We start from the raw sequence: 144179 nt of genomic DNA, 5'->3' as shown, positions 1-144179 counted from the left end.
CTCCAGTTGCAGAGTGGTTGCCTAAACTTGGACAATTACCTCCTAGGAGGCCTGTATTGCCAATTAACACTGTCAACTATGTCTCTGCAATCCTTGTGAGTTGTGAGTTGTGACAAATACCATGGAATTCTTTTATCCTGGAGGAAGTATAATAGTTATTTACCCTGCTGTCCTTAGTATAATAGTATAATAGCATCTTTAAATATTTTGGAGCCATTTTGTGGTAGAGAAAAATGATTTTCTTCGTGTGAAATTTATTATCAGCTTCATTATATGTTTTGATGCTAGAAAATTTTAATTATGATCTTTATCTTATTAATGGATACTTTGAAAACAGCAACATAAGTTTGTAGGACAACTTTTTTCCTTTTTGGGTTCCAATGCAGTGTTTGGTACTTGCATTTGGGGCTCTGATTAAGTGATACAGATCCAACCCATTACCCCATGAGGAAAAAAAAAATATGCGTCGCAAGTTGTGATAAAAAATTAGTGAAAAATAATGTCCTACGACACTTTAACTGCGAAAGCAGATTCTAAATTAGATATTTTCCTAAAGATAGCTACGGATATTTAACTATTTCCTTAAAAACATAATTTTACCTTTTTTTTTAATATGTTATGGGACAACAATTGTAATCTTCCTAGGAAAAACATCACTTACTTTTTATTTTAATGTATTATACGCAATTGATGAGTAAATTGATATCCATTTTTGACTTAAGATCGTTTAAACAAACCCTCGTCCAATTTGGAATAAAGTGTGCTTATTTTAGAAAATGGGAATACCAAAGAACTCTTTATGTTTTATTAAACAATTTTCATGTCATTCTGAACTTTTGAAATTGGCGATATCTATTTTTTTGTTATAGTTCTGAATACTTATTTCCCAAAGGATCTTTTAGAGATAATTTTTACGTGAGAATTAATTTTGGAGAATTCAGAAAATGGTTCATAGGATATCTTTGTAAAACGAATGAGATGGGGAAATGAAGCAAGAAAATCAAACAAAAGAAGAAGAAGAATATGAATATAAGTGAAGCAAAAAGCTTTAGTAAAGAACTACACAACGAAAATAATCAATCATAAAAATTATTATCAAAAAAATGTTTTTTATGTCTTTTGATTCGTATTTTGTCAAAGAATCTTAGAGATAATAAAAATGGAGCAGAAAGTGGTTCATAGTATATCTTTGTAAAACGAATGAGATGGGGAAATAAAGCAAGAAAATCAAACAAAAGAAGAAGAAGAATAAGAATATAAGTGAAGCAAAAAGCTTTAGTAAAGACCTACACAATGAGAATAATTCACAATCATAAAAATTATTATCTTTTTAGTCTTTTGATTCGTAGTCCTTCAATAATAAAAATGGAGCTAATTTCTTGAATGATCATTCAAGTTTTGGGAGTTTGCCTACTAAATTAGGACAATAAAATCATTTAAATATTGCTATTTCTCTTATATCATGAAAAAACACTACGAAAACTTAAATTTTCGAGACGCCATGTCATATATTAAAGCTTCACTTTATAAATCTCAAAATTAAACTACTACTTAAGTAAAGAGTTAGGGATAAGGTTTGTGTACACTTTACCTTTTCTAGATCCCACCTCTAGTATTACACAGGGTATGTTGTTGTTATACTTAATTAAAGAGTTAATTTCACAGTAAAAAATAATTTATAATTTAATTACTACTTCTTCCATCCAATTTAAGTGTTTTACTTGCATTTTCAGTTTGTCCCAAAAATAATGTCTTTTTTTATATTTAGTAAATTAACAATTCACACTTCTGCTTAATAAGTTTAAAAATACAAGATTTAAAAGATATTTTAGTATATTACATATTTCTTTAATTTAAAACTAGATAATTCAAAATCATTTATTATTCCTTAAAATTTGTGAACACTCAAACTAAGACACTAGTGTACCATGTTCAATAAATAAAGTATAAAAGCAATTAAGCATAAAGATTTAGCTAACTTTTCAAGAAAGCATATACCCAAAGCCAAATGAAAGCACAAAGGGTTTTTCTTTCCTCTTCTTTCGTCTCTTAAAACAGTGCTAAAACCTCAGCCTTCCTTCAAGAACACCCCCCCCCCCGCCCAAAAACCCCACAACCCCACCCCCATACACTCCCATTTTTCACTCTTTTCTTGTTCCCAATATACCCTTTTCACTCATTTGAATAATAACATCAACAGTTTCTGTATCTCTACAAACTTTCTGGACAAATTTTGGGCTGTTCTTGAGCATTTGGAGTTGTAAAATTTGAAGGTGTTTGTTTGGTTAGTAAAGATTTATTTTTTATTGTGTTTGAAGAAAAATGAAACAAAGGGTTGGATTTGCATTGATTAGAGAAAGCTTATATCATAAGCTAATAAAACCAAGCTATGTTCCTAGACATTATTGTTCTTCTTCAGCTAATGTTCCTCCAATATCTCCACATAAAGTTCCTCATTCTTCAAAAAAGGTAACTTTTCTACTATTTGGTTGTGTAAATTTGTATCTTTAATTTATTTATCTTTGATAAGGAACTTTGTATCTTTAATTTTATCAGCTTGGAGTAATATTTTGATTGTAGAGGAATTTTCTTGCTAGGAAGTATAAGAAGAAAGAAAGTCTTATCAAATCCTAAAATATGCAACACAAAAAACTGTGCTAGACACTAACAAGGATAAAGAAAATGCTGCACAAGAAAAAAAAAAAAAGAAGAAGAAGAAGAAGAAGAAGAAGAAACTACAAATATTATACCTCAAAATGGGAGTTCCGCTAATTTAGAGTTCGGTAAATATTTGACGGAGACTAAAAGTGTTAACTTTTGCCAAGCTTAACGGACCAAAACAGTTCAGTAACATACTTACGGGACTATTTTGAACCTACCCTCAAACATTAGGGACCATTTTTATCATTTTCTCAGATAATCTATATGGTTGAAAAAGAGAGATATAAATGATCAAAGTTTTCTTAAATGGAATGATGTTGGGTTTTGAGACTTTGGACTCACTAGTGTAAAGCATTTGGTTGTATACTTTAGTTTTTAATTTTATCAACTTAGAGTACTATTTTGATAATTGAGTAATTTTCTTGCTGGGAAATATAGGAGAAGTTTTGTAGATAATCTATATGGTTGAAATAGGGCGGCACAAATGGCCAAAGTTTGTATTTAAATGGATTTATGTTGGATTTTGAGTAAATTAACATAAAAAGGTTGGGGTTTGACACAAGATTTTGGACTCACTAGCATAAATCATTTGGTTATATAGTTTTTATTTTTTATTTTATCAACTTAGAGTAGTATTTTGATAATTGAGTAATTTTCTTGCTTGGAAGTATAGGAAGAGTCATGTAGAGAATCTATATGGTTGAAATAGAGTGACAAATGATCAAAGTTTGTATTTGATTGGAAATAGGTTGGATTTGAGTAACTTACCATAAAAAAGGTTGGATTTTGCGACAAGATTTTGGACTCACTAGCATAAATCATGCAGTTAAGAAAAAGAGGTAACTTCAAATGACATAGAAATGGGACATGAAGAAGTATTTAATTCCTCTTTTTATCCAATCAAGTTGGGGATATTGAATCCTTTTGGTGTGTCTTTGTATTTCCTTTTCTTTTCCAAAACATTCTTCTGCGTGCTTCCTGTATTTCAATTCAGTATCTTTGTTAAAATTGTAGGGAAGGTTGTTTACAGGAGCAACTATTGGTCTACTTATAGCTGGGGGAGCTTATGCAAGTACGGTTGATGAGGCCACCTTCTGGTAATGAATTTAAATCTTTGAGATATTTACTTTAGAATAGTTGAGAGACAAATAAATGTGTAGATTTCTTTTCATAAATCATGTAGTGAACCAAACAAAGGAAAATAATGTGACCTTTATCTACTGTTTTTTATGACGAAGTTTGGGTGAAATATTACATTTATGTTTCAAAAAATATGCAGTGGCTGGCTATTCTCAGCAACAAAGCTTGTAAATCCATTCTTTGCATTTCTGGATCCAGAGGTTGCTCACAGATTGGCAGTCTCTGCTGCAGCCCGAGGATGGGTTCCAAGGGAGAAGAGGCCCGATCTTCCTATACTGGGCCTTGATGTATGGGGAAGAAGGTTCTCAAATCCTGTTGGTCTTGCTGCTGGTTTTGATAAGAATGCTGAGGCAGTTGAAGGCTTGCTTGGATTAGGTTTTGGTTTTGTTGAGGTTGGCTCAGTAACTCCCATTCCACAGGAAGGCAACCCAAAACCACGTATATTTAGGTTGCCGAATGAAGGGTAAGAATGTATGTCTAATCAGATTATGTTAGCATCAACATATATTTTTTTTTCTGATCTTGGCTGTTTTTATCCTTAGAAAATAAAAGATAAAAAATGCTTGATTGTGAAAGTTGAAAAAAGTAAGAATCCTTTTATTGGTGGCAGTGCTATAATCAATCCTTTTATTGGTGGCAGTGCTATAATCAATAGGTGTGGCTTCAATAGTGAAGGAATTGTTGCGGTTGCCAAACGGTTGGGTGCTCAGCATGGTAAGAGAAAGTTGGAAACATCTAGTACTTCGTCTCCTGCTGGAGATGAAGTCAAGCATGGAGGAAAAGCTGGTCCTGGTATTCTTGGTGTTAACCTTGGAAAGAACAAGACAAGTGAAGATGCTGCAGCAGATTATGTGCAAGGAGTTCATACCTTATCTCAGTATGCTGACTACTTGGTAAATGTCTGAATCTAAATGTCTCTGTTGGTTGGATATTCTTTTGCATGTTCTTGGGTTACACCTGTTTGGTATTCCTTTTTTTTTTTTTTTTGCATGTGTGAATGTGTTTTCTTTTGTGATGTAATTTCTACAAATGTGTATAAATTTGTTTATTGTTTAATTATCTTCTAGAATGAAAGAAATTATGTCTTGGACTGCCATTTTGCAGCCTGAAGGAGCTGGACACTTGCTCTTTCCCTAAACACCCTTTAGACTAACTTATCAAAATATATAGGAAGATGTAAAAGAACACCCCTACCCTCTTACTCCAGAAAAATACTTACTGACTAAAAATTTTGTAAGCTTTTCCATGTTTCTTTTATTTTCTGATATTTTACACGAGGTGTTGCTGGCAATGCTCACATTCCATTTCATCACTTGATAAAGCGGAAAAAACATAGTAATTGTTTTATGTGCGAGAACAATTCGGTAAACTTTTTCTAAGTGAAGTTCTCTTGATGAAAGGAGATATTTTCTACCAGCTTCTGGAGACGCCTTCGTAGTTTTGCTTATAAGACTGATTCATAGTCTCCTTTACTGCCTTAGGTAATTAATATCTCATCCCCAAATACTCCAGGACTACGCCAGCTTCAGGGAAGAAAGCAGTTGAAAGATCTTGTGAAGAAGGTTTTTGCCTGATGCCTTTCTGTCTCTTTGTTCTAATTTACCTCTGGTAATATTTGAGAACATATCACCTAGTACTAGAGTAAGTCCTTTCAGTACTTCTATTTAGGTTCAGGCGGCTCGTGATGAAATGCAGTGGGGTGAGGAAGGACCTCCACCTTTACTTGTGAAAATTGCTCCAGATTTATCTAAACAAGATCTTGAAGATATTGCAGCGGTATGGAAACAATTCTACTCATACGTAAACTAGATTAGGATTGAGGTGTAGTAGTTGTTGATTTGTTCTTATGGCTTGTTTTCTTTGTACTATTGCAGGTGGCTCTTGCTCTTCGTGTGGACGGTCTGGTACAGTTTGAAAGAAAAACTTTTAGTATTCTTTTTAGCGTTTTCTTAATAAGTTAATGGAGTCCCTTTAGTGTTGGATTTTGAGCACTTTGGTGTTAGGGAGATTTTGGCTGACAATGTCTAATTGGTTTCTGACTGCCAATCCAGAAAGGGGAAAAAAGAACTATTTGGTTTGTGACACTGAGCCAATAGTGACCGTTTATTCCATGTTCGGTTCCGCTGTTTAATTTATCCTCAAATAATTGTTAAAAGCCGAGCAGCTCAAATTTGAAAATCAAGGACCTGCTTGTTATATGGATGAGTGTTTATTTTCTTTCGAATTGGCAGCAGCCTAGTTTTGTGGCTTTAAAAGAAATACTTGATTTTCCTGTACAGTGCCTTTATGTGTAACTTTACCTAGCTTTTATTGACTCTAGTAAATTGCTCTGTTAAATTTTCGGAATTTGGGGTGTCTAAGTTAACTTTTTTTTTTTTTTCCCAACTTCCATTGTATGAGAAAATTGGGAATCTCCTGGATGGGCTGCTTTAGTGCAGTTTTCTTTACTATGGTTACTGTGCTAATGCATCGCATCTCTTTTGGGAAGATATGGTTTTTGTCATTTTTGATGGCCTATTAGACTGATATTTACCTTTCAGTTGTAGGCTTATCTTTGAAACATAGTCAAGTTTTGAGGGTATTTACTTTATCCACCAAAAAATCTCAAGCTTTCAGCTTCAGGTCGTGAGCCTTTTGAGCAGACCTTATTGTTCAGCTTGTTCACTCTATCTAAAGACTATAAAACTCCAAATTGTATCTTGTTGGTCAAATTCCTTAGCTTCACAATTTCATCTAAAGTATTTCTTCAGTGGAATCTTACATTCCCTCCTCTTCCTCCTTCTCCTACTTGGTCCCTTCAGTAACAAGTAGAATAGTAGAATAGTAGAATAATATCTGAAATAACTTAAAGAAACTGCCAACAGTAGGGAAAGTTGTCCTCTCTTGCTCCTATAGTCTAGCAACTATTGCCATGGCTAGCGGGAAGGGGTGTTGTTAAGCGAAAGAGAAGGTTATATATAATGCTAGTTTACTTCTTTACTATTGAGGTTAAGATATTGGATTTATCTGAAGAATATATAGTTCAGATCTGCTGCCACTCATCTACAACTGTTCTTATTCCCAGGTAGTAGCCCAATTTAGGTTAACATTAGTCAAGTAATTGTCTGACTATAAATATTTAACTCATAAAAAGTTTTAAAAAAAAAAAAATGTAAATATGATATATTATGAAGCTTAGACATATCTTTAACTCCTTTCCTCCTTTTTCCTTATTGTTGCCAACTTGGATGATGCAAACAGCTTTTGTGAGCAAACATCTTAATTACACAAATATGACTTCAGCGTGAGCAAAAACTATATATTAACGTAATATATATATATAAAAAGACTGGGGTAAGATAAAGGGAGATATATTTTTGTCTTTTTATAGGTAAAGGAGCAAACTGTTTGTTACATTTTTAGAGTTCAGGGTTATAAAAAGATTGCAGGAAAAGGATAGAAGGCTACAGCAGATATGACAAATGCTTTAACTGACCAGATGGAAACTGGTCTGGAAGACTAATCTCCCTCCAAAAGTCAAATGTTTCATTTGGACAACTCTTCTAAATGGTACTTCACTCAAGGTAAAGGTATTCAGCAGCTAGTAGAACATGTTTACAGATTGAATCACTTGTTTTACATTGCCTGTGGCAACAAACATTTGGTCCATGTATTGTGCAGTTTTTGGGAGGTCAACACCATCATAAAAGAAGCAGTTGCTAGTTGGAGCCTATGGAAAGTGGATAGACATTCTATGACATATTTTTTGTTGGGAACAGGTGTCATGAAGGGATTGAGAGCTTACTGTATCTTTTTAGCTGGACATCTTTCTGACTGTAAACAGCAATTTTCTTTTAGATTTCATTAGTTCCCTCTCAATGGCTTAACAGCCTTGATTTTTGCTATAGGTTTTAACTCCCAGATCTTACTTATTTATTTTTTTTTTTTTGTGTTCTGGAGTTATCAATGTTCACATGCTTTTTAAACATTTCATCAAAAAAAAAAAGGAAAAGGATACATTCTATGACACTTTTTGTTGGGAACTCGGATTGGAGAACATTCTGACACAGAATTGGATCAACTGGTCACTTGTGCTATAATGTTCACATTTAAACATTTTAAGATCTTGGCTTTTCTACGCCAAGATGGTGCCAATCCCCAATGATAAGAAATATTGATGTAGTAGCCACACACACACAAAAAAAAAAAAAAAAAGAAGCTTTGTTATCTTGATATCGTAACTTCGTCAACAAGTTACATATGCCATCATGGTTGCTCCAGGCATCAAGCTAGCATAAAGTTTCTGTGTGAACTATTTCTTGTTAACAAAAAAAGTGCCGTTTACATTTTTCAAATGCTTAGTGTGTACTGTATCCATGAAAAAATAACTGTTGGTAGGAGCATTCTCCCCCTCTCCTCACCTTTCCCCAAAAGAAAGGAGAAATAAAACGCAGACACGCAGATATGAGTGGCGAGGTTTATGCTTCCTTATTTTCATGTTTGACCACCACATTCCGCAAAAATATTTATTTTTTAACAAGAAGTGCCAACATTGTATGCTTGATGCTTGTAGATTATATCAAATACTACAATCCAAAGACCAGATTCCGTAAGTCAAAACCCTGTGGCTCAAGAGACTGGTGGCTTGAGTGGGAAACCACTCTTTAAAATGTCAACAGATATACTGAAGGAGATGTACCTTCTGACGAAGGTATGCATTCTATCCCATTGTATCAGGAATATATGCACACTGCTAGTTATCAAATTGTAGTGGAACAAGTGGATTGGTTCCTTTTGGTCCTCCCAGCGTCACTGTTCTTCTCTAAAAAAAAATGCACCATGGTGGAGCTGTTTAAGTTTTGTTCAATTTCCTCTTACAATTTTTCCTGTTATTTCTTAACGCGGATTCCTTTAACTTTGACCACATAAAGTTGTTATCTGTGGAGTACATGACTATTGTTCTATTGAGCATGGCGTATTATATTCTTAGATCTTCTTGTCAACTCTTGCAATTTTTTACCTCAAATTATGCTTTAGTTCTGTCCACGTCTGTCTCTGACTATACTCTTATCCTCGACATGACTGCCTAGTATTTTCATTTAGCAAGTGCGAAAGGATATCTTTCGTTGTTCATTATTTGATGCAACGGATAATCTCAATATGTTTGTTCTAACAGGGACGGATTCCTTTGATTGGCTGTGGAGGTATTAGCAGGTACGCCACTCCCTCATCCCTGATTGTAACAAGTATTAAACATTTTTTATTATTAGATGTTCTGGTAAATACTTAATTACTTGGAATATGAATTTGTTGCAGTGGCGAGGATGCTTACAAGAAAATTCGAGCTGGTGCCACTCTTGTTCAGCTGTATACAGCATTTGGATATGGAGGACCTGCACTTATCCCCGATATAAAGGTATTGGTTTGAGGTGTTCAAGGAGTTTTGATATCTGTCATATATTCTTCCTGTTAGGGTTTCTAAAAAATGTACAAATTGTAGAAGAAATATGGTACAAGATAGCACACCCTGATTCCGACAGATATTCTAACATGCATTTCAAAGTATCTCTTACATCTCGTTCATGGGATTAAGGCCTAGGCCGATTTTCAAGTTGGGACTAAAATACAACCACATGAAGGATTGGTAATCCAGCCCGTGTTTCATCACAATGACATGAAGCATTAGACAAATCAAATCCAAAGTCTTTAACTCCCTCACTGAGGTCTCATTTGGTCAAGAAGCCTCGATCGCAACACCCACCCCCCCCCCCCCCCCCCCCCTTCCTTTCAGGTGCGTGTGCGCGCGTGCTGGAGTATTTCTGTGGACACTTCACCCACATTTCATTGCACAGGGTTTTGCATTTTAACCTGGAACATAACACATGATCTCTTTTATACGCCATAGACCGCTTATACCTGATGGATTCATCGAGTTTGACTGTAAATTTCGCGCTGTCTTTGATTTTACTGCATGAAGTTTAGTGATTGCTTAGGGAAGTGCACGTTCAACTCCAATTTTAATCCTTTTTTAGATAGACTGATGCTATATATACGAGTTGCTTAATCTTCCTCAAACCTAGTTGTTACATTTTTCCCACTCTCATCTGCATATGAAAACATATTCTGCTCTCGTCTTGCAATGATATTGTTTTCTTTGTCATTTATAGATTAACTCATTCTGCTAAACGTTTTGCAACACTCTCTCTTTCTATTTATAGGCTGAGCTCGCCCGTTGCTTAGAAAAGGATGGTTATAAGTCGATCCACGAGGCTGTTGGAGCAGACTGCAGATAGTTTTCGATGTACTCAAACCAGTCATTTGAGCTTTTTGAGGGGATGACCATATTTTTGCCACTTCTAATAAATGGAATTTTTGGTCCCCTCCCATTTTGCCTCGTGTCATTTGCTACGTAATTTGTGATGTCTTGCCAAAATTTTTGTCATTTATGGATGTGGCAGGTGACCCATATTTTTGAAATGTAACATAATAACAAAATTTTGTATCTTTGGTTGCGATTATTCTTGATATGGAGTTAAATCCAGACAACACAAAGTGAAAGGAAATGGTGAATTCTTGCTCATAGACTATTTTAGTTGGATTTCCTTGTGGTTTATGGACAATGGGTTTATTTTCTAAAGCCCCTTTTGAGGCCACTACTTTGATTTTGTCCCTGTTTTAAAAGTCGTTGCAACTCATGAGCTAAGCAAGAAGAGTGGGAACTACTGGTTCAGCACAAATTTATATCGTCCTCTAACGTTCGGTCATAATTTTTTCAACTCTAGATTGAACTTCTGTGAGTTCAACCTTACGGACCAAAGAGAGGTAGATCTAGGATTTGTATATTATTTCGAGTTTGGAATTTTTCCACATGTTATTTGATTTATTGGGTTCGAATTCAATTATTTGTACTTTATCTGGTGAAACTTTTACTACATATGCGCTGTTCAAGTCAAAATATTCGGACTTTTGATAAACTTGTAAGTCTATAATTATATTTTGCTCTGATAATATAAAAGCTTGGGTAAGTCCTTTGCTACTACTATCTAGGGTCCACATCATAGAATTAGCTTTCGTTTTTTACTATGACTGTAACCTATCTCATATTTGGTCGCCCTCAAGCTGGAAAAGTTTCAAAGTATGTCCAAAAGAACGCCAACTAATTGTAAATCGAGCTCAATACTAAAGATTCAAAGTAAGTGGTTAGTATACTAAAGGACCGCTTGGTTTGGGTTAAACCGTTAGCCTCAGAGGAGATTTAATCTCTATTTAATTCAGTATTATTTTGTATCATGTTAGGTTTGGTTTGAAAAAATTAATATCCACACAACAAATGCAATGTTTTGTCGTTAGTTTTTCGTTTTCCTCACAAATAATATCTGAATAAGTTATGCAAGAATATGTATGTATTATGAAAGTTCAACGGCCTTACCATATTCAATGACCTGAAAGGGATATCTAAATAAGTTATGCAAGAATATATGTATTATGAAAGTTCAACCGCCCCACGATATTCAATGACCGGAAAGGTACAACTTTTTCTGGAGTTATTGATAAGGTCCAAATAACAAACTAACTCTCCCTTATTAATAGTATAATATAATTTAATTTAATTTACTAATAGGCCGCTTTTTGTTGCAATTTCTTTTTAAAAGAAGAAGGTAATGGCAAGTAAAAGTAAGAGTTGAATGATATTCAACGAAAGAAAAATTAGAATAAGCGGAATCCACAATTGCATTGTTGTGGATTTTGATCCAAAAGTGTAATAAATAGAAGTAATGGAGTCTTGTTTTCTGGAAAAACTCAATCACCAATTCCAATAAAGGATAATGAAAAAAAAAAAAAATATATATATATATATATATATATCATGTGTCAGCTAGAGCTTTGAAATGGCAAAAGATACATCTGCATGCCAAAATTCAAAGTCATAGTGGACGAATCTCGGCTGAATTTCAGAAAAAAGATGATTTTCATGCATCCAATATCATGGATGGATGCAATGCATTTGCTTATGCATAAACCATCTTATGCATAAACATGCTAAATTTGCTTATTGTTTATGATGAAGAATCTCGTGCATCCTATCTTATCAAGCTTTTTTTTTTTTGGTTTCTCACTCGGCGAATTTACACCGGAAAGTCCCACACTAGAGGTCAAAGCTCCTTACGAAAGGCGACTTCATTTCCAGGGCTCGAACTTGAGACGTCTAATTAAAGATGGAAAAATACGACATATAGCCAAATGGGGTCCCTCAGTCTTATAAATAGAAGGTCATGTCAACATCCACTGATAGTAAATCTTTTAGTCTCAAAAATCATGGAAAGGAAAATTGAGATACTATCTCAAGAATTGATCAAACCAATTGTTCCTCAAACTTGGAAATCCTACACTTTTTCAGCTCTAGATCAACTTGCCCCTCCAACTCATATTGGATAGCTTCTATACTATCTTCATGATCAAGAATATAATAATTTATCAACTAGATTACTACAACTTAAGAATTCCTTATCCAATATTCCTTGTTGATTTTTATCCCTTTGCTGGAAGGATCATTAGTGACAACAATTCAATCGGTTGCAATAATAAAGATGAATTGGAGTAGTGTTTATTGAAGCTGTTGCACGTAACTATAAACTCCAAGACATTCTCTCAAATTCTGAAAAAATGAATTTTGCAAATAAGTTCCTCCCAAAGCTTGAGGATGGTTCACCAATTGTTCTGCTTGTTAGACTCACATTCTTGGAGCGTGGAGGAATGATTCTTGGTTGTTCTGTTTCTCACAAGCTCGCGGATGCAGCTTCCTTCTGCGTGTTAGTTAGATGTTGGGCAAAGGCGACAATGTCAGGTAATTCCAGTAATACCTGCTCTTTGATCCGCCCTGATTTTCTAACAGGAAAAAAAAGTTCTAGCAGCATGATTTTCTTTTAAAAGCTTTAGATTCGGACCTTTTATATAAATCCTCGCTAATCATGTTCAGATATATGTCTTATATTCTAGCGGCGTGATTTTCTTTTAAAAGATTTAGATTCACATCACCCGATATGTATCAACTTTGATTAATGTTTTAAATAAATGAATGAATAAATATAAGTATCATTTACTACAAAAGAAATATAACTCATTCCATAAATTGCTAATGAAGACCGAGTTTTCAGTTGCTCTAACAATTGAGTGTAGCATTCCATGCAATGAACATATCAGTCAATGATGTGTTCACGGAAGCTTTGCAGAATTATTATGAAGCTGTGCGACTAGAAATTGATCTCTATGATCGCAGTTATCTACTCTATAACATAGGGCTTATCCACATAAGTAATTGAGAACATACAAAATCTTTGAATTTAGAGGTCCGTGATACACTCACGGCGGACTGAGGAATTTACGAACTAGCAAGTTAAATGAGAGACTAGAGTCAAAGGCGAACCAATGAGCTTCCTTAGAAAAGTGAAGAGATTATTTTGCGTTGGTCGTTTAAGCAATTTTCTTGTCTAGAATTTTGTTACAACATAGACCCTGAAAATTTTCTCTATAATTCATATATTACATCAACTAGTCCAGTAAAGTCCGTGCTGAGCCTGGCCCAAGATCAAGGTGATAATGCACTTCATAGGTTTTAACTGAAAAAATAATAATTTGTGAACATTTCTTGGGCACAACTCTTTTAAGATGATAACTTCTTAATTATGTATTGTTCATTTTTCAAGTTTTAATCACATAATTAGATAATTTACTGAAAGAATTGCTATAGGAAAGCAAGTTTGCTAGGGAATAAACAGATATCAAAGAGTAAGTAGATAACTTGATATTTAATAATATAATTTAAAGTATGCAAAATGATTCAAACTGACTATAATCATAAATTGAAAAGGACATTTTTATATTTTATGAATTTGTGAGCATATAATTTCTAGTTAGAGGTAGGAATAGCATATTTTGGTATTTATTGATTAATTACTCATAATTTCATGTAACAATGGTTTATTCTAAAACAAATATGGTGATTAAAGTCTAGGTTTAGATGAAATTAAAAAAGAATTGAATTCATTAAAATAAAGTTTAACAATTAATTTAGTTTTTCATTAACTCATTGATGCTTTATTCTTAAAAGAAAACTTCCTTACTCAACCAATTAATGATTACATGATTTCTGACAATTTAAATTGTTTGTAACAAAAGAAGGATGCCATTATCAATATATTGAGGAGTTGATCACTTGGTAAGCATCTTCTCCTCTTTTCTATCTCACTTAATTAAGCAAATTAAATAAAATTTAAAGTTTTTTCTTTTATTTTCCAAGATTTTAATTTAGTAATTGTTAAGAAGTTTTAAAATTTATTTTCTATTGTATAATTGGATTATATCATTAAATCTAACTTTATATGTTCAGAATAATTTCTTTTTACTAAAAAGAAGATCAAGAGAAATTTAGTTGTGATTAAAAATTACTAAAGAAAATTTAATCGACCGAGTGTTCTTTTAGTACCAAATGAGTTCTTCAAAGTTATTATCATCACCATTTTAGATTATTTTTGTGCATAGTCATTTTTATCAGATGACATCATCACTTTTCACAACTTTTGAAGCATTTTTAAAAGGCTCAAAATTGATTATATTTACCAAATTGATTATGTCAACCGAAGTAAAAATAAAATAAAGTAGGGGCAAAAAGAGACATAGAAAAAATATATGCTATCAAAAAGTGTTTGAATCTAGATTTATTGAAAATATACTTGGGTACATGAAGTAATCTATCTATATATAATAGGAGAGGTAAAATGCTTTTAGGCTACCAAGTGTAATCACCCCTTAAGATGACCGAAGCCAAACTACTGTCAAAACTAATACGGCGAGGCCTCCGATATATATATATATATATATATATATATATATATATATATATATATATATATATATATGCACACACACACCCAAAGTATATATACACATCGGGCAAGCCGATGAGTCCGCTATGTGAACAACAACATTGAGAACCAACAAGGCTACATAACATCCCAACTACATAAGTGCAGCAGAAAGGCGGACAAGGCCCGTCCACCCATATATATATATATACATGTCAAAATAGCATACCAAAAAGGATCACAGCCCGAACCTTTACGAGTGAAAGGCCTATATTTCGAAAATAAGAAACCGATATTTGGAGGCCAAAAAAATGCTCTTAATAACTTGTCTCATATGAAATGCGGTATAATACTATTATATTTCATAAAGTGAATATTCGCCGGGCTAAAGAAAATGTCTCAAACCAAGTGCCGTGCTAAATAAAAATGTATATATATGTATATCATGCATGCATCGAAAAATACCGACTCGAAATCATAGGAAGGGGATATCAAAAGAACAACAACACTCGAAGTCGTGCAACAATTCAAGCTCTACTTAGACGAATCTCTAGTCACAAGGTTCATTACACTCTTACCATATATGGAATCATGCCAAGAAAAGAAGGAACAACCTTAACATACCTTTTGGGTCTTCTTAACTACTCAATGCTTATCCTTCTGAGCTTGTGAATCTACATTTAAGATGATTCTCACTAAGGGTAAGTCATTGAAACGCGTACAAGGTCAAACTAGATTAATTGAAAAAGATTTTATATATCTTCTACCTCCTCCAATCTTCAAAACAACTCCCAAAGCCCAATAAAAAAACAATTCCATAATCAAAAGATTACATTCAAACTATACTCAATTCAAGGAAACTCCTTTTCATAATTTCATACAACCCTTATACGCTTGTATAGGACAATTCCTTAACATCGTTATTATCCCTTATAACAAGATTATGCTGAAAACATGCTAATAATTATAACTCAAATTAATTCACAACTCAAAATATCATCAAATGCACATTTGAACTTTTCCTCTAATTTCTTCTCCTCAAATCTTAACATAATTACCAAACAAACTCAAAAACATGAAACTAAGATGAAATCTTACCTCAAAATTCAAGAACACTTCAATTTCATGATTATTCCACCTTAAAAATACTCATCCAAACATCTTCAAGAAGAGGAGACCAGTGTAGACCTCACTTCGAACCCTTAACCACTTTAATCTTCACTTTGATCTTTGGTTTAGGCTTGGAAATAAATATGTTTTCTGAAATTGACCAAAAGGGTCCTTTTATACTTGCCAAGGTCGTACATCGGCCTAACTTATAACGTTCACAACTCTCTACTCTCGATGTCATATTAATTACTTCATGGACTTTATTTTAGGCTTTTACTTTACTTCAAAACTCCTCATATACTAAAAGATATTTTTTTCCCAAGTTGGCTTATACTTTATTGTTCAAAGTAACGTTCATCAAATTTTTAATTCCTCATATGTATCCTTTAATAATTAACCATAGTTCAACATACTTACGCTCAAATTTGATAAGTGCTTCTCCGCAAGTACGGTGTGTAACATATTCTAAAGTAGAAATTGAAAGGGAAAAAAAAAAAAAAGCCTATTCAGAAAAGGAGGAAACGATTTCTACCCTACCAGTTGAGAAATTTAAAGCTTGATTTAAAGGGTGCATTCCTTATCTTATTTTCTATTATAAGTCACATAATAATTAAATTAAAATTTTGTACAAATTTGAAAATTTTAACTGCTGTTTCAGATTTTCAAAAAATTTACATGAAAATTTTAAACTTGAATTAAAATTTTGTAATTGTTATTATAAATTTTCGGAATTTTTACATGAAAATTTTAAATTTGGTAATAAATTTTGTATTCCAAAATGCACGTATCAAAGAATTTTTGGAGATAAAGTAGTTCAATTTTTTTTTTTTTTTTTTTAAAAAAAATAAATTAAAATTACCATTTCAGATTCTAGCATAAGAAGATATGTACAAGTTCAATTTGAGATGAAAGATTATATTTAAATTTTACATGCTAAAATAAAGCTGCACATTTTAGTTTTAAGAAGAAAAACAAGAAGGAAAAGATAAAATAAGAAAAAAGACCAAAAAAGAAGTTACTAACCTAAACCAACCCCAAACCACTCACCCACGTCTCTGCCTAACTTCCCTATTTTTCATTTTCCCATTCCATCGTGAGATACAAATTATATACTCATGTTGAAAGTTACATGAAGAGATAACTTTGGAAGGTAAGTATTGTGTTGTTTACGGAGTATTTTAATTCTTCTTTATATTTTTTTCTGTTTCATTTTCAATTGAACTTTCAGTTTTGACATTCTTTCTTTCATGTATACATCAAATTATATCACATGAAGATCAATATATTTGTTATTTTGGATGTAATTTTGGTGTTGCATAGACCTTTGGGTTACATATTTGAAGTTTCTCTGATTTTAATTTTCACGTTGTGTTGTGCCACAATGATAAAATGAGTATTTTAGTGATGGATAATGTTTGTTTCTCTTAGTTTCAAAAAGATGAAGAGAAAAGCGACGTCGAAAGACCATAATTTGACGGTCAAGGAGGACAAAAAGGCCAAGAAAGATCCTAATAGGCCTAAGAGGCCTCCCAAGTTCAGTGGCATATGACAAATGACCATGCATGCTATTCCAGTGAGGAATTAATTTCAGGAAGACATTTAAAAAGGAGAATTCTAATGTGAAGGATGTTTCAACTGTGAGTTTTTGATTGTTCATATTAGCAGGGAATAGCAAATTTATTCACTTAAGAGGCCTCCCAAGTTCAGTGGCATATGACAAATGACCATGCACGGTTGGCTATTCCAGTGAGGAATTAAGCCTTTTCTACAATAGGCTATCTTCAGAACTTGCAAACAATTTTTACAGTAATACTCCAACGGGTTCCTGTTAATACACATTTAAAAAGGAGACTTTATCTCTATTATTTTGAAGGATGTTTCAACTGTAAGTTTAATATGATTTCAATTTGTGTGTTCCTTTACAATCATAGTGTAATCCCAAAAATTGTGTGTGCTGATTTAATTGGAATAGAAATCATATTTTGAAATTTATTCACAGAAAATATAAAAGAAAGTATTAATTTGTCACCATAAGCTTATATATAACGATTTCTTTGAGTGTTTGTTTGTGTTGTACTCTAATTAATATTCGAGTTGTTGTGATTCAAATTGTAAACTTTCAGCAATTACATTATAGTCACAATAACAAAAAATAAATAAATAAAATATATATATATACGTTTGATATGTGAAGATAATGAATTAATACTTTTAACATTAAATGAAAAAAAAAAAATAATTCCAAATTATGTACTTGGATTGAAAGCTCATCATTTGTCATATAAAAATTATTATACTTTTTTCATGTATATACTCAAAGTTTTGTTTTACTAATATTAATATGATTTTACAAAATAAAACTACTTTTGTTGAGTATATATATATATATATATGTATATATATATACACGGGAAGCAACAAAAAAAAAACACATTAGGTACTTGGATTGAAAGCTCTTTGTCATATAAATTATTTACATATCCAGATAAAACTATTTTTGTTGATAAATCATAATTCCGCCAAATTTAAGAAAATAGTTTTCAAAAATAAACCGCATAATTTAATACGGTTTCAACTTAAAAATATAAGAATCATATGTATGGATTCAATTTGAATTGAGATAACATTTTATCTCGAAAGACAAGACTCATTAATTGAAACGGAGACTCATTAAGTTTAACCAAATATCACATATAAAAATTGAAAATGTGATTTTTGGAAAAATGAACGACACTTATAGCACTTTTGTAGATTTCTTTTGTTCTCTTCTTTTGCCTTGAAGATAAGTAATTTTTAAATTATTATCATTATCTTTTGCGTTTCTTTGTCAGTATCTACATTCTAGACATCTTTTTATACTTTCTCATTTGCATATATCAGTTCGTGTTTCTCATAAATATTTTGTTTCATGTGAAATCTTTGCATATTAACAAGATATTTTATTGCGGATATTAAACATGTTGATGTCTTGAGATTCAGAAAACATACAGGAAAAGAAAGGGACTACTTCAAGCTCATGTATGTAAATAAAGTAAAACACGGAGTTGACACTGTAAGTCAAAAATAAAGTGAAAGACTGTAATCGATTTACATAATTCATTGGAGTATTACTTTTTGACAAAAAACCTACAAAACAAATTACATTTACGTGAATTGTTTTGGAGATGATTATAACTTTTTATGTTATTCACAAAATATTAACTAGCCATATAATTCGTTTCTTTCATTTCATAAACTTTTTGTTTTTTGTAAAAGATTTGGTAGAGAAAATAAAGCTATAGTTCTAATTATACTATTAAATTACACTATAAATAATAGAGTTCAACACAGTAAATCAAATGGGTTGTGGTAGAATTTCAAACTCGAACCCATAAAATTTAGATCTTGAATTTGCCGCAACTAAATATTAAATAATGTAATTAAAAAAAATATTTAAATTTATCGGGTGATTAATTGATCACTATATGATCACTCCCTTTAATTTCATTGCATTGAAAAACTGATAATATTGATGATCTCTAATATGCTCAAATTAATAAGTCAGGCTACAATTTAACATGATTAATATTATCCAATATTATTCGTGTGTTGCATTTGTGTTAACATCTGTTGAAAAGATAATGAATACAGATATTATTTCATACAAATAGAATCAATCCAAGATGACAAGATCGTATGGGAATTGATCTTGGATGTGATGCAACTGTGGTAGGTTCTAGAACGCCATAACTCATACAATGCATATTATACAAAATAAAATGACATGGCATATTTCAATCTACCATATGCAATGCATTACAAGGCATTCGTTGTAGTGTATTCATATTCGTCTGAAGAATAAAGGTTAAGCAGATAATGGTTTAATAGAAGATATTGGGCCTAAATATTAGATACTCACATATGACTAATATAGCAATTGTTATTTCTTTCTCTAGAAAAAAAAAATATTGAACGAAAATGAAGTATAAACAGATAGAAATTAAATATATATCGTGTATAAATAAAGAAGTAAATAAATGATAAAATAGTCAACTATATACGACATTATTTTAGCTATTGTTGAATATGCCTATGAAACATAACTTGATAGGTTCAGTGCTTTTCAAACCTTAACTAAATTTTATATTGCCGCACAACGCGCGGGTTCTAATACTAATAAATAGCAAATTCAAAGGTAATTTGAAAGAGCAAATCATTTTGGTTAAACCAACCAGATAGTTACAATGTAACTAAGTATTACAAAATTCATTACATTATCCCTTATATATAGTATTAATATTGTGGGAATTAAGATTTCATGTGATGAATGTAATTATTAGACTTTGATGAGAAAAGGGTAGATGTTGAGATAAGAAACCCCCGAAGAAAAGAGAGGAGCGACGTTAAAGTTTTGACATGTAACTATATACTATACTAAATGAGACAGAGACATGCGGCCATATTTAGCACATGCAGTTCAATGTAATGCTTGTTTAGCCTATGCTTTGGATGAACATCTAAATGTTCATGATAATAAGAACGGGGGAAGACGAGTGTTCTCGAAGAGAAAATTGCGATGAGTGGTCTACTTCGGGCCGATGACATCATATGCTCTACTAGAATAGATTTTGCGGAAAACAAGCTATATGCGATTTTGGTTGGCCTTTCGCCCCTAGCCACAAGGCAATGAGGCATCCCCGTATTTTTAATGAGGTCCTATCGATTAGTATTATACAAAGAAATTAATTATAGGCACTAATATAATTAGATATGCTCTTTATAGACAATTAACATTTTGAAGTTCGATTGTTAAGTTTTTGCTTAATACATACTTTGTTCTCCCAACTTGTAACAAAATCCCTTTGACGCATTTTTTTTATGCATACCGAACCTTTTCTCAAGTGTATCTGATAGTACACACAACTTTGGTATAGGCTAGTTTTTTCGAGCAAGTGTATATCACACTAATGAAGCTATGACACGTGTTATTAACTATAAAAATAACAAAGTACTTAAAATTATAAGAAATCTGGAGGGAGATTTTTGAAATTATCTCTAAATTCAAATCAATGATGTTTTTATTTTTACTCTCTATAATACAGGTCATCATCACAGAAACTTTCAACTATATGGGATTTGTAAATATTTGAAATATCAGAACCTTTTGTCTCTGAAGGCAAAAACACAAAGGAAATGATGATGTAGAAATTAAGTCAAGTTGTATTATTTCTTTGATGTATCAATGAAGATCTCCAGCATTAAAGATTTGACCAGCTTTATTACTATACTTTAAAGCTAATATATATATATTGAAATTAAAATTAAAAGATAGAAACGTGAAAAGCATGGCATGATAAAACATGTAACAAACAAAGTTATGCATGTTCCTTCCATATCTTCCAGTATCACAGGTTTCAAACTTCTATTAGAGGCAAAAGATATGCAAATCATCTCTTTATTATTTCCTTATAAAATCAACTAAAATATACTCCGTAATTCGCAATTCTCAAGTGTCATTTGTTTAATATGTATATGATCACGTTGAGACTTGAGAGGAAGAAATGAGATATATACATTAATGATGTAAAGAGAATTACACTATTTGTGTATTTATACAAACTATATACCAAGTGATATAATTTTTATGTTATTAAATGGCGAAGAATATTGACTTAATTACCACAACAAAGTGTCGTCTTTTAAATTGTTACTTTGATAAACATTGTGTTCTCGTGAAGGAACTTCGTGATTTTCTTAAATTTAAATCATGTGATGATGATGATTAAAGGTCACATGGAATTTTATAAGGCGTAAATATAAGTATTTTTTTATTTTTATAGTTAATGACACATGTCACAACTTTATTGATGTGTGACATACACTAGCTTGAAAAAAGGGGGTCAAATACCAAAGCAGTTTGTATTAGTAGGCGTACAGACATAAAAAAGAAATGATAAAAATAAATAGTATTTGAAGTTAAGTTAAAAAAGTGTATTCGAAAATTAAAGTTATATATTCGGAACTTGTGATATAAAAATTAAAAATTCAGAGTCAACTTGCATTCAAGCATTTTCTGTACTGTTATAAAGCCATGCATTGCCAGCTTACAATAGATATGTAGCATGCAAAAAAACATGGAAAAAAAGATAGAGATAATATCAAAACAGTTGATTAAACCAGCAATTTGTCATGTTGAATCCTTCAATTTATCTGCTATAGATCAGCTTGCCCCTCCTACTCATTATCCAATTTTTCTATACTATCCAAATGATCAAGAATCAACTAATTTATCAACTAGATCCCTACAACTAAAAAGTTCCTTGTCTAAAATTCTTGCTGATTTTTATCCATTTGCCGGCAGATTAATCAATAACAACAGTTCAATCAGTTGCAATAGTCATAAAGATGACGATATTGGAGTATTGTTTATTGAAGCTTTTGCACGTAACTACAACCTCCAAGAAATTCTGTTATGCATTAACACAAGCAGATTAGGACAATTTGTCCCACAAATGGATTCACCATTGAAAAATCATTTGCTTATTGTTCAAGTCACACTCTTTGAGTGTGGAGGCATGATTCTAGGTTGTTGGGTTTCTCACAAGTTGTCCGATGCTACGTCTATTTGCACTTTCATCAATAATTGGGCAGCCACGGCTCGAGGTGCTAATAATTCGAATTCTTTGACCCCTGATTTTAAAACAGGGGTCAAAGTCTTCCCACCAACCAAACAACCGTCGCGATTGCCCTTCGCGAGTTTTGTTGGCGGTCAAGAGGAGCAAACCGTTACAAAGGTATTCTCGTTTGATGGGCCTAGCATCGCGGATCTCAAGTCTAAAGCTCTAAGTAAGGATGTACCAGCCCCCACGCGTGTTGAAGCAGTGTCAGCTCTGATATGGAAATGCGCTAGTAGTACCACATATTCCCCTGCAAGCTCATTATCCTATTTATCACATGCGGTGAACTTGAGGAAATGGTCCGTTCCAGCTTCATTTCCCGACGAAATCATGGGAAATTTCATCGCGTTCTATTGGGCGAATAAAGGCGAAAACGACAAAGACTTGTCGAAATTGGTGGCAATACTAAGAAAAGGTTTATTTCAATTCCATAACACTTGTACTAGGAATTTAATCTCTGGCCCAATTCTTGAAAATTGGAAGATGCATGAAGATTTGATAACAAGAAGTGACATAGAATTGTATGTTTTTAGTAGTTGGTGTGGGATGCCATTTTATGATGCAGATTTTGGATGGGGTAAACCTGTTTGGTTTAGCATGAAGGAATTTGTGTACAAGAATATCATCATACTGATGGATTCTAAAAATGGTGGAATAGAAGCTTGGAAGCAAAACACATGGAACAATTTGAACAACATCCTGATTTACTAAAATTTGCCAGCATCAAAAATTAAAAATTTCATATCCAAATGAGTTCGGATCGGCTACATGAATCCTCGCTGGTCATGTTCAAATATATGTCTTACAACTTATTTAGATAATTGTTACATATTGTTCAATAATGTAGCATATATATTATATTGTATTGTATTGTTTTGATGAATAAAACGTTTGAACAAATTGTCTCATTTCTCGTTGTTGCATAATGTCACACAACAACTGAAGGATAAACCTATAATATTATTATAAAAAGAAATAGGATATTGGGTAGAGCTATTATTCAAAACAAAAAAAAAAAAGTTAGTAATAAAAAACACACCTAAACAATCACTTTTATTCGCGAGTTTCATACCTCAAATGTCCATTAATTTATGTCTTTTACCTCCCTAAATTATTACTCTTTTTATATTAAAACACACCTCGATGCAGAGTTGGCCAACCAACATTGTTGCCTTTACATGTCTAAGCTACAATACAGGTGTGTTTTAATACGAAAGGAGTGATAGTTTAGGTAAGTAACATGAAAAGGGATAGTTGAGATATGAAACTCGCGAAAGAGTTATAGTGTAAGTGTGGTTTTGACCATTAACTCTTAAAAAACCAAAAAAAAAAAAGGCAAGGCGAAGGATAAAATAGAATGTCTAAATAATAAGTTGAGTCAAAATGAGACAAAAAGAAGAAGACAACTACACACTCACTCGTGACATAAATTTGAAACTTTTCGTTGTTACATAATGATGGATTTAAAGATACGACAAAATCAACTTTAAGCAATATCATAATAAACATTGTCTTTAAAGTAACAATGCTATGCAATACAATAACTATCCCAACAAGCTATATAAATTATTGCCGTGTGATTCTCGTTGAAAGAATAAACATAAATAGGGTAATTTTATAGACCATCCTTTAGGTTTTACTTCGAAACACCAACCTCTCTCGTGATTTACAATGTTACGCTTACACCTTTTATTTTAATTTTCACACAATAATTTTTTTTTTAACTTGTTTATTTTTAATTTAAAAGAGTTATCATTTGAATAGTTTATTTTTTCTAATATTAAACTTTTTAATTAATTTTATTAAATTCCTTATGTAACAAAGCTTGGTAAATATACATATATTGAGAAAAAGAAGAAAGAGACTTGAGAAGATTTAGCAAAGAGGCCACTCTCAAGTCTTAATTTGCAATAAGGCCACTCGTTTTCTTTTTCATTTATTTTCCGGATAAGAGTTTAGAAAAGGGGGCATGGCGTACATTTCATAATTTTTAAAAGTTTGGATATTTTAACTTATCCGCTTAAGTCCCTTTCACTTCTCTTAAAAATAATCTTCTTGTCTAGAACTTTGTACCATGAAATTTTTTTCTACAGATCATATATTACAGAAATATTGTGGAAATTAAGATCTCATGTGATGAATGTAATTATTAGATGAGTATGAAAACTGTCAGTATGTTTAACTAAAATTCATATAATTTAATCGTAAATGCCAACCAACTGGTTTTGTGACATCAAGAATCACTCCTCCGTCTCAACTTATGTGGCATCGTTTGAATTTCGAGAGTCAAACAAATTTTTATTTGACTGTAGTTTTTTTCATATGCCTTACAAATATTTGTAATTATCAATTATTGTGACTCATAAAACTTTTTACGTTGTTTCCAAATATATAATTAATTTCATTTCAAAATATTTAAAGATTGCATGTCTTAATTTACGGTCGAAATCGAAAAATTTGATTTTGGAAATCTGAATTGTGTCATATAATTTGAGACAGAGGAAGTAATACATATACATATTAGTTGGTTTTTCATTAATGATTTGAATTAATATGTCCAAGATTTTGGATATCATATCACCCATGTCAACGTACAAACATCAGATATTAGATGAGTGTGGCCGGACTTGGCAAGCTATTGAACTTTTTGGTGCTTATCTTCATTTTTTTACATCTTTAATTAATACTGAGATAAATTAATTAGTCAATTTAGCTGAGAAATTCAACAGGATTGATAGATATTCCATAACCCTGAAATATTTTCTCCACATTAATATCCAAATTTATTAGTTAATTCCTGAATTTTCTTGTTTAATATTTAATTATAATAACTACAAAACAAACTATTGAAACTTTCTTATTTAGATAATTGCATTGTTTGATATAGTTTAATTATAGATCTTCGTGGAAATACTTGATCTTATTAACTTTATTACTTGTCGATCGTGTAACTGAGTTTTTTGCAAAAAATTTATGACGCCATTATTTAGATAATTCATGCTAGTTTAGGGGTGTGTTTGATATGGAGGAAAACTGAAAAATGTTTTTCAATTTTTCTATGTTTGGTTGGTCAAAATGTTTGGAATGCCCTTTGAAATTTTTGGTTTCTCAACTGCTTATCGTGCGTCAAGTTAAATTTCAAAGCCTACAAATGGACGAAAAAGATCTTCAAACATATATCGAACTTTATTGGAAGAAATTGCATATGTCGTGGTCATCAAGGAAATCAACCCAAAGAATAGGAGAAATAAACTTATCATTGTATGTTAATTTGATGTCACAATTCTAATCCTAAATTCCAAACGCATAAAGTTAATATCCTAGATCCGCCTTTGTGAAAATCCAGCAATAAATGAAAAAATTACATCCACTAATCAAGAACATGTTAAGACAACTGCTAAAAAAATCGGGATTTTCGACCAAAAATTTCGACCACACGAGGTCGAAAAGGCCTTTATTTCGACCAATTTTTCGACTACCCGCGTAGGTCGCTAATCGGTAGGTCGAAATTTTTTTTCGACCACGTGTGATCGAAATTTTTGACCACACGTGGCCGCAATCACATTCTACCGAATTTTAGGGAAAATTATTTTCGACCACATGTAGTCGAAAAATTATTTTTATATTAAATTATATATTTAACTTTTTCGACTACGTGTGGTCGAAAACATTATTTATATTTAAATATAATTTCGACCACATGTGGGCATTTTCGACCACATGTCGAAAACTGAATATTTTTTCCGATTTGCCTTTTTTTGACATCCCATCGCCAATTTTCAAATAACCAAATTCATCAACCAAAATTCATCCAATTCATCAACAACTCAACACAACAACCATAAACAATGTTCAAACATTTGAACACTTAAACATTGTCCATTCAAACACTTAAACATCATAAACTACGTTCAAACACTTAAACATCTTAAAATTAAAAGTACTTCTAGTTTTAAAACTACATTCAAACCCTTAAACATAATATACATATCCATTTAAACGTGAATTAGAATCCAAAAGCACATTAATCAAAAAGGTCAATGTTCGGTGTTAGAGACATGATCCGTATCCTCCCACTAGACTCATCGACAAGAGCATGATTTATGTAGACCAACGTTCTACCTTGGGAAGGTCGGGTTGGCTAGTCTGTGACCTACGAGCATCCTCAGGACACGGGGGAAGATTAAGTAAGCTATTAATCTGGGCTTGCATACCCAACATCCTAGCCTCCGAGGAATTAGTTCTATCGTACATCCAACTACGAGATTCCATCTACACAAATTGCAGAAAGTTTGAACTTGTTAAACCATATTTAATTTATATGATTAGTAAAAGAATTTTATTTCAAAGTATAACCTTCCTACTCCGTAAGTTGAAACTAGATAGATAAAGTACCTAAATTTTTTTAACTTTAATTAATAACTACATAATAACCACCCATGTATTAACAACTAGAAAAAACAAGACAAAAAATGACCAAAAAAGATCTAAAAAAACCCAAAAACGTTCCCAAAAAACAGTAGCCCCAAAAAACAAAAAAAAAAAACACTCCGAAAAAACAGTCCAAAAAATGACCAAAAACAGTCCCAAAATCTGAACCAAAAAAATGAACCAAAATACTCCCAAAAAAATGGACCAAAACAACCCAAAAACTTAGCTAATTGACAACTTAAACTTTGCTACTGAAATATACTTCTATTTTTTTCCATTGACATACAGATGATGGAGAATACGTATAACCAACTAGGGGAAAAAACAATTAGTAAAGAAGAGCTAATTAATTGTGTCTAAATCTACATAACCAAAGTAAACCAACAAAATAATGGTTGATCATGATTAGCACTATGTGGTTCATATAAGTTGTCTTGCCTTATTAAGGACTTAAACTATTGATATTACTTTAAAAAATATAATAGTTAAAAATAAATAAAGAGCACATAAAATAAATAAAGAGCACATAAATAAAGAACCAAAATAAAAAAGACATAGCACATAAATAAAGAATCAAAATGGTCCCAAAAAAGGGACCAAAACAGCCCAAAAAATAACATTCAATTTCAACTCAAAATCCAAAAAAAAAAAACATAAAATCAAAAACAAATATTGAACACTAAATAAAGTTATCAAATCTATAAATGTTAAGATTATTATGCATTGGTAAGTGTTCATGATATTGAAAAAAAAAACGTACTCGAAAATGCAAAGGCGCGCGCGCCGACGGCGGACTCCGGCGGTGGTCGGAAGGCATTTTGGGCTGGTGGTGTGGGTAGAGAGGAGAGAGAGAGAGGTCCAGAGAGAGAGGGAGAGAGAGGAAAGAGAGAGAAAAAACCTTAAGCATCAAATGAAAAGTAAAGACCGATCCTGTACATGCGTATAAATCGTTGGTCAATTTTCGACCACATGTGTTCGAAAATTGGTTTTTTTAATTTTTTTTAATTTTTAATTTAAACGTTTCCCATTTATTATTTATATAAAATTTAATTTCGACCACACGTGATCGAAATTATATTTTCATTTTAAAAAATCGACCGTGTAGTCGAAATCCTACCGAAAATAAAATAAAAATTAAATTCTTGATTTTTCAAAAAATGTGGTCGAAATTTTTTGGTCGAAAACGCCCTTTTTTTTTAGTAGTGGACCATCCTTAGTCTCATTTTACTTAGCATGTGATTACTTTTGTAGTAGCTTATTACGTACACATCGTTCAGCTATCAGTTATACATCATAAAAGATGAAAATTACTATGAGCTCTAGATTGTAATGTTTTGTTAATCTAATATTCAAGGATTTAACTTATGCACACTGACAGTGCAAAATTTATTTTCAAATGCAAACACAAGATGTTTGTTACAATATAAAAGGAAATTAGCTTGATCTTTGATTCTCATACATCACCTAAGGTAAAAGTACGGGGACCGAACAAGAGCGCATGAAATAGGAAAATATAAACAGACAAAGAACCTTAACTATATGGTATCCAGAACTCACTGCCCCCCAAGTCCATATTTGCGCCGCATACGGCCATAAAGAGGGAAGCGCTCCATACCAGGAAATTCTCCATTCCTAATGCTCGGACAGGAGACTTGTGAAAATTAACTCATAATTGCTTATTTAGTGGTCGCAAAAGCTAGTAAATCTGGGTTTTGCTCAAACTCTGACATATGTTTTACCTCTAAAGAAACCCAGGCTTCTATCCCACCATCTTTGGCGTCCATGAGCATAATTAAATTCTTGTATTGAAACATAGTGCTTATCCATTTTGGCTTCCCCCATCCAAAATCTGCTTCATAAAATGGTAACCCACACCAACAAGAAAAACTATAAAACTCTGTGTCATTGTTTCTTGATATAAGATCTCCTAACATGTTCCAATTCTCAACTATGTGGTCCAAAGCCACATCCCAATTTAAACTAGGGAACTCTAATAAACCTTTTCTCAAGATGGTCACAAGATTTGATAAGTCATTTTTGTCTCCCTCATTACTTTTAGTAGCCACAAAAAAGGCAAGGAAGTTTCCAATGGTCCCACCGGACAATGAAGGTACAAGCCTTTTCCTGATGTTCACCACGTGGGATAAGGTAGACGTACCAATACTGCTTTTAGATGAGACAGTAGCACACTTCCATATCAGAGCCGACACTGCTTCAACACGTGTGGGACACGGTACATCCTTACTCAGAGCCTTAGACTTGAGATCCGCTATGCTAGGCCTATCAAATGAGAAAATCTTCGTAATGATTTGCTTCTCTTCACCACCTACAGGATTCGCAAATGGCAATGGCGACAGTTGTTTAGTTGGTGGGAAGACTTTGACCTCGACGTAAAATCGTGGGTCAAAGAATTCGAATTATTAGCACCTCGAGCCGCAGCTGCCCAATTATTGATGAAAGTGCAAATAGAGGTAGCATCAGATAGCTTGTGAGAAACCAAACAACCTAGGATCATGCCTCCACACTCAAAGACCGTGACTTGAACAATCAGCAAATGAGTTTTCAATAGTGAATCCATTAGTGGGACAAATTGTCCTAAGGTGTTTGTTTTGCTCCCTGAAAGAAGAATTTCTTGGAGGTTGTAGTTATGTGTAAAAGCTTCAATAAACAACACTCCAAAATCATCATCTTTAGAATTATTGTAACTGATTGAAGTGTTGTCATTGATTAATCTACCAGCAAAGGGATAAAAATCAGCAAGAATTTTGGACAAGGAACTTTTTAGTTGTAGGGATCTAGTTGATAAATTGGTTGATTCTTGATCATGTGGATAGTATAGAAAAATTGGATAGTGAGTAGGAGAGGCTAGTTGATCTAGAGCAGACAAATTGAAGGATTTAACGTGACAAACTGATGGCTTAATCAACTGTTTTGATATTATCTCTACCTTTTTCTCCATGGTTTTTTTGCAGGCGACAGATCTATTTGTCTGAAAAGTTGGCAATGGTAACAGAACACAGAATGATTGAATGTAATTTGAGTTTGAGAAATTTGTACAATTCTAAAGTCCTATTTATCATCAAAATGTCCAAAAAAAAAAAAAAAAACAAAAAACATCTATTGACGCTGGAAAGTCTAAATAGACATGTCAAATCAACAAAAATGTCTACTCTTTTCTTTCTTTCTTTTTTCTACTAGGCGAGGTACCTAGGTCTAGTTTTTTATTTATACAATAAAAGCCAAATGCTAAGGACAAATATAAGCAAGGGGGATAGGTCTTACCTTACTAATCCTATTGAGGCGTAAAAAACTTCTACTAACTAACATGCATGTAAAAAATAAGATGAAGAAGAAAGCACTAAATATTTTATGATCATCACAGAGTTTATAACACATTCTATGACGATATTACAACTGATAATACTTAAATAGTGAAATGTTAAAATAAGTAACAATATAGAGTCAGACCCTTGGCTTTTTGGAATTGTGAATTCTTCAAGGAGATGTAGACCGATAAAAATTTTATTCTTCACCTTGTCTTCTTCTTCCAACAGCTTCAAAATCTCTTGATACTTCATCAAATCTTCTTAGATTTATTGGACCTTGTTGATGTAGTTTAACCTTATCTCTTTCTGTTTTGCCACTCTCATTGGCAGTTGCAAAAATGTCTACTTATTCTTCTTTTGTTGTTTTATTTTATCTATGAAGGACAATCTTATACTCATTGGTCTGTCCCTTTCTCTTTCAATTATTGGAGGTTTAAATAGCCCTTTCAACTTATACATAGTTTTCAAACTAATAAAATATCTCAACTAGAAGTACAGGGCTAGGAACTTAGTGGTTCCATTTCTAAGTCTAATACTTCATTTTTTTTATTTTTTATTTTGCGCAGATTATCCTTCTTTTGGGGTGGTCTTTAATTTTCGTCCCACGAATTGGTGGTCTTTAATTTTTGCCCTTCGCCTAGTACTTCGAGGTTCTGGGTTCGAACTTCCGTTTCCGCAAAAAAAAAAAAAAAAAAATTCAAAAAAAAGAGGAATTTCGAAGTAATTTTGCTTTCAACTCGGAGGCTTGGATTCGTAAGTTTTGCCCAAACTCTACCTTACCTTAAGATAGAGTTTTGCAGTTTTTGCCCAAAACTGTGACCTTATTTTTTTCAAAATTTTATTGAGCGGGGCATTTGCAAAACTCTGCTTTGCGTTTTTATATTTTTTATTGAGCGGGGTTCAAACCCGAAATGAAGGAATTTTTAGCGAAGGGCAAAAATTAAAGACCACGAGGCTGTTGGAGCAGCCTGCAGATAATTTTCGATGTACTCAATCAGTCATTTGAGCTTTTTGAGGGGATGATCACATTTTTGCCACTTCTAATAAATGGAATTTTTGGTCCCCTCCCATTTTGCCTCGTGTCATTTGCTACATAATTTGTGATGTCTTGCCAAAATTTTAGACATTTATGGATGTGGCAGGTGACCCATATTTTTGCAATGTAACATAATAACAAAATTTTGTATCTTTGGTTGCGATTATTTTTGATATGGTGTTAAATCCACACAACACAAAGTGAAAGGAAATGGTGAATTCTTGCTCATAGACTATATTAGTTGGATTTCCTAGTGCTTTATCGACAAAGGGTTGATTTTTCCAAATAGCACCTTTTGAGGCCACTGTTTATATTTTGTCCGTGTTTGGTAATAAGTTTTCAACTCTAGACTAAACTTGCGTGAATCCAATCTTAAGGCCCAAAAAGACGCAGATCTAGGATTTGTATATTATTTCGAGGTTGGAATTTTTCCACAAGGTATTTGATTTATTGGGTTCGAATTCTATTATTTGTACTTTATCTAGTGAAACTTTCATTGCATATGCGCTGTTCAAGTCAAAATTTTCTGACTTCTGATAAACTTGTAAGTCTATAATTATATTTTTCTCTGATAATATAAAATAAAAGCTTGTGTAAGTCCGTTGCTACTACTATATGGGGTAAACATCATAGAGTTAGCTTTCATTTTTTACTATGACTGTAACCTATCTCATATTTGGTCGCCCTCAAGCTGGAAGAGTTTCAAGGTATGTCCAAAAGAACGCCAACTAATTGTAAAAGGAACTCAATACTAAAGATTCAAAGTAAGTGGTTAGTGTACTAAGGGACCACTTGGTTTGGGTTAAACCGTTAGCCTCAGAGGAGATTTAATCTCTACTTAATTCAGTATTATTTTGTATCATGTTAGGTTTGGTTTGAAAAATTAATATCCACACATAAAACTAGCATTAAGTTATGCAATGTCTGGTTGTTAGTTTTTCATTTTCCTCACAAATAATATCTGAATAAGTTATGCAAGAGTATGCATGTATTATGAAAGTTCAACGGCCCCACCATATTCAATGACTTGAAAGGGATATCTAAATAAGTTATGCAAGAATATATATATTATGAAAGTTCAACCGCCCCATGATATTCAATGACCAGAAAGGGTACAACTTTTTCTGGAGCTATTGTTAAGGTCCAAATAACAAACTAACTCTCCCTTAATAATAGTATAATATAATTTAATTTAATTTAATAATAGCAATAATAGGCCGCTTTTTGTTGCAATTTCTTTTTAAAAGAAGAAGTTAATGGCAAGTAAAAAGTAAGAGTTGTAAATGATATTCAATGAAAGAAAAAATAGAATAAGCGGAATTCACAATTGCATTGTTGTGGATTTTGATCCGAAAGTGTAATAAATAGAAGTAATGGAGTCTTGTTTTCTGGAAATACTCAATCACCAATCGAATAAAGGATAATCAAAAAAAAAATATCATATGTCAGCTAGAGCTTTGAAAAGGCAAAAGATACATTTGCATGCCAAAATTCAAAGTCATAGTAGACGAATCTCGGCTTGAATTTCAGAAAAAGATGATTTTTAACTGTCAATCCTTATGAAAATATCGTAAATAATAATAATAATCGAGGATCTCAACGAAGAAAATAAATAGAAGGGGATCACATTACTTGCGTTAACAGGCTAGCTTGCTAACACCGAGGGTATTTTTGTCCTATTTCTAATAATTCAAGAGTCAGTTTCAGTTGTACATATCCTCGTATGTGTAAATAACCAGCTTATGCATAAACTTGCTAAATTTACTTATTGTTTATGATGCAGTTTTCATTTTTATGTTCAGCTTATTTTCAGTATGTAAGTCTCGTCTCACCAATTAGTAGAACGATCGACGATTCATACTCTGTGTTCTTGTACACACATCTTTCCTTTACTCTACTTAATTGCATATCCATTTATCCCATTCCTATGGTGGCTTACCTTATATTATTTCATCTTTCACACATTTTTATCATGCAGGGCCTGTCTTGTAGCATTCGATAGATGTTTCCATGACTTTGGTTTGTATTAGTCTAAAATTAGTACCTTTGAGCTTGTTAGACTTTCTTAAATTATGGAGTTATTAGAGTTATTATTTTTTGCTGCTTAAGTGTTTATTTTTCGTTTATTATGCATGTTTAAGTTAATCGTTAAGTAATGGGTACGCTCGATTAGGGGTAATTGGATGACAGTCAATTAGGATTTGGGTATCAGCAAAAATGTCTATTTTTTTTTTTGCTTTTTTCCATTAGGGGAGGTACCTAGGGCTAGTTTTTTTATTTATATAATAAAAGCGAAACGCAAAGAACAAGTACAAGGGGCTAGTCTTACTTATTAATCAAGGAAATTTAAAGTGCCTTACCTTATTAATCGTATTGAGGCGTAAAAACCCCTACTAACTAACATGCACGTAAAAATAAGAAGAAAGACTAAATATTCTATGATCATCGCAGAGTTTATAACACACTCTATGACGAAATTACAACTGATAATACTTAAATATTGAAATATTAAAATAAGCAAGAATATAGAGTCAAACCCTTATTTTATTTTTTTTGGAATTGTAAATTCTGCAAGGAGATGTAGACCGATAAAAATTTGATTCTTCACCTTGTCTTCTTCTTCCAACAGCTTCAAAATCTCTTGATACTTCATCAAATCTTCTTGGATCTATTGGACCTTGTTGATGTAATTTAACCTTGTCTCCTTCTGTTTTGCCACTCTCATTGGCAGTTGCAAAAATGTCTACTTATTTTTCTTTTGTTGTTTTATTTTATCTATGAAGGACAATCTTATATTCATTGGTCTGTCCCTTTCTCTTTCAATTACTGGAGGTTTAAATAGCCCCTTCAACTTATACATAGTTTTCAAACTAATAGAATATCTCAACTAGAAGTACAGGGAATCACAAAATCACTCCTGGCGGCTTATGTGCGACCTGTGGTCCTTGCTCGTTCCTATGTCTTTTTTTTTTTCGCCTTATTTCATTCACTGATTTATGAGTTTTGATTTTCAGTAAAGAATATAAATAGCGGGATAATAAATGATAATAATTGTGACTTTTATTCTTAACTAAAATAATAAGATAAGATAAATGAAAAAAAAGGAAAAAATTCAAAAAAAGGAGAAAAAAGATAAATGTCAATGGAGATCATAGAGAGGTGCCACATAGGATTGTCTATGCCTAACTTTATATTATATATAGATAGATTGAATCCTACACATAAGAGCATTTCAAATGCCAAAAAGTTTTGGTTCAACAAAACTCATATGCACGTAGTGATTTCTTATTTAACAAAGCTTGAGAAATATACATATATTGAGAAAAAGAAGAAAGAGACTTGAGAAGATTTAGCAAAGAGGCCACTCTAAAGTCTTAATTTGCAATAAGGCCACTCATTTTCTTTTTCATTTATTTTCTGGATTAGGGTTTAGAAAAGGAGGCATGGGTACATTTCATAACTTTTAAAAGCTTGGATGTTTAAATGTATACGCTTAAGTCCCTTTCACTTATCTTAAAAATAATCTTCTTGTCCAGAACTTTGCATCGTGAATTTTTTTTTCTACAGATCATATATTACAGAAATATTGTGGAAATTAAGATCTCATGTGATGAATGTAATTATTAGATGAGTATGAAAACTGTCAGTATGTTTAACTAAAATTCATATAATTTAATCGCAGATGCCAACCAACTGGTTTTGTGACATCAAGAATCACTCCTCCGTCTAAACTTATGTGGCACCGTTTGAATTTCGAGAGTCAACAAATTTTTATTTGACTGTAGTTTTTTTCATATGCCTTACAAATATTTGTAATTATCGATTATTGTTATTTATAATACTTTTCACATTGTTTTCAAATATGTAATTAATTTTAGTTCAAAATATTTAAAGATTGTGTGTCTTAATTTACGGTCGAAATAAAAAAAAAAATTGACTCTCGAAATCTGAATTGTGTCATATAAATTGAGACAGGGGAAGTAATACATATATTAGGTGGCTTTTCATTAATGAATTTAATTAATATGTCCAAGAGTTTGGATATCATATCACCTAGGTCAACATACAAATATGAGATATTAGATAAGTGTGGGTGGACTTCGCAAGCTATTAAACTTTTTGGTGCTTATCTTCATTTCTTTACATCTTTCATTAATACTGAGATAAATTAATTAGTCAAATCAAATATGTAATTAATTTTAGTTCAAAATATTTAAAGATTGTGTGTCTTAATTTATGGTAGAAATAAAAAAATTTGACTCTCAAAATCTAAATTGTGTCATATAAATTGAGACAGAGGAAGTAATACACATATTAGTTGGCTTTTCATTAATGAATTGAATTAATATGTCCAAGATTTTGGATATCATATCGCCCATGTCAACATACAAACATCAGATATTAGATGAGTGTGGGTGGACTTGGCAAGCTATTAAACTTTTTGGTGCTTATCTTCATTTCTTTACATCTTTCATTAACACTGAGATAAATTAATTAGTCAAATTAGCTGAAAAATTCAACAGGATTGATAGATATTCCATAAACCTAAAATATTTTCTCCACATTAATATCCAAATTTATTTTCAAATTTATTAGTTAATTCCTTAATTTTCTTGTTTAATATTTAATTATAATATAATAACTACAAAACAAACTATTGAAACTTTCTTGTTTAGATAATTAGGCATTGTTTGATATAGTTAATAGTCAATTATAGATCTTCGTGGAAACGATACTTGATCTTATTATCACTTTATTACTTGTCGATCGTGTATACTTGCGTGAGTTTTTTAAGGCAAAAAATTTATGACGCCATTAAGTGTGTGGTGATGGTTAGTTGCACTACTGATTCTGTGACTATCCTTCATGCTAGTTTAGGGGTGTGTTTGGTATGGAGGAAAACTGGAAAATGTTTTTCAATTTTTCTATGTTTGGTTGGTCAAAATGTTTGGAATACCCTTTGAAATTCTAGGTTTGTCTACTGCATATTCAAAGACTACAAATGGATTTTCCCAGAAAAGATCGAAAGTTGCTCAAACACGTGTGTCAAAATGAAATTTTTGAAGTTGGAAGAAATTGCATATAATCAGGGTCATCAAGGAAATCAACCCAAAGAATAAGAGAGAAAAAAAAGCATAGGATTACATTCTTAATACTCGTTACTTGCTCTAGTTATCATTGTATGTTAGTTTGATGTCACAATTCCAGAATCCTAAATTCCTAACGCATAAAGTTAATACTAGATCCACCTTTGTGAAAATCTAGCAATAAATGAAAAAACTACATCCACTGATCAAGAACATGTTAAGAACATCCTTAATTCTCATTTTACTTAGCATGTGATTGCTTCTGTAGTAACTTATTATGCACACATCGTTCGGCAATCAGTTATACATCATAAAAGAATACAACAACAAAAAAAAATTACTATGAGCTCTAGATTGTAATGTTTTTTTAATCTAATATTCAAGTATTTAACTGATGCACACTGACAGTGCAAAATTTATTTTCAAATGCAAACACAAGATGTTTGTTACAATATAAAAGGAAATTAGCTTGATCTTTGATTCTCATATATCACCTAAGGTAAAAGTACGGGGACGGAACAAGAGCGCAGGAAATGGAAAAATATAAACATATGAAGAACCTTAAATATATGGTATCCAGAACTCACTGCCCCACAAGTCCAGATTTGCGCCGCATACGGCCATAAAGAGGGAAGCGTCCCTACCAGGTGCTCGGACAGGAGACTTGTGAAAATTAACTCGTAATTGCTTATTTGGTGGTCGCAAAATCTAGTAAATCTGGGTTTTGCTCAAACTCTGACATATGTTTTACCTCTAAACAAACCCAGGCTTCTATCCCACCATCTTTTGCATCCATGAGAACAATTAAATTCTTGTATTGAATCATAGTGCTTATCCATTTTGGCTTCCCCCATCCAAAATCTGCTTCATAAAATGGTACCCCACACCAACTAGAAAAACTATAAAACTCTGTGTCATTGTTTCTTGATATAAGATCTAACTTGTTCCAATTCTCAACTATGTGGTCCAAAGCCACATCCCAATTTAAACTAGGGAACTCTAATAAACCTTTTCTCAAGATGGTCACAAGATTTGATAAGTCATTTTTGTCTCTCTCATTACTTTTAGTAGCCACAAAAAAGGCAAGTAAGTTTCCAATGGTCCCACCGGGCAATGAAGGTACAAGCCTTTTCCTGAGGTTCACTACGAGGGATAAGGTAGACATACCAGTACTGCTTTTAGATGAGACGGTCGCACACTTCCATATCAGAGCCGACACTGCTTCAACACTTGTAGGACCCGGTACATCCTTACTCAGAGCCTTAGACTTGAGATCCGCTATGCTAGGCCCATCAAACGAGAAAATCTTCGTAATGATTTGCTTCTCTTCACCACCAACAGGATTCGCAAATGGCAATGGCGACGGTTGTTTAGTTGGTGGGAAGACTTTGACCACGGATGTAAAATCAGGGGTCAAAGAATTCGAATTATTAGCACCTCGAGCCGCGGCTGCCCAATTATTGATGAAAGTGCAAATAGAGCTAGCATCAGATAGCTTGTGAGAAACCAAACAACCTAGGATCATGCCTCCACACTCGAAGACTGTGACTTGAACAACCAGCAAATGAGTTTTCAATAGTGAATCCATTGGTGGGACAAATTGCTCTAAGGTGTTTGTTTTGCTCCCTGAAAGAAGAATTTCTTGGAGGTTGTAGTTATGTGTAAAAGCTTCAATAAACAACACTCCAAAATCATCATCTTTAGAATTATTGTAACTGATTGAAGTGTTGTCATTGATTAATCTACCAAAGAAAAGGATAAAAATCAGCAAGAATTTTGGACAAGGAACTTTTAGTTGTAGGGATCTAGTTGATAAATTGGTTGATTCTTGATCATGTGGATAGTATAAAAAAATTGGATAGTGAGTAGGAGAGGCTAGTTGATCTAGAGCAGAAAAATTGAAGGATTCAACATGACAAACTGATGGCTTAATCAACTGTTTTGATATTATCTCTATCTTTTTCTCCATGGTTTTTTTAGGGCTACAGATCTATTTGTCTGAAAAGTTGGCAATGGTAACAGAACAGAGAGTGATTGAATGTAATTTGAGTTTGAGAAATTTGTACAATTTTAAAGTCCTATTTATCATCAAAATGTCCAAAAAAAACATCTATTGACGCTGGAAAGTCTAAATAGATATGTCAAATCAGCAAAAATGTCTACTTTTTTTATCTTTTTTCCACTGGGCGAGGTACGTAGGGCTAGTTTTTTAATTATATATAAAAGCGAAATGCAAAGAACAAGTACAAGCAAATGGGCTAGGTCTTACCTTACTAATCCTATTGAGGCGTAAAAAACCTCTACTAACTGACATGCACATAAAAAATAATAAGAAGAAAGCACTAAATATTCTATGATCATCACAGAGTTTATAACACACTCTATGATGATATTACAACTGATAATACTTAAATAGTGAAATATTAAAATAAGCAAGAATATAGAGTCAGACCCTTTTTTTTTTTTTGGAATTGTAAATTCTTCAAGGAGATGTAGACCGATAAAAATTTGATTCTGCACCTTGTCTTCTTCTTCCAAACAACTTCAAAATCTCTTGATACTTCATCAAGTCTTCTTGAATCTATTGGACCTTGTTGATGTAATTTGACCTTGTCTCCTTATGTTTTGCCACTCTCATTGGCAGTTGCAAAAATGTCTACTTATTCATCTTTTGTTGTTTTATTTTATCTATGAAGGACAATCTTATATTCATTGGTCTGTCCCTTTCTCTTTCAATTATTGGAGGTTTAAATATCCCCTTCAACTTATACATAGTTTTCAAACTAATAAAATATCTGAACTAGAAGTACAAGGCTTGGAACTTAGTGGTTCCAATTCTAAGTCTAATACTTCATTTTTTTTGGCGGATTATCCTTCTTTTGGGGTGGTCTTTAATTTTTGTCCCTCGAATTGGTGCTCTTTAATTTTTGCCCTTCGCCTAATATCTCGAGGTTCTAGGTTCGAACTCAAGTAAGAAAATAAATAAATAAAAATCGAAAGGCAGAGATTTCTGCTTGGATTCTACTTAAGGCAAAATTTTGCCTTCAAACTCTTCCTTGCAAAAGATCAAAGGCAATCTTTTTGCTTGAAGGTAATATTCGATATTTAGGGTAGTTTTTGCCCATAATCAGAAAACCTCAAGGTAGAGTTTGGAACTCTGCCTGAAGCATGCAAAACTCTACATTAAGGTAAGTAGAGTTTTGCATGTGCAAAACTCAGCCTTGCGAATTTTTTTAAAATTTTTTTATTGAGCGATGGTTCGAACCCGAAATGAAAAAAATTTTAGCGAAGGACAAAAATTAAAGACCGCTAATTTGAGGGGCAATTAAAGGCCACCCCAGCGAAGGGCAATCCTGCAAATTGCCCCTAATACTTTAAACTAATGGAATGTAGTAGTCCGGTATGTGATGGCTATATAAAAAGTTAAATAACTAGCCAGATCTGCAATCCCCATATAAGAGATTCCTGATCTCTTATTTGTATGTGGATTCAATCTCTTATATGAAAATAAAATGAACCAAAACCTTTTAGCATTCGAAATGGCATAGGACAATCTGTATATAATATAAATTTAGAAATATGTTGATATAATCCTACGCTCAAAACTCTGGTCTCCGTATATTCGCCACATACATTTATCTTTTTTCTCCTTTTTTTTGAATTTTTATCCTATTTTTTTCATTTATCTTATCTTATTATGTTAGTTAAGAATAAAAGTCACAATTATTATCATTTATTATCCCATTATTCATATTCTTTACTGAAAATCAAAATTCATATGCACGTAGTGATTTCTGATTCCCTTGGTATTCCTACTTATGGTCCCATAAAGCTCACATTAATTACAAAAATCAAAGGGCCAAAAAATGTAAGTGATGCAAAAGATATCTAAAGGGCAATCTTCTTTTGCTCAAATGACTCATGGATTGTTCTCCAACACAATGTTTTAGATAATACTATTATATATTTAAACTTTATAAAGGCTTTAAACATTTTATCCCATAACCTCTGTGAAGAAATGAGATAAGGAATGCTGCTATATGATGCGGAAAACATTCTACTTGATCTCTTCAAATTTCTGTGGTGTTAGGATTACATGTTGTATTCATCTTCTATACAAAATTGGTATTTGGGCTCTACTCGTGTATTCATTGCTTTTTATTAGGCAAAAACAATTATTCATTTTCAGCTTAGCAATTTTAGAAATTTCCTTCTCTGTAGGAAAGTTTTTTGCTTGCTTTTCTATATTATATCTGGGAAGAAAGGTTGGTTTAATGTTTCTATAAAAAGTTGATTAGTATATGTGGATCGAATATGGTTTCCACTTCCTCCCTTGAATTTAGAATTACACCTCTATGCTTTTTATATGAAAATTTTGTGTGGATATAAATGGAGTTTAGACTATTATATGTTAGTTGTAGTAATTAAGCTGGTATTTATAAGTAATTATGCAAAATTAAATTGTAAATAAAGAGAAGCTACATCAAAATGTAAAATTTGTATAGTTAAATAAATTTATTGTTGGACGCAATTGAAGTTAGATAAAGAAAGCTATTAGTAAAATAGCGTCAAATTGGAACACCCCAGAATGAGATGTAATCGTATGTAAAATTGGCACATAAAGAAATATTTCTCTATACTGCAGCAAGGCTAATGGTCTTCTTTTAAATTCTCTTTTCTTTTCTTTTTTTCTTTAAAATAATTGATTTTAGTTGATTTTTCATTCCTTACGATTCTCTCTTCTCTCGAAATGTATGTGTTAATCGGAATCCTAGAAGCTAGGCATATGTAGAACAATTCTAATAGTAATCTGGAATGTTAATAAGCAATTATGTCTTAATTGTTTTAAAGCCATAAATTAGCACGAGAAATAAGTATTGATTTTGAGAAGCCATTTGTTATTCATCAAGGGGCATTATATGCGTCCCCTTTGGCAAGGGTCTTGATGTCTTTCAGTGGGCACAATAATTATCAAATGCTTTCATTTTAACTGTGATTTTTTCTTTTTTTTACTTTAAGTGATTCAAAATAGAAAAAATTTCAGAAATATACAAGTTGATCACTTACATTGCAAAAGAATAGCCCAAAACTTGCATTACGAAATAGCCCAAAATATACAAACTTATACAGATATATACAAACATATACAGACATTTATACCAACATATACAAACATATATACAAACAGAGAGAGAGAGAGAGAGAGAGAGAGAAGTTTGGGTCATTTTTTGTAAGAATTAAAAAAAATGGGTCAATTTTGGTAGCATTGTTGCCCCAATGAACATACAGTGTAATTTTCTCTTCAAAATATGAAAAAATAAACACATGAAGAAGTCAAAGGGGGTTCAATATTTACTTATACATAAAAAATAATTTTAATCATATATAAACAATATAATTTTCTATCGAAGGAGGCCCCTTGACCCTTCCTCGCTCCGCCCCTGACCATTATGGTATCATGGTATGTTTGTTTGCTTATAATGCTTTTCCATATTTTGTTGCTAAAATATGAAGTAAAGTTGTAGAAAGATTCTGAAATGTTGTACAATTGCTATTCTTTTTAGAAGCGTATTCTTTTAATTAATTTTATCAAATGTGTTGCCTAATAGTTGTTGCACTTTTCATTCAATTTCTAAATCACAAGATTTTTGTAAACTTCATTTAGCTCATTTTTCTTCCCTTAATTAAAAAAATAACAAAACAATAACTACACGTTGCCTCTTGATTTTTACAGTAGACAACCTATTCCAACTTCCAATCTATATATAATATAAAGCTAGGAATTAAAGATGTGATGCGGCACCTCTCTTTGGCCAAGAATCATATTTATCTTTTTTCTCATTTTTTTTTGACATTTTTTCCTTCATTTTTATTACTTATTATTGTACAAAATAAATGTATCAATTACTACTCCTCTATTCATTCTTATTCTTTAATGTTTATATTTAAAGGTCTCAGTATTTACTACTCCACTCATTCCTATTCAATATTTTAGTTCTTCTTCCGTCCCATTATTCAAGATGTTACAAAAGTAACTACCTCATTAATTAGATTTATTTGGAGCATTATTCCAACATGCCTAACGTGGTGACCCTGGGGGAATAAAACGGCACACACTTTCAATTGTAATAAACTCATTGGGGGGTTATGAAGTTGGAAAGATATGAATTATGGAGGGATATATATAACTTGTAGTTGTTGGGTCATCACCCATTGCATCCACGAAAATCCTCAAGACTCAATAATAAAGAATTAAGGAAAGGAGAGAAACCAAGCATAGGGAGCACATAATTTTTTGGATGTCTTGTGCTTGATTATGAGATAATTACTAATTTATTTGTGGTATTTTTATTTTCTAAATATTTTTCTATTTGTATGTGTATCTTAATTTTCATGTTTTCTATTCATTATTTTTTATCGCGAAGAAGACTGCCAATTAACCATAGATGATAGTTCCAATTATTGCATCTATACAAGTAAATATTGTTGTATGTTTCTACTCCCTGCTAACTTAGGTCAATGTTAGTGGTTGGCTATTTGGCTTAAACATGATTAGCATATAATGATGGTAGAGTTACTTGGCTATGATATTTTGCTATAGGATCAAGTTTAACAAGCAATTTTAGATTCACGTGTCTTTTAAAGATCGTAACAAATACATATTACTTCTCTATAGGTGTGTCATATGATTAGGAAAGTTTTTTGCTTGATATTACTACTATATTACTATATATAATAAGGGTCAATATAACTTTTTTGTAGTACTTAGTTAGAGTCCTTTGTTACATTACAACTAAGGGTTACCAACTAAAGGTTTCTTTTTCAAATTTACCCCTAAATTTGTCTTTTATTATTTCCTCTACTATGAGGTGTTTTAGAAATATTAAGGCACTTTCAAGCCTTTTTTTGATTATAGAAAGCCTCTTAGACTAACTTTTGAAGGCATGTGCTATAACATCTTCATATGGCTTATTTTTACTCCTACTTTATTTCTTTATTACTTAGGGCGCCACATCCAATTTTGGTAAATTTCGAAAATTTTAAGGTCCGCTTAAAATGCTTAAAAAATTGTGAATTGTGATGATGTCAATTAATTTTACTACATATAATAAGAGTCAATCTAACTTTTTTGTAGTACTTTTTTTTTGGATATTATTTGGTGTATTATAATATTTTATTTTTTAAATTTGATGCAAGCATACTTAATTGTATTTTCTATGCATAACGAACAATGTAAGTTGTACTTTATACTGCATTAATCTAAAAAAAAAAAAATGCACAGCGTACTATGCGGTCAGTCCGTTCAATTTTTGGCATGAATTCATAAAAATATTTCTTAATATATATTTACACTTATAAATTAAAAAAAAAAAAATTATAATGTGAACTTGATGGAGTAGTTTAAATGTTGAGAACATCTTTGAAAAATATTTAGTTAATGAAACTATATTTAGTTTTCCAGCAGCAGTAATGTCAAACATCTTGTAACAAAAGAGAGTAAACTTTTTATGTTTTTCGAGTATCATTTTTTTTTTTTACACGAGGAAAAATCATGTTAGGTAGTGTTTGTTAGCATAGCGAAACATGATTAAATGAATCATGAAGCATTGAATCTTCATTTGTGTTTGAGAAAATAATTAAAATATCCATTTTATAAAATAATGTACCATTTAAACTAACAAAAGGAAAAAAAATCATTTTCTCATCACGGAAATTTTTAGAAAGTAAAAGGAAAGTCTAATTATATTAAGACAAGTAATTAATTTTCTTCATTTTTTCAATATACTTTGTATAATTTAATTGAATTAACATGTACAAACATTTGTAAAGTATAAAATTTTAATTTATTTATTTAAAAGTTATCTTTGTTTATAAGTAACCTCATTAAAATCTCAACAAAAGCATAAATATAGCATATCTAATTGATGTCTCTAGAACTGAACTTTTTTTAAAAAAAAAAAGAAAATGTTATAGTTCATATTGGATGTTATTAAAAATTAATATATTTTATGTCATGTTTTTGTTTGAAGGTAAAGAGAAAAAAAAAAGGTCTACAGTAATGGAAAAAAAATTGTTCAATTTTCTAATATTTTTACGCAATTTAAATATATGGGAAGCCTTTAGTTTTTAAGAGTTTGCAGAAAATATCGAACTAATCTTTCAATAATTTAATGTCATAAAGAGTGCAAAAAATAAAAAATAATTACAAATTTAACTTTTAATCTTTCTTTTGGGCCCGTGCTAGAGTTTGTAGAAAATATCGAACTAATCTTTCAATAACTTAATGTCACAAAGAAGAGAAAAAAATAATAATAAGTAATTACAAATTTAACTTTTAATCTTAGTTTTGGGCCCGTGCTAGAGTTTGCAAAAAATATCGAACTAATCTTTGAATAACTTAATGTCACAAAGAAGCGGAAAAAAATAATAATAAGTAATTACAAATTTAACGTTTAATCTTAGTTTTGGTCCGGACTTAGCACGGGCCAAATGCCACTAGTATATATATATAAGGGAGAATCTCCAACTTTTGTTGTCCTCACATGAATTTCTTTTGTCAATTTTACCCTTAATAGATGCTCTAATGACATTGCAAGTTTTCACCTATCTTGGTAAATTTGATTAACTACATGGGCTTTTTCAATGCTACAAGGAGTGATGATGAGGAAAAAGTGATAGTGACACTACAAAAAATATACTTATTTAACCAAACTTAAAATTGATCCAAAAGTTTGTTGTCTTTCTTTTATATGGAAATGATTATTAAACTTGTTTCAAATTATTTTTTTCCTATAAAATTTATCATAAACAAGTAAAAATATTATCGTAACGTTCTCTTTCTACCTTAGTACATGCTTAATTATTAAATTAAAAATTATTTTTTATATATAGCTAAAAATATTTGAAAAAGGTAATTAAAAAATACAGTTTAGCTCTCCAAATAATGAAAATACTAAATAATTGCAAACGAGAGTGATTTTTTGGATATTGGAATATTTTACAGAAGAGGAGACAATCAGCGTTTTATATAATTTAGAACAAATAGTTAGTTAAACATGAAATGGCTAAACTACATACACGTTTAAGAAATTACAATATAAATTTCTTTAAGAATAAACTAAATTAAGGAGAGAGAAATACGTCATTTATTAACATGCTTTTTTAAGGAAATGAAAGATTAAAGTAAGAAACACAAATAATTTCATTAACTTTTCAATTTCTTTTGTATGATTTAATTGGAAGGAACATCTACAAAAGCATTTCGTCATATCAAGACTTTTATTTATTTAATTTTAAATGCTATCCTTATTAAAAAGTTAATTTCATTGATGTCATCATATAACAATTTGTAACATCAAATATTTTTTATATTACTTGAATACCGTAAATATTTTATTTTATTTTTCCAAAAAAGGGTTAGCTAATATAAGTTTAACTGAGAAAAAATAATTAAGTAATCCAACATAAGGTAAAACTCAATTTGAATCATTAAAGACTTTGCCCCCAAAAAAATTCAGTATAATAAAAAGGAGAAGAATATTGGTGCATGCATTTATTTGTAAAAATGAAGTCTAAATATACTTTATGAAAAATGTTGTTATCTAACTTAAAAAAACTTTTATATGATTTAATATTTTAGAAACTTTGAGAAATTTGTCGAACTACCTTTACAACTGATATAGTGTTACAAAAATAAGATAAAATGTAAGAGTAGCAAAAAAATGTTGTAAATGAAAATTTTAATGTAGTTTGGGCCCGGGCTTAGCAAGGGCCAAATGACACTAGTTACACATTATAATTCAAAAAATGAGGGTTAAATATCTGAAAAAGAACAATAAACCTTGAGAAAACATTTATTTTAAAACATACTGATAGTTATGACTGAAGAATATACTAACAATATAGTTGATCAAAGAGGGTACCTCCGGCATCATAAATTGATGTCTCTAAGATACGTGACAATAGTAGCTTTTTTATATTTTTACTTTTTACTATAGAACACATATAATTTAGAAAGATACAAGTTTGGTGATATTTTTATCACCGCACGAACCGCGATCACTTTCACTAGTTCCAGTATAAAGAGCTTCTTCAAAAATTCCACTTCTCAAAATGCCTAGAAGTATTCCTCTCATGGACCAGACTCTCCCTTATTGGCTTCTGAGTTCATACCATGCCTATCTACACTAATTAGAGTTGTTCAAAAGCGAACCGTAACCAAATCCAATCGCAAAATTGGCTTATTGGTATTAGGTTATCGGGTTAACGGTTAGTGAACGAATTGAAATTTGGATCATTTCTTGCATATTGTTCTCGGTGGCACAAAATATACGATTAAACACAGAGAGCCAATATTTATGTAATTTTTAGCTGATACACCGCCCGATAACCGTCCGATAATTGCTAACCAGATACTGAACCAAACGATATCTTATCAATTGGCTGGCGGATTAGTACATTTAAAAGCCGATAACCGATAAGCCAAATCGTTAAGAGTAATTATCCGCCTAATCCGTCCGATAAGCAGCCCTCACTAATAATTCACGAATCAATCTAAATCTTTGAGTTGTGGGGAAAAAAAAAAATTCAATCTGAGTCAACAAGGACAAGTACGGATGAAATTTGCTATGGAGTTAAAAGAAATACACAAGCTTCATGATATCAGTGATCTCTAATAATTTAACTTTTCAATTATGGAACTTACCTCAAATACTAGTTCTAGTTATAACATTATCCTCTAGTTATAACATTATCCTTAGTTTACTACATCTAAATAACCATATAAAGGTCGTGTTTACTACATCTAAATAACCATATAAAGGTCGTACTTTAGATAAATCCTTAAGAAACATCTAGAGCCCTCCTACTTGGGTAGCAAATTACTAACACCGATGAAGATGAATCAAACCACCTCTATTAATAATCTAGCTTTATTATGTTTAACCAACATTAAGTTTGGGTTTCAGGTTTAGCTTCCTAATGTACAACATTAGACAACAGCAATAGTGGTTAGGCTATTTTCATGTTAAACCAAATAAATCATTCAGATATAAGAGGGGGACAAGTGAACAGCTTCATTGAAAAAATCATCTTATGTTTGCTCAAAAAAGTGAATTAACCAGGCTAACTAATGATAATCTCAATGTTGGTGATATCAAACACATTGCCTGAGTGGGGAGGGTTTCTGTCAGACAGTAATCAAATAAATGTGCGCGGATCATCTGGCTTCTTCAATTACCAAGTATCACTGTCAAAATTTTCTCTACATTCGAACAGCTCCAGGTACCTACATCAAAAGAAGCAAAGTTTGATAAACGAATATATAAGTACTTCTTGGAACAAACGCGAATAAGCTCTCCCAGGAGGATAAGGGAATGGTAGCTGATGCTCTGGCAAACATAAACTATAGGTGCGTAATGCCAGGAGAAAAGGGAGGTGAAATCGAGAAGTGAGTGCGTAAAATTACATTGTATCATGAAACCTAACTATAGGAGACTCTCCATGTCAAGCTCCAGAAAGGAGCAGGGATCTGGAATGTCAAAATCCTTGAGGACCTGAAACCAAATAGCAAAACATAAAACTCATGTATCGGGATGATAATTCAATGCATAACCGGGAACCTATGCCTGTTAGTCTTTCCTTGAGAACAATTACTTTCAAATGTTCCAAAGACATGCTTTCAAATCAGCACCATAATTTTTATTTTTATTTTGGAGAAGGGAATCACTGACCGTGAATCCAAATGAAAATATGCAGAAACAAATTGCCTATAGCCCAATAAGAAGGGTAAAAGATTTATACAGGACTTCACCAAACTCGAGATGCTTAATATGATGATGAAAATAATTAGAATATGTGCCAAATTAGTTGACAAAGTTCTGTATGCAAAATCAATGCATAACAATTGAAATACCTTAGGATGCACAATGCCAAATGTTCCAATTCGATTTCATCTATAAATAATGCTAGCTTGTCTTCCCTGAAGAAATGCAGGCTCCTATGACACATTAAGACAGAAATAAGCACACACAGCAATACTCATAATGAAATAAAAGGAAGCAAATTGGAAAAATGCAAACAGTTACCTCTGATCTTTCTATGTAGTAGCCTGTACTGTCTACAGGTGAAATAAAATTAGTACCATTTGCTTCCATGATTTTGTCGACTAGACCATGTATTAGCTGGAAAAAAATGTCAAGAGAATCAAACATTTGAGTGCCTAGAAGCTAGTGCACAACCCACAGGACTATTACAACTATATCTATGACTGATAACAGTGAAGCAATCAAATCATTGCTTGGAAGTCTGTAGAAGTTCCACTTTAGATAATCCAACGGGGGAACTTCACCTGTAAGCAAAATAGTAAAATATATTTTATTCAAGAACCTTCCAAGTTTGGTCCTTTTTCTCCAGAGATAAAAAGTATTTGTGGATGCAGAAAGTTCAGAGTTTGCAGAAATCATCACAGCACAACTGATGTCAAAGCAGGGGAAAAAATCATTCTGCCACCTAAGCGAACGATGGACTTCTCCAGAACTCTCTCTGTGCGTACAAGACTTCTTGCAAAAGGAGAATGGTACTTGCAATGATCCACGTCTAAAGAAGATACTCCCTTCATCCCACTATAGCAATAGTCTAACTAGCACAAGACTTGAGAACAAATTGTTTGAATTGGTAAATAAGTGCTTTAACAATCATCTGTATAAGTGTAGAACTCAACTGCAAAATGTCACATCCAATTTGAAATAACATGAAGGGAGAAAAAATTTCCCTTAAAAGAGAGATCAAGCAATTTAGGGCACATCATAAAGTAGGGCAATCTCATTGCAACAGAGGGACAACAAGGAATGGGTCACTCTGAGAGGAAGACCAAAAGAGGAACTGGACGGCAGAGGTGGTTTGCTAATTAGGTCCAGCTTTCCATTATGAAATAACTTTCATGACTGAGGCAATAGAACTATTTTCATATGCCCAACAGCCTTTCCGTTTTAAACTTTCATTGGCAATCAACTCTTCCTGAAGAAAAGTAAAGACCTATAACTGAGCTTCCTTTACAAGTAAAATATCCGTCCAAATTAGAATACATATTCCAACAACTGGAGCTTGTAATGTGCAGCAGAACAACTAAACTACCACTGTACGAGCTACAAATGTGGTAAAATCTGTACCTCAAATCCTGAGGTTGCGCCACAATACAGAGCAGCAAGGTGGCGACGGTTTACTGCACCAACATCATTTGTGCCATCTAAAAGTTTGGATATTTTAACTTATACGCTTAAGTCCCTTTCACTTCTCTTAAAAACAATCTTCTTGCCTAGAACTTTGTACCGTGAAATTTTTCTCTACAAATGATATACTATTACAGAAATATTGTGGAAATTAAGATCTCATGTGATGAATGTAATTATTAGACGAGTATGAAAACTGTCATTATGTTTAACTAAATTCATATAATTTAATAGTAGATGCCAACCAACTGGTTTTGCGACATCAAGAATCACTCTTCCGTCTCAATTTATGTGGCACCGTTTGAATTTCGAGAGTCAAACAAGTTTTATTTGACTGTAGTTTTTTTCATATGCCTTACAAATATTTGTAATTATTACTTATAATACTTTTGACGTTGTTTCCAAATATATAATTAATTTTATTTCAAATATTTAAAAATTGCACGTCTTAATTTACGGTCGAAATCGAAAAATTTGACTCTCTGAAATCTGAATTGTGTCATATAAATTGAGACAGGGGAAGTAATACATACACATATTAGTTGGTTTTTCATTAATGAATTGAATTAATATGTCCAACATTTTGGATATCATATCACCCATGTCAACATACAAACATCAGATATTAGATGAGTGTGGGTGGACTTGGCAAGCTATTAAACTTTTTGGTGCTTATCTTCATTTTTTTACATCTTTCAGTAATACTGAGATAAATTAATTAGTCAAATTAGCTGAAAAATTCAACAGGGTTGATAGATATTCCATAACCCTGAAATATTTTCTCCACATTAATATCCAAATTTATTTTCAAATTTATTAGTTAATTCCTTAATTTTGTTGTTTAATATTTAATTATAATAACTACAAAACAAACTATTGAAACTTCCTTGTTTAGATAATTAGGAATTGTTTGATATAGTTAATGGTCAATTATAGAACTTCGTGGAAATGATACTTGATCTTATTATCACTTTATTACTTGTCGATCTTGTATACTTGTGTGAGTCTTTTAAGGCAAAAAATTTATGACGCCATTAAGCGTGTGGTGATGGTTAGTTGCAATACAGATTCTGTGACTGTCCTTCATGCTAGTTTAGGGGTGTGTGTGGTATGGAGGAAAACTGGAAAATGTTTTCCAATTTTTCTATGTTTGGTTGGTCAAAACGTTTTGAAATGCCCTTTGAAACTCATGGTTTCTCAACTACTTATCGTGCGTCAAGTTAAATTTCAAGAACTACAAATGGATTTTCCCGAAAAAGATCAAAAGCTGCTCAAACATGTGTGAGAATGAAATTTTTGAAGTTGGAAGAAATTGCATATAATCAGGGTCATCAAGGAAATCAACCCAAAGAATAAGAGAAATAAAGCATAGGATTACATTCTTAATACTCGTTACTTGCTTCAGTTATCATTATATGTTAATTTGATGTCACAATTCCAGAATCCTAAATTCCAAACGCATAAAGTTAATATCCTAGATCCGCCTTTGTGAAAATCCCGCAATAAATGAAAAAACTACATCCACTGATCAAGAACATGTTAAGACCATCCTTAGTCTCATTTTGCTTAGCATGTGATAACTTTTTTAGTAACTTATTACGTACACATCGTTCGGCAATCAGTTATACATCATAAAAGATGAAAATTACTATGAGCTCTAGATTGTAATGTTTTGTTAATCTAATATTCAAGGATTTAACTTATGCACACTGACAGTGCAAAATTTATTTTCTAATGCAAACACAAGATATTTGTTCCAATATAAAAGGAAATTAGCTTGATCTTTGATCCTCATATATCACCTAAGGTAAAAGTACGGGGACAGAACAAAAGCCCAAGAAATAGAAAAATATAAATAGATGAAGAACCTTAACTATATGGTATCCAGAACTCTTTACACCCAAGTCCAGATTTGCGCCGGATACGGCCATAAAGAGAGAAGCGCTCCCTACCAGAAAATTCTCCATTCCTATTGCTCGGACAGGAGACTTGTGAAAATTAACTCATAATTGCTTATTTAGTGGTCGCAAAAGCTAGCAAATCTGGGTTTTGTTCAAATTCTGACATATGTTTTACCTCTAAACTAATCCAGGCTTCTATCCCACCATCTTTGGCATCCATGAGCACAATTGAATTCTTGTGTTGAAACATAGTGCTTATCCATTTTGGCTTCCCCCATCCAAAATCTGTTTCATAAAATGGTACCCCACACCAACTAGAAATATTATACAATTCTGTGTCATTGTTTCTTGATATAAGATCTCCTAACATCTTCCAATTCTCAACTATTTGGTCCAAAGCCACATCCCAATTTAAACTAGGGAACTCTAATAAACCTTTTCTCAAGATGGTCACAAGATTTGATAAGTCATTTTTGTCTCCCTCATTACTTTTAGTAGCCACAAAAAAGGCAAGGAAGTTTCCAATGGTCCCCTTTGGGCAGTGAAGGTACAAGCCTTTTCCTGGCGTTCACCACGTGGGATAAAGTAGACGTACCAGTACTGCTTTTAGATGAGACGGTCGCACACTTCCATATCAGAGCCGACACTGCTTCAACACGTGTGGGACCCGGTACATCCTTACTTAGAGCCTTAGACTTGAGATCCGCTATGCTAGGCCCATCAAACGAGAAAATCTTCGTAATGATTTGCTTCTCTTGACCACCAACGGGATTCGCAAATGGCAATGGCGGCGGTTGTTTAGTTGGTGGGAAGACTTTGACCCCTGATGTAAAATCAGGGGTCAAAGAATTCGAATTATTAGCACCTCGAGCCGCAGCTGCCCAATTATTGATGAAAGTGCAAATAGAGGTAGCATCAGATAGCTTGTGAGAAACCAAACAACCTAGGATCATGCCTCCACACTTAAAAGACTGTGACTTGAACAATCAGCAAATGAGTTTTCAATAGTGAATCCATTGGTGGGACAAATTGTCCTAAGGTGTTTGTTTTGCTCCCTGAAAGAAGAATTTCATGGAGGTTGTAGTTATGTGCAAAAGCTTCAATAAACAACACTCCAAATCCATCATCTTTAGAATTATTGCAACTGATTGAAGTGTTGTTATTGATTAATCTTCCAGCAAAGGGATAAAAATCAGCAAGAATTTTGGACAAGGAACTTTTTAGTTGTAGGGATCTAGTTGATAAATTGGTTGATTCTTGATCATTTGGATAGTATAGAAAAATTGGATAGTAAGTAGGAGGGGCTAGTTGATCTAGAGCAGACATATTGAAGGATTCAACATGACAAACAGATGGCTTAATCAACTGTTTTGATATTATCTCCACCTTTTTCTCCATGGTTTTTTTGCAGGCTACAGATCTATTTGTCTGAAAAGTTGGCAATGGTAACAGAACAGAGAATGATTGAATGTAATTTGAATTCGAAAAATTTGTACAATTTTAAAGTCCTGTTTATCATCAAAATGTCCAAAAAATACATCAATTGACGCTGGAAAGTCTAAATAGACATGTCAAATCAGTAAAAATGTCTACTTATTCTTCTTTTGTTGTTTTATTTTATCTATGAAGGACAATCTTATATTCAATGGTCTGTCCCTTTCTCTTTCAATTATTGGAGGTTCAAATATCCTCTTCAAATTATACAGAGTTTTCAAACTAATAAAATATATCAACTAGAAGTACAAGTCTTAGAACTTAGTGGTTCCAATTCTAAGGTGCCGTTTGGCCATAAATACCAAAAACAAATTCACTTTTTTTGGAATTTTTGAAGTTGGAGTTGTGTTTAGCCATAATTTTTGAAATTGTAGTTTTTGGTGAAATGTAGTTGTAAAAAAGTGAAAAAAGTGAAATTTTCTTAAAAAATAAGTTTTTTGAGTTTTTGGTATTCTAGAATACAACTTCAAGTTGTATTCGGAATATTTATGGCCAAACGTCCAAAAGTGAAAAAAGTGAAAAAAAAATCGAAAAAAAATGAAGGAATTTTGAAAGGCGACTAGGTTTGAATTCGTAAAGCAGAATTTTACTTGAAGGTAAATTTTGCCTTAAGGCAGAGTTTGCCCAAAACTCTACCTTAAAGTAGAGTTTGAAATTCTACCTGAAGCATGCAAAACTCTGCCTTGCGAATTTTATTTTTATTTTTTAAATTTTTTTACTCAGCGGGGGGTTCAAACCCGAAACTAAGAAATTTTTAGCGAAAAGCAAAAATTAAAGACCACAAATTTGAGGGGCAATTAAAGACCACCCCAGCGAAGGCCAATCCTGCAAATTGCCCCTAATACTTTATTAAACTAATGGAATGTAGTAGTCCAGTATGTGATGGCTATATATAAAATTAAATAACTAGCCAGATCTGCAATCCCCATATAAGAAGACTCCTCCTTCCTTTCTTTTTTAGAATCTCCTATATCGAAAATAAAATGAACCAAAACTTTTTAGCATTCGAAATGCTCTTATGAGTAGGATTCAGTTCCAGTATAAAGAGCTGCTTCAAAAATTCCAATTTCCGTAATGCCTAGAAGCACTCTTCCTTTCGTGGACCAGACTCTCCGTTATCGGGCTTCTGAGTTCATACCATGCCTATAATTAGGGTTGTTCAAAAGCGAATCGTAACAAATAATCTAACCGCAAAATTGGCTTATTGATATTGAGTTATCGGGTTAACAGTTAGTGAACGGATTGACATTTGGATCATTTCTAGCTTATTGTTCTCGGTGGCATAAAATATACGATTAAACACAGAGAGCCAATATTTATGTGTTTTTTGGCTGATACACCGATAACCGTTAGATAATTGCTAACTAAATACCGAACCAAATGATATCTTCTCGATTGGCTAGTGGATTAGTACATTTAATAGCCAATAACCGATAAGCCGAACCACTAAGAATAATTATCTGCCCAATCCGTCTGATAAGCAGCCCTAACACTAATAATTCATGAATCAATCTCAATCTTTGAGTAGTGGGGAAAAATATCTCAATCTTTGAGTCAACAAGGACAAGTACGGATGAATTTTGCTACGGAGTTAAAAGACAGACACGAGCTTCATGATATCAGTGTCTCTAGTGGCATAACTTTTCAACTATGGAACTTAGCTCAATACTAGTTATAGTTATAACATTATCCTTAGTTTACTACATCTAATAACCATATAAAGGTCGTACTTTAGATAAATCCTTAAGAAACACCTAGAAACTTGGGTAGCAAATTACTAACACCGATGCTGATGAATCAAACCAACTCTATTAATTAGCTAGCTTTATTATGTTTAACCAACATAAAGTTTGGGTTTCGGGTTTAGCTTAATGTACAACATTGGACAACACCAATAGTGGCTAGGCTATTTTCATGTTAAACCAAATAAATCATTCAGATATAAGAGGGGCACAAGTGAACAGCTTCATTGAAAAAATCATCTTATGTTTGCTCAAAAGAGTGAATTAACCAGGCTAACAACTAATGATAATCTCAATGTTGATGATGTCAAACACATTGCCTGAGGGGAGGGTTTCTGTCAGACAGTAATCAAATAAATGTACGCGGATCATCTGTCTTCTTCAATTACCAAGTATCACTGTCAGAATTTTCTCCACATTCGAACAGCTCCAGGTGCTGACATCAAAAGCAGCGTACTTCATGGAACAAACGCGAATAAGCTCTCCCAGGAGGATAAGGGCATGGTAGTTGATGCTCCGGCAAACATCAACTATAGGTGCGTTAATTCCAGGAGAAAAGGGAGGTGAAATCGAGAAATGAGTGCGTAAAAGTACATTGTATCATGAAACCTGACTATAGGAGAGACTCCATGTCAAGCTCCAGAAAGGAGCAGGGATCTGGAATGTCAAACTCCTTGAGGACCTGAAACCAAATAGCAAAACATAAAACTTATGTATCGGGATGATAATTCAATGCATGACCGGGAACCTATGCCTGTTAGTCTTTGCTTGAGAACAATTACTTTCAAATGTTCCAAAGACATGCTTTCAAATCAGCACCATAATTTTTATTTTTATTTTTATTTTGGAGAAGGGAATCACTGACCATGAATCCAAATGAAAATATGCAGAAACAAATTGACTATAGCCCAAGAAGAAGGGTAAAAGATTTATATAGGACTTCACCAAACTCGAGATGCTTAATATGATGATGAAAATAATTAGAATACGTGCCAAATTAGTTGACAAGTTCTGTATGCAAAATCAATGCCTAACAATTGAAATACCTTAGGGTGCACAATGCCAAATGTTCCAATTCGATTTCCTCTGTAAATAATGCTAGCTTGTCTTCCCTGAAGAAATGCAGGCTCCTACGACACATTAAGACAGAAATAAGCACACAGAGCAATACTCATAATGAGATAACAGGAAGCAAATTGGAAAAATGCAAACAGTTACCTCTGATCTTTCTATGTAGTAGCCTGCACTGTCTCCAGGTGATACAAAATTAGTACCATTTGCTTCCATGATTTTGTCGACTAGACCATGAATTAGCTGGAAAAAATTATCAAGAGAGTCAAAACATTTGAGTGCCTAGAAGCTAGTGCGCAACCTACAGGACTATTACAATTATATATATGACTCTGATAACAGTGGAGCAATCAAATCATTGCTTGGAAGTCTGTAGAAGTTCGACTTTAGATAATCCTATGGGGGAACTTCACCTATAAGCAAAATAGCAAAATATATTTTATTCAAGAACCTTCCAAGTTTGGTCCTTTTTCTCCAGAGATAAAAAGTATTTGTGGAAGCAGAAAGTTCAGAGTTTGCAGAAATCATCACAGCACAACTGATGTCAAAGCAGGGGAAAAAATCATTCTGCCACCTAAGCGAACGATGGACTTCTCCAGAACTCTCTCTGTGCATACAAGACTTCTTGCAAAAGGAGAACGGTACTTGCAATGATCCATGTCTAGAGAAGATACTCCCTTCATCCCAATATAGGAATAGTCTAACTAGCACAAGACTTGAGATCAAATTGTTTGAATTGATTATTATATTGAATTGGTAAATAAGTGCTTTAACAATCATCTGTATAAGTGGAGAACTCAACTGAAAAATGTCACATCCAATTTGAAGTAATATGGAGGGAGAAAAAAATTTCCCTTTAAAGAGAGGTCAAGCTATTTAGGGCACATCATAAAGTAGGGCAATCTCATTGCAACAGAGGGACAACAAGGAATGGGTCACTCTGAGAGGAAGACCAAAAGAGGATCTGCAGGGACTCGACGGCAGAGGTGGTTTGCTAATAAGGTCCAGATTATGAAATAACTTTCATGACTGAGGCAATAGAACTATTTTCATATACCCAACAACCTTCCCGTTTTAAACGTTCATTGGCAATCAACTCTTCCTGAAGAAAAGTAAAGACCTATAACTGAGCTTCCTTTACAAGTAAAATATCCGTCCAAATTAGAATACATATTCCAACAACTGGAGCTTGTAATGTGCAGCAGAACTACTAAACTACCACTGTATGAGCTACAAATGTGGTAAATCTGTACCTCAAATCCTGAGGTTGCGCCACAATACAGAGCAGCAAGGTGGCGACGGTTTACTGCACCAACATCATTTGTGCCATCTAATAGGACTATATCACCAACTTCAAAAATCTGAAACAAAAAATGAAATAAAGACATTAAACTTAACATGCAGAAGTCAGTCACAAAAGGATTGGCAAAGGAGAAAATTCAAGGCAGTAACTACACCTAAACAATAGCAATGACAGATCACATAACTTAATACTTGGAGATAGCAAAGTAGTACTAACTAACAAGTTTCACTTAAAACTTAGCAGAAAATCCCTTCACTGGTTGTCAACAAACATCCCCCACATAATTAAGCTTTTATAGCATATTTCCTTCTGAAAAGATTTAAATAGCTCACAAGGTAATACAATCTATTCGACGACTTGGTGAGAAATGCTATTTACTTAAAACTGTCACTAATTGCAAATGAGCTTACTTCACGCGTTGAAAAGTAAGCTCAGTGGCAGAGTAAATGGCAGGTGAAACCATGCAGAAGTTAGTTATCTTCATTTACCTTTATAGGCTTTGGATGGTCCTTATTATGCCCCACAGTTCTCAATAGTCCAGGCATGAGACTAGGCCGAACAACCTACAAAGAGCGAGCTGTTTTAATTACCAGCATTTGGTACATAATAACTATGAACAAAAATATGCAAATAGAAGAAACCTGGAACATTATACAAATTAAAAAGGCTTGCAGTTTGCATTTGATTAAATCTAAATCACGGACAACAGAATAATTACACAAAGCAGCATCTCTTTTAAGTAAGTAATCAAAAAAATTAATAGACTGGACCAAGGGAATACAACAAAAAGGACTTTTAATCATCTACCTTAACTACCTCAGCGAGTACTTTCTCCCTTTACAGTCTCAAAAAAAAAAAAAAAAGAGTACTTTCTCCCTTTACTAGGGAAGAGACATGTTTAAATCTGAATCGATATCTAATTTTGACGAACAACAATTTTCCTATAAGATGCAAAGAGCACAGATGAGAGGTTCAAATACTCACTTCTTATTTTGCGTTTCAATCTCCAGATGAAAACCATATCACAATTCTTACTTCTACATGCCACTTAGAAACATGATTGCACATATATGCATGTGTCGTGCTCCATTGCTGATGAAAAGGTCCCACCTGGGCCTAAAGCCATTTGAGTGGGGCTACATTCTGTGGTTCAGTAGGATATCCGATAGATTGTCATTCTACTTGGTGCTCTTTGAGCTGTAATTAGAATATCTAGAGTCTGGCAAATCAGGATTAACCTAGAAAAGCTTTAAGGCTAAATTCAATACAATACGAAGAGGATGGTTGAACTGTGGGGACGCTTATCAGCTTAATTGTCAGCATATAAGATTATACATAAGCTGTATTTGGACATTGAAAGAGATCATAGGCATATTGTGTTGGAACATTCTTAATTGCATTATATTGTTAAAACCTAACAGGGTTCGGTGCCAAATACCGAATTCCTTCATAGGAGGTCCGTCCAAATCATGTCAAAACATTCCCATGGCCCAAAAGATAGTTGAGCATCCTATTTGGCTATTTGTTGCATCTTTGAGGGTGAGATGGTCATCTGGGGGGGAAGGCTATCTTAGCCCACCAAGACATTGTATAGAACAACTGATATAAACTGATGTGGTTTAATCAGCATTTTATTTATCTCGTTGCACATGCCCCAGATTTCAAATTAAATGTTGTCTTCTTAGTCAAGAACAATATTCAAAGTGGTATGCTAAATTTTCTTCTTCCAAAATAACAGGCTAAACCATGCAATAAGGGGTTTCTGGCAAGGAAGCCACAGAGTTGATTGACGACTTAATTTTTTTTCGAGACAGAGCAGACACACCTCAAATTCAGAAGTACGGGAATCAGCAATGATCACAGCAGAGTTATCCTCTTCACGGTTCAACATGGAGGAAATTTCTTTCTTGGAACACAAGATAAATGTTAACACCTCGGTATAACCAGCCATTGCAATCTAAAATGGGAAAAACATTAAGTTAGATGGGAAGCAAAGATATCAAAAATAATTTATGAATCAAGAACGTAATCAAGAACACACACAGTGGAAAACTTCATGAAGAAAGAACAAGTTAGTTCTTTTTTAAAAAACTTATGTGACGACCACCGAATACTGACGTACTAAGCTGCATTTGTTTTTTGAACTAAGCTGCATTTGAAATATATAGTTCAATAAGACAACACCTCAATACGCATTAATTGTCTATGACATCATCCTATGAAAAAAAAAAAACCTTAATAAAAGGACTTTAATATCGAAGTCCAAAATCCAAAAAGGGAAGTACGTGATCAGAAAGAAAAATGAAGTTGGGACGTATAGCTCAGAGAAGGGGTTATAATCCAACTAGATTATAAAAGACATTGGAACTAACACTGACCCCTCTTGCTGACTAGAACTGAATTGTTTGCGAACTCTAAAGGTCCCAAACTATATTTTTCCATTTCCGAGTATTGAGGGCAACAACAACAACATACCCAGTGAAATCCCACAATGTGGGGTCCGGGGAGGGTAACATGTACGCAGACCTTACCCCTACTAGATAGGGAGGCTGTTTCGGAAAGGCCCTCGGCTCGAGAAAACATGATGAGAAAAGGCCAGATAAGCACAAATAGCTCAAAGCAATATGAAAATGCAACTAACAAAAGCGGGAAAAAAAAACCTGATAAAGCAGTCTGAGAAAAAAGTATTGAGGGCTTAGACAAGAATTTTTTTTTGAGAATGAAGAGAAGAAATAATTTTCTTAAAGATTACATGTCACAGAGACTACACAGAACACAATAGAAAATGATGCTGCCTTCTGCAAAGACATAAATGGCCATGACAGCCCCAAGCCGGTGTTAGCAATATGAACAACAAAGAAGTTTATAAGCACATTACCTCCGTACGCAGTAGATCACTGAATTGACTGAGAGGTAAAGGCTTCAAAGATGCAGGTTTTCTCTTTGGGATCTCATTGTAGCCATAAGCAATAGCAACATCCTTCAGAAAAGATGTTGGGATAGTAACTATAAGCAGAAAAGCTATGGTGGGATAGTAACTATAAGCAGTAATGCATCTAAGCAAATACCTCCGCTACATCACATGGATGAAGAACGTCACTTCTTGTGGGAGGAACAGATACAACAAACTTGACTTCTTTATCTTCTGATACAGATTTCTCTGCACGCAATTGCATTTTTTGCAACAAACTAGCCACCTGAAATGTTGTTTAGCTGTTTAGAGTCTAGATAAAAATTCCATCTTCTTTTCTACTCACAGGACAATACAGCAGTAAAAGCAACAAATGTCTTTCACATAAAAGCAAAAAGGGGCAAGCAACTACTGCAAGTCTGCAAGAAATTACTGAGAAGCATTTAAACAATGAACTGAAAATTCTGAAATGGCCTTCTCATCCAAAATATAGCAGCGGAACCAGAAAGGACATGTTACTAAAGTCAATAAAAGTACCATGAGCGTATGAGATGTCTAAACTCTAAGCCAGTGGATCAAATCACACCGCAGACTTATGTTTGATGCTACTGTTTGAAGCACACTTAAGCCATGGAAAGCAATTCAAAGCAACATAAAAAGCTTTCTTGATTAGGATTAGCAACTCGGGTACTCAAATTTGTTTTTCACTTCTTTTGTTGAACTTAAATGCTATTTCTTCCAAAAACAGTGAAGTTTTTGTAGGTATTACTTATTAGTAAGAATTCAAGATTAAATCGGCAAAAAGACAGTTTCCAAGTCGGTTTTGTCATCCTCTTCAGATATCATAAGGCTTTGGAACCCAAATAAACTTTTGGAGCGTTCCCCCTTGGTGCCATCATTCATTAATCCAATATGCCAAACATGGATCCAATCATTATTCTCCACCTAATCCCCCTTTAAACTAAACAACTATCAAAGTATTTCAGACAGCATTTGGATCTATTAACTTCATGTTGGGGAGGATACAACAACAACAACACCACACCCAGTGAAATCCCACAATGTAGGGTCTGGGGAGGGTAAAGTGTACACGGACCTTACCCCTACCTTGGAAGGTAGGGATGTTGGGGAGGATAAGATCATAAATTGATGATTCCATTATTCATAAGTACATTGCCTATTAAGAAAAAATAGAAAATTAACTCCATCTGTTCTAGTTATATGACTCAATTTTTAAAGGACACTAAAATTGTGGAAATCACAAATCCATTGAAAGCATATTAGAGCGACCAAGAATATGCTTAAATGTCAGCAACAAGAGCTGCAACGTTTGTCAACCAAAAACTAGTTGGTTAGATATATGAATCTCCTATATCCATTGATTCCATTTGGACCTATTCCACCCCAACACTAAACAATTTGACAGTTAAAGCAAATTATTGGTTCTCCAAAACTATACATCTCTAAATCTCACACTTATTCCAAGCAAAGTTTGTGTGTGAATGAACAAATTTCAAAGCAGCTTCATCCAAATGGACATATAGTAATTCAATTCTCCTTCCAAATAAGCCAGGCTACAGAGAATTTCCGAAAAATACCATCTAGTGGCAGCTAATAGAGAGATGTTCTAGTACGGCGAGTGGTATCTTTGCTTCCACCAATCTGATGGAAGGGAATTTGTACTCGGTGCTTCAAAACAAGCATGGAAGTAATCAAAAAATCAATTATCATTGTTTTCTGGTAAAGGAAAAAAAGCAACAAGAAGAGATGTATCCAACTATGTGACTGAAAATCAATTATGAGTGTATGTGATGCATTTCTTGGATATCCTACTTTGGCTATAAGGATGAGTTATATTACAGATCAAGAAAAATCCCCAGATACCGTTTGAAGCATAATGACATCTACTACCACACACTAGTATAGTTTATGCAACCATGTGGACTTGGTATAGTTGCCGTAGGCACCGGTTTCGGTCAACTAAATGCTGGAGTCCTAAATATTGGAAGTTACAGAACATTTGTGACCAATATCATAATTGTCATGAAGATACAATGATAAAATGACATTAACTGGAGGAAAAGCTTTCTATACCCCATTAATGATTTTACAAATATGGAATATGGATCTGTTGGCAACTCCGAGGGTCTTTCGGAGACAGCCTCTCTACCTCCCAAGATAGGGGTAAGGTCTGCGTACACTCAAAGGCATCTCTTGGACCATGCCTGGAAAGGCCATAGATGCTATCAAAAGTTGGGAGGAAACAGGCTTACAGGCAAAGGACAGGAGTAGATGGAGAACTGTCCCTGCCTACATCTGGTGGACAATTTGGAAGGAAAAATTCCAGATGTTTTGAGAATGTGGAGAGTGGGTTGCAGAAGATTAAGCTAAACTCTTATCTTGCTTCTGTGTTTTTGGCGCAATCAGATCTACTCAAATGATACTGTCTCTATTATTGATGTTTTAAATTCAATCTAGAAAGAGGACAGTAAGATTTAGAGTTTGTTGTAAATATGGTTTCAGTACTACCTAAGTACTGTTTTGCTACATTTGCCATATAAAAGATATAGTTACCAGTTCTTTAAAAAAAAAATGATGATAAAATGACAGAAACTTCTGTTTACATGACGAAGAGAGAAGAAGAGAGGATGAACAGCAAACTCTATAATACCTTATCCTCTGGCAATTGAACTCCAATGATACCAGTAATGTAGGACAAAGGCACATTCATGTCGTAGATTGAGAGATCGGGATAAACAAACGATTTTCCATCAGGATATGTTACTTTAACCGGTTCGACTTCAAACTTCCGCTCACAGTACACTGAAAACATGGTTACCTACATGTAATATTTAATTAGTCAGAGTCACAGCAAACTAGAGGAAAGGAAAAAGAGCTTCTAGCTCCTACCATTGTGTTCAGAACAATGTTGGCCTTCGTCAAATCTGTGGCTGTACATTCTATAAACACATTCTTTGTTTTCAGTGAAATGGCTGAATGTGCACCATTAATAATGGGGGGTAAAGATACAACAGTCCTGCAGAACAGAGAGTGACTAATGAGTTGTAGAAAGATAGTGGCCAAAATTCATCTAGAATCTGTCTATCCTCAACAAAAGCATTTTGGGAAGTAGACATAGTCTCGTCCAAGACCTTTAGTCTAGGGAAAGCACCTTAGAGATTTATCTTATAGATGTTTACCACTAGACTAATAAGTCTATAATTCTTGATGCTCGTTGTTCCTTCCCTATTAGGATTGATGATAATAAAGATGCATTTATACTTGTTTTAAACTCCACTGAAACTCCCTAATAGTCTCCATCGCCTCACCTTTAAATGTATCCGAACACTGCTGGAAGAGTGCCAACGTGAACCCATTTGGCCCGAAGCTTTATCCCCCACACAATAAACCAACGCTCCTCACCTCCTCTTTGCCAATCTCCCTCTCCAACCACCCCCTCTTTTCCTCTCTTACCTGATTAAAAACCAACACCGCCAATTTTGGTCTCCACCACAATTCCTCTTCAAATAAACGATCACAGGAACCAATAGCCGCCTCTTCTATCCCCTCCACCCCCTTGTGCACTTCCATTACCCTATTCAAATCTGTCTTTCTGTTTGCAACTGCTAATCTACAAAAGAATTGTGTTCGAATCCCCTTCTTCTAACCACAACAGCCTCGACTTTTATCTCCAACAAGTCTTTTGTTTCCAAATTATATCAATAAAGCTATTACTCTATCTAAAAAAACATATAGGTCATTGGACAGGCAACGAAGTAAATAAATGCAGTAAGATAGCTCCAGACGGGTAGGCTCATTTGTGAGCTGGATACCTTTTGCAATCATATATAACAGGGTACACTGGTGAATTCTCGATTATGTGCAGAAACTTCTTCAGCTTCAAATCCGACTGCAAATCAGTGCAGTGATGTGTTAGATATGTCTTTAAAGTACAAAATTAACCTAAGTGAATCTTCAAGATATAACAAGAACAATAATAGAGACAAAGAAGAAAAGGATAAGCTGCAACTCACTTTGTAAAATTCCATCAGCTCATCAGCTTTGAACTTTTTGGTCTGAAAAAACAACCACAAAATATCAGCTTTAACACCATCATAACCTAGGCCAACTGCTAAAATAAACCAATTACCTGCTTTAATGGCACAAAATTTATTTCTGCAGGAGGCAAAGCCTGAAATTAGAGGGAAAAATTTTAAGCATCCCCCATCAAAAACTACTTAGGGAAAAGAATACAGTACACAAGAATCAGATTTACAAGGAAAAATCAGGCTGTCACTCTTATTTAGAGCTAGTAATACAAGAAAAACTTTGAATCAAGCTAGGTATACAATTCGCATATACCTCATATGTGAAAGGTCCTTCAATTGTATCTAGGTCATGGGTACCAATTGCAACCAAGGTTCTTCGCCTAGAAAAAGCAAAAAGGAGAACAAACAATGAGTACCTAAGTGGAAGCAAGAGAAAACACTTGAGGACTCTTTTAGATAATAAAGCTGTTAGTACAAGATATGAAACATGCTTTATGCCTATCCCAAAATGATGAATCATGCTCTCATTTAGGTGAAATAAATTGCATTTCTTATCCCCCATAAGCTCTAAAAAATTTTGAAAAGAAAATTCCTTTTTTTGGCGACAATAAGTTAACTCGCATGATTAAAGTAATCCTTTCACCTAGTCTCATTTACTGAACAAGCTAAGGTTTCTATATAATTTCTTTACAAGTCAAATTCCCTTTAAAAGAATAACTGAAGGGTATCCAACCATGTACAGAAGCTTCATAAGTTCAGGAAAACCAGTAAAAGCTATCTACTCACTGATTCCTCAGGAAAGCTGAAAATAGACTGCACAAGTACAAAGTTTTACAGTATCTTTACAGCCGAGAAACAAAACGATAATAGGAAAATATAAGAATTAATTCCACCCAAGTAGTGATCCGCCATGCTTCAAGATGTCATTAAACAAAATTTAACATCAAGTAGGGCTAACAGAAACTAAAAGAGTTAAATAGGTGTTGAAGTGTGCAACCTTCCCATCTAAGCTTAAGTTGTTAAAGAGAACACATTTTTAATCACTTAGTTATATTATGTCTCAACAGGCCCCGTCATGTGTGGCCTGATTCTTATTCATGGGCCAAACAATGGAGATCTATTTTTATTATGGTGAGGTTTGAACCCAACATTTATGTCAGCTCTAATATCATGTTGAAGTGTGTGACCATCACATTATATTAGAAAAAGCACACTTTCAGTTACCTAATTTTTCTTTTATAATCGAGAAATCTTAAGGGCCAATGGCGCATCCGGAACTCGGAATAATAAGCCCGTCCCTCTAACTTTCCCCACTTAAATACCATGCTTCTGTCTGTAGCATGGTCCCAGCCAGTAACGTGCACCTAACCCACACTCAGAAGTTGCGCTCTAACCATTACATCGAAAGCTTGGGGCGATTATTTAATTATATTACGTCTCAACAATAGAAATTTCAGTTGAAAAAGAAAAGATAAACAGGAATCTCAAACTGCGCTTTATAGTCCAGTAATACCTGCAAATGTTTTGATGCAGCCTGTCTTGTAGATCAATGAAGCTATTGTATTTAGCCTCATCAAATGTTACACCTCTTAAGACAGCACATACAACATATGGGCGAATCTTGGATGTCTAAACAGGGAAAGACAATAGTTAATGCAATAAGAAATTTCTTTATAACTAATTAGTTTCTTCACCACATCTTTTTTTTTTTTTTGTGGGGATCAAGTAATAAAATGTATTAGAAATTAGTACCTCTGTTTTGACATACACTTCAAGCATAGAATCTTTACCAATATCCGCCACCTTATACGTTGGGATTGGGTCAATCCCGCTAAATATTCGGAGAGCTTGCGCTAGTCCTTCAAGACAAAGCAAATCATATCTGCAATACCAGTTTCAATGAAGACATGTTACACTACCAGTGCCAAAATTAAAACCAACGTTGTTATCCTCCAAATAAAAAACAATTTAACATCACTCCACTAAACTAAGTGCAAAATGCTAGTAGCCCACCAAAGAAAATCAGTTATACTTGATTCCAAATATTCAAAGCAAAATCAAAATCTCCAAAAGTTTCTACAAATTCAGGAAAATTGATTTTGCAATGTGATTATGAAAAGCAGACAAGACCACCTATTTGCCGGCACTTCAATTTTGTATATGGTCTCTCCATCGTCGTCCGTTCCCTCTTCCTCCAAATGCTTTTCTTTTCTCTGAATTGCTTTTTCTGTTGTCTACATTTTTTCAAACAAGCATAGACTCAATAGGAGACCAACAACTCAATGCTTGGATCAAATAAACTTGCTGAAGAGAGAAAAACACATATGACTATACAAATTACTTCTTACATCCCCAGAATGTTACTGATCCAAAGTATAACAGCAGCATCAAATTTGCTCAATTCACAAGTTTTTGGATATAAAATTTACATATTTGGAAACTACAAACAGTTTTACTAAATAACATAAGAAGCAGCCCAATGCACAAAGCATCCCAAGTTAGCAGGGCCCAGGGAAGGGTCAATTCATTTAAAAGAAAAAAAAATTGTGGAGGTCCTGAAATTTGATACTACCATGAACAAACAAATCATGTACAACATTTTTGGGATGATTTGTGATCGAGAACACGATTTAGTTCTATGTTGATTATAAATTAAGCATATCTAGCATTTATTGCGAGATTAAAGTTTGGTCTGGCAATCCAAAACTTAGGACTCCTAATTTAAATTGTCTGAAATTTGGCTTTGACAAGCTTAACTTTAGACTTGTATATATGAAATTTGTAATTTCAGACTTGAATTTTTTGACTTTAATCTGTACGTCTGAAGTTGATTTTGAAGTCATTAAACCTTTTTTATATACAAATATGTTACTCTCTCCGGTTCAAAAAGAGTGTCCACTTAGCTATTTGCATGCGCCTTAAGAAAATACTAACTCCTAGGCAAAAATGAGTAATTTGACTAAATTACCCCTAATTAAATAGGTATTGGTATTTGGTCACTTAACACTTAATAAGGAAAAATCTGGAAAAACGTTCTTGATTTGGTAAGATGACATTCTTTTCTAACCAAAAAATAAAGGGAAAATACTATGTCTATTTGGAGAAAATATTTACCCGAAATAGCCCATATTTCTAATATTACCCAAAATAGCCCTTTTATACATCATGATACATTTTTATATAGGTTTATACATTGTCTACACTATGTGTATAACATTATATATAGTTTGTATAAACCCTGCTGCAAAAAAGAAAAGTTGGCTATGCAGATGTAAATAAGAAAATATGGCTACGTGGATGTAATATTTTATGCTGGATTGTATATTATTGAAATTATCCCAAAAACAAAGAGAATAACATCTAAATACGGAATTGAGTAGTGCTTACTATATCATCAAGCTCAATACCAAACTTAAAGCACAATTCATCAAATTCATCATCAGCTGCAAATTCATATCACAAAAAAAAAAAGTTATCAATCTAACGGTAAAAAAGTAATTAAAATGCGGTAATTTTGATAGTGAAAGAGAATTAAACTTACTGTAAGTAGAACCTAGGGCTTCAAATAAACGGTCTTTTCCAACACTAACAGTTGGCATTGTTGCACCTCAATTTTGAGAAAAATGGGGAAAGAGGTCGTGTTTGGTTTGGGGTTTAGTTCGATTATGAAATGTTTTGGGGATTTTAGTTTGAGGGTTTTGGACGTAGGGAGTCGTTTTGCAGTGTTATTGGGCTTCTGTTGGGGGGGGTTGGGGGGGGGGGGTCTGAGTTGGTATTTTAAAATAGGGAAAAAAAAAATATATATACCGTCCAGGATAAAATATTACATCATATATGCAACATTATATATTTACTATAGACAATATATAAATCTTGTATAAAAGTATATAATAATGTATAAAAGGGTCATTTCAGTAATATTAGAAATATGGGCCATTTCGGGTAAATATTTTCTTCGAGTAGAGGTAGAATGTATTTTTCCTAAACCGAATCTTTATAGAATTATTTGTAATAAATCATTTTAATTAATTTAAAAGTGTTTTTTGTCCTAATTGATTTCCAATATATATATATATATATATATATATATATATATATATTTTTTTTATTCGATATCTATATATATATATATATAAAAAATTGTAGGACGGAGTTATTCGATATCTGCACTAGTTGAAGTTAGTGGGTGCTTATGAATTAATTAAGTTGCATAGAGCGGCTATCAGAGTTATGAATTATATCATGTATTGAATATCTTATGTGAATATATGAATTAATGTGGTTGTCACTTCAACATTTTTCAATTATGCTAGTCAAAAATCAACCTAACAAGTTTTACACCATGAGATGATTTCAAATGTAACCATCTTAAGCTTGTACATGAGCCATGAGAGTTATTCACTTTTTTACGATTTATTTTTAACTTCATATTAAAAAACATTGTTTGGCCGTGAAAATTCCAAATACAATCATAAAACGCCTCAAAGCCTGTTCTCACTTTTTAAATTTTCTTTTTTCAAATTTTTCCCTACATTTTTTCCTTTTATAAAAACTACTTTGTTTCAATTTGATCAAGTGTGCCGACGTTTTGGTTTTTGGGTTGAATTTTTTCAGTTGAGTTTTATTTGTTAGATAGGTTAAAAGAGAGTAAAAAATATACTATTAATTATGATATTTGAATTAGTGAAGCAATTTCTTCGTACTTAAACAAAAATATGGGATCCAATTAATCAAGCTGGGTGGTGTTTTCTAGTTTTTAGAAATTGTGGGGGAGGGGGGATGGTATACATCATATTTCACTTTTTTTAATTGAAAAAAATACATTCAAACAATCAAACATTCATTTCAAAAAGTATAAACAAACACAACTCCATATTCAATTCCAAAATTAGAAATTCCAAATAAAGTGAAAATAATATTTGGTTTCTATTGCCAAACACCTACTAAGTAACACTACTATTAGCTTGTTCTTAATATGATTATAATTTAAGATAAAAAATTGTTAAAAGAAAGTTCAATATGTCATCATGTGTGATTTTAGTTTCGTTATGCTTAAACGGTGTATACTCTGTCAAGTTATTGTCAAGATTTGTGCAACAATTTTTTACTTTTTTTTCTTATTTATAAATATTCAATTGTCTACTAAATACGATAATTAAAACGATATGCAAAATTTAGACTCGTAAAGGAAAAGGGTCGATGCGACCGATTCTTTCACTTGCATCAATTCGGCATGTATACGAGCATCCTGCATTGTGCAACATATAAGTTGCTCAAAGGTGCGTGTGTGCGCAATATAGCACAACATTTAATTGGTACATTTCATTATGTGGAGCAATAGTTGGTGGCAAATTGCAGAAGTAATAACATGCTAAAATTAGACTGAGAATGGTCCTGACATGTTCGTGATCAGTGGATGTAATTTTTCCATTCATTGTTTGGACCGTACTTAGCATATCAAAGTACTGGGGTTTCTCCATTAAAAAGAAAAGCACTCCGTATTAGGAGTTTCTCCATTTTCAAGGCTTGAACCAAGAAGACTGTTTAAACAACTATGCAAGAAACTTTCATAATTGTTCTCCCAAGAAAAAGTGAGTTATATTTCTTTGTAGCAAATGATATTTATTCATTTATTGAACCTTAATCAAAGTTGATACAAATCGGGTGACATTAATCTAAATGCCTTCAAATATAAATCACACTCTGCAAGAATCTAAGACATATTCGAACATGGTCAGCGAGGATTCATATATCCTATTCTAAACTTTTCGAGACTGAACCACATTTGTTCTTGTTATATTTTATGGAGAAGTCGATGACAAGATTTTAAGACCTATATCCAAACATGATCAACGAGAATTCATATAGCTGACATAAATTTTTGTAGGACTGAGACGCAGCAGTAGTAGTGGTAGCAGTTGTTATTTTTATTTGACGGAAAAATCACACTGCAATAATTTATTTAAACCTATATCTGAACATAGTCAGCGAGAATTCATATAGTTGACCTCAACTTTTTCGGGACTAAAAGGGCAGCTCTAGTTGTTGTTTTTGATTTTGGAAAATTTTAGTAAATCAGGGTCTTGTTCAAATTGTTCCATATGTTTTGATTCCAAGCAAATCTAGGCCTCAATTCACCATCTTTAGAATCCAACAATATGATGACATTCTTGTCACGCCCCGAATCATGGCCTGGGCGAAACACGACACTCGGTGCCATCTTGCGTGTGACCGAGCCGAACCACATGGCTGTCGAATCATGAGGCATACATGAGCAAATATTGAACGTGATGAGCTTTTTATAAAAACATGAGATGTCATAATACTTATTTAAATCTAATGGAATACATTTAAGATGGCTAAACACCTTGCATGTCTAACATAACTAACCGACTAGTCTATGAAACCTCTACTAAAAGCATACTTAAATGCTATGTCAATAAAGATAACCGACAAGAACTATGAAACCCTAATCGTACGTATCGAATCTGTGCCCCGGCAATAAAGGGGACGTCTCTTGGTATGTCCATGGGACATGAAATAACATGATAGCATCATATATAGATACAACATAAGTAAAACATGATAAGTAGGGAAGCATTTCATAAACCGAATTACGTGATATCACCACGTGGGTACGTGGAGTTCTGCACTGGACCGGCGGGGCTATGAGGTGGTAACCGATGGAGTCGATACGAGCAAATTAAGGTATTGTGACAAACCTTTTCTTAGTGTAATTCGTGCAACCCCAAAAACATGAACAATATAATTGGCTAAGACAAGTCTTTGTCGTTTTTGCCTTTATTTGCCTAAAGAATGATCATGTATGAAATTTTCGAGTCACGGTACGAACATATATATATAAATACAACATGTAAAACTCGTAGTATAGGATATTCATGAAATAAGCATTTTTATTTAAAAACCATGCAAGAACCCATGGAATGATTACGGACGGATTCATAATCATAAAGAAATATTAGGATCCATGATGGAATTATAACAATTCATACATAATATAGATCCTTTCATGGACATGGACCAGGTTATCATGAACATGGTATAGAAACTTCCAAAAAAATAGAGAATCATGATTTATGGATTATGAGGGCATGATTTTTGGGAAGAAACAATGATGTTCCCACGCGTAGATAGTAGATACATACCTTAGTCGCTCCAAAACTTGAAATAAAGACTTGAGCTTTCGAGACACACAAAATTTTGAATTTTGAGATGGGTTTTCGAAAACCTAGTTTAGGAATGATGATTTCTTATTTAGATCATTAGGGTATGTGTTAAATAAGAGTAGGCTTACCCCACAAGATGGGAGACGGGTTAGGAGGTGGATTACTAGTGGCTTCAAGGAATGAAAAATAATGATTAAGGTGAAAAGAATATATTTTCGGGAAAATTAGATTTTGGCCCAGTTAAATCAAGGCGTATTTTGAAAACCCTAGTTTTAGAAATACGGGCCGTCATTTTTTGACTTATGGATTCGTCTAAAAAGAAACAACATTGTTAGTACGTCCTTTTTTGCCATAATAACATTGAATTTCTAAAAGTATTTCACAACTTTCATCAAAAGTTTTCCCAATTCAAATATGTTTTTGAAATACCCATATTTTGAAATACGGATGATTTTTTATGTAAATCTTCATGTCAAATTCAATGCTCGGTAAATAATCGGGTATCAGGCTTACGTTTTTGCCTCCACTCTAAATACGGTCCGTATTTGAACAAATGTAACGTCAAAATGTAGACGAATATATATGTTCGGAAAACCTTGGTGGTTTGGATTTTGAAATACGTAAACCGAAATAGTGAATGGGCGTAATCCTCGAAAGGTAAAATTCCAATTCCCACATTCAAATTCCGATTTTTGAAAGTCTAGGATCATTTTTTAGGTCGTAAAGATACGGGGTGTTACACAAGTTTCAATGTGCTAAATTTGAGAGAATAGGCTTTGAAAATAGTTAAAATGTAACGCAAAATGCGCCAATGTTACTAAAAGTATCCAAAATCTATGTCACTTTGGAAAAGGAAAAATTCCAATTCCCACATTCCATCGATTTTGTTATCGTTAAATTAAAATCTTCCATCCAAAATTGCATGATAAAATAGCATCAACTACTAAAATTATACAATTCTATGTCGCGCTTTGTTGTTATAAATCTTCAAAAATCTTCCAATTAGGATTCACAAACCTTTCTTAGTATTGCCACCAAATTTGACAAGTCTTTGTCGTTTTCGCCTTTATTTGCCTAATAGAACGTCAAGAAATTTTCCACGATTTCGTCGGTCAATGAAGCTAGAATGGACCATTTCCCCAAGTTCACCGTGTGACAAGTAGACACTACCTACGATGATCTCTGCGACAATTTCTTTCCATTGTTTTTGGAGATGCTAGATGCATTGAAGATAAAGATTTTCGTGACACACGATAATTGGGGCCGTGGCACGAAAGTACAAGTACTACTCGTGATTGTCAAAGGTGGCAACGTCAATTCGGTAGGTGAAAAGATTTTTTTTAAGCGTTATAAAATCAGGGCGGATCAAAGAGCAGGACTTATTTCCTGGAGCCAACATTGTTGCCTTTGCCCAACATTTAACAAAAGCGCTGAAGGACGCCACGTCCGCGAGCTTGTGAGAAGCAGAGCAACCAAGAATCTTGCCTCCACACTCTAAGAATGTGAGTTGAACAAGCAAAACAATAGTGGTGGAAGCTAGTGAATTATCCTCAAGCTTTGGGAGGAAGATTGTTTGAACAAAATTTGAGAGAATGTCTTTGAGATTATAGTTATGAAGGAATCTATAAAATCACTTGGAATGATTGAAGTGTTATCATTAATTAATCTTCCATCAAAGGGATAAAAATCAACAAGTCAATCTAGAGCTCGTATATTGTAGGATTCACAAGTTTGAGCAACAATTGGTTTGATCAACTCTTGAGATATTATCTCTGCTTTTCTTTCCATTGTTTTTGGAGATTACTAATTTAGATTACAAATCTATTGCTAATGTAAATTGGCATGGCCTTTTATTTATAAAATTTAAGAATCCCATGTTGCCTACATGATGTGGTGGGTATTTGCTTCCAATAGAAGTTTGAAATCAGAGATACCGGAAGATATGGAAGGAATCTATAACTTTGTTTGCTACATATTTTATCATACAATGCTTTTCATGACATTTCTATCTTTTAGTTTCAATTTCAATAATATAACAAAGTTGGCACATGAGATCTTGAATGAACATATAACAAAGTTGGTGAGATCTTGAATGCCGGAGATCTTAATTGATACATCAAAGAATACAACCTAAGATAATACATAAGTTTCTATTCATCCACACATTGCATGTTCCATAATTACGAATTATATCATATACATTATACAATATTCCTTTTTTCACATCTTTGTTTTTTCCACCTCTTCCTGGGAGCTCACAGATTTTTGCTCCCTCAATGACTCGAATATAGGGGCGGAGTCGGTATACAAGGTTAAAATTATTTTTATTTATATATAGTAGATGTTGAACCCTCTTGGTTTTTTCGTGTGTACTTTATTTTTTTGAACACCGATAATAAAAATCCTAATTCCGCCACTGCTCGAACCCACAACAAGATTGAAAGTGTAAGATGCTATGCCACGTGAGCAAACCACTCTTGTCACATCTTCCTTTTCAATTTCAATAACTTGATCAAACATTGAGTGCAAGACATTATTAATTGATGCCAAAAGAAATATATAATACTGCTAGATATACTAAACAAGAAAACCTGGTGGAAAAGAATTAATAATTTTCGAGTCATCCATCATAAATGCCCGTTCTATACGTAATTATCATACCAATAATACAATATTCCTTTTCACTAAACAACCAATAATTCCTACACTCTTCTTCATCCTTTCTTCTTCTTAATTATTTCTTTTTCTAGCTATTTAAATTCTTTTTCCAAAATATGATGAAATAAATAAGGGCATCATTCTCTATTCTTATACGTTTGAATAAATGAGATATTGTTGGATTAGAAAAGTCCATACAAATCTGGAAAGTAGATGTAAAGGCGGCTATTCGAGGGCAATTGACTGATTGGATTAAAATTGCACATGGTTAATTAAACAATTTTTTTCTCATGGGTTTAACAGAATATATCCTTCTAACTATAAATAAATATAAATAAATTCCCTTTTACTCCCTCCGTTCACTTTTACTTGTTCATTTTAAAATTTTCATGTTATTTAAAAAATAATAAATAAAGTACATAATTTACTAATGTACTCATATTAATTGGTGCATATTTTTATTAGATTTGAAAAATAATTTGAAGTGAGTAATTAATACTATGGGAAAATAGGAAAAAATAAATTTTATTTTTTTGATATGCTAAAAGTGGCAAGTAAAAGTGAAAATCTATTTTTAGAATAATGGATAAGTAAAAGTGAACAAAGGAGTAGTTATTTCTTTCCTTTCCACCGTTCTTTTCATTTCAATTTTCAATACAAATCAATTTTCTTCTTCCACACGATTCAATTTCCTCCTTTAGATTCTGAATTCGACACGGAAAAAAGAGTACAAAAAGGAACAACCGATAGTTAAGGTATTAAATTTGCGAAAAAGAGATAGTTCAAATATGTTTTTTATCATTTTTTATTTTGTTTCATTTTATGGATATATTTTACACTCTCTCATTCCAAATTATATGCCGCTTTTTGTTTTACATGCTCCTAATAAATATTAATTAGAAGAGATATTTGATTAATTTGCCCTTATTCATGTTTAAGTTATAATCTCTTTTCAATAAATGTTTACTCTATGTATGCCTCATCTCCATTAACGATAGAATTCAACTAAGGATAAAATGGAAAAAAAGTAATTAATTGTATATTGAACTTTTAAAACGATAAATAATTTGAGACGGAGGGATTATTTTTTAATTAGATCAGCGGCACTTTTTTTTTTCATATTTAATTTTTCACATGGATTTTAACAGAATATTCCCTTCTCGTTGGTTCTTTCTTTTCCATCGTTTGTTTTCGTCATTTCAATTACAAATTTACAATTCAATTTTTCTTCTTCCTCACGATTCAATTTCTAAATTTGACACGAAAATAAAGAGTACAAATTTCCTCTTTTAGAATCCAACAAAACCCTTTAATCCTTCATTTCAGGTAAATAAATTAACAATTTACATTTCCAATTTCCATTTTTTCAATGTTCTAATTAATGCCCTTTTAATTAGTTGAACATTTGTTTGATGAATTTGTATAGAATATTTCAATAGAATATATTTGGGCGATATATGTAATTTTTTGAGTTGATACCGACTTGACTGAGATTTCTGATAAATTGGGAAAATTACGCTTTATGGCTACTGGGAGAAAATATTTACGCCACGTAGCCCATATTTTGAGTTTGTTATCTGGTTTAGTCCATATTTGTGTATATATAAGCACCTTTTATACACTGTTATGCACTTTTATACAAGGTTGATACATTATGTATAATGCTTTCCACCAGGCATAATGTTGTATAATATTGTATATTGGGCTACGTGGCGTAATATTTTATCTTGGGCTGTAGTTTATTGAGTTCATACCACTTGACTGAGATTTCTGAAATTGCATTTTGCTAATACTAGATGCTGCATACATTTGTTATGGTTACACGATATTTCGCTGTTGTTACTATTCTTTTTCTGAATGCTGTGTACTGCTTTCCTTATTAGTTGTCATGTTTTCTTTGCTGCTGCATTTCCTCTTTCATAATTACCTTGCTTTGATGCACTCGAGTCGATGGTGGTAAGAAAAAATTTCCCATTTTTTTATAAAAGTAAAATAAACTATATGAAATAGAAAATTCGAGGGGGGTGGGGGCCTGGGCGGGGTGATGGGGTAAGAAAAAATTTCCATTTTTTATATAAAAGTAAAATAAAATATATGAAATAGAAAATTCTTCTTGAAAAACCTCTCTAGCTCCACGAGATAGGGGTAAGGTCTGCATACATTGACCCTTCCCAAACTCCATTTGTGAGATTATACTGGGTATGTTGTTGTTGTTGTTGTTGAAGGTATAGTTGACTGGTAGAGAGGTGTTTGGACTTTGGGTATTTGCACAATTCTCTGTTTAACAGTCATCTATAACCCACATAAGTAGGATTTCCAATTTAAAAAATTTCAATGTCCAAAGCATTTTTTCTGTTGATGGACATGATTTAATTAATGCCCTCAAATCAGTTGTGCATTTGTTTGATGAATTTGTGTAGAAGCTTTTAGTAAACAAAGATGAACTAGAGTTTTCAGCTGGGCAATATCTATAAGTATTCGAGTTCATACCACTTGACTAAGATTTCTGAGTTTGTATTTTGCTAACATCGATGCTGCATACCTATTTTTTCATTTGAAGGTATAGTTTCCTGGTAGGAGCAAATGGCATCTGTTTCTGGGTCTAAAAGTTGGATTGATGAAAGCTCTCCTGACTTGTTGAAGAACACACCGTCAAATATTAGGAGGTTAGCAGATGAGATTGAGCACTTAGAGGGTAGGCAAAAGTACCTTGCTCAGACTAGAAGTCCTTCAGATGGTGGTGATGTTCGTTGGTATTTCAACAAGATGCCTTTGGCAGTAAACCGTATGTTCTACTCTAACTGTAAATCTTGTAGGTCCCCATGTTGGCATGCATATTTGCAAACTGCTCTAGTAGTTGCTTGAGTTCCTTGCTTTGATATCATTGAATTTGAAATATGAACTCCACATGTCATGTGTTGCTACATGTTGCTTTTCGGTTCTCTGTATGTTAATGGAGTGGCAGAGCCAAGTGGGAATCCGGCCACCCTTTGGCGGAAAATTATTCAATTTTAAGTTATTTTGATGTATATATAGTATATGTTGAATCCCCTTGCCTTCTTCGTATGTTTAATTTTTCATATTTTGAACCCCCTTAGTGAAAATAAAATTCCATCTCTGTCACTGTGTTGAAGTGCTTGCAGCAGATGTAGGATGCGGCACATTCTCTTTTTTATGGTTAAGGAAGAATCAGAGATTGAGCAGAAGCCTGAAACAGATTTGAAAACCATTCCTTTATGCATCATGTGAACTATATGGTTAGAGAGGAACAAGAGATGCTTTGAAGACCAAAGGCTTCATATTTATCTTGTTAAAAGTAGACGTTTTATGTTACCATTATAAAAAATAAAGTAGACGTTTACAGAACTTGTACTTCAGTATAGGAATAGGATGATTGAGTATATATCTCTATACTTGGAGTTTCTGGATGCTTTGAAAACCAAAGGCTTCATATTTATTGTGCTAGAAGTAGATGTTTACAGAACTTATACTTTTAGTGTAGGAATAGGATGATTGAATATATTTCAAAATTTGGAGTTTTTGGGATTGTCACTTTTGGCTACAGCTTTGTAATCTGATGATGGACTCCTTAGTTTTAGAGAATCCATAGGCCCTAATTTACCTCAAAAGACAGAATATTGTAAGACAGAATATTAAAATGAAATAAGATCAAATAGAGCTGAATGGATGTAGATGAGTCATGTCGCAAACCCCAAGTTTTGGATTGAGGCATGGTTAAGTGAGAATAATTGAATTGAAGTAGAAGGTCGTTAATCTATTGGCTCAAAGGAGTACGGCCACAAACTTGACTCATGAGTCATGGATATCTTTCCTCTTTGAGATTCTACCTTGGGAACAATCAATTTGAAAAAGCAACTCACTAGTTTATTCTGTTGTTTATGCTTTTGCTGTTGATTATATGATTCAGAAGATCTGTTGTCCTCCAAACATTGCACTCCTTTTGAACGCGATTTCTGCAGCTTAAAAATAAAAGATGTCGGAACTAAAAAAATTACATAATTTTTCTGAGTAACAACATTGTAAAAGGGCAGTCCGGTGCACAAAGCATCCCCCGTCAACAGGGTCCGAAGCATCAAACGTAGATTTAATTGTAGTGTCTGGTTTACAGTGTATTGATGAGTCATAAATTCTCCAATAAGATGCAGATCTTCTTTAAACTTGTGAGTCCACATATTATAGATTTGTCAATTACTGTGAGCATGAGCTGTCGTATTCATGTATAAATCTAGGTTGTCCTTTGTGGATTTCACTTTTGCACAGAACCTGCTGCCGCAGTCCCCCAAGCAGAGATAGTGGGAAAGGGTGATTACTTTAGATTTGGCATGAGAGATTCTCTTGCAATTGAGGCTTCTTTCTTGCAGGTAATGTTTTCTGAAGAGTTTGTTTATTTAGATTACTTCTCATCTGTAAATAATTAATCTATGACGCAGTTATTATAGCAATTGTTGGTACGAGATAAAGAATTATTGCTCCATATTTACTTCACCTCTGCTTGATCATGCAAAATTTAAGTTCTTGTATAAAAATGGTCATCATGTACTGTCTTTTGAAAAGGGAAACCAAGAAGACATCATGGTATAACTTGTGCGGATATTAGAGTCTGAAATATTGTATTTTGATTTCTGAGGTATTAATTGGTTTGACCTTTACAGAGAGAGGATGAATTGCTTTCTTGTTGGTGGAAAGAGTATGCAGAGTGCAGTGAGGGCCCAAAAGGGGCTCCAAATAGATTTAATCCTGCATCAGAAATATCTTCTCCGGAGAGCTCTCAAGCAGCTGAAAAGTATTCAGTTGAAGAAGAAAGAGTCGGGGTCCCCGTAAAGGGTGGCCTCTATGAGGTATCCTTTGTCCATTTCACTCTTTCTTTGGATGAATATTCATTGCTGCCTATTAATCCATCAAGGAAGACTACTTCCTTTTGCACTGTCATAATACTTGTGAAACAAAAAGAGAACCTGTTACAGTACAGAATATAGCCCTACTAAGAGGAGGGGGTTAAGATAAAATATATAAAGATGTTTGCCGATGGCAAAAATCTTAGGGTACAACATGTGATGTATGTAAATTATGCATGCCATAGCATGGACAATGTGGTTTTTGCCCAGGACTCTTATATGGTTCACTAATTTGGTTTCAAGCTCTGCATTAGAGATTAACTGGAAGAGGGTAAATAAAGACAGTACAAAATACAACCTGGTCTTAACACATGAAGCATGAACTAATGAATATTTACTGTTTACTTTACCATCTTTTTACAGATGTATGCTTTGGTGGATGTATAGGACATTATGGGATGTGCATTTGAACACTTGCGCATGTTGTTTCTGTAATTGAACAGTATAAACTTATCAGATGTGTAAGACATATTACGATTCAACATGACTATATATTCTTGAATTTATTGGTGGAATCATTATGTTTTGCTACTCCTCCCCTTCCGTATCATGTGACGTCATTTAACTGGGCGCAAGGATGAGGAAATTACTTTTACTTAAATTTTATATCTTTGGTGGTAGAAGAAAAACACTACTCCCTCCATCCCAATTTACATGACACTCTTTCCTTTTTAATCAGTCCCAAAAAGAATGAAACCTTTCTATATTTTGTAACATTTCAAACTTTAAATTTATCCTTTTACCCTTAATGAAATGATTTCTAGCCACACAAATTTCTATGGTTTGTTTTAGACCACAAGTTTCATAGTCTTCCTTTATTTCTTAAATTTGGTGCCCAATCAAACACCTTCATATAAAAAATGGGACGGAGGGAGTACAAAAGTTCCTGGTTGAGTTGGTTGTTTAACTTTAATTGAATTTGAACTCTTGAACCTTGCAAAAGTTATAAAAAGCTCTATTATCTGAGAAGCAGAATATAATATGGCGAGTATCTGACGTAGTTCTTTGGCCCTTACATGGGTACTTGGGATGGAGAGGAATAAGAGAGATTTGAAGGGGAAAAACGATGGTTTTGTGAATTTGAGGACTTGTCTTTGGGTTTCAGTGAATTTATCGTGCAACTATGCGGTCTCTGTTAATGTTGATGATTGAGTATCCTTTGTAGTGAATCAAGTCTTTTATGTAATCCACTGCTTTTTTGTGTACCACTTGTATAGTGCGACCTCCCACATCATAAATAAAACTATTACTTCATCAAAAAAAAAAAAAAAAAATTATCCATGTGGTTCTCTAAAATGTCTTCCAGGCTTCCCGTCTCCAGCTCTGCCTCCTGCTGGAAAGAAAATAAGCCTGAATAATGACTGTCATCATATCTGCAGGTAGATTTGGTGAAGAGACATTGTTTTCCTGTTTACTGGAATGGAGAAAATCGTCGTGTCTTAAGAGGTCACTGGTTTGCTCGTAAAGGGGGTCTGGATTGGCTTCCAATACGTGAAGATGTTTCTGAGCAGTTGGAGTTTGCATATCGCAGTAAGGTATTTGGCAGCAGTGAAGCACTAAGGATGGCACTTTTGATATATACTTCCCTGATGTTGACTGCAAAGATTTATATGTAATTGGTTTTACCGTCTTGTTTCTACATGTTCTTCTAGAGAATTTGTGGCAGCATGGCAGATGGATTCCTACAACAACATAAAATGCATTTGAAAATTTTACCTTGTTATCTTTTTGTTTACTAATCCAAATTGTGCATTTCCTTTTTTATCTGATGTTTTATGCTCCTCCTCATTTTATGTGGATCATTCAAATTTTCCCTCAATACTAGTTGATGAGTCTTGGTTGGCTGCCACAGGTTTGGCATAGAAGAACCTTTCAGCCATCAGGGCTCTATGCAGCTCGAGTTGATATGCAAGGCTTCTCCCCAGTATGTGATTACTGAATTTATGGAACTTTTGTTTATATGCTTTTTGAGTTGAACTGCTTCTGATGTACTTGCTTGCTACAATGCAGGGACTGCATGCTATTTTTACTGGAGAAGATGATACTTGGGAAGCCTGGCTAAATGCTGATGCCTCTGGTTTCGCTGGTGCTATAGGATTTGGGGGGAGTGGTGTTAAGCTAAGGCGTGGATATGCTCTTCCTCAGTCATCAAAACCAACACAGGCATGCATTTGCTCACTATCAAATTTACTAGTGTCAGTTCTCTTTGTTCTGATATCAAGTTTACAGATGTTGGTTTCCTTTGTTACTGATGGTCTCTTGGTGCTCAGTGTCATTGAATCTTGTTTCCGTGAGTGGGCATAGAGGGGGGAGACCTCATATGGTCTCCTTATATGGTCTTGGGCAATCCTCCTCCCTGAGCTAGCTTTTGGGGTTGAGTTAGGCCCAAGGTCCGTTTCTTCGCAATAAGCAAGTTGTTTTTATGCCTTCTGCTGTAAGATGATAAAGAGTGAAGACTGGCTTGTGGTGCACAAGGGGGCTTGATTTTTTAGAATTTAATCTGTTTCTCTTGTTCCTCGTTGCTGAAATTGCACTCATGCATCTGTTTCTTTTAGGACGAATTACGTCAACGGATGGAAGAAGAAATGGATGATTATTGCTCACAGGTAGGCCAAGTGCTTCTTGTTTGCTACGCGTGTGTGTGTAATAAAATGACCTTAGGGAGAGATATAGGAAAATGACTCCAGAAGCACAAGTTCTTTTAGCCGTAAAGGTTTCTGCATTTATTATCTAGTTCAGCCTCTGTATATGGCTTCGTGCTTTGTCCTCCTCCTATCTCGCCATCTTTGGGCACGTATTCAAATTGTTTTTTGATTGACAATCATGATAGTTTATGTGCACAAAAGATGAACTAATCTTGTCCAAATCGTTGAGGTGGTTCTATCTGCATGATATGTCTCTCTATCCATGTTTTCTAGAGTTCAATAATTAGTGTTTAACCAATTTTCCCCTGACTTTGTCTTTCTTTTTCTTTTTCCTTTGCTGATCAAGTTAGTTGAGATTACTAAAATTTCCTGAAAAGAAAATATCCACTGACTTGTTCATGATGTGCAGTTTTATATACATGATTCATCTTTTCCACCCTCTTCTTCTACTTTTTTTTTTTTTCTGGTGCAAAAGGTAGCATGCATCTTTTCCACTTTGACATCCATATGTAGCATGGTCTCTTTTGAACTTCTATGGTAGCTTTTTAGTGCAACCTGTGTAACTTGATACTGATGTGCATAGGTCCCTGTTCGACATCTGGTGTTCATGGTTCATGGTATTGGTCAAAGGTTGGAAAAATCAAATCTTGTAGATGATGTTAGTGACTTCCGTCATATCACGTCAATCCTTGCTGAACGACACTTAACCTCGTACCAACGTGGCACTCAGAGAGTCCTCTTCATCCCATGCCAGGTAATGCTTTCATTGTTGGTCTGTTACATTTCTTAATTGGTATACATTGTTATGAAAATATGTTACCAATGCCAAATAAAAATACATTGTTATGAAGAGATAATGAACTCCGGAAATGCTTCCATAGTTGGTCTGTTATATTTCTTTATTTGGTATACATTGCTAGTTGGTCTCTGATTCCTTTCCCGCCAAATAACCCAGAAGTGAGAAGACACTTCTTGGTGGAATTCCATATCTTTTTGATTTCCTTCTTCAGTTTCCTGCCATGCCAGCTTATTTCAATTCCTTTACAGTTTAAGTCATCACCTAATGTACTCCAAAATGCCCGATAACATAGTCTATATTCGCGATGCTATTCTACAGTGGATCATGTAAATAAATGGATCTTGGACCTAACTCAACCCCAAAAGCAACTCATGAGGGGAGGATTGCCCAAGTCCATATAAGGAGACCACCCATCTCATTAACCACTGATGTGGGAACTCTTCAATACCCCACCTCATGCTCAAGGCTGGAGATCTGGAGCATGGGTAATTTAATATGGGGGCCCAACATCGGGTGAGATGGGTCCTGCTCTGATACCATGTAAAGAAATGAATCTTGGGCCTAACTCAACCCCAAAAGCTAGCTTATGAGAGGAGGATTGCCTAAGACCATATAAAGAGACCACCCATCTCATTAACATGTCGGAACTCTTCAACAGATCAAAAGATAGATTAACTTCCTCCGTAGATGCCTCACATAACAAGCATCTACTGCATACATATGTTGAAGCTCCTTATTTGCTAGTTATTGTGAGTCAAACAATCAACATGTGTTGCTACCCAACCACTCTAGGGAGTATCAGACAATTCCAAATGATCTTCCATGGCAAAATAGTGTGCTGGGGGTGAGGGACTGGATAGTAGCTTATAAGCTGGTTTCACGGAGAATTTTCCATCCTTTTGCCATCTCCATTTTAGTGAATCCGATGACTCCTGTGGAATTCCAGACTTGATGCGATATGAAGGGCCGCTTGGTTATCACTCGGCGTGCTTGAAATTAGTTTGCTGCTGACTAGCCTGAGCCTCTTTGTTAAAAGCGTAGAAATAATCTTGTTTTTATCGAGTATATTCTTATTGATAATGGAAAAGCTTTCCGTATACAAGAGGTATAAAAAATATAGAGAATCTACAAATTTGAACAGTTAACATTTCTATCATGCACAAAGAAATACACCATTATATTACTTCAGTAGTAATTACAAGTAGTAGTCACAAAAGCAAAACCTACCAGCTATTCCTTCATAAGCTATCTAAAATCTTAGATATATCTCTGCCTCCTAAAAATAGAAAAACACTAGACAGTTCATTTTAACTTCTGGAACGTGATAGACAGTTCATTTTAACTTCTGGAACGTGATACTTTTATTTTCAAAACATCTCTGATTCCTCTCCTTCCATATTGTCCACCAGATGCAGACTGGGACAACCTTCCATCTCTCCACAGATTCCCATCTCTGTTCCAGCAAGCTAGAACTTCAACTGGACTCCTTGGCATTGTCCAGCTTAGACCCTTCAAATTAAGAAAAATCTGCCTAAGTTGTCCTGCCACATTACAATGTAAGAAAAGATGATTAATCGTCTCTGCTTCAGTTTCACCCCAAAAAAAAAAAAAAAAAAAAAAAAAAAAAAAAAAAAAACATCTGGAACATAGTTGAAGACCCCTCTTCGTCACATTGTCTTGAGTTAAAACATCCTGTCTAGCCACTAACCAAGTGAAACATGCCACCTTGTAAGGAATCTTAACTTTCCAAATCAACTTCGAAGGCCAGAATCCCAGCTGAGTATATCTGTTGTGAATGCATTTGTAGGCTGATTTGACAGAAATTATCCCCTTCTTTTCCTTCAACCAAACTAGACTGTCCACATTAGTGGAAAAATGTTTGAACTGCTCAATGGTGTTGTAAAATTCTGTCAACCTTTCCACCTCCCAGTCATTGAGCAATCTCCTATAACTGAGATTCCAACCAAAATTATCCTCAACTTCCAAATAGTTGCCATCTTCTGTTGGTTCAAATTGTAAATCTCAGGGAACAAATGCTTCAAAGACTATTGAAACATGTCAGAAATATGTTTTCCCTCCATTTCCTACTCAAATCTTGGAGTTATGCCAAATTTTGGGCCACAAAACATCCTGATGGATCTCCACAAGGACTCTTCACTTCCTTGGTAATCCATTGATCTTCCATCCCATATCTAGATATAATAGTTTCTTTCCACAAAGACTGTTCCTCTCATGCAAATCTCCATAGCCATTTCAGTAAAAGGCTCGGGTTGTGAACTTTCAGGTTCTTAACACCCAATCCACCTCTTTGCTTGCTCGGAATGACAATTTCCCAGTCTACTAAATGAGTCTTCTTTGTCTCACAATTGCCTTGCTGTAGAAAATGTCTTCTGATGGTATCCAGCTTTGTAATAATCTGCCCTGGCATTGCAAATAGAGACATTATGTTGGCAAGGCATCTAATTGTATGTTCTCTACGAAAAACATCCAATCTTCTATGTTTGGATAGGAATATCCTGGATTTCGTATACTTGGAACATGGTTTCATCTTTGGAATGCAGGAGAGCGACCCCTTAACTGTGTTAAGCACGAGGTGAACAACCTCCAACTTCCAAGCCACAAATTTGGGTGGGTTAATATAGGAAATTCATTTCAGAAATCAGAAGGAAAGAAAAAGTTACAACATTGTTATTCAAGTTGCAATATGTTGCTTTCCTCAGTCTAATATTCTGTCCTTTTTTTTTGCAACATAAGGGCTAGTAGCAAATGTTGATCATAACGATGAACACTAGAAGCATCTAAAAGTAGTAAGTAAAATCGTCTATAGGATATGTGATTTAGGGCCTAGCAATATGAGAACACAAGTGATTCCCCAATGCTTAGGGGTCCTCCTCCAGACCGTAAAAGGCAAAAGATAGAGGAGTAGGCCTAATCGAGGGAACCAAGTAGGTATATTCACACTGTCTGCTTGGCACTATGTCAAAAAAGCAGGTCTGCTGTTTGTATTTGAATTTACATTGTTTATGCTTAATGATGCTCGATAAAACTGTTTCCAATTATCACCTTACTGCAGCTATAGAATATGATTTTTTTTTCTTTCGATTAAATGATTTTCTTGTTAATTAAAGCCACGCCTTCCCCCCTTTGTCCCTTAGCACATTTATGCGTTTTATCTTCTGCATTCCTGTCATGTGATATTTTGGGGTTTTCTTCTTCATAGGTCTGTCCCTTGATCTGTTTCCTGTTGATTTGTTATTGTGAACTAACGCGAATTTTTCTTATGTTTCAACTGTGGGTACCACCAGTGGAGGAAGGGCTTAAAGCTTGGTGGTGAGGCTGCAGTTGAAAAATGTACTTTAGATGGTGTGCGGGGATTGCGCGAGGTGTTGAGTGCTACGGTGCATGATGTGCTGTATTACATGAGCCCCATTTACTGCCAGACTATTATTGACTCGGTACTTCTAATGTGCTTTATCCAGTTTAAGTTTTCCCTGCTATCCTTTTTTCTTCCTGATGTTGCTCAGCTGTTGCGTTTGATTTATTGCACTGCTTTCTTCTATTCAAACGTTCAAGTTACACTTTTTTTGATTTTGGAACTGATGTTTTGCTGGATTTCTTGGATTTCCTTCAGCTTTGAGGACTCTATGTCCAGTTAATTTCTGTATTGCTGCAGTACCAGCTTGGGACTGTCTGTTATTTAATAAAATTTACTTCTACTGATATATATATATATATATATTTTTTTTCTTCTCAACTTACAAATCTCTTACTTCCATTGCCCCAAACTCTTTTGGCTCTGGAGAATGAGGGGTCTTAATTCTCATAACTTTTTCTACAGTTACTGTGGAACACAAATAGGTAACTAAGTGGAAATTTATGCTTCTCTGAAATGTGGTGTATGGCCCTAAGGCCAAGCACCCTATGCACCTTTCTAATTAGATTTTTGGTTGTTGATACAATGCACTATTAGTAATTTCCTTATGTCAACTGGTGTTATCTTCCTTAAATCCTTACCCGATAACAACTTATTCAAAAAAAAAAGGGTTGGGCGGGGTGGGGTGGGGGGGGGGGGGATTCTACCCTTATAACACTGTTTACACTAGGCCGTGAATTCACTTCCTGGCTGTTGATCTGTGAACCAACTGGTTCACATAACCTATTTTTAGAAATTAACTGTGTATTCTTGTCAGCTTGTATTTGTTAAATTTTCAGAAGACGGGTAAATTCATTTAATGGATAATTGTAATGCATATGTGATCATAGGAATTACTGTTGTCTTTGAATGTGTAATTTATATCTAGTTTTCTTTAAATTTTGCTTTGATGGAGAGGATTTGTCCACATTTGTATTTTTTCTTCATGATGAAATCCTCATATGTTGCATAACTAGTGCCAAATCTACTATAATGTTGCGAAGAAGTAGTTCGTTTTTAGAGTGAAATCATACACGTGTAAATCACTCAAAGAACTATAAGTTAACCTATTCTGAAATATTTAATGAATATAACTACAAAATCATAAAGTAATGTAGTTTCAGAATTTTTTAGTTACACAAACAATGTTGTTTCTAATAGAACTGAATGGGCACTAGGCATGCAGGATAGAGTGTAATGCTGGAATAGAAACATGTGGGGGAAAAAACGAAGGTAGTCTATTCTAACTTCAGTCATCGAAGATCTTCTTATCAAAGCAACAATGACCTCTAGTGGAACCAAACTAAAGGCACCACAAACGATTTAACCAATTTTACCGAATAAATGACCAAGTACAAGGCTTCCCAAGCGTAAGGATAGTGACAATTAGAAAATGACTCTATTGACCTTCCTGTGTGACTTAAGGTATGTTCAGGGGAACTGCATGACTTCCTGCAAAAGATTTGCTCATCTTGATTTGAAGAGCATTTTATTATGTTTTCTGAATTATTTCGTTATCTATTAATTTACCCTGATTTAGCCGTGTCAGTCATTAATAATTGGTTTTAAAATACCTATGAATACCTCCAAACGCACCAGTCTATGGGTTTGTAACCATGACGGTTGAAGGTGTTAAAAGGGGGCGAGATAGACCTACTTGCAATCCATACATATTTAGCAGAATATAGAACACAATGGAAGCAAAAGATCCATACAGGCGATACCTACTAGTTGGAATTAATGCTTAGTCATGATAATATGCTTAACTTAGGTTCAATGTTAGTTTAAAGAGTTGTATGTCAGTAGAAATTATAGAAGATCTCTAGTACTCCAAACGATTGAATATTGGAAATGTAGTTGAGAATGCATGTAGCTTGACCACAACCTCCTGTTGAAGTATAGTTGTTGTTGTCCTCTTCTTCACTTCTGCCAGGTCATTCTGTATATTACATTTTAGCATTTTCACCGGTTAATTTGTTTTTGCTTCATATGATATGCATTGGCACTTCATTATGGTCTATCTATTGCCTACCTTTAGATTTCGGCACAAATCAATAGAAAAACATCTCATTAGTGTTTGGAGCTAATTGTTTATTCCGTTGCCAGGTCTCCAACCAGTTGAATATGTTATACTTGAAGTTTCTTAAGAGGAATCCCGGTTATAGTGGAAAGGTATAAAGGTGATTGAGCATGCAAAGTGTCCATTCTTGTTTATTTAAGAACTTGATGTATACATTTTAGGTTAAAGATATTAAAATTTTGTAAAATTTTCAGGTTTCCTTGTATGGTCATTCCCTTGGGAGTGTCTTGTCATATGATATCCTATGCCATCAAACAAAACTGTCCTCCCCTTTTCCCATGGAGTGGTTGTACAAAGAACAAAATGAGAATAAATTGTCTCAGCAGGATCAAAGCAACCTATCTTTAGACCAAAACTCTGCCTTCAGTTCAGATGATGAAACCTATATTAGGGGGGAAAATAAAAGTAATGTGTCAGATAAAGACAAAATGAATGTAGAACCAAGTTCATCAGATTCTGTGGAAGATCGTACTGAAGATTTTTGTCATCCAGTGGGCCCTCCTGCTTCATCAGACTCAGACGAAACAGCCACAACCGATGATTTCAAGCAACTTAATGATTCCTCAGCAAATGAAAATTCTCATGAACCTCCTATTGATGAAAGGGACACCATAAATGATGCCGAGAATATGGAAGATGGAATAGTTGAGTTTGATCAAAATATTGATGAGGGAGCATCTGAAAAGGAAAAAGACAGAACAATCATTTCCCTGAGGGAAGAGGTGGTGACATGTCATTTTCTGCATGCATTTCTCATTTTTGTAATATTTTCTATCTACTTATTTTTTTCCATCAATGAGATTGGTCCAGATTGATATGCTGAGAGCAAAACTCCAAGAATTAGAATCCGAGTGTGTAAAGAAAGGTACAGCCTGAAGGAATAAATAACCATTTATGGAGCTTAGTTTTTAACTTTCCCCAACTTAAAGCATTTGTGCTTGAGTATCAACTTAAATGGTCCTTATAAATTTCTTTTGGGATGGTATGTGTAATGGAAGCAGAAAAGGGAGGAACGAACTCAGCTACGAGAATTCAATCTACTCCTGAAAGGCTTTCTCCTGAGGAAAGTGATTCTGCAAAGAGTTATACCCCGCAAATAAGATACACAAAGTTGAAATTTAAGGTAATACTTCTCCATTGTAAGATGCTACTATTTTCTGGGTGTGATTGGGCGAGTCTTGGTTGGATGTTGGAGAAGGACTTTCATTGTTCTTTAAAAACTCCTAGAAGAAAGTCATTGACCTTATAGATATCTTCATCACTCTAAGTGCTTCTAAATTCTAATATGCTTTCATCATTTCTGTAGTAGAGGACTAGCAATATTCACTATCCTTCTAAGTATAGTGTGATTACCAATATTCTTTGAATGCATTAACTTGCTTTTGATAATTTGATCTTTTAGTTTTCACGATTATTCTCCATCTGTTGTTGGATACTCCAAGACATCTTCTAACTTTGGCTGTTTCATTCTTTTGGTTCTTTCATGAAAAGGTCGATACATTTTTCGCTGTTGGATCCCCTCTTGGTGTTTTTCTTTCCCTCCGCAATGTCCGTATTGGGATTGGTAATTCTTCTACTGTCTATATTTAAGCGCAGTTGATTTCATTGCTTATTTTTCCTCTGAATCTTTTGGAGGTAGTGGGGTGTATAATTTATATTTTTGTCACATATCTCTTGAATATTTTACTAGTAAGCCTGTAAGATTGTTGTCTGTTTGATTGAATTGACATCTAGTGTTTGTTTCTATAGATAGTATAAGTTTACTTTAACTACTATCAGAATCTGCTGACTCTTGTGCAGTATAAACCTAATCTTTATATATCACTCAGCCGAAAGATTTACTTTTTTACTTCAGAAGCAGTAAATAAATGTTTGTCAAATTAACTTTTTTTAAAAATATTTGTCAAATCCTCCTGGTGCATTATGTTGCCTTTAGTCAAGTTCCAAGAATTCTATGGATAATATAAATTCTGTATGTTGGTGGTGGCTGGTGCCTTTTGATATTTACTTTATAAGGGGTTAATTCATTTTTTTGTTGGTTCTCGGAAACTCATGGGAGTTCGAAATGTGCCCGTTCTTTTTCTTCTCTACATTAAAGATGGTGGTGCATCTTTTGCACTTAGTTCCCATTTCTTATTTTCTGTTTTATCCTGGTATGACAGGCAGGGGGAAAGAATACTGGGAAGAGGATAATATAGTTGAAGAGATGCCAGCTTGTCGACAAATGTTCAACATATTCCACCCTTTTGATCCAGTGGCATACAGGTTTCGTTGTCGTCATTGTTGCTAGTTTTTGTCAACTTTTTGTTATACAAGCTCATGTATGCTTCTCTCCTATTTCAGAATAGAACCACTCGTCTGTAAAGAATATCTCAACAAACGCCCCGTCATTATACCCTACCACAGAGGTGGGAAACGACTGCATGTTGGTTTTCAGGTAAGGCCTCCATAATACGTAATTAATGTGTTAGGTTCCTTCTACCATCTGTATTAATGTGTATTCTGATACTGCTTGGTGCAGGAATTTAAAGAAGAAGTAGCTTTGCGTTCACAGGCTTTTGTGAACAATATTAATACTATAAAGGTGTGTTTTTCCCTATTTGTGTTCATGACATTACATGCACATAAGGGTTGTATGTTTCTAATTGAGATGATTAGATTTGATGTCAATCCTTAGGATGTTCGATGTCCTGTAATCATCTAAAGATAGACAATTGAAGAATTTATTATTTGGCTTACTACAAATGAAACCTGCTGGTTGGATCTTAAATGACCTTAACAGAATCAGAGAACAGTTGTTTAAAGTATAGATCTGTGCATGGTCTCAACATTATAAAGCCAAAGTTGCTTGGTACCTGTTGCTGGTGGGAGGTGGCAGGTATCCCGTGGAATTAGTCGAGGTGCGCGCAAGCTGGCCCGGACACCACAGTTATCAAAAAGAAAAAGAAAAAAAGAAAGTAGAGATCCCTGCCGAACAGATAGCTTGAAATGGAAAACAATTCTTTGTTTCATTTTAAATCAACTTTTTGTTGAAACCATGAATTGAACGACTTGGGTAATGCTTCTATAACCTTATATTCTCCTTTCAATTATCATGCTGGAAACGTGTCGTCTTCATCTAATGCTTTTTATGACATGCATTTTCTCCACAAGTTCGAAACTTTGAATCCTGAATTATCATCATATCTTTGTGGGGAATAAGGTACCACATTTACTTTTTCCTTCTTATTTGGTTGGTGTGGGTGTGAACTTCATGTGTCATTCAAAAGTCATTTACAGAAAATGGGTAGATTTGCTTGTTTTAGTGTTTAGCCTTATTTTCTGTGATTATTTTATGGTTTTCAATTAGGTCTCTTGATGCCAATGAGTTATGGATCTTAATGATGCTTTTTGATTAGGTAAAGGTGATTACTCTTTGTCAATCGAGAGACAAGGATGGCGAAGATGGTAATAAAAGCAAGCATCTGTTATTCACGTGCTTTCTTCCAGTTTAGATAATAATCGTTCCTCTTCCTTTTTCTCTGTCACAGAAGCTATCAGCTCTAAATCAAGCTGGAGCTTCTCCCCCCCAACCCATCAAACACCATTTGCCTTCCTATCTTTTTAGGTAATTATGTCAATTTCTTGCAGAGGGTTCCCAAGATTCTCAGGAGATAGAAGAGAGGTCATATGGTTCAATTATGATGGAGAGATTAACTGGAAGTGAAGATGGTCGAGTAGATCATGTTTTACAAGTACGTTCATTCGCCTGTAGATCTTGAAATAGTTGTGCTATTTACGTCATATCTTCCCAGCTTCTTCTGCAATTGAAGGCTTAATCTTCTATGCTGCTACCTATTCTTTTGCTCTTTGTACCCTTCCATTGTTTTTTTGTAGCTGTTCTAGTCATTTGATGTTCATATTTATGTGGATGCTGGTTCAGTATTCAGATTGGTGTTATACAATACATAGATAGCCCCTTAAACTTGGCACGAAATTTCAGTTAGACACCTCAACTTTCTTAGTGACCATTTAGACACCTCACTTTACAGAGGTGTGTCTCGTGTACACCTTGCGCTGACATGGCATATTGTTTATTTTACACTAACATCTGAGCACGTGAAAAGCTTAAGTTATGTTTTCTTCTTTTTTCTTTTTCAAAAAAAGTTTCACCTTTCCTCTCCATTGACTTTTTCATGGGTCTATATATATATATATATATATATATATATATATAAAAAAATGATCGGGAAACCAGTTTGAATGGGTCTATACTTTTTTTAAAAAAAAATGATCGGGAAACTAGTTTGAATGGGTCTATACATTTTCACCATTGATGGCAAAACAAGGTGGAAATATGAATTTGCCAGCTATAAAAAAGCATGTAAAATCTCTGATAACTAACGCCGATCATTCCCATCGATAAAATCCCCATCGATAATAGGCAAGATTGGCTTGAGATTGCGCATAAAATCAATGACAGAAGAAGTCATCTTCTCTCAGCATGCGTTAGGAAAACTGAATTCTTAGCTTTTACGTTATGCAGAAAAGCGGAAGTATGACCTCCTGTTCCCATACTAATAATTAGAGAAAGACCCTCAAAAGAAACTTTTCAATAATTTTAAAAGCTTAGAAGAATTAGGATTACTGTAAGGAATCAAGCTTTAAAAGCTTACGAGCATGGGGTGTTCCGCGGTCTGCTAATCAAATTTTGTGCTTTACTGTATGTCCATGTGTGAAGTTCTTGTGTCCAGCAAACTGGATCAAAGTTTTTTTCCTTCTTGAAATCCACATGATTCTAAGAAATGAAACATATATATATATATATATATATATGTTGTACAAATCATTAGGTTCTTCATATTTGATCCTTTTAACAGCTGGCAGTGTTCTCCATATATTTTATACTCACCAGTCACAATTGCCTTTGGTTCTTATTTCTTTTTATTGCAGGATAAAACATTTCGGCATGCATACATTTCAACCCTTGGAGCGCACACGTAAGTATCCTTATCAACTTAAGAGGGTTTATTAGGTCAACTGACTCCACTACTTAAGGTTCTTTTCCTTGGAATATCCAGTACTTCTCGCTAAAAGTCTCCTCTCGTTAAGGAACTCCGTCAAATCTCTCCTTGTCGTAGTGGACTTTTTCTGTAACTCAATATAGTTTTTATGCAATAGAGTACCCCACTAGAGTCATTAATTAAGCATTAAAAGAAATATGAACTCCCCTGCTATCTGGCTGTGTCGGTCGAACTTTCTAGGAGCAAAATTTGTCCAGGATGGTTTTGTTGTTGGCTAGAAATGCATGTCTATGTACCATCCTTGCCAATCAAAAATTGGTAGAGCAAAAAGTTTGGTCAATTTATCCTAGTACTAGAAGTTTTTTCTTCCTTGTCATCCTGTTTACGTTAGACTAGTTAATGCATAACATTGAAAGTCAAGAGAATGAGTTGATAGTTCAAGAACTAGTTCAGAGATTTTAGTAACAAAGTAGGGATACTAAATGTTGTGTTATTTACACAGAAATAACATTTGTAATTAAAGTTTTGTGTTGCAAAAAAATGTCATGGAGTATTAGTTATGCGGAATATTACGCCAGAAGTATTTTTCTTGATGCAGCTAAACACAATGGCAACTCGCAAATATTCTTCTTTTAACTTAAACTTCAAGTACTCGTTTTTTCAATTTCAACCAAATATTATCCAAAGGAAAACCAATTTGAATATGCTTTACAAACGATATTTGCATAATAATGTATGTCTAAACGCCTGCTACTTGAGCAGTTAGCTAATCAGAAAGCATACGTGTGACTTTCTGTGTATAATGAACCTTGACATATTCTAACATGTATGTGGTGCTTGTGTTCTCCCTTGTTCGTTAACGAGGCGAATGTGGTCTCATGCTGCCTATCTTGTATGATTCTCTGGCTTTTGATTCCTTTAGGAGATCGTTGAAGCTTCTTGAGTCATAACCAACATTTCTTTTGATTAAGCCTTTCAACATCCTTAGAAAACTCTATCGAATTTAGAGTTGTTAATATTCTCACATACCAGCTATTGACTGGTTGTAATTTAGTGGAAATAGGAAAGTAATGTAAGCTGTAATACTTTTGAAGGGGGTCTACGTATTTGGATGTAGTTATACCTGCGGATATATAGATTAACTGTTACCATTCTCAAAAAAATTATGTAAATGTCAATTTGTTGCATTCTTCTGCATATATGTGAAGGTCTTTTAAGAAAGCTGAATCCAAACTTGACCTTACAATTAGCTCTTCTATTTTAGTTTCTCAGTTTTAAGTGGTATGGTATTGCTTTTACCCTATTTTTTTTTTTTGGATAACTGAATATGCACATCTCGACTAATCTATCGGGTACTTGCTACCTATTACCAGCATAGGTATCCGGTAATCTATCTACCAAGGCTTAGAAGAATAGTAAGAAATCATCTAGGGTTTTTTTCGTCTCTGCTGGGATCCAAATCCTGATTGCCTATGGTTCATTCTGTACTCTGTTGCAGATAGTTTTGTTGGTGAGATGTGTTAGGTCAAAAATGCTTGCCAACCGTTGTACTATATTGCTTCATGAATCTCATCTCTAAGGCAGCTTTTGATCAAGATGTTCCGTTTGTTCTATGGTATATTCAAATCTTTTAAATGATTTAACTTTTTGCAGGAACTACTGGAGAGATAAAGATACAGCTCTTTTTATGCTAAAACACTTGTACCGGGATATACCAGAGGATTCCTACTCGTCCTGTGAACCTGTGGAGGGAAGTTCAAAGGATGATAGAAATACAGTGAGCTGGTCTGATCAAAGAGAGGAGGCTGATGAAGAATTTCCATTAACATTTGCGGACAAAGTAACTGTGAAAAGTTTTTCTCACAAAGCCCGGAAAACTCTGAAGTGGTGAATCATGTTGATCTCTTTCGACTAGAGGTGCAGAAAATATTTCTGGAGTTATGTTACTTCAAGGAGAGTGTTGAAGGTATATTTGCCACTTGCGATGCTCAACTTGTCCTTCATTCAATTGGTGGGCTCCTTTGTGAGGCGCGGTCAGGAAATACCGTATACTGGTTGCAGAATTTGATGTGAACGAAGGCATTTCTCTGCATCCGTGATGTTTAACCATCTCCGGTTAGATTGATCTCCGTCTTGAAAGGAAAATGAGAAACATAAGATCGGTCTTCCAGTGTAAAAAGTGAAAAAGGATATGCTTATGTGACTTGAGCCGTTTGTGTATACTTGTTTTTAGATGTGAATTTCTGGCACTGACATGTAAATATAGCTCTGTTAGAATGTATCAATATGCAGCTTAATTTATGTAATTCATTGTCATTTTCCTCGTTGCGACATTTCCTTATTTCATATTTATCCTCCATTCTTCTTGTCATCAAACACGCATGAAATAATTTGGTTGGGACTCAAGTCGAGGCGATGGATCACTATCATTATAAGCTAAATGCTCTTCTTGGACTTCGTTCAATGATATTTTACATTGAGGAAAATAAGATTATAGACAAAGTTCTAATTTTGACTTCTAATTATTGTATCTCTAAGAGATACATTGACATTTTTATACTTTAAATGTGTATTTCTAATTTTTATCTCTGATTTATTTGATTTTCTTGTTTTTTTCGTCCTCTCTTTGTTTCAGAGAATAGAAGTCAAATAAATTTTTGGCCTTAAAATAAGAGAATGTGAAAAAACGTCAATTCTTTAATTTTGAGGGGCAAATCTGAGTCATTCCATTAACGGTAAGGACATATTAGGGATGAATTCAAATGGAGGACAAATCATTAATATAGTTTTTCATAATTGAGAAACAAATTATTACTAATGATAGACATGTATTCTCACTATCTCAAATTATTTATCGTGATTATTAAAAATAATTGTTTCAAATTATTGGTGGTGACTGTAAAGGAGGGGGTGGAGGTGTTAATGGTGGAAGAATTAAGAAGTTGAGTGGAAGGTGTAAATAGGTTGGGGTTGTGTAAGGCATGTCACGTGACGTCCACGTCATCAAAATTTCAATGCCACATGGGAGTAAACGTCCGCCTTGGACAACTTAATGAAAGAGGGGTATATGTGAACCACTTGTATAACGTCAGGGAGTAAACGTCCACCTTGGACAACTTAAAGGAAGAGGGGTATATGTGAACCACTTGTATAACGTCAGGAGTATATTTGTACCAACACATTAACGACGGGTAAATGTGATCCTTTTCACGTAATAAGATAAATGTGACCCTTTTCACATATTAGAGGGGTAAATCTGACCCTTTTCTCTTTTACCATTAATAGAATTTTTCATTAATGGAAAAACACATAAATAGACTAAATAATTAATGGAGATAGATTATAACTTAAACATAAATAAGGACAAGTTAAATATCCTTCTTAATTAATATTTTTTAAGGGGCGTGTAAAATTAAAAAAACGACAAATAATTTGAGACGGAGGGAGTATTTGTGACCAAATTCAAACGAATAACAAATTTATACTATTTCTCATAATTAAAGTGCATTTTTAGACCTTTTCCAAAAGATTATATTAAATAGCATACAATAGTCACCCGCAAGAACGGCCAAAGTTGATTGAGCTATTTGCGCTTTCATAATAGATGCCTCAGTTCAAAACCTCCCCGCCAACGACAAGCAGGATTTGCCTTCAGGTCGAGGCATCGCACGGCACTTGCCTAGTGCGCTATCTCTCTTGTGTAGTTTTGCCTATTACATAGGAGATGAGTTTATCTTGTGCGCACTTAAAAGATAGCGGCTGCGGGTTTGCATGTCATGAAAAAAAATAAAAATAAAAATAGCATACAATAGTCCAGGTGCAGCTAAATCCTGTTACACAGTTAAGCTCACTTATTTCAGCATTGGCGGACCATTCAATAAGTCTGTCTCTGCTTTCTTGTTTTCATCGACACCAAAGTTTCCTTCAAATCTACCTCCTCTCTTTCATTTCCCATTTCTCTTTCTAACTTATAGGTAACCTATTTACACTTCTTTTCTTCATTTTCTTGTTTGTGGGTATTGAATCAATGTTTAAAAGATTTGTTTTTGACTAAGCTAATTACACTTCTTTTCTTCATTTTTCTTGTTTTGCATTGTGTTGTATAGTTTTATTCTTTGTTGGTATTGAATCATTGTTCAAAAGATTTGGTTTTTTTCCATATCCATCTAGTCTTTCATCCCCAATTAATAGGTACTGATTAAGCTAATTACAGTTCTAATTTTGCTTGTTTTCTTCATTGTTTTGTTATTGTGGGTCTTGAATCTATGTTCTAAAGATCTGCTTTTTCTTGCATGCCTGCCTCGTCTAAGCTAATTACAGTTCTAAATGCTTGGTTTTCTTCGTTTTTCTTGTTTTGTATTGTTTTATTCCTTTGTGGGTCTTTACTCAATGTGAAAAAGATTTGTTTTTTTACTAAGCTAATTACAGTTCTTTCTAATTGCTTGTTTTCTTATAGGTATAGACAATGCTAATTACAGTTCTAATTTGCTTGTTTTCTTCATTTTTCTTGTCTGCAATTGTGTTATTCTGTGTGTGTGTTGAATCAATGTTCTAAAGATTTTTTTTTTGGGTGCATGTACACCTCATTTTTTATCCCCATCTCTACTTATAATTGCTTGTTTTCTTCACTTTCTTGTTTTTGCATTGTGTTATTACTTGTGGGTCTTGCATCAATGTTCCAAAGATTTGTTTTTTAGCATGCTTTCTCTATGTCAAATTGTTTTGCATTATGTTATTCTTTGTGGATCTTGAATCAATGTTCAAAAGATCTGTATTTTTTCCATGCCCACCTAGTCTTTTATCCCCAAGTAATAGGTACATATTAAGCTAATTACAGTTCTAATTGCTTGTTTGCTTCATTTTTCTTGTCTTGTATTGTTTTAATCTTTGTGGGCATTGAATCAAGGCTTGAAAGATTTGTTTTTTCCTATGCCCACCTAGTCTTTTATCCCCAAGTAATAGGTACATATTAAGCTAATTACAGTTCTAATTGCTTGTTTGCTTCATTTTATTGTCTTGCATTGTTTTAATCTTTGTAGGCATTGAATCAATGCTTGAAAGATTTGTATTTTTTCCATGCCCACCTACTCTTTTATCCCAACTATAGGTACAGAGTACAGACTAAGCCAATTACAGTTCTAATTGCTTGTTTTCTTCAGTTTCTTTGCTTTGCTTTGTGTTATTCTTTGTGGGTCTTTAATCAACGTTCAAAAGATTTGTTTTTCCATGCCCACCTAGTCATTTATCCCCATATCTATCAAAGTAATGGGTCTATACTAAGCTAATTACAGTTCTGATTGCTTGTTTTCTTCATTTTCTTGTTTTGTACTGTTTTATTCTTTGTGGATCTTGATTCAATATTGAAAAGTTTTTTTTTTTTTTTTTTTTTTGCATGCCCACTTTAAATTAAGTTCTAATTGCTTGTTTTCTTCATTTTCTTGTTTTGCATTGTGTTGTTCTTTGCGGGTCTTGCATCAATGTTAAAAAGATCTGTTTTTTCCTCAGTTGTTGGAAGGAGCGCAGGAATTGGATTACATTGATTAGGAAATGGACTCCGCAGCCATGACTAGCGTTTGTGGCAAATCTACTCTTTGCTCTACTCCCGTAAGACCATTTCTATATGTAATGTGTGTTTTACTCCCTTTGGTCCATTTCCATTTTATATGACACAAACCCTTTTGGTCCACTCTAGAAAGACTGACAGTTTTTCATATGTTTGGAATTTCTTTAATCTTAAGAACCTGCTTTTCCATTAATGATATGCTCTTATGAGAACTGACATGATAGGTTGAATACCAATATATACTGAAAATACCTTTGGTACTTCGGGGTCGTTTGGTTACTTGTTAGAGTTATGCAGGATTAGTAATGCAGGGATTAGTTATTCGTATTCATGCACTAGTTTTCCATCTTCTACCATGCATAAAATAAAACATAAATTGACTCATAACTTATAGTAGTACATGTTTTTTATTTATGTGGGATTGTAAAATGAGAACCAAACACCATATTTGGTGTGCTACCGAATGACCCGTTAATACTAACTAACAAAAAATTAGTTTATGCGTTAAAGGCTTTTTTTTTTTTTTTTTTTTTTTTCCCATAAAACTACTTGAAACATCTTCATTTTAAAGGAGAGGTAGGAGTATTTGCTTTTCACCTTGTTTGGAGTCTTCTATGTCAGCACATTTGTCTCTGTCTCTTTATATGTACTTGTTCTTGCACAAACTCTTGAGGTGAGAGTCACAGAGAAGGATGTTACGGTGCATTTTGTTGATGCGAGTAGGTTTTGTCTATATGTCTTTGCTCTTTTCTAGTCCCCAAGTGAAGATCTTGATGCTATTAGATAACCTTAAGTTTTGGCTGCATTTTCTCAATAGGGTTTATTTTTGGGGAGAGCGAGTGGTATTAGGAGCTCGCAATGTAGCTTTATGGCAGGAAATAGGATAAACTTTCCGCGGCAGACAGCTCAGGCATACAAAGTAACTACTAAATCTAGCAAACGTGGTGGTGCTCTTGCTGTGACATGTCGCGCCGAGAAGATTCTGGTGGCAAATCGAGGAGAGATTGCTGTTCGTGTGATTCGAACTGCCCATGAGATGGGTATTCCTTGCGTTGCGGTTTATTCGACTATAGACAAAGATGCCTTACATGTGAAACTGGCTGATGAATCTGTTTGCATTGGAGAAGCACCAAGCAATCAATCGTAAGTTGTCACGAAGTTTCTGTTCTGATTAGAGAAAACTAAGTTAAAATTCTTTGCATTTCCTTTTCTCTATTTGATCTTCATTTCATAGTTTTCATATCCAAGAATTATGACATTTACATCTCAATTTACTGTGTACAGGTATTTAGTGATCCCAAATGTCTTGTCTGCTGCTATTAGTCGCGGATGTACAATGTTGCATCCTGGATATGGTTTCCTTGCTGAGAATGCAGTTTTTGTTGAGATGTGCAGAGAGCATGGAATCAACTTTATTGGGCCGAATGTAAGTTCTTAGTTCTTAGACAGATGTCATTATCTTATTAAACCTGTAGGCATCGGTATTTTGCCTTGGTATCCGCGTTGTATTCAGTAGATAAGAATAAATTGGGAACAGAAAGATATTATTCTGGTAGTTCTTCGATCAGAAGATATTTGTTTCAGTATAATCTGGACGTTTTAATACAATAATCTGTCACTCCCGGGCAATGATAAGAATGAACATTAGTTTTTGTATTGCGATTAGTGACTTGTAGATGGAAGTCCTTATTCTCGTTTCTTTCCCAAAACATCAAAAATATACATACACAACCATGTCTTTTCCTTTTGTTCAACGGAAGCAATATGTATCATTCGCCTCCGAATGGGTTCCTGTATCTTTTACTTTGGTTATCCTTACATCCTTTGTCTTTTAGCGATAGGTTTCTCTGGCTTTTAAGTAAAATCTTAGTTTTGTAAAATCCACTTCCAACCCCATCCACCCACCCCTCCCCGCAAAAAAAAAAAAAAAAAAAAAAAAAGTTTTAAAGGACAATATCATACATTCTACTTAACCTAGAGAGCCATAATAAACATGGTTAAGTACTAGCAGCGACACTTGGTGTGAGCCCATTTGCTGCCTTGGTGGGCAGGATCACCTTGGTAATCTGTGATTGTGGGCTGACCGGGTGGATTGGTCAAGGTGCGCAAAGCTGGTTCCGACTCAACAAATATAAAAAAACACATATGCTTACTCAAAACATGAGGAAATGTAGAAACTTCATTTAAAAAGATTTGTCTTAAAATTGCAGCCAGACAGTATAAGAGTCATGGGTGACAAATCCACTGCTAGAGATACAATGAAGAATGCTGGTGTTCCAACTGTGCCAGGAAGTGACGGACTATTACAGGTATCACCGTGTGTCATGCGATAATGTTTTTGAGTCATTTCCTGTCATTGGGACATCCACATGCACGTACACACTTTTATATTTGTTTGTATAAGTGTTACTTTTTCATGGCTACTTATCAATAACTAGATGCTCCCCATTGTAGAGCACTGAAGAAGGTGTAAGGCTCGCCGAGGAGATTGGTTACCCAGTGATGATTAAGGTAACTTTTCTCAAAACTGAAGTAGCTTGTACTATCAAATGCTCTGTGCTGTGAGGTATCTTATATATCCCTTTACTCTAGGGACTATATCACTATATATGAAAGGGAAACAAAAATGGATGTTTGATGAATAAGTCAGGAAGCTATTGGCTCGAAATAAAGTGATATTAGTTGTTGAGCGTCTGAAGAGTTGTGACTGAACTTGTGAAGCTTTTATTGTTTTGAAGGCAACAGCTGGTGGTGGTGGGCGTGGAATGCGTCTTGCTAAAGAACCTGATGAGTTCATAAAATTATTGCAGGTATTTTTCTTTGCATCATATGTCAATCTTTAAGTCTCGAAAACATAGTAGGTGAAGATTAGTCTCTTGCTTTTGACTTCTTTAATCTCTGGAGATTCATCCAGTGAATTTTTTGGAATTTTTATATAGATGAAAGTTGTACTTCCTGTACTTTGTTATCGAGGAAACTGATGTGGCTGTTGCATATCCTCTTTTAGTTTTTCCCTGCACTTGCTATGTTCAGATAATATTATTATACCATGAGCATTTGATAATATCTCATATCACTTGTGTATTCTGAACTCCCGTATTATGCCCATGCACGTGAATGGAAACTCTTTTAGATAAGCTTTGCACAACATTTTCTTCCATGATAGTTTCTAGTCATCCTTCTCTATGAATAATACGTAATCTAGCAGACCCGCAAAACCTATCATGAAGTATAATGGCTTTTTAAGCCAGAGTTGTTATTTATTTCTAAGCTTGGTCTTTTTCACTTTCAGCAAGCTAAGAGTGAAGCAGGAGCTGCATTTGGAAATGATGGCGTTTATCTGGAGAAGTACGTCCAAAATCCTAGGCACATTGAATTTCAGGTATTGTTGTGCCTTACTTTCATTTAACCAAAAAAAAATTTTAACTGAGGAGAAAAGAATTTGACGCCTTAGAGATTGAATTTTTACATGAGTTCTTGGAAAGAACTGGAATACATGTTTTAATAATAAGAAAACCACCCTGTTCTGGGAAGAACTGGAATATATGTATCAAGTAACGGACAATTCATAAATGTTGGACATTACATGTTACAACTGTTCATGTGCTGTTATCTCAGGCTTTGTGCACACGTAAAGTGTCTAAGCTATGGATCTGTGCTTCTTTTGTAGTGACACATTTACTTCTTTAAATTGGGACTTGAAGTTCCCACATATATTTGACAAAAAATCTTAGAAAAGAAATAAAGCTTTGCTGTTGGTGTAACAATCACAAACAACTTCTAGAATACACACACACTATATATGTTAAACATACCATTTAAAAGTTGTTAACCAGCGGTGGTGGATTTCCATGCAATGAGATGCAGAATCAGGACAGTACCAGTGTCTTCTCTTAGCTGATTTAGTAGGAGGTGCTAAACATATGATGACATTTGACACTTGTTAACTACTAATTAATCTTTTTTTTTTTTTTTTTCGCTCGATAGAACTATTAATTAATTTGACTAATACTTAAGGCTGACCTATTAGTTATATAATCCTTTGATTGAATGTATTGTATATAGTTTATCTGCTTATAGGTGGTAATCCTTATTGGTTTTAAAATGGACATTGAATTTTGCAGTTAATATTCTTTAAATTTCTGATTTAAATATGCTGATTCACAGCTTTATGCTATATGCAGGTATTGGCAGACAAATATGGTAATGTTGTACACTTTGGAGAGCGTGATTGCAGTATTCAGGTAGGTAGAATGTTAGACAAATATCTATTACTGATCTTCTGCATCTTTGTGATTTGCATGACCGAAAAGCTCTTCCGTGTTTAAAAATGTGTTAGTTATTAACTATGCTTCATTTTGTTGTTAAACATGGTTGGTTGAATGGTCAGAAATTCCTGTCTTTATTGTTTGATTAATTATGTTTAAGGAATTCATTCCATTGTTAAGCTATATTAGTAAGTATTCTAGTTAGGTCAAGTGGCATACACTAGGGGAATCAAATGGGCCGGTTGGGCTCAATTTGGGTGGGTCAAACAGACTGAGTTAATAAATCAAAAGTTACTTAGGCTCAAATTGGTTGGGCTAAAAGCGAGTCATAACCCAACCCGACCAATTCCTACTAAGTTTTAATTTATTTGTTTATTCTTTTATAATTCCTTAAGTACCTAATAAAACTATTTTTTTCTTTATTATGGCTATATATAACATATCAAACAAAAAAATGTCTATTTGAAAATATTTTGACGAGGTTTCTCATGGGTCAATTTGGGCTACATATCAGCCCAAATTCTAAATGGGCTGAAATGAATTAAGAGAGAAAACAAGACAAAAGGTTAAAATGCATATGAAAACTAATAAATGGGCAGGCATTAATCAAGTTATAGATAAATAAAATAATCAAAGACCAACAAATATAAGAATCCCATAAACCAAAGGTAATTGAGCGGTTGGGCAGTCTAATCACCTCTCCCCAATACTTCTTCGGCCTCCTTTACCTCGCCTCGAAACCATCCATAGCCAACCTCTCACACCTCCGCACTGCAGCATCTCTCCTCTCTCTTCACATGCCCAAACCATCCCGCATCTTGTCCTCCACCGATGACACTCCCACCTTGTCTCGGATATCTTCATTCCTAATTCTATCTCTCCTAGTGTGTCCACACATCCACCGCAGCATTCGCATTTCTGCGACTTGGGTTAAAATGGGCTGAACTAATAAATGGGCAGGTCGGTGACCCTACCCAAACTTGACCGGTTGGGCAGGTCATGTTTTCATGGGCTTACTTTGCGACGCATGCACTAACAAACTGCACCTTTGAAATGGCTTATGTGTGCAGAGAAGAAACCAGAAGTTGCTGGAGGAAGCACCCTCGCCTGCATTGACACCAGAACTGAGGAAAGCCATGGGTGATGCAGCTGTTGCAGCAGCAGCTTCCATAGGTTACATTGGTGTTGGTACCGTGGAGTTCTTATTGGATGAGAGAGGTTCCTTTTACTTCATGGAAATGAACACTCGTATTCAGGTGAAAGAAGCTCAGTTCAAGAATTACAGCTTGTTTGGCCAAGCTTCTCCAAGGCCAAAAGTGCTTTTTTTTTGTTTTTTTTTTTTTTTTTTTTTTTTTTGTGTTTGGGCCAAGCTTTTAGGAGAAGAGAAAGTGCTTTTGAGTAGGAGCAGAAGCTGCAAAATGTAGCTTCTCCCCAAAAGTACTTTTTTGAAAAGCACTTTTGAGAAAATACAATTAGAAGCACTTTTTAAAAGCTTGGCCAAACACTAATTGTTTTTCAAATTGATTAGACAAACACAAACTGTTTCTCACCAAAAGTACTTTTCTGAAGAACACTTTTCAAAAAATTAGCTGATTTTAGTTCTGCCAAACAGGCTATTAGGCTTTGCAGATAGTTGAAAGTTCAATGATAACAATGTAATCTGTCTTTTTCTTTTAATGTTATTTAGCAAATAATGTAATATGTCAATTTGCTGAATATCTAGGTGGAGCATCCAGTGACAGAAATGATATCCTCTGTTGATTTGATAGAGGAACAAATCGGTGTTGCTATGGGAGAAAAGCTCCGATACAAACAGGTGACAGAGAACAGTCAATTTTTCTTTTAAATTGGACTTATGTTTCTGGAAAAGGATGAACAAGGAAATGAGTTACTAACCATTTCAATGAAAGATTGTGTTTCGACTTTGCACATTGTCAAAATGAGAGCTCAATAATCTGTATTGCTTAAAGTGATTTGCATGGATAAGTGAGTCCAACTTTTGAGGGTTGAGTTCTTAGTAATTTGGGTGTACAAAAGTAACTTTGTAATGTATAAAAAAGGTTCCTATTCATTGCTTTGAATTATATAATGTTAGAGAAAAAGAGACAAAATGATGAATTTTTTCTTTGAGGAGTGATGATATCTTTAAGATTGCCAAAAACAGAACTAAGATTGATTTGTTTCTTTTGTTTATCTTTGTTTTCTTGTTTGCAGGAGGATATTGTGCTTAGAGGACATTCAATTGAATGTCGTATAAACGCAGAAGATGCTTTCAAAAATTTCCGACCTGGCCCAGGTATTATTGAATTTTCTGTCTGTGCAATAATTTTTTCGTTTATATCATGATTAATGACCCTCTTAAGGCAAACTCTGTCAAAATTTTTATTTCCAAGTAAAGCGAATCACTCTATGTTTCCAGAATGACGTTAGACGTACATGACATTTAAAAAATCCTTAGATGTTTTATAAGATAATATTTATCCCTGCATGTGAATGCTGCCAGAGATAACAATGCAGATGCCCTAGCAATATAGACATAAGTAATGTCTTTACTAAGTGAAATTTGTGAGAAGAAAAATACCATTCACAATTTGTATGACTAAATTGCACTTTGTTGGATATGTTCGTTTTGTTTTACTTGATGGAAGCCAGATTCTAAATCAGAATAGACATTACTTTTGCTGTTTTGTTAACCTGATATATGTGGAAACTGAAGCTTGTTTTCTTCATGAATAGGGAGAATCACTTCATATTTGCCAGCTGGAGGTCCATTTACGCGTATGGATAGCCACGTTTATCCTGACTATGTCGTTCCACCTAGCTACGATTCCCTGCTAGGAAAGGTGGTTTCTCTTTACTTGTCCATCCTCCATTGACATATTTTCCTTCTATTAACATATCTTCTTGTTCCCAATGAAAAAAATAATTTTAAAAACTGTTGCAGCTCATCGTATGGGCTCCAACACGCGAGAAGGCTATTGAGCGCATGAAAAGAGCACTTAATGACACCATTATTGCTGGTAAGACCAGCCTTCTATCGTTTTCCTTAATTGATGAGTGCTTATTTGCACTGGAAAGTAGGGTTGGTCCTTTAAGTTGTCACGGGAGTTTTAAAATCCACGCAGCACTCAAATTGGGTTTGCCTGTTTGTGTCTGTCCTCTGTCAAACCTTATTTATTGAGATCCTCATCGCCATTCTTTCATTTTGTCCTTTTTCTTTGTGGCCAATCTTCTTTTGTCATCCATTTTTCTCGGAAGTCAATTAATAGCTGCCACAGGAAAGGATTTTGGCATTCATATAGGATATTAATCTTGCCTGCTATATTGCATGCTGTGGGTCGATATTTTAGTTATCGAAGTCTCATTTACCTCTCCGATATATGTATATCTGTTCTGTCTAAATTTACATTTGCTTTTGACAGGAGTTCCTACCACAATAGAGTACCATAAACTCATCCTTGATATCGAGGTAGGTGGACTGCCATCTTCTTAATGCGTGTACCGACTTATTTTCTTTTTGTCCTTTTTGTCCGGAGACTTTGACGGGAAAGTTGATACTGCTTTTATTCCAAAATTTGCTTTTTGACATCTTTAAGCCTTTAACCTACAACATAACTATCTTCTTCGTCCTGCTACTTCAAGGATTTTAGATAAAACAAAAAGAACTCGGGAAAAGAATGATGATTTCTCTTACTGCTTTTATTCCAAAGCATGAGGAAGAATTAGCTCCGGTAAGTAATGGAATTGACATCTTTAAGCCTTTAACCTACAACATAACTATGTTCTTCGTCTGTTTTGACTGCTACAAAATTGTTCTTGAAAGCTACATTTTCACGAAGCGACGCTGTAAATTTCATTATTCACTAGTGTAAGTTGATGTTTCAACTTTGTGATTGCAGCCTCAGCAAATGGTTCCAGCAGCAACCAAGGAGCTGATCAATTCCAGTACTTAACTATTCTTTTGTTTTTCTTCTTCTTTGATCTTTTTCCTTCATCAGTGAATAGAGTGAGAGAAGATTAGTCCCATTAGATCTTGAAGTGACTGCAGTTTTGAATATAACATTTATCTCATAATCTTAGCTTGATTGTGTTTTAAGATACACAAGATTGAATGAAATTCTAATCTTTTTTTGTCATTGCCTTGTTATGTGATTTCAATGGAATCAATGTGTGGTTAAATGTTCCAGTTCTTCTGGAACACATTAAGAGAGGAGATGGTATAGAGGTTTTACTCAAGACGGTCTATCAGGCCACGACTTCGAATTAGTCAGGACAGTGGATCTTAGATACTGAATGATTTTACACTGGGCATCAACTCTAATAAGTTGTAGTTGACTATATAAATTCTCAACTAACAACATACTTAGTGTAATTCCATGAATAGCATCTGGAGAGGGGTGTACGCAGGCATTACCCCTACCCCTACTTTGGGAGGTAGAGATGTTGTTTCCGAAAGACCTTCCGCGCAAGAGAAAACATGACAAAAAAGTGGCTCAAGAGAAAGCACGACAAAAAGGTCAAACAAGGATTGATGAACGTAAAAAAGTCATGTAAAATACTATAGATAAGCATTATGAAAAAAAAAAAAGAAGTAATAGTAAATGAAACAAACTATCAAGGACAAGGAGCAACAAAGATAATAATATATCAACTAGCATGGAAGGATACGCGAGATAACGCTTCACCTAATTAACCGTCCTCACAACCCCCTATCTACGCGTATCACAACCTACAATTAAGTTCATGTCCGCCTAATACTTTCCAATACTTTTTCGGCCTACCTCTACCTATCTTCAAGGCTATATAAATTCTCAAGGTCTAAAATCTTAGATATGGTGAAAAACACTCCTAGAAAGTATAGGACCCAAATAAAATACTGACATGACTAAAACATATCGTCAATTAATTGGTATCACAATTCACATATACATATATTTTTCTTTATGTATAGTACTCAAATTAAAACATTTTACCTCACTGTCATGGCTTGAACTACAGAGTTGAACGATTAGGAGTTGTTTGACAGCTGATTAGAGTTATGAAGGTATTAGTAATATAAAAATTAGTTATAGGGAATAACTAAATCATTGAGGGTTGAATATAAACTAGTCTACTCATGATAAACACAAAATTTAAGACCAAATTTAAACGGAGGGCAAATGTGTTCTGTATTCCATATACAAAGGGGAAATCTGAACCAATCCACCAAGGATAAGGGTATGTTTGGGACGACCAAAGTTAAAATAAGTTCAACTTTGCTCTATTTGGGTATTTTTGGCCCTTTATCCTTTTAAAAAAATAATTTCAGAGAAAAGTTTTTAATTTATTTTTTAAGAAAATATTATTTATGTTAAACCCCAAATGCTACTTGCTTCTAAACCCACCCACACACAGTTTCACTTTCATCTTTCGCCGTTGGCCGCCGTCAATCACAGGCGATTATATTAACGACGTCGTTTCACTTTTCCGAAACTTCTAGAAGGTTCTAGATTTTTCTAGAAAGAAATGTGGAGAAGAGTACCTTCGCAGCTTCGAGCCCTAACTCCAAAATGCAACGTTTCATCATCGGAGATTTCTCGTCCTTGTGTTGCTCTGTATTTACGGAATTTTAGCTCTCAATTTGGTACGTTACTATTACTGTTCATATATTTCGAGTACTTTTTACCTCATTATATTCATCCAAATTTCAGTTTAAAACTCATGTAATATGTGTGTGTGTGTTAGAGATATAAGATCTGGATTATCTCTGAACGATTAAATATATACATGTATATATGTGTGTGTGTGTGTGTGTGTGGAGACATTTTAGCTCTGAATTTGGTACGTTTGTATTATTCACTCCTGTCTCCTACTATTTACCTCGCTGTTATTGGCTTGAACTATGGAGTTGAACGATTAATATATACATGTGTGTATGTGTGTGTGTGTGTGATTCATTAGAAACATGGCTTGAACTGTGGAGTTGAACGATTAATATATGTATATGTATACAGTGCCGGGAACGAGGATTTTTAATAAGGATATTCAAAATATAAAAAGGTAAATATGTGTGTGTGTGTGTGTGTGTATCTTCGACATTTTAGCCCTGAATTTGGTAAATTTGTATTATTAAACATCTTGTCCTACTATTTACCTCGCTGTTATTGGCTTGAACTATAGAGTTGAACGATTAATATATACATGTGTGTGTGTGTGTGTGTGTGTGTGTGATTCATTAGAAACATGGCTTGAACTATGGAGTTGAACGATTAATATATGTATATGTATATAGTGCCGGGAACGAGGATTTTTAATAAGGATATTCCAAATATAAAAAGGTAAATGGACGAAGTTGACGCCCTAGCTCCGCCTATATGTGTGTGTGTGTGTATCTTCGACATTTTAGCTCTGAATTTGGTAAATTTGTATTATTAAACATCTTGCTCCTACTATTTACCTCGGTGTAACTATAGAGTTGAACGATTAATATATACATGTGTGTGTGTGTGTGATTCGTTAGAAACATGGCTTGAACTATGGAGTTGAACGATTAATATATGTATATGTGTATGTATATAGTGCTGGAACGAGGATTTTTAATAAGGATATTCAAAATATAAAAAGGTAAATGGACGAAGAAGCCAAGGGATTCAACATCTAGTATATAAATAAAAGTGTAATTTTTTGACACCCTAGCTCCGCCTATATGTGTGTGTGTGTGTGTTCGACATTTTAGCTCTGAATTTGGTGAATTTGTATTATTAAACATCTTGCTCCTACTATTTACCTCGGTGTCATTGGCTTGAACTATAGTGTTGAACGATCATTATATACATTTTTTTTGTGTGTGTGTCATTAGAATCACCATTAGAAATCTAGTAGTTATAGTACTTTTTTATTTTTGCATTTTTATACGCGTTCGCCTCAATAAGCTGTAAAACCCTAGACATTTTCTACTTGAGGTTGATGCATATAATTAAAGGAAATGAAATATTTATCTATTTAACTTAACTACATAATAGACGAATGAAAACACGCACAAAAGTTTTTCCAAACTTTGAACCGAAAGTGTCTAATTGAAAACTTTATTAGGAGTTGAGGTGTTCAATTGAAACAGGGCTTAGTTCGAGCGTCTAAGTGGAATATTCTGGCTGTCTAAGAGGCTGGCTATGTATTAAGCCAATGAATTCATTTTGATTATATTATTTTAGATGTGTGGAGACATAAGATCTGGATTGTGTCTGATATCCTTTTTGTTTTGTGATGTTGTATGTATTATTGGTGTGGAGACATTTTAGCTTAAAATTTGGTACGCTAGTATTATTCACATCTTTATCGTACTATTTACCTCACTGTCATTGGCTTGAAAAATAGAGTTGAACGATTAATATATACATATAGAAATGCCTATGCTTTATCCTTCTGAAGGTGGGAAAAAAGATAAAACTAAATAAACGGATTATCATCTAAATTTCAGTTTGAAACTCATATAATATATGTGTATATTGGAGACATAAGATCTGTATTATCTCTGATTTTCTATCATGATGTTGTATGTATTTACTCTCATTAGCTTCAACTATAGAGTTGAACGATTAATATATGTATATGCATATAGTGGAGGAGCCGGGATCCAAAATATTAATCAAGGATTCAACAATATATGTACTTATATGACCTTATATATATATAGTTTTCGGCCCTAGCTCCTATGTTGCTCGGACCCTTCACTTTTGCCGCCGTACCCGTGTCAGGCATGATACGACAAAATATCAAAAATTGGATACTTTGACCAAATCCATGGACCAATCTGAGAAAAAATTTGAGGCTAAATTCAGACTTGAAGAGTGGACACTTATTGTATCTAGAAGAGTATATAATTAAAAATTAAAATTTAATTATAAATGAAACATAACTATATATATCTAGGCATAGATTTAGTTATTTTTCTTATAATTTTGAATTATTTTCCGAATCCCCGCACCCGTATCCTCACCTAGATCCGTACCCCCGAATCTTAAAATTTAGATTGTGTGTGTGTGTGTGTACATAGGCTCCACCCATTTATGTTTGTGTTTTTGTGTGTGCGTGTGTGGAGACATAAGATCTGGATTGTGTCTGATTTCCTTTTTCTTTTGTGAAATTGTATGTATTTATTGCATATTGAATGGTAATGAGTTGAAAATCTTTCGTTTGAATTTTGTAAATCAGGAAATGCTTCTACGAAGAAGGAAGTTGAGCTTGGAGTAAGTTCTCATCACTCTTATCTCCTTAATATTTTATATATTGACTGTTAGATTATACTGAACAATGTGTTGGTCTTATGGTGTGTGTTGTCGAAGAAAATCTTGAATGATGTTTGCTTGTTACTTGTATTTGATTGTCAATGTTGAATGAGCGACTTACAATATCAGAGTTTGTTGGAACTTCTTTAGTCTGTTAATTACATAGGATTGAGTTTGTTAGAAGTTGAATATGATTTATATTAGAATGGTTCTAGGCTCCATAAGCACACGTGCTTGAATATCTGTATGTTCTTGATGGAGCGATTTAAAGCTGACTATGTGTTGTGTTATAATGGCATGAATATGTTGTGGCTAATGGAATATGGATCTGCATGCCTTTTGCAGTGTCAAATAATTTTAATGAAACATTACATTTTATGCCGTTAAGGTGGTTCTACTTCACGGAATACGTTAATCAATAGTCTTCTAGCATTAAATTAAATTAGTATTGTTTTCTTCTGAAGTTCTCATGATTGATTTATTGTATCCGGAACTTCTTTCAGAACTTGTTCGAGACCAGATTGAATGTGTCTGTTAACAGACATGCTTCACTGACATCGCCTTACAAGGTTTATGGATCATGTTTATCGCAAGATACTACCATGGTCCCAAGTTTCCCTAGAAGGTTCATTACGACAGGTGCTATTTCCCAAGTTTCTGAAGATGCTTCTGCTTCTTCTTTGACAACTCCACGTATCAAATTTAAGAGACTTGATAAAACAGCAGCACATATAATGCAGGTAAACAATATAGGAGCTTTTTGCCAAATATAGCTTCCGTCATTCTCTGAAGGGTTATGTTGTTGGCCTTTTTCCCTTTTTAAAAATTTTAAGAGACTAATTATGTCATCAATGTCTAATGGAAGTCCTATTTCTATCGTGATGTAGATTCTTGATAAGGAAGCTGTTCAAGAAGTAAGGGCGCAGAGCGAGATTCCTGATATAAAGCCTGGTTATATTATCCAGCTCAAAGTGGTATAGAAGCTTCTGTTAAAAGGATCATGTCTCATTTTTCAATTCCTATTTAACAAGCATTGACCAAATGGTGTTGTTTTGGTTGTGGTGGTATTTTAATATATGTTTGGTGCACATATGATCCTCCAACATGTATAGTATGGTTGGACTGATTTGGTAGAAATAAATTCCTGCATATATCTTTCATGTATGCTTGCCCATCTTTAAAAGAAAGTATAATACTAATGAAAAAGAAAAAGGAAATTGTTATTTTACTGGTGTATGTTGATGGTTATATTGCAGGAAGTGCCGGAGAACAAGAGACGTGTTTCAACTGTCAAAGGCATAGTGATAGCAAGGCGCAACGCGGGTTTAAATACTACATTCAGATTAAGAAGACTTGTGGCTGGAGTTGGGGTTGAAAACCTATTTCATCTGTAAGTCATCACTGGCTGGTTTGTGTGTTTGTTGCATTCTTAATTGATTGCATGCTTGCACTTGCTAGATTTAGGTTATGTTGCTATTTCCTTATGTTATTGCACTGTTCAGCAAATTTAAGTCAACCTGATTGAAGTCATTACGATAAGAGCTGTTGTGGTAGAAAAAGTCACAAGATTGATGCTTGCCAATAATGATTGGAACTGGCATGATATTGTGGAATGATCCTCAGCTGATAATATAAGTAACATTTATTTTGCACATCTCAATACAAAGGACATTTACTTCGCACATTTTCCTTTCCGTTATCTCTGTTACGGTAACTAGAGGGTGGAGAGTGCTAATAACCTGACCATTTTCACCCAGAGAGATAGTTGAATCTGGAGATTTCTTTTGATTTGCAGGGAGATGGTGAAAGCTAAGAGGAAAGACGCTTTCGGTGGGGTGTTTTAGCATTTGGTAATTGAGGTGCCAAAAACACACTCTAGGAAAAGCAGGTCAATTTTCACCCGGAAGTAGTTAAATCTGGATATTTCATTTGGTTTGTAGTGAGAGGGTTACACTCAAGAGGAAAGAAGGTTTTGAGGTGGGGTGTTTAAAATTTGATAATTTAGGGGCCTAAGAACATTTTCTAGGAAAACAGAAATGGTGCTTTCGGTTATATCACAAGTATTAAGTTCATAACCACCTTAAAAAGATGTGGATAGTATAAGCCTATAAGGTGATCAGAACTAGTATGGCCTTTGCCAGAATGTTAGCATGCAAGGAGTGTTGGTTACTATTCTTACTTGACTCCCTACGTGTATATCAATAGCTCGTCGACTATTTTTGTTTTATCCAATTTGTGTCTGTCAAAGGGGAGGGACCTTAACTCTTCTGCTTCAGGAAAATGCTTGTACTGGTGACATCCCCTTTCTTGAGTGCGCATTTTTCTATTCATTGAACTCATAATGCATTTCTTATTCTCTTTTTATTTAGAAAGGCATTGTTTAACTTGTACAATTTATACATCAGCTTAATGTAACTTTTCCTTATCAAAAAAAAATATATATTGCACAATTTAAATCTAAAATTGTTTAGCTATGTATAATTCACGTACTGACACTGGATTCCTGTAAATATGTGGGTGTCAAGCATGGTTGTAATTGGTGATTGTGGAGGCACTGCATAATCTGTTTATAGAGCTTTCACGAGATTGGATGACTCCTAATGTTTAAGTGATTTGATAATTTGCAGGTACTCTCCCAATCTGAAGGAGATAAAGGTGCTGGACAAGAAAAAAGTGAGGAGGGCCAAGCTATACTATCTCAGGGATAAAATGAACGCCCTCAAAAAACACTAAGCTGGTGTGGAAGGTACATAGAAATGCGTGCTTTATCTTATTGCCTAAAGAGATTCTGTCAAATTCTTATGCTGTGCCTAAGAAAATGCTGTTCATCTATCAGGGTTGAGCATATCATCTCAAAGTCGTTTCGCCAATGTAAAAGATTGCAGCAGAAAACAATCTCAGTTGTTTCAACTTCCAATTCTGGGTCACAGGCTTTGCTATCTATGTTGATCAACATGTAACTTTTACGTTGTCGCAAGTGATCTTGCCATAGAATGAGCATTTCTCTTTATTAGTTTCTACAATGCTCATAAACTGGGAGTGCTTTTAAAAAAGATGTGTTGACTGCATCAGAACTTCATCACAAGCAATATCAAATTTTTTTACCAACTTTTCGCAATTTCTGATGAGCTGTACACTTCTGGTCTCTGTGACCTATCCGAAGATATTCAAATAAAGCATATTTCTTTGCTGCTTAGCACAAAGTGAAGTATGAGTACTTCTCTTTATTTGCTGGTTGAGTAATTTGGTGAGTTATGATTCAACAGACTTGTAAATTTTGTAATTGGATTTGGACAAAAAGAACAGAGACTTTTCCAGTGTTGTCGAAGGCTCCTTAAAACTCAGAAAATCTTAAGAGGTTGCTTCGTCTTGCTTTAAGTTGCCCTTCAGTGTAGGCAAGCACTAAGGCGTGCGCCTTATTGCCCGTGCGTTCTATCTTGAATCGAGCAACACTTAATGTTAAGGAAGACATTGTGCGTGAATTTATTACTTTTGTCTTGCATTGCAGGTATATTTTTGGCTTAATGCATATGGGGATCCTAAACTCTGCCCTTTTTTTCCCATTTTGGTTGTTAACCCTTTAACTGTCTCAAGTCGGTAGGATAAATGTTGTTCGGGGTTATTGAACAAATTAGTTAATAAGCTGACTTATAAGCCAATCCAAACGGGCTCTATATTTCTATCTTTCTCTTTTTTCCGGCGAAAATATGGCGGCGTTAAGTCTACGACAGGGAAATACACGTCTACCACCGGAAGTAAACCGTGTATTATACGTTCGTAACCTTCCATTCAACATCACTGGCGAAGAGATGTATGATACCTTCGGTAAATACGGTGCTATAAGACAAATTCGTTTAGGTACAAACAAAGATACACGCGGTACAGCTTTCGTTGTTTATGAAGATATTTACGATGCTAAAACCGCCGTCGATCATCCCTCTGGCTTCAAATGTTGCTAATCACCCCTTAACACTTCAATTATGGCAACATTTTGTTTTTGATTCATTGCACAAAGAGATGATAACTTTTAAATTTTGACACTTTCGGTTCCTCAACTACTAGGTAAACCTTTCCCCCCCAATTAAAAAAATCGAAAAAAATTTTTAATTCATTAATTTTATTAGAATTAAAATTAAAAATGTTTAACTCGAATAATAGTAAATTTTATTGGGAAATAATTAATAATGGCATTTATAAATCACTCAAAATCAACTATCTTAAAAATTAATTTTTGTTCATGTGATGTTATTTGACATCCGAACTATATATATTTTTAACAATATTTATTATTTAATTTATTTTTTATAAAAAATTGATCAATAATTTGACTAAACCTTCTAAATTTGGGCGTTCATCTTCATCTCTCTCTCTTTGATATATGATATCTTAATTTCTTGATTTATATTTTTACAAATTATTTCTAACCTTCCCAATAGAAGTAATGGACATCTATAGTATTTTTGTAGTCTATAGATACAGTAAAAAGAAAAGGGAAAAAGAAAGGGAACAAAGCTAAAAATAAATGAATAAATAAAACATAGGAAAAACAAAAGGGAAATGTAAATGTCATAGGTCTCTTCACATATTTGATAGAAATATTAGATTATTGTAACAGGGGAGAAAAGGGGGAAAAGAAATAACGGTTTACATAAAAATAAAAAGTTATAGAAATTCAACATAATGTTTGAACATTAGTCTAGATGGTGAAAAAAAAATTATAAAAACTGGAATTTGAAAAGTTTTTTATCAATTTATTTGAGGTTTAAAAGTGTCCAAAATCATCTCTGATTTTCATATAGTCTTTTATTTCAAACATCACTATTTTAATTTCCAAACGCCTACTAAATATGTCCAATCCAATATTTGACAATAATAAGTAGTGCAAATAACATTAACTTCCTCAAGAATTACAGGCTACATTATTGCCTTTTCCTAAATAATATGTACACACATGACATTAACTTCCTCAAGAATCACAAGCTAATTTTTATTTCAGCTTCCTCATAGAGGAACTAAGTACATCAAGCCTGAGACAAACTAATCGCATTACTAATTCATCAGAGCAATCTTCTGTTTTTTTTTTCTCTTCAAGTAAATATATAAAAGGGTCATCCAGACTCTTGATAATAGAACTGAAAGAATACAAATCAGTACTTTGATTGAACACCGAAAAACCTCGTATTTCTCCCTCGATCAAATTAGAGTATTTGCGGTATAATAATAGATATGAAATCTACATGTCTAAGTATTCTCTCTTTTTTGAACACAAGTAAAATGGAAGTAAATTTCCATGAAATAATTCCGACATTATATGATTATATCGTTGAGGGACCATCCCTAAACTATTACCTGAAGCCTTTGAGTAAAGATAAGGATTTAACAATTTCTCACAACCTAATTAGAAGTGCTTTAACCAAAATATTAACATGAATTTAGCTTGAAATACAAAAAGGTCTGGGAAATGTCAAAGAATGACCCTTCCTAAATAAAGTGTAAAGAAAATTAAGAGAAAACAAGGCAAGGGAAAGAAAGAAGATAATAGGAAATGTTATACCTGTTTTAAGAAAGAGTGAATTCTGAATCTAAGCAATCCTTTGAGAACTTGCCTCGCTCAAGCAACTCAACCGTCCAGCAACTATTCTTTTAGCATTCTAATTATAAATAGAGGCTTCAGTAGTACTTTAATATGATTAAATATATGCACCTCTTAATATAACTTTTTAATACAAATAAGTGGCACTTTCAATAGAATTTTAATTAAGACGAATAAATGCCACTTTTAATTGGTGAAACGTGGTGGAAATTTGTAAGTTACACTGCGCAATAAGAATTTCAAAAGTACCGTACATTGGGTAATTGTGATAAAATTGGTATTAAGTGTGTCATATTAAATTCAATAAGTCTTTTCAGTTGTCTATTATTAAGCACAATAATTAAGAGATAATTAGAGTTTTCTATTTTATAATTAGAGAATAGGTCAAAAAAAGGAAAAAAAAGATAAATCGGTTCCTCAACTTTTTTATATTATTTATATATTGATCCACGTGATATATAACATGACAAACATTTTACATTTAATTAATTAAAATTTGTATTTTTATTGGAAATAAAGGGGTTACATAAGTAACTCTATGTGGGGAGATGGGGTTTTAATGGATGGAGGGTATATACTGCTTAAAAGTTGAATGATAAGAGTAAATACGTCAAATAAGCATAATAAAGAATAAATATAACCTTTTTTTTTATGTACAGGGCCAAATATTGAATGTCAAATAATATTCTAATATTACGATCACTAAATTAGAATTTATGAATTATTGAGGGACAAAAGATGTTACCATCAAAAAATGTGGTGCAGTGGATGAGGTTGTTCCTCCCTCAACCAGAGTTAAGAAATTTCAGGTTCAACCTCTGATATGACAAATCATCGATACAAATGCTTCCCTAAAAAAAAGCCTTACGTGACTCGAATCTGAATATAATCGGGTTTCAATACGGCTACCAGCCTTACGGTGGAAAACAAAAAATAAAAAATGGACTAAATATTTTATTAAGAAACTTTTAATGAAACTCCTGCAAAGTTGCCCTATAAATTGAAACTTGAGTGAGCATTATTTATTCTTTACTCTAGAAAACTCTTTGGTAAAAGGCTATCAAATCTCTCTATATTTCTGTCTTTCTCTTTTCCGGCGAAACTATGGCGGCGTTAAGTCTACGAAAGGGAAATACACGTCTACCACCAGAAGTAAACCGTGTACTATACGTTCGTAATCTTCCATTCAACATCACTAGCGAAGAGATGTATGATATCTTCGGTAAATACGGTGCTATAAGACAAATTCGTTTAGGTACAAACAAAGATACACGCGGTACTGCTTTCGTTGTTTACGAAGATATTTACGATGCTAAAACTGCCGTCGATCATCTCTCCGGCTTCAACGTCGCTAATCGGTAATTATTATTGTTTTACTTTTTTACCGTTTTTACCTTTTTTTTTAGGGTTTGTTTGATTGAATTGGATTGGATACAGTAAATTATTCGATTTTAAGTCTCAATTCAACATTAAAGCGGTTTGTTTGCTTGAATGTGATAATTTTTTGTCTCAATTTAGACATTACTAGTGAATTTTAACATAATATTTACACTAATAAATGTTATAATTAAAAAAATCTAAAAGATGTTGCTAATCGGTAAGTTTCAGTTTTTTAACCTTTTTACCGTTTATCTATCTCGCTAGGGTTTATTTGCTGTTTATTTGATATACGGTGGTTAGATTAGTCAATTTTTCTCAATGTGGCTAATTTGTAAAAAAAACCTGTTACCTTTTTTTTTTTTTAGGGTTTATTTGATTGGATACATTGAATTATTCGATTTTAGGTCTTAATTCAACATTAAAGTATGCTTTATTGTTGAAATTAAAGCTACAGTAATAGTTTTAGAAATTAAAATTATCACAAGTGAGGAGATGTACGATATTTTTGGAAAATGCGGTGCTATAAGGAAGATTTGTTTAAGTACAAATAAGGATACACGTGGTACTGCTTTCGTTGTTTATGAAGATATTTACGATGCTAAAACTGCTGTCGATCATCTCTCCGGCTTCAATGTCGCTAATCGGTATTTTTTTTGGTGCTTTTTTACCTTTTGTCTATCTCGCTAGGGTTTATTTGCGGTTTATATGATATGCGGTGGTTAATTTTTTCAATTTTCGGTCTCGATTCAGACATTACTAGTTTATATTTAGCATAAATCTACACTAATAATTTTTATAATTGAAAAATATCTAAAAAAACCTTTTCCCCTTTATGTCTTAATCTCGCTAGGGTTTATTTGCTTGAATTGGATATACAACAACAACATACCCAGTGAAATCCCACAAAACGGGTCTGGGGTGGGGAGGGTAGAGCGTACGCAGACCTTTACCCGCAAGGGTGACTCAGTTGGGTGAGCACGGGGCTTTCATAATGGAGGTTTCAGGTTCGAAACCCCCTGCCTACGACAGGGGATTTGCCTTTTGGGTCGAGCTCGTCGTCCTAGGCTTGGCTAGTGCGGGTTACCTCTTCTGTGTGGTTTGCGGACTATTGCACAGGAGCGGGGTTTACCCTTTGCTCACCCAAAGGGTAGGGGCTGCGGGTTATCTTGTCATCAAAAAAAAAAAAAAATAGAGTGTACGCAGACCTTACACCTACTTTGGAAGGTAGGGAGGCTGTTTCCGGCAGATCCTCGGTTAAATTAAATTATTCAATTTGGTCTCAATGCATACATTACTAGTTTATTTTTAACATAAAATCTGTCCTAATAAATACTCCCTCCAGTTCAATTTATGAGGACCTATTTGATTGGACACGGAATTTAAGAAAGAAGAGGAACTCTTAAACTTGTGGTGTTAAATGAGTCACGTATGTGTTGTAAACGTAAATTGTTTCCAAATATATAAAGTTATCATTCTTTTTGCCACGGACTAATAAGGAAGTCAGTTCACATAAATTGAAATGGAGGGAGTATTATAATTGCAAAAGCTGCCGTCCACCACGTCTCCAGCTTCAATGTTGCTACTTTACCCCTGTTGTCTTATATCACTAGGGTTTATTTGCTTGAATTGAACTGAATGATGATCAATTATCCAATAGATTGATGTTCGGAGTACAATGGTTAAATTATTCAGTTTTCGTTTCTCAATTTAGACAATCACTAGTCTATTTTTAACATAAAATGTACATTATGCACTCAAGGTTGTGGCCTAGTGGTCAATGAAGTAGGTTGTAAACCATGGGATCTTAGGTTCGCATGTCAGCTGAGGCAAAAACACTAGGTTATTTCTTCTCATCTGTCCAAGCCTCGGTGACAAATGCCTGGGTGGATAGAGTTACCTACATGATACCTATGCTGGTCGCAGGTGCCCGTGGAATAAGTCGAGGTTCACGAAAGCTGATCCGGACACCACGGTTATTAAGAGAAAATAATTAAAAAATATCTAAAGTATGTATGTAGAATTCATAGTCGGAGAAAGTGTTTTTAACTCTGAACTAGTTGGAGTCTGTTTTATGAGTCCTTGATTTTATTCTGCTAGATTTTGACAAGTTCGATCTGAATAGTCGCTAGATTATCTCTTAATATAAACCAGGAGTTTTCTGAAACTAGAGGTACCACCCTACTTATTTTAAGTATATTTGGTGTAGATTCTGAACTATAGTTAGTATTAGTTATATGGATGTCACTTGTGCTGTCATTCTGCTATATTTGGACTTATTTTTCCAGAAATATTGGGGGCTCTTTTAACACCTCTATATTTTTTAGGACATACTTATCCTGATCTATATTTGGCGTTTCTGCTATTTGGCAGATACTTGATAGTTCTGTATTACCAGCAAGCGAAGATGAGTAAGAAATTTGACCAGAAGAAGAAGGAGGACGAGATAACGAAGCTTCAGGAAAAGTATGGTATTCCCAAAGATAAGTGATAGGGAAACTTCTCTTACTGTTTTCTTTCCTTAATTATGTAAATTGAGCCAGTCTTAGCAAGACGTGCATCACCTTTTGTGGAAACTGATCAAACGTGCCCTGGCCCCCAAAATATCAGAAAGAGTAGTTTCTAGTGCTTTATCTTTTCGGAAGTTTGTAATGGATAGCTTTTGAGATGATTGTATGTTGTCAGATGTTTCTACCTATATCATGATGTTTTTTTGTCTTTCCTCCTTGCTGTAGTTACCTTAATATCTTATGACGAGTGCATTTACTGTGTGGTTTCTTTGTGTATGTAATGCTATGTTCATGCTCTGTTTGACAAATCCGTTTGTTTGTGTGGGCGACTTGTACCTTGGGCTTCCACACATTCGTTGTTAAAAGGCATTTCTGGATTGTTTTAAGTCGCAGCAAGTGGCTGCTTGCAAAGATGGGCTTTCCCGACAAGTTTAATACCAGTAACTTTGTTAGCATCTTTTGCCGATATCCTGATCATCTATTTTGACAGTGAAGACCATACACACATATCTAGATATCTTTTTTTGAGAATACCTATATCTAGATATATTGCTCCTTTAATAGCTGACAAGAGGAGATTGTTAGATAATTCAATTACAATAGCACGATACACTGATTACAATCCTTTGTATATGCTAAATGAAGGTAGTGGTTGCTCAACAAGCATGAGCTTTGCAGACACTTTGTAGCCATGAAGCCTGTCCTCAATCTTTGGCTAGATCATTCTGAATTTTTATCTGTAGTTAAGGAGAGCTGGGATGCTGATTTAATTGGTTTGTCACGTTGTCTGACTTCCACCTGAACGTAATTATGATTTTGGCTCATGATTGAGTTGAACCTTTATCATTTAAAAAAATTCTAGGGTCTTTATGGAAGTTTCAACATGAAAACAAGATTATATATGATTTCCTCCCACGTTTTAATAGAATATCTAACCTGTGATACTTTTTGGGAGTTGATGAAGGCTTTGTTGGCCTCCTTAATTTGAATAGGGTAATCTCATGCAAGTAAAACTTGCTTATATCTTGCATAACAATGTATGTTGTTAACAACAATAATGAGAATGTCTCAATTCCAGTTTTGAGCTATAGCAGCAGAAGTGAAAAACAGTTGGATTAATGTTCGGATGTCTCTCTTTTTTCTCTGAATACGATGTACATGCTGCTCACTCCATTTCGTTTGTATGACGTTGTTTGACTAAGTACAAAGAACAAGAAAGAAGGAAAAGCTTTGACACATAAGCTAAATGTATAAAAATTATCAAAAGTATCCTTAAATCTTGTTTTTAACATGATGTGTCAATCCTATAAGAGCATGCAATTAAGGGTACAATAGGAAAATTAAATTAAAGAGTTTTTCTATTATAGACTTTTTTCTTCTTTCGGAAACTGAAAATGCAATATTTGGGAATTAGAGTTTTTAAATGATGTTAGATCCATGCTGGAGTGCATGGAGGGATATTCCCCCGTTGTAGTTTGCTGTGGAATTTTTTTTTTTTTTTTTTTTGATGTAGCATAAGCATATGATAGATGGTGATATAAAGGTCGTTTCTCTTTTTCCAAAGTCCATTGAAGATGTTTGGAAAATGTAGACCATGTCCTAAGATGTCATGAACTCTATTTTTCCAAATAGATTTCCTTGTATGGTAGATGATGAAAATTGCTAGGTCGTTTTGTGCAAGTTTTGTTTGTTTTGGGATCCAAGATTTGCAACATTCTTCTACGATATTTTGTCTTGTTTGAATGCTAGTAGATCTGCAAAGGAATACTTCCAAACTGCAACAAACTTCTATTGCAGTTTGGTTTGAACTAAACAGATGGTTTATTGGCTCTGCATTTGGCTCTATTTCTAAGGTCGTTTTGTGCCAGAGCATATTGATATGTATTGGTATTGGATTGTAACTGAGTTTGGTTAACTTGTTTTCTGTGAGTTTCTGCATAAAGACGGAAATCCTAGCTTGGAACTTCTTATGCAGATTTTACTTCTTGTTGAGATGCACTACAATGTCTTTCCACATTCCATTCCTTTTTGAACTATATATTCTCCACTTGAATTGGGAATGCACTTATCCAGTGTTCTTAGATTGCCGAATTTGTTTCAATTCCCAAGATTTGTGGCATTATAGGGCTGGGGACTTGTGTTAGTTTTGGGATGTCCCATTTTCTGGTTGGATAAACATTTGGTAATTTTTTTGTTTTTGCCTTTTCCCTTCAGATTGGAAATGGGCAGAGTTACTTTTCCCAACTTGATTTTTAAGTTTGTTTGAACTTTTTTCCTGACTAGTTAATACTGTCTCTTGTGCTAGAATTTCACAGTGGTCCAGTCTCTTTTGATGGTTTTAAGGTGGCATTTGTTTTAAAGTTTGAAAAGACTTAGAGTATGAATTATTTGTTTTCTTTCTGTGGAAACTGTTTGTTTGCAGTTCTGGCAAAAACTCAAAAATGGAGTTTGCAAACTCAGTTTTGGCAATATACTTGAAACAAACACCACTGAATCTTCTCTTTTTGTGGGTTGTTGTTTTCCCCCTTTTCCTCCCTACTAGTGGCACTTGGCCCAAACCAATATTAAAAGTTAAAACTTTTAATTACCTTTTGGTCTATTATTTGTGACAGTGAGTCATTGAAATAGTAGTTATTTTTATGCAAACTCCTAAAGTTTAAAATCATACAAAAAATTTTGGAAGTTAAAAGAAGAACTATTTTCTTATTTAAGAAGCAAATACAGATGCAAAGTTCTTCTCCTTTTTATTTTACTTTTTTGGAAAATATACAACAACCACCCAGTGAAATCTCACAATGTGGGGTTTGGGGAGGGTAGATTGTGCGCAAACTTTACTCCTACTAAGGTAGGACGTCTGTTTCCGAAAGACCCTCAGCTCAATAGAAAGCATAAAAAGAGGTCAGATAAGGCGAAGAAATTCAAAGCGATATGGAAATGAAAATTATGAAAGCGACTAAGCCATGATTTTTTGGAAAATATAATGTTCAGTAATTACTATATATAAGATTAGTTCACTCAAAATTTTTTTGAATTAAACAAATATTGATTGGCCAACGTATTGTTGAAAGATATTTTGGTATTCAAGAAATGCTAATATAATTTTCAATAGTAAATAAGTAAAATACTGTGATTTATTTATAGTGGAGAAGTGACATTATGTATGCAAGATGTGCAACGAAACGATGCATCACTAAGTAGGAGTCGATTTACGAGCTAATCATTTAATTACAAATATTCGTGTGTGTTTTCCTATTACAAATTCTTCTATGTTTTCCTTTATCGCTATGGATATTTTGATCTTTATTGAAATTATCATTCAACTAATTTGAAGTTTAGAACCGAGTATGTTGGCTCATTTTTTTTTTTCTAGACATTTCATGAAGAAAAACAAATATAAACGTCGATTAAAATCTGAAAACAATACACAAACTATATTACCTAAATTTTTTAGCTATTCTAAAGTCATCACTAATAGTAAGCTCATCATATAGAAACTCTCACAGATTAGTCATTCTAATGTCTACAGTTAAAACCTCTGGATGAATGTTATAAGCGATGACAGTGGAATCTATAATTTTTGAGTCAGCAAATAAACTGGCAATTTTTTTATCCGTGGGTTGAGGTGATCCCAATTTTCTATTTTGTGACCCTTGAAACGCCAAAAACAGCTACGTCAATCATGATGAACCAGTGAGTATTAGTCTCTAGGATGTTTTGGATGGACCCACCAAGTTTGGGTCCAAACAAAGTCGATCAAAAAAACTCCGCAAAATTCATGGGCTAACACACGCGAAAAGCTAAGGTGATCCCAAATTCCTGTTTGTGATTCCGAACGCAAAAAAGATCCCAAATTCCTGTTTGTGATTCCGAACGCAAAAAAGCGATGTCGGTCATGATGAACCAACGAGTATTAGTATCCATGACGTTTCGGATGGCCAATGAAGTTTGGGTCCAAACAGAGTCGGTCAAAAAAATTTCGAAAGATCTATGGGCTAACGCACACGAAAAGTTGAGGTAATCCCGAATTCCTATTTCATGACTTCAAAACGCCAAAAGGCTACGTTAGTCATGATGAACCAACCAATATTAGCCTCTGGGATGTTTCGAATGGACCTACCAAGTTTAGATCCAAATGGAGTCGGTCAAAAATATTCTGCACGATTCATGGGATTAACACACGAAAAGTTGGGGTAATCCCAAAATCTTGTTTCGTGATCCCGAAACGCCAAAAAAAGCTACATCAATCATGATGAACCAGCGAGTATTAGTCTCCAGGAAATTTCGGATGGACCCACCAAGCTTGGGTCCAAACAGAGTCGATCGAAAAAAATTCTACAAGATCCATGAGCTAACACACACGAAAAGGTGAGGTGATCCCAAATTCCTGTTTTGTGATTCCGAATGCAAAAAAGCAATGTCGATCATGATAAACCAACGAGTATTAGTATCCATGACGTTTCGGATAGCCAACGATGTTTGGGTCCAAACGTAGTCGGTCGAAAAAATTTCTAAAGATCCATAGGCTAACGCACACGAAAAGTTGAGGTAATCCCGAATTCCTATTTCGTGACTCCGAAATGCCAAAAAGCTACGTCAGTCATGATGAACCAACCATTATTAGTCTCCAGGATGTTTCGGATGGACCTAACAACTTGGGGTCCAAACAAAGTCGGTCAAAATAATTCTGCATGATTCATAGGCTAATACACACCAAAAGTTGAGGTAAATCCCAAAATCATATTTCATTACCCCGAAACGCCAAAGCTATGTCAATCATGATGAACCAGCGAGTATTAGTCTCCGGAATGTTTCGGATGGACCCACCAAGTTTTGGTCCAAACAGAGTCGATAAAAAAATTCTGCAAGATCCATGAAAAGCTAAGGTGATCCCAAATTCCTGTTTTGTGATTCCGAACTCAAAAAAACGATGTCGATCATGACAAACCAACGAGTATTAGTATCCATGACGTTTCGGATGGCCAACAAAGTTTGGGTCCAAACGGAGTCAGTCGAAAAAATTTCGAAAGATCTATTGGCTAACGCACACGAAAAGTTGAGGTAATCCCGAATTCCTATTTCGTGACAAAGGCTACGTCTGTCATGATGAACCAACCAATATTAGTCTCCGGGATGTTTTGGATGGACCCACCAAGTTTGGATCCAAACGGAGTTAGTCAAAAATATTCTGCACGATTCATGGGCTAAACACGAAAAGTTGAGGTAATCCCAAAATCCTGTTTCGGCATCAATCATGATGAACGAGCGAGTATTAGTCTCCATGATGTTTTGGATGGACCCAACAAGTTTGGGTCCAAATAGAGTCGAACGAAAAAATTTCGCAAGATCCATGGGCAAACACACACGAAAAGCTGAGGTGATCCCAAATTCTTGTTTTGTGATTCCGCACCAAAAAAGCGATGTCGGTCATGACGAACCAATGAGTATTAGTATCCATGACGTTTCGGATAACCAACGAATTTTGGGTCCAAACGGAGTCGATCGAAAAAAAATTCGCTAGATCTATGGGCTTACACACACGAAAAGTTGAGGTAATCCTGAATTCCTATTTTGTGACTCCGAAACGCCAAAAAGCTACGTCAGTCATGATGAACCAAGCTGTATTAGTCTCCAGGATGCTTTGGATGGACCCAGCAAGTTTGGATCCAAACAGAGTCGGTCAAAAATATTCTGCACAATTCATGGGCTAATACACACGAAAAGTTAAAGTATCCCAAAATCCTGTTTCGTGACCCCGAAACGCCAAGGAAAGCTATGTCGATCATGATGAACCAATGAGTATTAATCTCCAGGATGCTTCGGATGGACCCATCAAGTTTGGGTCCAAACATAGTCGATCGAAAAAATTCCGCAAGATCCATGGGCCAACACACACGAAAAGCTGAGGTGATCCCAAATTCCTATTTTGTGATTCCGAACTCAAAAAAGCGATGTCAGTCATGACGAACCGACGAGTATTAGTATCCATGACGTTTCGGATGGCCAACGAAGTTTGGGTCCAAATGGAGTCGGTCGAAAAAATTTTAAAAGATCTATAAGCATAGCACACGAAAAGTTGAGGTAACCCCGAATTCCTATTTCGTGACTCCGAAACACCAAAAAGCTACGTCAGTCATGATGAACCAACCAGTATTAGTCTCCAGGATGTTTCGGATGGATGCACCAAGTTTGGATCCAAACGGAGTCGGTCAAAAATATTCTGCACTATTCATGGGCTAATACACACGAAAAGTTCAGGTAATCCCAAAATCCTGTTTAGTGACCCTGAAACGCTAAAAAGCTACGTTAGTCATGATGAACCAACGAGTATTTGTCTCTAGGACATTTCAGATGGATCCACCAAGTTTGGTTCTAAACGGAGGCGGTCGAAAAATTCCGCAAGATCCAGGAGCTAACACACACAAAAAGCTAAGGTGATCCCAAATTCCTGTTTCGTAATCCTGAACGCCCATAGACCCACCAAGTTTGGGTCCAAATGGAGTCGGTCGAAAAAGTTCCGCAAGATTCATGGGCTAACACACATAAAATGTCAATGTGATCTCACACCATGTCGTTTCGGATGGACCGGGCGAGTTTGGGTCCAAACGGAGCCAGTCGAAAAAATCCCGCAAGATTCATGGGTTAACACACATAGAAAGTTGAAGTGATTCCAGACTCTTGTTTCGTGACCCCTAAATGCCAAAAAAAAAAAAAAAAGTGACATAAATCATGACGAAGCAACGAGTATTGATCCCCTAGGTGGTGGGGGTTTGGTTCTTAATTCCTTGATCCAAAATAAAGGAACTCGCTTTGCCCAGTTTACTTGTTATCAATTTTGTTTTATCACATTTCTTCTCATTATCACATTCTATTATGAGATTAAAAAAATCACCACTAATGCATCATTCTGTGTCCAAGATTTAAGATTTAAAAAAAATCGCCATTAATTCACCGGGCTTGTCCGTGATTATTCTATGTTCACAGTCTTGAGGCCATTCGCAACTAGCCAATGAAGATGTTTTAGATGTATAAGCATTACATTCCTAACACAGCCAGATTCACCTAAAAAGTAAATAATAGCCACTAACAAAGAACAAGGAAGGTTTTCTTGTTATGCATTAATATTTGCTCAATTACGCTATCCAAGCGCGGGTAAGCAGAGTTGTGGAGCTTTAAGCAGAAAACACAAGAATTGGGCATACTGTTGCATAATGATCTCTCATTCACGATTGGTAATAAATATGCCAAAATAAACATACTAAGGTTCAAATGGGTGAATTGAGGAAAATTAGACGCATGATCTAGCGGGTATTTTAGCGGACTATAAATAGAAAAAGCTAAGCTTGTATCGACCTGCCTCACAGGTCGGGCTTAGAGCGTGTGAATCTCATTTACTACCTTGTAAGGCGTTGAGACCATAGCATGTTAAATGGGAAAAATGCATGCACATAATTGCCACTCCAAACACCAAAACACCCACTGAGTGCAAGTAAAGAGAGGTCACATTCATCTATTTTAGGTACTTAGTGATGGATTCATACACAACACAGGCAACATGTACCTTCTTGTCGATCCTATGTTTTAACAGAATTCAGGAAGGAATATAAAGGAAGACGTTTGATCCGTTAATACAAAGGAAAAAGATCTGTTGTCTATCAATCGATCTAAATCCCACTGGACAAGGACTTCTAAAATCTCGAGTAACAATGCTAACATAACAGATGAGAAAACATGAAGAGTTCCTCCACGTGCGAGATTGTCACAAGGCAGATTCAAGTTCCAACTGCAACTAGCTGCAAGTGCTGGCGACCAAGAGAGGTGGGGGTGGGGAGAGGGGGGAACCGGGAACTTAGCTTCCAGCTGCAGTTGGCACTGCAAGAGGCTTCGAGTCCTCAGCCTTCTCGTGTTCCTTGTTAAGCATCTGAAATGGATGTCACAAGATTCAGAGTCACGCTAGATAATAGATGTGAGGGTTGCCAAGAAACATCATTAAAATTCTTGGAATATAAGCAGGGATAGTTGCAGAGCCAGGACCCGGTGAAAGGACTGTTGTATCTACTAGACTAAAAGGTAAACAAGAGGTTGCTAACCATGTTCAGTTGTAGTAAAATTAAAAGCATTGACACTAACCAACTGAACAAGTCGCTGGAATTCATCATTTAACTATCTTTTTTTTTTTTCTTGTGATAAGTCATTGAACACTCATTTAGATCAGTGCTATCTCAGAAAACAGAGTTATTCCAAACATAACGACAAACAAACAAGTGAAACTAAATAGTACCTTGTTGTTAATCAAGTTATGGAGAGCAATCACACTTCGGATAAGTGAAGATAGATATATGACCAACATCATATCATTTGTTTTCACTGCAACAAGGCATTCAAAAGGTTAAAAGACAATATAATGTGGTGAGAGATCCTCTAATTGAAACAGAGATGAAATTGCAGCTTAATTTACCTGAAAACGATTTAACTAATTCAGCAACATTTAGATTTGGCAATAGGTTGAAGACATCCTGCACGAAATTTTATTATTTTTAAAGTTCAACATGTTAGCATCTGTGAATTGGACGAAGAGTCTATAAAAATCAGCCTATCCACATCAAAACAAAGAAAACAGCGGCAGCAGTTGGCGGATCAACTGATGAATGCAGAACAGGAGTCATTTCAGCATTTTATGTCAAAAATCATGTGTTTGTGTTAGATTTGATCTAAAATTACAATTGGTGCTAAGCTATTAAAGTGATTTCCAACATTTCTCTCTCTTCTTCTTCTTCTTCTTCTTCTTCTTCTTCTTCTTCTTCTTCTTTTTTTTTTTCGAATGGTAACAGAAAGTGATTTCCAACATCTTATCAAAATAACAATCACAAATGATGATTTGGGAAGATTGCAACAACCAATCACTGTCTGCAACCAAACTGCCATCAGAAAAATCTTTAAAGAAAACATGTCACCACCTCTAGCCAAGGACGAGATATTCCTATAATCTAACAGCTTAATTTTTGTACAAGATAAGGTCCTTAAGCAGAGAAGCTGCAAGAACTACACCTACAAATTTGTTAAACTTTTTTACTTAAAGAATTCCCTACAAACATCAACCTCCTTTAGAAAATAGAAGTTGGCTGCTGAAAGACTGATTATGAAGTCCGAAAAAGAGAAGGAAAGTTGATATTAATGCTAACCTGCAAATGGTATAGAATCTCATGGTTCAATGGAAGCTTCCCATCAATGACAAGATCTAGATAACTCCGAATTTCTTGAAGTCGAGCATCTAATCCCTTCAAAGCTGCCAGTTTCCCAGTTACCTGGATTGGAAGTGTTCAAAGTTCTTATTGCCCTCTACTTGCTAAGTAGCCAAACTTATCATTATCAATTTTTTATAACTGACAGATCATAAAGAAGGTTCTGAAAGAAACCTCAGTTGCAAGGGTACTGATTGTAGTATCTTTCACATCCCTTAGCAAGTGCTCAACGCCTGTCAATAAGAATAAATGATAAATTTTCAATGTGAATACAAGCAGTGAAAATGTCACTTGCAATGGAGGAGAATGGAAGCTGCTAACAATTCAAGCAAGGGAATAAGTTGAAATTTTGTGTGGAACAACGGTTAACACTAAAGAGTAAAATATCAATCTTGGAGTTGTACCAATTTCTTCAACTTCGTGAGCAGCAATCTCGGAAGGTACATGCACAAACACATTCTGGCTTTTTTGAGTTGCATTCTGCAAGTAGACCCACCATCCAGCACATCAAGTACATTGCAAAAACAACTTAAGAATATCAACAAGCACCACACCCTTCTAGACAATCAACTACTAGTTGTTACCTCTTTAACTTCCTCAACTGCATAGTATGCCTTAGTTGGTATTCCTAGCTCCTTAGGCTGGACATCAATTATAACCAAGACTGGAGTAGGGACATAGCTGCAATGACAGCATCAATATTAAGAGCATATTTGGATGTGAAACCTTATAGCACAAAAGATGTAAAGCTTAAAACACTTTAGCCACAAGTTAAAGAAATTTACTCTCTTGAACAGTTTTTAAATTTTGATACACACACACACACATGTACTTGCACAATAGTCTGCATCTCATGGTTAGTTGTAAAAGCCAGCATAGCTGAAATTTTGGTTTCGGCAGGTTGATTTTGCAATGTACTAGCTCAGGAGATTCAAAAAATTGCATATGCAATGGAACTCATACCTACTCTCAAATATTGAGAACCATTTCTTAGCAATAGGTAGAATCTCTCAATGGAGACGTCTACCCAACTTTTGCATATAAGTCTTAAGTTGGTCATTAGTTTAATTCTTGCATTTTTTATTAGCTTTGACTACATTTATAAGGACTCTTTGATTTGGATTGAGAAAAATTTATAAAATCATGCCTAGTGAACTTTATTTTTATATATATATAAAAAAAAATTAAAAAAAAAAATTAAAAAAACACTGAACCCCCGTAAGGCCCGGGGGTGTTCCACGAGGGGTGCTCTCTCCTTGGGTTAGGTCGTTAAAATTAAAAAAAAAAAAAAAAAAAACTGTCATCTCTTGAGAGCTTCTCTCTCACGCGACCATAAACCCTACGACCAAAACAAGCTTTTTCCGGTCATCGATGGCCACCGGGCAAACTCCTCCTGAGGTTGCTCAACCCAAACCACCCCAAGATTACTCAAAAATACTACTTCCATCCTTGCAAAACCCTAGCAGTTCTAACACTGCCTCATTGATACCAATACCAATCCACCTATTGTCTTTTTGCATGGTGAACCAACTGTGCAATGTAGCATAGAGGAGATTGCACGCATGATTATTCAAGAAAACCTTCAATATGCCGTGGTTTGCAAATTTAGTTATGGTTTGCCCGAAATTCAAGCTATACCTAAAAAATTTGAGCTTAAAGGAGACTGGATCATTGGTCATGTTTTTGATTGGGTGTAGTTTTCTTGAAGACTATGTTACACTCATGTCGAAGATTAAGGAGAAACAATGGTATTATCCAACCCTAAAATGGGATCCATGGTTCACACCAGAGGAAAACACGAGTATTGCGCTTGCATGGATCTCTTTCCCTACGTTAGCTCCCAATTATTTTGGTCAATCACAACTTTTCTCAATGGCTTCAGCAGTAGGGAAGCCATTAACACTAGATGCGGCAACTAAGAATAAAACTAGACCTAGTTGTGCTCGTGTGAAGATGGAGGTGGATTTGCTTGTTGAACATCCTAAGCGTGTGCAAATTCAAGCAATTGATGCTAATACTGGGGACATTAAAACGAGATGGGTGAAGATTCAATATATTTTAGGCCAAAGTATTGCAAAGAGTGTAGTTTACAACTGGGGTTTTGGGGATCTTTCGAGTTTAGTGTTTAGATTTTTTTTAATTTTTTTTTTTTAATTTTAACTACCTAATCCAAGGAGAGAGCACCCCTCGTGGCAGTCAGGGGCGGAGCAACACCCCAGGACTTAACGGGGGTTTAGGGGTTTTTTTTTTTTTTTTTTAAAATAAAGTCCACTAGGCATGATCCTACGGCTACTTTATAAATTTTTCTCAAACCAAATCAAAGAGTCCTTACAAATGTAGCCGCCAAACCTAATAAAAAATGCAAGAATTAAACTAATGACCAACTTAAACTTTTGCATATAAGTTGTTCCTTAAAATGAACTAACAAATGGGAACAGGTCAAGCCACAAGCCCATAACTCCCACAATCTCTTCTCTATCAGTCATCGCTTTTCCTAATGTCATACTATTATCGAAATCTATACTAAAGCTAACTTACTGAAATTTATTAGAAAATCGTCATGTATAAGTCGTTTTGAGTTCGGCATCAGAAGGTGATATATTACCAAGAAATTTAACTTCAAAAGAAAAGTTGTTTGAGTTGAAATTTTTGTATATACATGAAATGCTATTTAAATTGCCTTAAAGGCTTGAGAGGTCAACATGGAAGTTGTTCTGTTAAGTGAATAGTAAAAGAACAAGAGGGAAATAAACTAGGTGACTTGTGCATTTCAACCATTTGTCTATACCCCTCATTAGTAATGTAAACAATTCTCTCCCCAATTTCTCTTTTTACGATTCCCTCTCTCCAACAGATTCATTTGACAAGTAAAACTTGTAGCTTGAGAAAACCATCCAGGCATAATCAATCACCAAAAATTCTTCATGTTAATTCTTGTTTGCAGCAGCTGTATGCTTAGTAACATCTGCATTTCTTGATGCCATTCTAATACATTTTAATTACTTCACCACCAAACAATCACCAAAAATTCTCATGTTGCCAAACTAAGGATGCCAAATAGGATCTCTGAATGAAAGAAAACAAATAATAACAATACATAACTAATATCCTTACTCATTAAAAAGCCCATGAATGTTGAGGTCATTTTCCCGAAGTTTTGGACCAGTGCTATACCAACCAACAACATGCTCCTTGGCTGATACAATTAAGTCAAAGTATGAACATTCAAACAAGTGACGGTACTTCTAAAAAATTCATGAATCGCAAATCATGCAAGTAAAGAATAATGATACCGTTTATCCTTCGGAACATGGAAAACATAGACTCATGATAGTTATGGTCAAGAAACCAGATACTTGGATCCCTGTCATCCTCCTCAAAGGGTACTGCATGAAACAGCGGAAGATGTTAGGTAAAATCACAAAGGTATAACAGATCCATCTCTTTGGGCTGCACCAACACTTCATTTAGTTAGAAGGAAAACATGGAAGATGGTAGAGCGTTACAGCCAGATGAACCCATATCAAGAAATAGCACAGGTTTCACAGTTACAATGTTCATTCAATTAAGTATGAGTTTACATAGACCGTCTAATTGATACTGCTATACATCTCCACAGAAAAGCTAGATGTCAGTCCTTTCCTCAAAATTCAGCAATTAACACTCAACTGTGTTGGTGACTAAAGTATGTTCCAAGTTTCTTAGTTCCATTCACTTCAGTAAGAACAATTTTGAGGAGTTGGCAGGTATTTAGCCGTACACTATCTTTCCCAAACCAGCATAGATTTCCTCAATTTTCTGGAATATGATTTACAAAATAAAGCCACAGATTCATAAGCCTTTCATCATGAGTATTCTTTCCTTCCTTGACAAGCTTAACAAAGAGGCAAGAGCATCTTACAATAAAGTGATGAATCTAAGGAATAATCAGAACAAAGAGCACCACCAATTCCTCCCTCCAGAAATGTAGGATAATCCATGTTAAACATTAAAACTAACAAAAATACCCACTTCAAATCTAGCTACTCCTTCCCCCTTCTGGACCCAAAAAACTTACTGCTTTTTTCAGCTCCAGGCACGGCTTTCCAACAGAAAGAAAAAGCACATACACTCTTCAAAAACCATTTCTTTCTCTAAATTCTAAGCATACATCTAATCTTCAATTCAACATTGACCACCAAACAAAGCCTCTAGCCCTAGGGACAATTCAACAATATTTGGCTCGCTTCATTTTCTTCCCTTGATATATTCACCCAAAAAATAGGCAGATTGTTATTTTACAATTTCCCCGAGATTTAAACCTACTTCAAAGCAAGACGTTCAATCATTATCTTTTTTTTAAAAAAAAAAAAAAAAAAAAAAAAAGCAAAGAACTTTACCCATTATCTATCAGAAACTTAGGTCAAATGAAACCCAACTAACTTTTATTTTGATCAGAAGACAAAACTACATATCAATCAACTAGTTGAAATCAACTATATGATCTTCGTGTCCATTCCACTCTAGTCAGGTCAATTCCAACCAAATACAAAGGCAAGAACAAAAAGCAACCTAATTAATCTCATAAATAAAGGCAAATTGATTACTCCTACTATTTTACAATTTCTCAGCACATTAGATACCTATTCCCAGTTCCAATCTGAAATTTAGCTCATAAGAAACCTAACAAACTTTAAATTCCATCAGAAGGCAAGAACAAAAAGCAACCTAATTAATCTCATAAATAAAGGCAAATTGATTACTCCTATTATTTTACAATTTCCCAGCACATTAGATACCTATTCCCAGTTCCAATCTTCAACTAAGCTCATACATCACCTAACAAACGTAATTAAGCTCATACATCACCTAACAAACGTTAAATTCCATCAAAAAGGAAAAAAAAAAAAAATCCTCAAACATTATTTAGCAAAATTTGAATATAAGTATCATAAGTTTATAACCATCGAGGAGTGAAGAACAAATACGCATGTACTAAATAAAATAGGGGGTGATCATTTGTAAGTACAGATCCACACAGTAACATAACGAGCAAATAGCGAGAAACCAGAACAGTAACACAAAACACAGTAACAAAAAATAAACCTCACAAACTTAATATGACCCGTTTGGCCATGAGAATATTTCACTTTTTTCCGGAAAATCATTTCACTTTATTTGGAAATCAATGTTTGGCCATGAAAATTCCAAATACAACTTCACACCTAAAACCTTGTTTTCACTTTTTTCACTTTCAATACATTCAAACAACCAAATATTCTTTGCAAAAACTATAACCAAACACAACTCCATCTTCAACTCCCAACTTCCAAATTCCAAATAAAATGAAAAATGTTTGGTTTTCATGGCCAAACGCCTACTTAATTTCCATCAAAAAGCAAAATAATAAATGAAAAGAAAACCCTCAAAACCCCATTAAGCAAAATTTGAATAGATCTAATTAGGGTTTGTAACTATGATACCTGCATAGCTATTAGTAACATCAACAGTGTCTTTAAATGAAGAACCACGCTGAACTCAACAACACATTTCCTTGTATCGGCTTCTCAACTCTACAATACTCAAAAGTACAACTGGATGAACTATCACCTTCTCAATCGGCTTCAAAGATACAAGGAAACGTGTTGTAGCTTGATTGTAAATTGATTGCTAATTTACAATTTCCCAGCACATTAGATACCTATTCCCAGTTCCAATCTTAGGAGCCGTTTGGCCATGAGAATTAGTCACTTTTTTCCATCTCACTTTATGATTTTTTTTCCAAATTTTGCCCTAAATTTAGCTCATACGAGACCTAACAAACTTTAAATTCATCAAAAGCTGATTAAAAAAAGAGAGAGAGAGAGAGAGAGAGAGAAATCCATTGCTATTGTATAATTGCATAGCACATTAGTTACGTTCTCACAGTTCCTATCATAAATTAGCTCATACAAACCCTAAATTCCATCAAAATGCAAAAAAAAAAAAAAAAAAAAAAAAAAAGACCAAATAAAACTCAAAATGAAGCAAAATTTCCGAGCACTTTAAACACCTATTTTTAGTAACAATCATAAATTCAACTCATACAAAACCTTAACTTAGCTCATACAAACCCTAACATAACTTCAAATTCCATCAAATAAAAAAAAGCAAATTTATTGCTATTTTACAATTTCACAGCACATTAGGTATCTATTCACAGTTCCAATCATAAATTAGTTCATACAAACGCTAAAAAACTTCAAAATTCCATCAAAACGCAACAAAAATAAAAACTAACTCAAAACGAAGCAAAATCGACATGTTCCGAGCACATTAGATACCTACTCACAGTTCAAATCATAAATTAACTCATACATAACCTAACAAACCCTAAATTCCATTAAAAAAAAAAAAAATTAACTCATAACGGAACAAAATCGACGTGTTCCGACTATTCACAGTTCAAATCATAAATTAACTCATACATAACCTAACAAACCCTAAAAAACTTCAAAATTCCATCAAAAAGCAAAATAAATAAAAATTAACTCAAAACGAAGCAAAATTGACAATTTCACAGCACATTAGTTACGTAATCACAGTTCCAATCATAAATTAGTTCATAAAAACCCTAAAAGCTTCAAATTCCATCAAAAAGCAAAATAAATAAAAATAAACTCAATACGAAGCAAAATTTACATAGATCTGAAAAGGATTAGTGATTAATGATACCTGCATAGCTATTAGTAACATCAACAGTGCCTTTAAATGAAGTTCCAAGCAATACTCCAACAACACGTTTCCTTGTATCTCTTGCAACTCTATTGTAATGATCTACAATACTCAATAATACAAGTGGATGTACTATCACTTTCTCGATTGGTTTTGAAGATATTTGTTGGGATTTTATTACATCCATTTTTGTTGAGCGATTTGATGAAATCTGAAAGTGAAAACAGAAAACTTGTTCTCCAAGTGAAAACCTCTTTTTAGCCAAACACGCCGTTAATATATGTTGATTTTGATTTTGATTTTGAAAGAGATAATAAATGGGCTTAGAGGCCCATTTTTTAGACTAAGGCCCTTAAATTTAACTGAAACTGAACATGGGTGATTTGCGCTTCTTCCCCTATTTTGTCCTGGTCCTTAAGGTACGTACTTTCTCTGTTTCAATTTATACGACACATTTTTTTTTTTTACTCAGTTCAAAAAGGAATGATATTATTTTCTTATTTAAAAATAATTTAACTATAAATTTTACCTTTTATGTTTAACGAGATGATTTATAATCACACAAATTTCTTTAACTTGTTTTACTGGGGTTGATTACGAAGATGTACTACGGTTAAAACAAAGTTAACCATCTAAAGAGTATAGCCTCAAAAAAGTTTGCACTTGAAATAGCCAAATTGCTGAAAAGAAGGGTTGTCACTTTTAACCTTACCTTTTAACGTTTGTCAATTTCAAGTTTACATTTTCAAAGGCTGTACAAACATATTCCACGTGTATTTTTTATTATTTTTATGTTTAGTTTCACAATATTGAACGCATTATATGTATTATTATACATATATATATACACTCACACACACACATACATTGAATATATATTGTTTATACAATGACTATACATCACCTGAAGGTGACATTTACCCTTATACATTATTATTCATATGTATATATAATGTATCTGCTAGCTATAAATAATATATTCATATTGTAAAACAGTGTATAATCGTCAAATTTTGGTAAACTTTAAAAGAAACATGCATCTGCATCCACAATTGAAAAGTATATTTTATAGAACTCCGCCATGATAGGGATACACTGAATCCTAGAAAGAATTCCAATTTGGGACTTGACTTGCAGTAGCTTAGAATTATTTGCTGTTTATATACCTATTACTCACACCTTGCTGGCAATGGCCATTTTTTTCTTCCTTTGGACTTTGGAGCATATGTCAAACCCATAAAAGAACACTATATGTCAAACCCATAAAAGAACACAGAAAGACTGTCATACCTGTCAAGAAACTCTCTTTCACTCAGAACTGCAGTGCCATTTCCTGAGTAAGGGTAAAAATACCTCAAGAACTGAAACATCTAATGTATAGTATTTAGTTGAATATTCTTGTTCCTAAATTCACATGCAACAAAAAGAGAAGGAAATGAGAATAACCTACTTACTCATTTAGCGAATCAAAAAAGCTATTTAAACGAAGCAAGTTCACAAACAGATCATGAAAATCCAAAAACATTGAAGCTCTAAATATGGTTTGGACCAGTTTTCTTATTCTGCTATGATGTAAATATGGTTTCAGTACAACCTATGTATTGATTTAGTCAAATACATACTAATGTTACCTTCTCCAAAAAAAAAAAAAGGCAGAATTGCTTGGGACCCCCCTGAACTTATTGATTTTTATTTAGTGTACACCTAAACTATGCGTTGGCTTAATTACCCCCCTGAACTTGGTAATATGATAGTTTCGAAGCTAGACGGCGATGTGGCAAAGAGCGTGAACGCTCTCTTTTAGGCGCGTGGAAGGGTCAAAAATCGAAAAATCAACTTCCAAGTGGAGTATTTTTCAACTATTAATCGCCATATAATCAATGTAATGATTTATTTTTTGCAATTGTGTTTCTTTTTGGTTTTTCTTAATATTCATTGCATATTTTATCCCAATTGTATTTTTTTCTTTTTAGATATAATGATTATTTATTTCAACTATGTGTGTTTTTTTTTTTTTTTGGATCCAAATCTAAATAACTTAGTTGAAACTCTATTTATTTTAGCCAAATAAAAAAAAGGTTTAGCAAAAGTAATGAAGTTTAGACGGTGTATTTTCTACAAAAAAAAAAATTGTGTATTTTTCTTTTCACGCAATTACTATTTATTTCAACTCTACATTATTTTTTTCGGGTCAAATTCTTAAATATTTGGTTGATATTTTATTTATTTCTTTTTAGATACAATGATTACTTGCTTTAACTGTGTATTTCTTCTTTTTCTGGCCAAATATATAAAAATAACTTGATTAGAATATCATTATCTTTAGCCAAAAAAAAAAAAAGTATGGTCAAAATATTGTTGTTTCAAGTTCTTTTTTTCTGATTTGGCCAAAAAAAGATGGTCTAAATAATTGGTGAACTTAAAAAGGTAAAAAGTTTATATTTTATCCTTAAAAATGCCACATGGACAAAAAAATCCATGTGGCGGGGCGGGTGTGTCACACGACCATGAGTCACAGGCGTGGTGGGGGTCGGAGACTATCATATTACCAAGTTCAGGGGGGTAATTAAGCCAACGCATAGTTTAGGTGTACACTGAATAAAAATCGACAAGTTCAGGGGGGGTCCCAAGCTATTCTGCCAAAAAAAAAAAAAAAAACAAGAACAGGTCAAGCCACAACCCCACAACTCCCACAATCTCCTATATCAGATATCGCTTTTCCTAATATCATACTATTATCGAAATCTATACTAAAGCTAACTTACTGAAAAACAAAGAAGAAAGGAAGAAAAAACTTGTTCTCCAAGGAAAATAGAGAGGAGTAAAATCTCTTTTTAGCCAAACACGCCGTTAATATATGTTGATATTGATCTTGAAAGAGAGAATAAATGGGCTTAGAGGCCATTGCTTGGAGTAGGTTCGACTAAGGCCCTAAAACATAATGGAGCTAAATATGTGGCTGGTTTTCTTAAATAGCCTTTTTCTAAGGCCATTCTTTCTATTTTGTGTCCATGTTATAAAGAACTTTTCAATATAGCCTAAAGGGTCGTTTGGTAGGGAATATAACGAATAGTCTTTGAATGGGGTATATTAGTAATCCTGAGATTAATAATATTGATTTTAGTTATATTGGATTATTTTTTATGACCGTTTGGTTGTTGTATTAAATAATATTCTATCCATAATTTCTAAATATTACTAAATAGGATATATTAGTAATGCTAAGATTAATTATGTTGGATTATTTTTTTATTGATTGTTTTTTATTAGGTAACATGTATTGCACAATTTCTAAATAGTACTGAATAAGTGTATTAGAGTAGGAATAATTTCTAAACCCCAACCACACGTTTTCTTGCATCTCTCGCAACTCTATTGTAATGATCAACGATACTTAATATTACAAGTGAATGTACTATCACTTTTTCGATTGGTTTTGAAGATATTTGTTGTGATTTTATTACATTCATTGCTTGAAATCTGAAATACAAAGAAGAAAGGAAGAAAAAACTTGTTCTCCAAGAGAAATAGAGAGCAGTAAAATCTCTTTTTAGCCAAACACGCCGTTAATAGATGTTGATTTTGATTTTCATTTTGAAAGAGATAATAATGGTCTCAGAGGCCCATCTTTTAGGGTAATCTGAAGAAATTGCAGGGAGAACAATTTGCACGATTGTTCTTCGTTGGAGTTGTCTTTAATTTTTGTCCCTCAAATTGCTAGTCTTTAATTTTTGTCCTTCACTTAAAACATCCCGAGATTCTGGGTTTGAACCCCGGTTTAGTCATAAAATAAAATAAAAAATCGCAAGGCAAATCTTTGCAAAAAATCTGCATTATACGGCAGACTTTGCCTTAGGGATAACTAAAAATCTGTCGGAGAGGGTAGACTTTGCCTTACGACAAAGTCTGCAGCATAAGACAAACTTTTTGCAAAGCATTGCCTTGCATTTTTTTTTCACTGAGTGGGAGTTCGAACCGCAACCTCGAGGTATTGTCGGCTACCTTTTTAAGCTAAGGGAAAAAAAAATTAAAAAATAAGTAACATCAGGGACAAAATTAAAGACCACCCGAAAGAAGAACAATCTGCGCAAAAAATGATTGCACGGTGTGGCCTTCAAATGGGCTGGTCTTTAGTTTTAGTCCCTTCAAATGGGCTAGTCTTTAACTTCTGTCCTTCATAACATGTTAACTTGTGATTATTATGATGCGTAATTTATGATCATAAATTTGATTTTGAAGGACAAAACGAAAGACCAACTCATTTGAAGGAAAAAATTAAAGACCCGCACAAAATAGGATCAAAAGTGCAAATAACCCACTATAGGTTGGACTAGGCCCTGGAACTTAGCGGAACTGAATATGGGTCATTTACTTTTGTAAAAATATTTAATCTTTAAGGAAAATAATATTTTAGCGGAAAATAAATTTATATTTTCATATCATAATATCCGATAAGTTATGTCTCGCACCTTTAATGAACTTATGCCTCGCTAGGCATAAGTTCAATTTTGAAGACCGAAAATTGAAGACTAGCCTATTTGAAGGAAAACCACGCAATTATTTGACTGAATATGTGGTTGATTTTCTTAAATAGCCTTTTTCTTTGGCCACTGGCACTCTGTCTATTTTGTCTCTTTTTTAAAAGGAATTTCAAGTATAGCCTAAATATAGCCTATGCGCTTGAAAGCGGGAGAAACAAATACTTCCTCGCCCCAATTTATGTGAGACACTTTTCTTTTTTAATGCATTAGAAAAATGTCACATTTCTATATTTAGAAACCTATGAGATGATTTACAACCACACAAATATTTAATGGTTGTTTTGCACAACAAATTTCAAAAGTCTTTTTTTCGTTCTTAAACTCCGTGTCAAGTCAAATGGTGCCACATTATTGGGACGGGGAGAGTAATAGGTAGTTCAGTTTGTTCTAAAACTTTAGTTTGATCGTCTAAAGTTTTTTCCATTACGATTTCAAGGAGCTTTTGCAAAGGTTACATAATTCACTGAAAATTAAAACTGGAGCTCTTACCTTTTCATTAAGCATATAGAATATTATTGTAACATATATAATTTCCTTCTAAAATAAAAATATTTTAGATTAAGTTGTATATCATAAAGTACTGAGCAAGAAGAATAGAAAACCTATGATGGTGATTAAACACATCGAATATACTTGATATCAATTCAGTTTTATATGTTTCATTGCATATCGTCATGAAGATCTAGATATCCTTTTTTGTACCTTTTACTTTTTTGTTGTGCATGAAATACTGAATGAGAAATAAAAAAACTTATTTAACTATTTATTTGGAAATGTTGTAATGTTGCAAAACACCGACTACAATTCCTTAGAAGAATTGTCAAGTGACTCATGAGAAATTGATCTCAACAAGAATTTTCTAGCATGAACCAAGAAATGCAACTGAATTTCAGTTCATTAATCTAAAGTTCGCACTACAATACATGTGTTGGAGCATCATTATATAGATGCTGTTCATCATTGTTAGGAGTCTTTTATATTTATCCTTTATGTCATTTATGCTTATCTCTCAGCTTTATCCTTTAGTTTCTAGAGATCTTTTAGTTAGAATAGTCTTCTCAGGAACAAAATGTATTTAAGCTCATTCAAACATACAATAACATATACAGTTTTTCCATAACTTCTTCAAGCTCTTATAGCATGACCTTTAAAATCAATCTTCACATGAATATTAGATCATTTGTAAGAAGATCAATCTAATATTTATACCAAATTTCAATCATGAAAAGGAGGAGGAAGAGAAAGAATACGTAGACCTTTGACTTAGTACCGTATTGTATTGTACTGTGCAATGTTTGGATAGATTGTGTTGTTTGTTGTGGTTCAATAACATTTTTATAGTAGTTTTACGGAAAAATATATAAATAATTACAAATATAAGAGCTTTTTCATGGTTATATACTAACGGAATTACGGGTTTACAAAACCATACAATATATTTTACAACAATGATGGTATCAATGAAAACAATACAATAATGAACCACAGGAAACAACCATCCAAACAGGGGGTTAGTGAAAATCATGGTTGTTCAGAAGTTCTCTTTTATTTCGTTGGACGGTGAAAAATGTATTTGACTGCAAATTCTGACAATGTTTAGTGTGTTGGAATGCGAACCCGAAAAAACCAGAACATATGCTTCAACTTCTACAACATATTATCAAACACTCAAACCAAATCAAATAAATACAATCTTTTATTGGGTTACACTAATATTTGGTGAACTAGGAGTGCATGAAAAGGTGTACGATGAAATTACGTAGATCCGTGTGACTTAGTCTTGTATAATGCAATGCTTGATGTACAATGTTGGGAAAAATAGGATTATAGGTTTTGGGTTTTTCGATGTTTTCTTGCATGTCTTATAGATAGGGGCGAAACCACCAAATCCGTGGTTACAAATATTGAGCTTTTCGAAAAATTACATTGTATAGATAGGTCAAATTTTTATTTATAAGTATATATACCATTGTTGACACCTCTTGACACAAGCTACAGCTTCAACGCAATGGTTAAGAGGTTGCAAAATTCCTTAAGATCACGAGTTTGACCTTGCTTGTACTTTTTTGACACCCCTAATGAAAATCCTGTTGGGCTTTAAAGACCCTTAAGTGCTTGGGTGAGAACAAAATATCGAGTTTTTGTGTGATTTGTTGCCGAATTTGCGTCCGTCGAAGTTGGTGGGGTTTGATGAAATCGCAACGTGTTGTCTTGTATATTTGTTTTATCTAGAAGGAAAATGGGATTATAGGTTTGTGAGTACAATGATGGGATTAAATTCTTTAAGGACACATGATAAGATGCTCGTCTCAGATATTTTCCAGTTTCTGCATTTAATCGTTTTTCCAGTTTTTGCTTTCTAGTTTTCTGAACATAGAATTACTAACAAATCCTAGCTCCGCCAATGCTTATAGTAAGTTAGAATGCCGAAGCTAGAAAAACCTGAACATATGCTTCAACTTCTTGAGCATTTCATCAAACAGTCAAACCAAATTAAACAAATACATTCACTTCTCACAACCAGTGGCCCTCTCCTCTTTACCTCTCAATGGATCAACACACTTCTTTACAAGACTCTCATCAGAGCTTACCTCAACATGTCTCAGCCTCAAATAACTCTTATCCTTTTCACCCAAATGCTCTTCCATTAAGCTCAACTTAATAGCCATACTTTCCCTTCTCTTAGCAAAGTTGTCATGTATTTCCCGCCCCGTTTGGCTTCATATATAGGCAAGAACCTTCATTATCAAGTCTTCAGAAGAGGTTCCTAATGTTTGAGGGTAGGTTTACAATAGTCCCTTAAATATGGATTTAACAATTTTGGTACTTTAAGTTTGGCAAAAGTTAATACTTTTAGTTTCTGTAAAATATTTAACGAACTTATAGATTAAACTGTAGAAACTATAAAAATTCTACCTCTAAATGTGAAATCCCGCTAATTTTCTATTTTCATAGTTCCCTTTTAATCTAATAGACAAAGTTCAGTAAATATTTGACGGAGACTAGAAGTGTTAACTTTTGGTAAACCTAAAGGACAAAAACTGTTAAGGTCATACTTAAGAGACTATTTTGAAGCTACCTCAAACATAAGGGACCATTTAGCTTCATATACGGGCAATATCCTTCACTCTCAAGTCATGAGAAGAGGGGTCTTGAGTGACCGGTATGTGTATACGTCTTTTATTAGGTTGTATTGGGGAGCGAACGCAAGGTGTTTGATGAAATGCCTAAACCGTGTGTCGTATCGTATAATACTATACTTGATGCTTGTGGGGGAAAATGGGGATATGGATTTGGGGTTCTTGATGTTTTCTCGAATGCATTATTGATAAGATTCGATTTCAGAGAAACACCAAATCAAACTACAAATGCGGAAATTAAAGATGGTAGGAAATCAATAGATGGGAATAGAAGAAAGAAAGGATCCATTCACTCAAATTGTG

The 144179-nt window shown here is 34.1% G+C and overlaps 9 protein-coding genes, 1 long non-coding RNA gene and 4 pseudogenes across 19 annotated transcripts in view; 9 read left to right on the top strand and 5 right to left on the bottom strand.

Annotated features, from left to right (window-relative positions):
• Positions 1-272, top strand: part of LOC132032946 (uncharacterized) — a 6992-nt gene extending 6720 nt beyond the window's left edge. The window contains exon 3 of the mRNA XM_059422762.1: positions 1-272. This exon is cut by the window's left edge and continues 329 nt beyond it. The gene's annotated coding sequence lies outside the window, so the exon portion shown is untranslated.
• A 1813-nt stretch (positions 273-2085) lies between these two features.
• On the top strand, positions 2086-10367 carry LOC132032945 (dihydroorotate dehydrogenase (quinone), mitochondrial). Its single transcript, XM_059422761.1, has 11 exons — positions 2086-2469; positions 3676-3758; positions 3941-4264; positions 4442-4694; positions 5283-5363; positions 5470-5577; positions 5676-5705; positions 8354-8491; positions 8957-8994; positions 9097-9196; positions 9999-10367. The coding sequence occupies exons 1-11, from the start codon at positions 2323-2325 to the stop codon at positions 10071-10073; spliced, it is 1377 nt and encodes a 458-aa protein (XP_059278744.1). The 5' UTR covers positions 2086-2322; the 3' UTR covers positions 10074-10367.
• Positions 10368-21865: 11498 nt separating this feature from the next.
• Positions 21866-23501, top strand: LOC132034747 (stemmadenine O-acetyltransferase-like; annotated as a pseudogene).
• Positions 23502-28195: 4694 nt separating this feature from the next.
• On the bottom strand, positions 28196-29926 carry LOC132035235 (stemmadenine O-acetyltransferase-like; annotated as a pseudogene).
• A 6603-nt stretch (positions 29927-36529) lies between these two features.
• Positions 36530-38958, bottom strand: LOC132035234 (stemmadenine O-acetyltransferase-like). Its single transcript, XM_059425515.1, has one exon. The coding sequence runs from the start codon at positions 38255-38257 to the stop codon at positions 36977-36979; it is 1281 nt and encodes a 426-aa protein (XP_059281498.1). The 5' UTR covers positions 38258-38958; the 3' UTR covers positions 36530-36976.
• An 8416-nt stretch (positions 38959-47374) lies between these two features.
• LOC132032943 (phenylalanine--tRNA ligase beta subunit, cytoplasmic) lies at positions 47375-67688 on the bottom strand. Of its 5 annotated transcripts, none has more exons than XM_059422759.1 (20): positions 67530-67688; positions 67376-67431; positions 66122-66222; positions 65741-65870; positions 65502-65617; positions 64302-64368; positions 64090-64131; positions 63974-64015; positions 63773-63849; positions 62850-62976; positions 62611-62778; positions 60097-60225; positions 59907-60008; positions 58854-58985; positions 57517-57591; positions 56979-57086; positions 55873-55968; positions 55701-55784; positions 55264-55336; positions 47375-47692 (listed from the first exon to the last, which is right to left on the bottom strand). In XM_059422759.1, exons 1-19 carry the CDS (start codon positions 67585-67587, stop codon positions 55268-55270), a joined length of 1779 nt encoding a protein of 592 aa, XP_059278742.1. In that variant the 5' UTR covers positions 67588-67688; the 3' UTR covers positions 47375-47692; positions 55264-55267. The 5 variants fall into 5 exon arrangements, with proteins under 5 accessions (XP_059278742.1, XP_059278743.1, XP_059278741.1 ...); XM_059422758.1 differs by lacking the exon at positions 47375-47692 and adding an exon at positions 54855-55184 and having other exon boundaries at positions 55249-55336; XM_059422757.1 differs by lacking the exon at positions 47375-47692 and adding an exon at positions 54855-55184.
• Positions 51140-53050, bottom strand: LOC132032944 (stemmadenine O-acetyltransferase-like; annotated as a pseudogene).
• A 7328-nt stretch (positions 67689-75016) lies between the features above and the next one.
• On the top strand, positions 75017-95011 carry LOC132032941 (phospholipase SGR2). Of its 5 annotated transcripts, none has more exons than XM_059422751.1 (22): positions 75017-75159; positions 76394-76618; positions 78115-78215; positions 78507-78692; positions 80129-80284; positions 80602-80673; positions 80760-80912; positions 81305-81355; positions 81978-82148; positions 85499-85648; positions 87712-87777; positions 87880-88407; positions 88496-88550; positions 88687-88808; positions 89177-89249; positions 89848-89950; positions 90029-90122; positions 90207-90269; positions 91084-91132; positions 91316-91419; positions 92618-92664; positions 94342-95011. In XM_059422751.1, the coding sequence occupies exons 2-22, from the start codon at positions 76417-76419 to the stop codon at positions 94577-94579; spliced, it is 2784 nt and encodes a 927-aa protein (XP_059278734.1). In that variant the 5' UTR covers positions 75017-75159; positions 76394-76416; the 3' UTR covers positions 94580-95011. The 5 variants fall into 5 exon arrangements, 4 of the variants coding, with proteins under 4 accessions (XP_059278734.1, XP_059278735.1, XP_059278737.1 ...); XM_059422752.1 differs by having other exon boundaries at positions 75029-75159; positions 76400-76618; XR_009408632.1 differs by lacking the exon at positions 75017-75159 and having other exon boundaries at positions 75277-76618; positions 91293-91419; positions 94342-94435.
• A 1495-nt stretch (positions 95012-96506) lies between these two features.
• Positions 96507-106655, top strand: LOC132032940 (biotin carboxylase 1, chloroplastic-like). Its single transcript, XM_059422750.1, has 18 exons — positions 96507-96662; positions 98194-98292; positions 99069-99394; positions 99536-99677; positions 100462-100560; positions 100706-100762; positions 100990-101061; positions 101544-101633; positions 102436-102495; positions 103590-103775; positions 104243-104335; positions 104734-104815; positions 105256-105362; positions 105464-105539; positions 105942-105992; positions 106056-106092; positions 106229-106250; positions 106419-106655. The coding sequence occupies exons 2-18, from the start codon at positions 98236-98238 to the stop codon at positions 106470-106472; spliced, it is 1611 nt and encodes a 536-aa protein (XP_059278733.1). The 5' UTR covers positions 96507-96662; positions 98194-98235; the 3' UTR covers positions 106473-106655.
• Positions 106656-107898: 1243 nt separating this feature from the next.
• LOC132032938 (large ribosomal subunit protein bL19cz-like) lies at positions 107899-113986 on the top strand. 2 transcript variants are annotated; one of them, XR_009408630.1, is made up of 8 exons: positions 107899-108142; positions 110710-110744; positions 111287-111523; positions 111671-111757; positions 112040-112173; positions 112579-112671; positions 113411-113529; positions 113620-113986. XR_009408630.1 is itself a non-coding variant. In XM_059422749.1 (7 exons), the coding sequence occupies exons 1-6, from the start codon at positions 108025-108027 to the stop codon at positions 113514-113516; spliced, it is 717 nt and encodes a 238-aa protein (XP_059278732.1). In that variant the 5' UTR covers positions 107905-108024; the 3' UTR covers positions 113517-113529; positions 113620-113986. The 2 variants fall into 2 exon arrangements, 1 of the variants encoding a protein (XP_059278732.1); XM_059422749.1 differs by lacking the exon at positions 112579-112671 and having other exon boundaries at positions 107905-108142.
• LOC132032939 (uncharacterized) lies at positions 108566-109923 on the top strand. The gene is made up of 2 exons (XR_009408631.1): positions 108566-108836; positions 109123-109923. It is a non-coding gene; the product is annotated as an uncharacterized LOC132032939 (long non-coding RNA).
• Positions 113987-117399: 3413 nt separating the features above from the next.
• Positions 117400-120475, top strand: LOC132032937 (splicing factor 3B subunit 6-like protein). The gene is made up of 2 exons (XM_059422748.1): positions 117400-117734; positions 120127-120475. Exons 1-2 carry the CDS (start codon positions 117481-117483, stop codon positions 120242-120244), a joined length of 372 nt encoding a protein of 123 aa, XP_059278731.1. The 5' UTR covers positions 117400-117480; the 3' UTR covers positions 120245-120475.
• A 7269-nt stretch (positions 120476-127744) lies between these two features.
• LOC132032936 (26S proteasome non-ATPase regulatory subunit 7 homolog A) lies at positions 127745-136476 on the bottom strand. The gene is made up of 10 exons (XM_059422747.1): positions 136196-136476; positions 132796-132888; positions 132617-132698; positions 130087-130183; positions 129907-129982; positions 129677-129735; positions 129443-129565; positions 128719-128776; positions 128542-128627; positions 127745-128181 (listed from the first exon to the last, which is right to left on the bottom strand). Exons 1-10 carry the CDS (start codon positions 136380-136382, stop codon positions 128110-128112), a joined length of 933 nt encoding a protein of 310 aa, XP_059278730.1. The 5' UTR covers positions 136383-136476; the 3' UTR covers positions 127745-128109.
• Positions 136477-143159: 6683 nt separating this feature from the next.
• Positions 143160-144179, top strand: part of LOC132032933 (putative pentatricopeptide repeat-containing protein At1g10330) — a 49068-nt pseudogene continuing 48048 nt past the window's right edge.

This window comes from Lycium ferocissimum, chromosome 10 (genome assembly GCF_029784015.1).
Source record: "Lycium ferocissimum isolate CSIRO_LF1 chromosome 10, AGI_CSIRO_Lferr_CH_V1, whole genome shotgun sequence".
NCBI lineage: Eukaryota > Viridiplantae > Streptophyta > Magnoliopsida > Solanales > Solanaceae > Lycium > Lycium ferocissimum.
The sequence above is the reverse complement of the archived record's forward strand: the minus strand, read 5'-3'. Positions and strand labels throughout refer to the sequence as shown.

What these genes read in the sequence shown, in the direction of transcription:
- LOC132032941 (XM_059422751.1), top strand. Translation starts at nt 76,417, where the DNA reads ATGGCATCTGTTTCTGGGTCTAAAAGTTGGATTGATGAAAGCTCTCCT. An exon ending in ATATGCAAGGCTTCTCCCCA is followed by an intron (nt 80,674 to 80,759) that starts GTATGTGATTAC and finishes GCTACAATGCAG; the next exon opens with GGACTGCATGCTATTTTTAC. An exon ending in GACTGCATGTTGGTTTTCAG is followed by an intron (nt 90,123 to 90,206) that starts GTAAGGCCTCCA and finishes TGCTTGGTGCAG; the next exon opens with GAATTTAAAGAAGAAGTAGC.
- LOC132032940 (XM_059422750.1), top strand. Translation starts at nt 98,236, where the DNA reads ATGGACTCCGCAGCCATGACTAGCGTTTGTGGCAAATCTACTCTTTGC. An exon ending in CTACTCTTTGCTCTACTCCC is followed by an intron (nt 98,293 to 99,068) that starts GTAAGACCATTT and finishes TTTTCTCAATAG; the next exon opens with GGTTTATTTTTGGGGAGAGC. An exon ending in AGCGTGATTGCAGTATTCAG is followed by an intron (nt 102,496 to 103,589) that starts GTAGGTAGAATG and finishes TTATGTGTGCAG; the next exon opens with AGAAGAAACCAGAAGTTGCT.
- LOC132032937 (XM_059422748.1), top strand. Translation starts at nt 117,481, where the DNA reads ATGGCGGCGTTAAGTCTACGAAAGGGAAATACACGTCTACCACCAGAA. An exon ending in GGCTTCAACGTCGCTAATCG is followed by an intron (nt 117,735 to 120,126) that starts GTAATTATTATT and finishes GCTATTTGGCAG; the next exon opens with ATACTTGATAGTTCTGTATT.
- LOC132032943 (XM_059422759.1), bottom strand. Translation starts at nt 67,587, where the DNA reads ATGCCAACTGTTAGTGTTGGAAAAGACCGTTTATTTGAAGCCCTAGGT. An exon ending in AGCTGATGGAATTTTACAAA is followed by an intron (nt 63,850 to 63,973) that starts GTGAGTTGCAGC and finishes ACTGATTTGCAG; the next exon opens with TCGGATTTGAAGCTGAAGAA. An exon ending in GCGCAACCTCAGGATTTGAG is followed by an intron (nt 55,969 to 56,978) that starts GTACAGATTTAC and finishes AATTTTTTCCAG; the next exon opens with CTAATTCATGGTCTAGTCGA.
- LOC132035234 (XM_059425515.1), bottom strand. Translation starts at nt 38,257, where the DNA reads ATGGAGAAAAAGATAGAGATAATATCAAAACAGTTGATTAAGCCATCA.
- LOC132032936 (XM_059422747.1), bottom strand. Translation starts at nt 136,382, where the DNA reads ATGGATGTAATAAAATCCCAACAAATATCTTCAAAACCAATCGAGAAA. An exon ending in ATTCATGGGCTTTTTAATGA is followed by an intron (nt 130,184 to 132,616) that starts GTAAGGATATTA and finishes CTGTCATTGCAG; the next exon opens with CTATGTCCCTACTCCAGTCT. An exon ending in ATAACTTGATTAACAACAAG is followed by an intron (nt 128,182 to 128,541) that starts GTACTATTTAGT and finishes CATCCATTTCAG; the next exon opens with ATGCTTAACAAGGAACACGA.
- LOC132032938 (XM_059422749.1), top strand. Translation starts at nt 108,025, where the DNA reads ATGTGGAGAAGAGTACCTTCGCAGCTTCGAGCCCTAACTCCAAAATGC. An exon ending in GAATTTTAGCTCTCAATTTG is followed by an intron (nt 108,143 to 110,709) that starts GTACGTTACTAT and finishes TTTGTAAATCAG; the next exon opens with GAAATGCTTCTACGAAGAAG. An exon ending in AGAAGGAAGTTGAGCTTGGA is followed by an intron (nt 110,745 to 111,286) that starts GTAAGTTCTCAT and finishes AACTTCTTTCAG; the next exon opens with AACTTGTTCGAGACCAGATT.
- LOC132032945 (XM_059422761.1), top strand. Translation starts at nt 2,323, where the DNA reads ATGAAACAAAGGGTTGGATTTGCATTGATTAGAGAAAGCTTATATCAT. An exon ending in ATCTTGAAGATATTGCAGCG is followed by an intron (nt 5,578 to 5,675) that starts GTATGGAAACAA and finishes GTACTATTGCAG; the next exon opens with GTGGCTCTTGCTCTTCGTGT. An exon ending in CACTTATCCCCGATATAAAG is followed by an intron (nt 9,197 to 9,998) that starts GTATTGGTTTGA and finishes TTCTATTTATAG; the next exon opens with GCTGAGCTCGCCCGTTGCTT.